This window comes from Hemiscyllium ocellatum, chromosome 13 (genome assembly GCF_020745735.1).
Source record: "Hemiscyllium ocellatum isolate sHemOce1 chromosome 13, sHemOce1.pat.X.cur, whole genome shotgun sequence".
In the NCBI taxonomy this organism is placed as follows: domain Eukaryota; kingdom Metazoa; phylum Chordata; class Chondrichthyes; order Orectolobiformes; family Hemiscylliidae; genus Hemiscyllium; species Hemiscyllium ocellatum.
Genome location: NC_083413.1, coordinates 29,755,903 through 29,887,339, shown reverse-complemented (window position 1 = coordinate 29,887,339; position 131,437 = coordinate 29,755,903). Strand labels below are relative to the sequence as shown.

General features: G+C 40.2%; 1 protein-coding gene across 1 annotated transcript; it reads right to left on the bottom strand.

Annotated features, from left to right (window-relative positions):
* Window positions 1-13,265: 13,265 nt before the first annotated feature.
* Window positions 13,266-72,879, bottom strand: LOC132821724 (uncharacterized). The gene is made up of 5 exons (XM_060834432.1): window positions 72,768-72,879; window positions 64,586-64,813; window positions 24,987-25,331; window positions 16,126-16,296; window positions 13,266-13,339 (listed from the first exon to the last, which is right to left on the bottom strand). Exons 1-5 carry the CDS (start codon window positions 72,877-72,879, stop codon window positions 13,266-13,268), a joined length of 930 nt encoding a protein of 309 aa, XP_060690415.1.
* Window positions 72,880-131,437: the final 58,558 nt, after the last annotated feature.

Sequence of the window (131,437 nt, the reverse complement as noted above, 5' to 3'; positions counted from 1 at the left end):
ATATGGGCCGGGTGCTGGCAGGTGGGACTAGATTGGGTTGGGATATCTGGTTGGCATGGATGAGTTGAACCGAAGGGTCTGTTTCCATGCTGTACATCTCTATGACTCTATGTCTCTATAACAAATTGATTCAAGTACAGAGTATTGGAATGACTGTCAGTGTAATATCTAGAAGTCAGTTTTGTATAAATGTCATCTTTTAACTTGAGGAATTTCTTGTTTTGGGCATTCATATTTACTTCCCAGATTCTGAGAAGCAGCAGTTATTTGTTGTAACCAGATAATGAATATTTGGAAGAAATAAACAATTGAAAACTTTCTGTGCTAGTATAGACAGGTGAAGTAAAACAGAATGGCAATATAATCATTCCAGCAATTGGCATAGAATGTCTAATCTCTCAAAAAGAAAAACAGTTTATTGAAATCTTTCTATTATCTTCAAAGACCACAAGGGAATGAATGTTAAATATTCCTGGACAGAACAGAAATTTTGGCTAAATTTATACATTTTGTTTGTCTTTTACAAAAGATTATTCTGCCCTGATCAATATTGTATACTGACATACTTGCTGCGTCACATGCTCGCTCCTGTTGGATATTGTGGTCAAAAACGGTGGTTAAAAAATGCTTAATCAACCACTCTTATTAGAGTCACATTTCCTCCAATGAGTCAACTGTGGTCACTTCAGCAAAATGTAAAAGGCAGCAAATTAAGTACGAATATGTTTAAAACAAGACAACAGTATTGAGAAATATATTGCTTGGATTTGCCACTTTATTGTTAAAGAATGGCATGAAGCGGCTGAAAAGGGATATTAATGCCATGGGCTTTCACCTCTCTACCTGTGAGCTTAATACCTGTAGCAGCTCAATTTGAAGAGGGTGCACGTCCATCTGTCTCAACAGCCAAGGGACTTTGTTGTTCCAGAGCCCCCAGAGACTGCCTGTTAAAGTCCTTTCAATCATCCAGGTGTGCCAGTTTACAGGCTCACTCCACCCCAGCCCAGGATGTTGAGAATGCATTGAGCTATTGAGGGATGCAGAGGAAAAAGAAAATGTTTTGAGAGAACATCAGCAGCAAGGCTATTTAATCAATGTATGCAGACTTCACCTATGTCAGTATAGAATCGTGTTTGCTTTCCAACATTCTCAGCAGTCTCACTTCCCTGTTAGGCACTGCCATGGCTGTCTGAAGTGAAGGAAGTAGAGCATCTTCCTCCATTACATGGATCAGGGCTCCTTTGATTGTCTTATGGCATCAACAATGGGTATCCCTGAAGCTTTTTCTCATCACCTAGTGAACCAACTGGTCATCTGGGGAAGTGCAGACAAAGCTCCATAAATAACAGTCAGGTATTGTCCAGTTTGTTCATTGGCTTCAAAGGGAGCCCAACTTGGTCAATTAATGGAATTGAGACAGAAATCTGGTTGGAATTCACAGGATGAAGGAATGGAAGCTCTCACATCTGCCAGGGGTTTCCAAGGCCAGAGGAGGCATTCTCAACGTATGGCTGGTAAATTATCATGTTTTGCTAGATGCATCTGAATTATACAGCCATATACAGCTGAGATGTGACACTCTTTGCTACCTTTTGGGGCTCAACAGGGAAGTGTTGTCCATTGTGCAGCTTATTGTAGTGAAACCTTGGTAAGCCAAGGGTGCTCAGCTTTTGTATCAATACAACTTAGGAATCCTAACATTCTGCAGGACATGTAAGGATAGTGAAGGAATAATGTGATGATGGACTCAGGTAGAGTGTAACCAGGGAGTCTTCTCCAGGCTCAGTCTTCCAGGCACAAGCCCATATTGCTGCGATCCTCCATGAACACCTATTCACAGGATGGCTGGCCAAGTAGCAGTTACAGTGGTGCACAGTTATGGCAAAACTCAAGTCTATCACCTGCTTCCTGCTTCAGAAAAGTAAGAACATGGCCTTTATTTCAAACATATGAGCAAAATGAAATCCTTTTCAGTCAATGAGAGACAGTGCATAAAGAACACAATCACTTCCCAGCCAACTGACCTAGAATATTAAAAGAAACATGCCCATATGTTAGTACCCCAGGACATAGGTGGCTACGAGATTGCCTTGTGCAGCTCTGTCTTTTCAGACCATAACCCCATCATCTTTGAATCTTGCAGGAGTACTAGGGTGGCGCAGTAATTCAGTAGTTAGCATCGCTGGCTCTTAGCACCAAGGGCTTGGGTTTGATTCCAGCCTTGGGCAACTGTCTGTGTGTTCCCTGTATTTGTGAGGGTTTCCTCCAGGTGCTCTGGTTTCCTCCCACAGTGCAAAGCTGTGGCAGTTAGGTTCCTGTTCTGTTCACTGACCCTGGAACTGATCTGTGCAGCTTATGAAAAGATCCCAACAGGATCCTTCCCCTAGTCAAAATGGAACATATCAACCCTTGGAACATTAAGTGCCTCAAATGTTACAATCTGTATTTAACCAGCTGCCATTCTCCACAGGTATAATTTACAAGAACACAGAGTCAGAGAAAAGCAAATTCAAGAAATAATCATAGCTACGTATCAAGAACATCTACTTTTGGAGCAGCTGGCATATACAAGAAATCACAACAGGAGAGCATGCTGTTTAAGCAGAGATGCTGCAATTTAATCTGAATGCTCTTTGAGCACATTGAGAGCAGGAGATACAGACTGCTTAATATTTATAGCATGAAACTGGCCTAGTTGGAGGAAGTGGCAAAGTGATACTGGATTCTAAACTTCACAGCATTCCCAGGCTTGCAGGCAACTGATTCAAGAAATTAAATACCTGACCAAGGTTGGTAAGTCAATAATTTACGGCAAGTTAATGACACTCACACACCCTTATTCACTGGGCACCTAGGCATTGAGCCCACATTTCCCAACATTGTTTTTTTTTCAGCTGACATCCTGGACTAGTTATTAGAATGCGCTTTAAAGGTTCAGCATTTGTTATTTCAAAAGTCGTGGATTATTGCAGAGAAGCTGTCTGTATGTGTTTCTCCATCATTCTTTCTATATAAATAAATGTGTTCTGAGCTTAATCAAAACAGTCGGACAATGTCTGACAATCTGAACAATACAAAGTAGATAAAGAATAAAGGGAAAATAAATATTATAATTCAGATGCATCGAGCAAAACATGGTAATTTACCAGACAAATTAATTGCTGCATTCAATATCAGTGTCGCTGTTATAAATTGCTGAAAATTCCGCTTTTCACTGACTTCTTCAGTCCACAAGAATAAATTAGTTGGGCAACAGCATGATAATGTCTTGCATGCAGTGATAATGCAATCAGCATAAATATTCTCTTTATTTTAAAAGTGTTAGTCTGCATATGCGGTACAATCTAATGATTGTTCAAGCATTTTGTCTCTCAGTTGTTTGACAACGCTGAGATATGTACCTGTTAGTCAGTGGAGGCCACTTGCTGAGTGGTTCTAGCTCAGTGGGTAACCAGAAGAATGTGCAACATTTGAGTAACTGCTTGAACTGCAGTGGGAGCTATAACAAGTACTTTAGGCACGATGTTTAAAAATAAGAACACTTACATTTGCTTTATTTTTCAGCAATGACTTAAATGAAGGAATCCTCAGTTTTTCTCATGTTAATCATTTTCTAATATTATTGAGTACTATAGAATATTCGGATTTTGGGTTATCTATGCAGTATCATAGAATTTGAAGAATGTTTTTGGCCATATTATGGAAAATGTGACTGTTTTTGAACTGGAAATGAAGCCATATACTGGCTGGAGGATCTGATTTATATGTGGGTGAGTCTCAATCACAAAGGGCTGTGTCAGATACTCAATGAGAGAGACATGAAGGGAAGTATGCAACCTAAGGTCTGACAACTCTCAGGCTGAAAATAATACCTCAAGCTGGAAGTAGATTCTTGAAATGGAACATGGATAATTGTTGATTTTGACAGGGAGAGGGAGCAGGTTACATCAGATGGGCAACTCAAGATACAGCCTATTCAATTTTCCTATCCTTCCTGCCACATCTCAAATAATAATGTGTGCTGGAAAATGTGCGAGGTTATGCGGCTGCTGTAAGCCTGAAGTGCAGATACTAGCAGCAACACTACAGGACCTAACCACTACGGTCATTCTTTCCACTGTGGAGGCATTAAGAAGGAATAGTCAATGAAATTCATTTACTAGCTATGTACTTTAAAGAATCAATAAAGTTTTACGTAAAGGATTGTTAAAATGAGACTGCATGGGATTAATGGTTACCTTTTGGTTTGGATAGAAATTTTTAAAGAATGGATAATAGATGTTTACTCTATTTAATACAATGGAGATGGTGGGATTCACCATGGATCTGCACTGGAGCCTCCGTTTTCTACTATATTCAGAAACAACTTGGATGACGTGAGAGCCTGATATTTTAAGTTTGCTAGCTATTTTGAGGTGAATGGCAGAGAAAATAATGTAAATAGATCTAGAAATTTGCAAAAAGACATTGGACTCATATTGTATAAGATAATCAGAGGGTTAGATGGGGTAGGCAGTGAGAGCCTTTTTCCTTGGATGGTGAAGGCGAACATGAGAGGACGTAGCTTTAAATTGAGGGGTGATAGATTTAAGACAGATATCAGGGGTAGTTTCTTTACTCAGAGAGTAGTAGGGGCATGGAATGGCCTGCCTGCAATAGTGGTGGACTCACTGATGTTAAGGGCATTTAAATGGGCGTTGGATGTACATACGGATAATGATGGAATGTTGTATGTTGGATTAGCATCAGGTTAATTTCACAGGTCGGTGCAGCATTGAGGGCCAAGGGGCCTTACTGCGCTGTAACATTCTATGTTCTATGTTAACACCCAAATTTTTGCCAAGAAGACTCTCTTTGTTATGGTGAAAATAGAAGAAGTGACAGGAAATCATAAAACCTGCCCCTAGACACGGCACATATAATTCTCTCAAGGCAGGAATGGGATTCACGCTTGTCCAGTTCCTGGAGGCAGCTGGCTATGTTATCATTAGGTACCTCCACTTGTGCATGATCTTTTTCAATGTTCGAAACTGGAGGTGGACAGATTGGAACAGGCAAGAGCAGTTCTGAACCTTGTGAATTTGTTTGAATAATGAGAGTATCATTTTGACTAAATAAGGCAACATTTAGGGATTGCTTTGTTCTGAATTGTTTTGAAGTTCTTGAGTGTTATTGGAGCACCACCCATCCAGACAATTGGGGACTGTTCCATCAAACCATTGACTTAGGCCTTTTAAATGGCAAACCAATTGCTATAGAATTTAATGAATATGACCTGTTGTAATCACAGTTTATGTAAATGTCAACATAAATACATATGGATGGGCCAGTTCTATTTCTAGTCAACAGTTACCTCCAAATTGATGATGGAAGTGATTGTGTAATTATACTGCTTTGAATGCCAAGAACAAGTGCAAGGAAATCCTCTGGTTGGATATGGTCAAGATTTGACATTTGCGTGGCATGAACAGTAGTTGTCACTTATTATAGTAAAAAGTGAGGTCTGCAGATGCTGGAGATCAGAGCTGAAAATGTGTTGCTGGTTAAAACACAGCAGGTTAGGCAGCATCCAAGCATCCTTGGATGCTGCCTAACCTGCTGTGCTTTAACCAGCAACACATTTTCAGCTTGTCACTTATTATCCCAAGTCTAAATGTTTTCCAGACACAGAGTTCTTCATTATCAGAGATATTGCATTGGATCTGAACATTGTGCCGTCACCAGCAGACATCACTACTTCTGACCTGATGGAGGAGAGAACTTCAGTGACGAAAAAGATTGAGTGTAGGACACTACCCTTAGCAACCCTTGCTGTGATCTCCTGGCGCTGAGATTATTGCTCTCTACCAACGATAACATATTCTTTTGTGCTAAGCATGACTCCAACAAATGGAGAATTTTACCCTGATTTCCACTGACTTCAACATTGATGTTGTATTCTGATGCCAACCTTCGGTCAAATGCTACCTTGATCTCAAGGTCAGTCACTTGTATCCCATTTCTTGGATTCAGTTCCTCTGCCTGTGTTTGCACCACGGTCGTAATGAGATCTGGAGCTGAGTAGTTCTGACCAAACCAACAGTATGTATTGTTGAGGCTATTTCCACTTAAGTGTCATTTAATAGCACTGTTGAGGACATCCTCCATTATTTGACTGATCATTAACATGAGACTATTGGCTTATTAATCAGCTGGATTGAATTTGTCCCACGATTTGTGAACAGTGCATGCCTAATTTTCCAAATTATTGAGTAGATGTGGTGACTGAAAGATCTTGGGAAGGGCTGTTGCTAGTATCACGGACCAGATCAAACACACTCAAAACATGTCAAGGAGATCCTAACTTTTCTTATTTTAAAAGTAAGTGCCAGACATTGTGTTCCGGATGTAATTTGATTGATCTCACTACTAGGCTTGAAGCAAAACATGCTTTATCCATGTGCTATAGTTAAAATACAGACTAAATAAAAAGAAAAAAAAAAGAATTGACTGAACTGTAACTCTATCAAAACACTTAATACAATAATAAACTACTCATTAACTGTTCCAATATTGTAACATCTCATGAGCATACACTTGGCAAAGGCAAATTCTGTGACATAGATAGTCTCACATGCAATTCTAGCAGCAAGAAGAGAATCCAAGCGTTTACTTGTAACACAGAGAGAGAGATGTCACAGTCTCACAGCCCTAACTGCTACTGAAAGCTAAAACTAAAAATCCTGGTTCTGTGGGAGCTTCACCCCACCTGTTCAGGCTGCTTTTATTGTTCCAACTTTAAAAAAAAAACAAGGTCTCACAAGCTGTTTACTTTATTGGCTTGAATCAAACCACTCATAACCTCTGTCTCAACTTCTCCTTAATTAAAAAAAGGACAAATACACCTTTTAAATCCATAGTATTGCCACACTTGTTCTGGAGAATGTCTTCAGTGCTACAATTAGAATACTGTTGGGGCATCACATTTTCTGTATCCAGTGCGCTATTTCTTGATATCATGTGGAGACTGAATTTGGATAGTTTGAAACTGGTAACTATGTTGTGGGTGTCGGTGGAGGCTGAAATAAATCATCCATCATTATGATTGAAGATAGTTGCAAGTTCTTCAATTTTGTCCATTGCAGTTATGTGCTGGGCTCCTCTATCATTGAGCATGAGGATGTTTGTGGACTTTCTTCACTCTTTCATTTGCTTAATAGTTCACCAAAGCTGGATGTGGCAAAAATGCAGAACAATGAATGTTCTGTCTATAAAATGTTGCTCCCATCATTCAGTGTGTGTGCAGTCCTGTGCTGTCGGTTCACTGTGTTAACACCTCAGCTTACTGCTGCTCCCAACATGCATTCATGCAATCCCCATTGAGTCAAAGCTGATCCTCCAGTTTCATATTAACGATAGACTAAAAGATCTGCTGAGCCATGACATAACAGATTTAGCCTACAGCACTTCATTGATGTACAGTTTTGCTGTATCTATTTAATATGGAGTCAGTTCTACAGAATATGGCAGATAGTGTAGTGTAATATGTTGAAAATCTATTAGGCATTTTGTCCATTTAGGACTACCATAAACATGTACCAAGAGAGGGATTCTACATGGGGAACGAAGGAACCATGGTTTTAAACAGGATCTGCTCCTTCCTGAACCTTACTGTTGTTCCCAAGAGCTTCACAGATGGTATTGGCAGTCTGTCAATAAGACAGTGTGATGATCACTCTTACCAATATTGACATGGGTATATGCTTGCCTGACTGGTGATATTAAGGCAATGAGTTAAAATAAAACTTTCCTTCTTATTGTTTCCCTCACATTAGCTTCAGGCGGAGACATCCTTCAGGGCTCAGCCAGTCAGGTCAGTCTTGATGCCTCTAAACCACTTTTGTTGATGGTCATTGAAGTCCACATCGGAATTACATTCTGTCATCCTGCTACTTTCAATAATTTTTTCAAATGGTGCTCACCATGGAGGCACATTAATTCATTAACTGGGGTAAGTAGCAACTAGTGAGATCTTTTCTTGTTCAAAATTTACCTCAACATGAAAGTACATAGAATCGGGAGTCATGTTGAGGATGTGCAGGGCCATTCACACCTGACCCTGTATGACTGTATTGTGCCACCAGGTCTAGCAGATCTGTCCTGCTGGTGGTGATAAGTGAAGTATAGAACATTGGTTATTAGCTATGGTTTAGTAAGTGTGATTATTTCAGGCTGTTGTTTGACTAACCAGTGTGACAGCTTTCTCAAATTTCAAAGATACACTTTTTATTTACTATTAAAGATGCATGGCAAAGCATCAAGGAAATTAATTGTTAACACTTGCTTGTTTAATAATTTGCTGTGAAATTTATTCAGCAGGCATAGGGTTTGAGATATATGAAAGCACCAAGGCAACCAATGAGTTTTGTTTCATATGCCTTTAATAATGAGAAAATGTTAAATTATCACATCAGTACTCCTACAAAAGAACATTTAATAAATAGGTCAAATTTATTTACATATATTTCTCACAATATTTTGTACAATCTTCCAAGGTCCGATAAAACTCAGGGCTGGATGGTTGTCAAAGGTCAGCTCTAATCAATTGGAAGTGTTATGAAGTCATACACATGAGACTTGAACAAAAAGTGATAGGGTACTAGATATTAAAGTGAAATTTTCTCTACACCTGAATTCCAAAAGTAAAGATCTCAGAACCTGGAAACATATATTTTCAAACCTTTACAAAGCAGTATTATTTGTACTACAAATTTAATAAAGTGAATACGTGAAATCATAGCTAATTGATTATAAGGGATTTCTTTGTAGACCACACATAATGAACTCATCATTGAAATCCATAGGCAGATAATTCTATTGCAGGAAATATCAGATAATTTGACTCACATGTGTCTCATGTTTCATGGAGTGTGATTCATGCACTGCTCAATTAATCTACACATCTTTAAAAATCAATAAATTTAAGAATTGTCATCTCTTCATATAGCAACAGTGTTCTGCTATTTTCATCTAATTTTAATCAACACTAGGGATGCATATTGACAATTAAATGGTAACCTTTTGACCATTACTGAAATGCTTGCCAGATCAATTCCCCACATTGTTGGCAAAGAAATGGAAGCAACTCTCCGAGGATTTTCCTGACCTTTTTCCCCTAATTTATGTGGCCCTTTCCCATTCATCAGTATTTAATTCATCGTTTTCTTAATATATCTTAGAGCAGTCCATAACTCTGTTACTTTAAGCTTCCAAATTTAATTTATTCCCAACAAATTCAGCTCCTTGTTGCTACTGGAAGTAAAATGTACAAGTTGGCTGTGACAGCCCTGACAATAATGAGGATCATTTCAGAAAAGCTGCATATCACCAGGTGGTTAATGATCAATTTCATAACACATGGACTGAATTTTTGTTTCTTGGACAGGAACCTGATGTGGGATCGGTTCCAAGCCCTGACCACAAAAACTGCTTGTTCTAGGCACACCTATCTCTATTTTAAAGGAATTCCACGACCAAGGTGTGTGCTCACCATCCCAAAAAGGATGACGGGTAGCCTCCTGAGGCTGGAGGCTTTGTGGCCCAGTGACTAATTCAGATATAGACATGGATCCTTTCAGGTTTAAGTGCAGTCCTTTCATAGTCTGGTCTAAGCCTGACACACTGGTCTGAGCATGTTGCATGCTAACTGGAAATGTTGGTAAGCCCCTTAATTACTTTTGAACATAAAGTAAAATGCCACAGATGTTGGAAATCTGAAATAAAAACAGAAAATGCTGGAAATAGTCAGCAGGACAGGGAGCAGAGAAAACAGATTTAATGTTTTACTTCAGCCTTCATTTTCAACCTGAAATGCTAACTCAGTCTTCTGCATAGATGTTGTCTGACCCACTAAGAGTTTACTACATTTTCTACTTTCTCTCCTTCATTACATTATTTTGACCTTGCAGGGAGGTAGTAGTGTCAGGAGCTGTTCATGCCTCCAGCTTCTCTGAAAATGGAGTTGTGGTGTTGCACCAACACTATGGCCAGCAATGTCAAATTACATTCAACTGGAGTCCAAGCTTACCTCCTCAGGCAACTGAAAAGCAACCCCTAGCCTTTTACATAATGCTGTCTGTAAGACAGGCTTTGTGAGTTACAGTCCAGCAACTGACTCTATTAAACATTTCAACTTGGTTGAATTGTAAAGTCACTGAAACATTCCGTAATAGTCACTTGTGACTGTAAATGTTGAATTTTGACATTCTGATGGTAAACTTGTACCTATATATTGATATCTTTGTTTAAAATGAAGACACAAAATCAGTAACACAATCTTACATCTTGGGAATTATGTAAATCAGAACATGATGATCCGACTAATTGGATCATGCTATGGCCTTTCAAAATAAATGGCATCCATTACTGGCTAATGTGAACTCCTCACTTCAGGTCACATGAAGAATACTCTGCAATTTTGATATTGCTAAAGAAGAATGCCATGCAGTTTTATTGATCCTACAAATATATGTAGTGCCAGTGGATAAAGTTTTTAATTCACAGAATTAAAGTCCAGCACCAACTCAGTGAGATCACACGTAACATGAGCAAATCTTAAGAGTCCAGTCAGAACCAAAGTAGGAATGATACAATGGCAATCAGCCTGAACAGTTGCCCATTATTTCTAATTGTTTTCAATGGACTCCTCTAGATGATATCAATTTGAAAGTGTTGCTACAGAATCTAGTGATGCCTTCCTAAACTCTCTCTCATCCTTCCAGAGTTAGTCAATGAATTGTCATCCAGGTCAGATTGATTTTATTAGGATTTCTCTTCCTCAGTGTTAGAACATGATCATTTCATACATGATGGTCAAATTGTGCATTCCGTTTTCATCGAAGAAGTAGTAAGAAAGGTCATGTGATAATTCAATGTAGTATCTGAGAGTTCACAGAACAAAGATAAGTAGTCAGATGACACTCTACCAAATTTGTTATCCCTTAATTACCAGCAGTTGTTTTCTGCACACCAGTAGCTTGTTGTTGAGGTGCAAATACAATGGTAGCGTAGTATGAATCATCAGAGGCAATTGAAGAAGCTAGAGTCTGTCGAATATTTTGCCCCGGGACCGTTAGTGCAGCATAGTCAGGACAGAAAACTGTAGAAATTGGATCCTCTGCTTTCTAAAATTAATAAAAGAAAATGAATATGAATAATACTCATCTTTAATTTGTGCATTGCATAGATTTTCTTGAAGTAGAATCCTAAAGTGATTTTAGGCTTGTTTTAAGCCAAATTGATACAATCTCTGCAGCCTGATTCCAGAATGCAGTAACGTTAACCTCTGAGAGATCCCACAAAATCACTTAAACCTAGACAACTGGTGCTTCGTAATATTAGCATGAGCATTAGGTAAAAACATTGAACAATGAGATAGTCCATGACAACTCTTTTATTTCTTCATGTACTTGTCTAGATGGTAGCCTTGCATAAAATTGCAAGTCAAAATTGAACTCTGGCCATATTGCTAAAATGTAGTCCAAGGGTCAGCATAATTGAATTAATTGAGGTGAGTTCCAGACATCAGGAACATTAATAAGAAATGATCTGGGGGGATATGGGCCAAGTGTAGGCAGGTGAGACTGATTTTGTTTGGGATTATGGTTGGCATGGACTAGTTCGACCAAAAGATCTGTTTCCATGCCAAATGACTCTATGACTCCAATACTCTACTACTTATTGGAAACTCTTGGTTTGGATAGGAGTGATCTCAAAAACAGCTTTATGATTCAAAGGTTTGCATTAGCTTAAAGTTGAAACCAATTAGAAAGAAAACCAGAAAGGACTTGGAACATTAATTTTTGCTACGTCCTCAGGAAGGTAGGTAGCCTCCAGGTTCATCAATGCAGATGTGGAAGTGCTGCTGAATTAAGTCAGGGAGAGGGGGAAACACATTGGTTCAGGGCCCTACGCAACATTGGTCAATCATAGTGGAAGGTGATATCGAGAACTATCACCCCACATCTGACAACTCAGCTCTGGCAAATATTGAATTTTCGTATCAGACTAGAAAAAGGCAAGAAGACCTTGCCACATTTACTAATAAAACAAAGTATTAAGTCAAATTTACTAAGCATATTTTCCTAAAGGGATTGCCAGTAAAAACTAATTACAGATGAGGAAGGCTATGCGCTTCACCTGTATTTTTGCAGCTAGGAAAGTCTTAATACCCCAAATCATTTAACTCAAATATTTCTTCAATTATTCCAGGACTAGCACCTCCTCTATGTTCTCTGTTCCATATATTGATCACTTTTCAAATGAAGAATATCCTGAGAAGAGGATATCGGAATTGTATGTAAGTAAGCAGATAAAATCAATGCGTGCTACAATGAAAATAGTTTGCTCAGGGATTTGATGGCCATATTTGGTTTTAGAAATGGCCATTTTGTTTTTATTATTTTACCTTTCTTCCAACAGCTTCACAAACCTCAATAACTAGTAGAAATGATATTCAAAATGAGATACAGTATATTTCCCCCAAATTAACAGGCCACAAGAATCCATGTAGAATTCTAAATCATTATTGTTCAGTGGTCAACTGGCATTGCTTTATCTTGTCAATATCTTTCTAAGAGAATCCATGCAATTATTTAGAATCAAATAGTCTTTTATTCTCTTCATTTTCTGTAATACCGGAAATAAATTGGGATTCACTGAGGAAATGCAGCCAATTGCACAAGGTAACCTCAAAACCAGTAATGTGATCATGACCAAATAATCTATTTGTGATGTCGATTGAAGGATGACTCTTGGCAGGGTCAGTGCCTTTGCTTTTCAACAATATAGTGTCATACTGTCCTGGAGTATCAACCAAAATCTTATGGTCAAGTTCCTGGAAGGTGACATGAAACCACATTGTTCTGACTCAGAGTTTTTGTTAGTTGCACTTTCTCTCTCTCTCTGAAATGAGTTTGGTACAGATCATGTGATCGCAGCTACAGGCTCATTATGTTATAAATATCTATTTCTTACTTTAGCATTGTTCTATTGACTTATTTACTTCAGGGTCAATATAAAACAGAATGGCAGATTCACCTCTGCACCTTACAACTACATATTGTGGCTGATGGGGATCATGTGACTTCCTGAAATGGAAGGGGATCATATGAATATCTGTGCAGTGACAGTTCAGTCGATGTTCATTGCACAGACTATCATCGTTTGGAATAAATTGACCATAGCAATAGAGGATCTGAGTTTATGAAATGAAATCAGCAAACGGTTTAGTGCATGTCAATAACCTTGAGTACAATTACCTGGCAACTGACATCTGCTGGAGGAGGATTGGCATTTGGACCTATAAGAAGAAAGAAATGTGTAAAACACATATTCACAAGCTGGTATGATACATTCGTAAGTGAATTGGATGAGAAAAACACCATCTGCTCCAACTAAAATCTTTGTTCAATGTGATACCATTGTACCTCTTAAAATGTGAAGAATGAAGCCTCTGAGCACACAAAAAACTGTAACTTTCTTTCTATCCAAAGTCTGTAAGTTCAATAGGTAGTCACCAGTATCAGAAATACCTTATTTTACCAGATTTGTCACAGGTTGCTTAGCTACCGCACTGTTATTCACCAGAAGCTGGACCCAAGCATTTTTGAACATGTTATTTGCAGCAACAACCACAGCTTTCAGAAAAATGGAACAAGGTGATTGCATGTAGTGTCAAAATCAGCTTTGTTAGTTTAATGGAATGAACTAGGATTAAACCGATTGTTCTGTTATAATGCGACAGTTTTGTTCTCCTGCAACCTTGCGCTATAGAAACTCAAGCGATGGAAAATCGCGCTGTAGAAGGTTGCAAATAGAAAATTATTATATCCATTCAGTAGAATGTTCGTATTATCCACACAAAGTCCACAATTCGTCAATTGTGCTATAGCCAATTCGTGCTGACGAAATGTGCATTATAGCAGAATGCGCATTTAAAATCAAGGTATAAGCAAACTGAAGTAGAACCACAACTAAAGTTAATATTGTGTGGATAAACTACTCTATTTTGTCCTGTGTGACTTCAAATCCCATTTCAGAAATGATGAACAACTGGCCTCTGAATTTTATAGGTATTTTTCAGAATATCATAATTCTAATAACTCATTAGGTAAAAGCATATATTAATGCCAGATGGTTGATGGCAGAATTATTCCAAGATGATGCGCTTTTTATATTCACAGGTTTTTGTATATATTGCTAGTTTAGACTGCATATCAATGTCTGAGGAAGGTCAGTAGTGATGGAAATTCAATCTCCACAAACAGATGGGAAGCCATTATTTCTGCATCTATCCATTTAAAAAAAAATGTTGGTTTAAATTTCTCAATCAGTTGATTTGCTACAGTTGTGCATCAGAACAGGAGACTATTACAAAAGATATTTTAGAAAACACACAAATTTTCTTTTGACTTTTAAACAAAAAGCTGCCAATGTATATGCAAAGCCTGTAAATTTTTCTTTCCTTGTGATTTTGCAGAATTCAAGGAACGGGACAAAGTCATCCAGCAAAGCAGATGGGAACATCACAATGTGCTCAGAAATTATCTTTGGCACTTAAGATTAGGTCCATGTCCATTTACCTCTGTTGAAATAATCATAGGAGAGGGGGAATAGCAGATGGTTAATTTCTACATGTATTAATATTTTCCCTGAAAGTAAGCATATGTGTTTATCTTTGCTGACCAGTTATACTCTTTCCCTAATGGTGAAGCAGCTTCTAATAAGATCTAAGGAAACCTTCATTGTTCAATGCTGCTGCTGATTTTAAAGAGGTGTCATCTGTATTAAACCTCAAATTTGGAATTAGGGGAAATCAATCACTGACGTTTGAGAATAAAATGTACACAAAAACATATGGCATTGAGCATAGTACACAGTAACTCTTGAAATGCTGTCTAATTGTAATTAATTGTGGTAGCAAATCATATCTCATTACTTTTGATTTTAATAGGTTGTTTATATCATTAATGAACAATCCAGACTGTTGGACTTTTAGCCTAAAGATTTTGAGTTCAAATCCCATTATGGTATTTTGAGAATTTGGAAGAAAATCAGGAATTGGAAAAGCTGGCATCAGTAAAACTGTGAATGTGGGCACTACCCTCACTCACCTTTGGCCTGAGATGCCCCATCTATTGGGTGGGTGCATTATTGGCAGCTGCCAAGTCTCCTAGTGGTGCTGACAACAATGTGATGCTGCCTTACACTGATTGGTAGACTTCCATCCCTGGGAAGGCCAATGAATGACCATTTAATGCCTGACAGGCTTTTCATTCATGTCGGATCTCTCCCATGGAACTGAGAGAGATACTCACAAGCTCTCCAGCTATCGCTTAAGAACATGATTGGGCCTATTAAATCCTGCTTGATGAAGCTATTGGATTATCATAAAGACAAATAAGATTAATTAAAACAGAAATTGCTGGAAAACCAGCAGTTGTTCATTTAAAATAATCTCTTTGTTTTCTCTTTGCCTTTCTGCCATTCTAAGTGATATTGTCCTGGATGGTAAGAATGACTGTGTCCAAAGCTTTTGCCAATGTCAGTCCATAACCATCTGCTGGAAGAGTGATAAAGTTGACTTGTTCCTTATTTTTATTCAGCTCACAGGAAAGATTCAGCCTTTAGTGTTTTGTATTTTTTTTTCTTTAAGAGTCTTCTTCCTTTTGAAATATTGGAACTTTATCTCCAAGGGTATGGCTTATGCTTAGAAAATTTCCAAATGTAGCTTTGTTAATGCAAAACAACAACAAATCAACTGTTGTCTAGTGCTGCAACTCATCCAGATCAAACTATGTCCACCCATCTGCATGAGCTTAACTTTCCTTTTACCACTTACCTCAACTGGGATTTCCACCACATTTAGTCTGTGATCTTTGTCCCTGTACATATAATTTGTGAAAATTCTAGATTATAGATAAATGCAAATGGTTTAAAACAGATAAGTCCAGTGTGCTTGAAAAGTGGAAGCTTAGATCCGTGTGACTGTATAATATCTTTACCAATTTGCTTTAAAGCCTTGTCTGAATTATCTGCTCGAAATATACAATTGATTAAATATAAAATAGATCTTCTGAAACTTACCTTGTTTTTTTGGTCGGTATCTGAATAAAAGATAAATTAACAGGCAGATGATGACAAATGCAGCTAATACTGCTGCAACAATTATTTGAATTCTAGCTTCCTTATTCTGGAATTCTTCTGCCTTGTTATTGTCTGTGTTGTTTCTGTTCTGTGGACCAATCCACTGTTCTTCTGAAAATGAGCAATAATTCATTTAATGAATGACAGGAAATCTCAACAGTTATGGACTGTCAGAATAATATTTTACAAAAATGGCTGTTGCCCACATTTTAAAACAATTCTTTTTGCTTGTAATTGAAATCAAACATATTAAAACTATAGCTAACACAGAGAATGCTGGCTTGGCAGCATCGATGGTGAAAGAAACAGCGTTAATGGTCTAAAGAAGAGACTGGACTCAAAACTTTAATTCTGTTTTTCTCTTCACAAATGGTAGCAGGCATACTGAATTGCTTCAGCAGTCTCTGTGATTCTTTCAAATTTCCTGTAGCCACAGTGTTTTGCTTTTACTATTAAACTGCAATATTTGTAATGCACACATTAATAATTAATTCATGGCAAGGCTATATATTTTACCACAGCTTTAGCAGTAGCATTCATCTTAATATTTGTAATGTTATCCCAGTAAGGAAAAAAAGTAGCAGTAAAGGTATTCCAAGCCACTTCTCTGAAACATCTGGTGGTCAGATTTGAAGCAACATATATGGAGGGCTCTTTACAAATCAAATGTCCACTTTCTTAGCTAAGACGTGATAGAAGGCATTGAAGATACTTCTGTGTGTGTGTTTGTGTGTGTCTCTGTGTGTGTCTGTGTGTGTTGGTGGAGATGGCAAGTGATGGCAAGTTGGAGGGGATAAAATAATCCAAAAAAAGGTGATATAAATGTTAAAGAAATTACAGATGGTGAACTTTCTTCACAACAGTGATAGATACGTGTTTTGAAGGATGTCTTTATGTCAAACTGACTTCTGTATTCTCCAGTAATTTCTTGAGGATCTGGTTATTACAAATTATATGGATTAACTTCCTTCAAGGGCCACCTTTATTCATTTGTGAATATAATTATATAAATTCCCATCTGCACTATTTACAGAGGAACCTCGATTATCCGAAGGATATGGGCGGGCAATATTTTGCTCAGTTAATCGAACTCCAGATAATCGAATGCCGGGTAACATAGTTTAGCCGAGCATTGGGACATTGTGATCTTGCCAGATAATCTGATATTTGGATAATTGAATGCCGGATAATCAAGGTTCCCTCTGTACTTGGCTATTTTGAATGGGATTCAGCTGGTGATAAAATAGCCTGATATGAATTTATGAAGATGAATTAACAGATGCACTGAAAGTAGCACCCAGAGGGTTTTCTGCATCAACATCAGCCTACTTTTACTAGTAATTTAATAATTTGCAAATTATTATTGGTGAGGCATTAATGGTTCTGATGGAATTAAAAGTAAAATGGATTGCTGTAAAGTCTGGAAAGATTTCTGCTTCAGAAAGTACAGCAAGATTTTTAACACCATTTTTGCTTGCTTTAATCTGCACCAAGTTGAACAAGTTAATTGAGAGGGAATTACTCAAAATTATGGTTTCCCGTTATTAAAAAAAATGTTACAATGGTACAACAAAATGATAGATACATAAAACTGTTATTTTAAAAGGATTTACAGTCAAGTTGTCGAACCTAATGAAGATTATTGATTTCTTTTTAAACTTATTTCTAGCTAAGCATCACACACACCAATTAAACCAATGGGTCAATCTTTCCCTCATGAATGGCTTTAAAAATTCTATTGTTAATTGCTCATGGTTTGCATTTTTCCATTCTGTCACACAGACTCAACTGCATGCTTTGGAATAGATTTTGACTTGTCAAAGTAATAGTGAGGTGAATAGTGATGGTCTACAATAGCTATACGAAAAGAGACTTTCAATGTTGTCTCACCATTGTTGAATGTTGCAACTTTCCTGTATTTACATGGCAAACATGAACTAAATTTCTTGCACAAAAAGTCAAATTTTGTAATTTCATGTGTAAACATTGTTTGAATACCATGCAAATGTTTAGTTACTGCCAAGCAACTTTGTTAAATCTGAAAATTAAAATTGTGGAATTCCATTCCTTCAGAAATTATTTATTGCTAGAGATTTTGGAAACATCAGTTTTAAAACAAAGTGTAGAGAAACAAAGAAAAAGGCAGAATGTAAAATTGTCTGTCAATTGGTAATCATTCATTTTGCTTTAAATTAATTTATTTCAAGCCTCAAAAGAAATTCATGGTACTTGGAAGTTACAGCAACAAATATTCACTCTTTGCTAACTTCTTACTTCAATCTTTTATGTTCTACGGTTTCCTGTTACAGTTTAAAGATAATCATCAAAGAGAAAATATGAGCAGTCAAAAAGTGAGATCAGAAGTCTTAGCAAGATTGAATGTTCCTACTTAGAGGCTGCAGGTGGAAAGTGTATCCCTCTTAAAAACATTTTAGTGTTTAATAACTAACAAAGAAATGTGGGTTCAACCTTTCTTATCTAACGGAATTTCCTCTTAACCATTAGTATTAGCTGTGACAACTACTGAGTACACACAGTTTTAGATTACGTGTACATTTTTTACATGTTGTGTCTAGTCATGAGACGCTCTGGGAAACACTTTGGGAAATACCCCTACATCCTTCTTTATTTTATCATGTACAATTTGAAAAATCATGGAAACTGCTGTTTTCTAAATAAAAATTAAGGTAACATTTGTTCATTGACTGTTTTTGCACACAGACCAATATTTCTGAACAATGTGAATGGAATATTCACTAGGTACGCCTGAGATTCTAAAGGTTGTTTTTCCCTTATAATATAGTGACTTTCTTATGACTCTCAGTCAAGGATTTCATATTCATAAAATCACCTATTTATTAATAATTACTTTAGTAATATCTCCTGTGACTTACTGGGATTATTTTTATCACTAGGTTACAGGTTCCATAGCAAATGTTTCCCTATCTGCAGCCCTTATTGCCTAGTTGTTGGGCCACCATAGTTTTGATGAAGGGCTTATGCCCGAAACGTCGAATTTCCTGTTCCTTGGATGCTGCCTGACCTGCTGCGCTTTTCCAGCAACACATTTTCAGCTCAGCATAGTCTTACCAGACCACAGGGGCTGCTGTCTTATCAGAGAGAAGTGACTGGTGGTGCGTTAACCTGAGGGCTACCAGACCTCAGGCGAGGGAAGAGGTTGAGAAGGAGAATCCTTCATGGTGACTAGTGTTGGGAATTGAAGCAATGCTGCTAGCATCATACTGCTCTGTAAATTGACAATCTAGCCAACTGAGCTAAACTGATTCCCTGTCTAGTTGTATCTGTATATAAGATCATTATTTTTCTGTTGATCAAACTTTTTGAAACCATTACTCAAATGATTCTTAAATAAACTGGTGCAGATCAATTGAATTTGATGGCATTCTTTCCGATGTATCAAATTGGTTCCAGAGAGTCTCACAAAGGTAACTGTACAATCGTAATTACACAGAAATATGGATTGATAGAATATAGATACACAGCCTTCCGTGTTCCATTTAAAACAATCCAATTTTTCCTCATATGGTAAAGTTCTCAATTCCAGGTAATTTCCTTGTAAACTGCCTCTGTATCCTCTCCAATGTCATTGCAGAACTTCTGCAATTATCCGTAGGCAATACTCTAGCTGTGACTTCTAATTATGTTTTACACAGTTCCAGTTTAACACCCCCTACCCTAATGATTATTACCCGAGGCAATTAAAGTATATACTCCACATGTCTTCTTAACCAATTTACTGTCTACTACTTCAGGGATCTGTGTTGTTCCTTTTCTTAGTATCCTACCATTTATTCTTTCTGGTATTCCCTTGCTTGTTTGCCCTGCTCAAAATGCATTTATGTCACATTTCTTTGGATTGAATTCGATTCTTCCATTGAGCATCTGAAAAATTTATAAATAAATTGATGGCAGCTTGTTAAAAAAAAGTATCTTTGGTGTTTGTAATGAATATGTAAATATACGGTTTGCATTTATGATTTTATGACAAATCACAACCAGAAAACATGCCCCATGAGTCTTTATAAAACTGCCCATGAGTTTATAGTTAGGAGATTCAGTGAGCTCCTTAGTCATTGTGAGATGAATGGAGCATATGGAGAGTCCTTGTGTCAACTATATCCTGCAGATCATAGTCCTAGAAATCTCAGGGGTGTGATCCTACTGTTATGCCAGGACTGCATGTGTTAGTGACTTCTGCTGTTGACCCTGCCCCGAATACACAGGGTCAGTTGAAGGCCATTTTACTTGCGTGAGGTCATATGACATTTGCTCAAGGCAGCTACAACTGGAGAGGAATTCCTTTCCACAGACTGGAGGGAAATATTGGATTTCCCCTGTTGCATCAAAACTGCTCATCTTTGCCTTCACTAAAGCTTTCCTCCTTAAAGCCTGGATCCAATGTGGTCTTCACTGCTGTTTGAGAAGATGTGTGAAAGAATTACCATTCCTGAGTATTTTTAGTAAACTAATTGAAAGTTTAATTCATGGGACTGAAAATGTTTTGTTCCCTTTTATATATAACGAAAACATGCCCCATGAAAAGTTCAATGACAAGTTCAGGAACGCATGCCAGGAACAGTAAAGATGTCCCTAAAAGTAAGGTATTAATCTGGTGAAGCAGAACTATTTGAATGCCGAACAGCACAAGCAGTAGGTGTTAGATAGAGCTAAGTGATCCCACAACCAAAGGAATAGATCTAAGATCTACAGTTCTGCTACATCCAGTTGTGAATGCTAGTGGGCAATTAAACAACTCACTGAAGGAGAATGCTCCACAACAATCCTCATTCTCAATGATGCCCGAATCCAACATAGCACAAAAGATGGGACTGAAATATTTGCAAGAATCTTCAGCCAGCAGTGCCAAGTGGTTGATCCTTGTCAGCCTGTAGAGGTCTCCAGCTTAACAGATACCAATCTTTCACCAACGCTATTCAATTCACTCCACATGGTTTCAAGAAATAGTTGGATGCACTAGATTTTGCAAAGGTAATGTGCCCTGACAATATTCTGGCAATGGTATTGAAAATATGTGTCAAGAATGTGCTGCACTCTTTGCCAAGCAGCTCAGTGTAGCCACAACACTTGCATCACAACATGGGAATTTGCCCAGGTATGTCTGTACAGAAAATGCAAGACAAACCTAACCGAGCCAATTATAGCATTCAATCACCAGTAAAGTCTTAGAGAGTCTTATAAATAGTCAAGCCACTCAGACTCTAACCTTATCACAGCATTAGTTCAAATATGGACAAAAATGTTGAGCTCAGAGGTGAAGTGAGAGTGACCACCCTTGATTGTCATCAAGGCCGCATTTGACTGGATGTGACATCAAGGAACTCGAGCAAAACTAGAGTCAGCAGAAATTGGAAGAAAATCTCCAACTGGCCGCAGTCATACCTGGAACAAAGAAAGGTGGTTGTAGTTGTTGGAGGTCAGTCGTCTAAGACATCTTTGCAGGAGTTCCTCAGAGTAAGTGTTCTAGGCCCACCCATCTTCAGCTGCTTCTCAATGACCTTCCCACCATCATATGGTTAGAAGTGGTAATGTTTGCTGGTGATTGTGCAATATTTAGGATATCTTAGATACTGAAATAGTTGATGTCTAAATTAATCAAGACCTTCACAATATCCTGGTGTTGGGCTGACAAGTGGCAAGTAACATTTATGCCACACAAGTGCCAGACAATGATTATCCAACAACAAAGATTCGAAGCATTTCCCCTTGACATCCAATGACTTTTCCATAGTTGAATGAGCTTTGACCAAAATCTGAACTGAACTAGCCATATAAATACCGTAGCTACAATATTAGGTCAGAGGATAAGAATCCTGCAATGGTAATTCACCTCCTGACTCCCCAAAGCCTCTCTAACATTTACAAGTCAGGACTGTGATAGAATACTCTCAAGTTGCCCTGATGGGTACAGCTCCAACAACACTCAAGAAGCTTGACACCATCCAGGACAAAGTAACCTTGTGGACGACTACCAAATCCAAAAGCATTCACCTCCCCCACCACTGACGTTCATTGGCAACAGTATTCAAGATGGACACCAGAAATTCTTCAAAGCACCATACACAGCACCCTCCAAGCCCCCAGCCACTACAATTTAGAAGGACAAGGGTGGCAGATACATGGGAACACCACAACTTGCAAGCTCTCCTCCAAGCTACCTACCTCTTGACTTGGAAATATGTTGCCATTCCTTCGGTGTTCCTGGGTCAAGATCCTGGAACTCCTTCCTTAATGACATTTTAGGTTTACCGACAGCACATGGATTACAGCACTTCCAAAAGACAACTCACCACCATCTTCTGAACCGCAACTTGGCATGGACAATAACAGCTGACCCAGCCAATGGCGTGCACATTCCATGAATGAATAGAAGTGATCTTAACTCAGCAAGTGGTTACCTATTTCTGGTCTAAGTGGAACCTCTTTCTGGTCGCATTAGAACTGCATCTACCTGACACCGACACTGGCAAGCAAACAAAAATTTCTATTTCTGGTATTAGAGATAATAGTGATCATAGAAACATAGAAGCCTTACAGTGTGGAAACAGGCTATTGGCCCAAGAAGTCCACACCAACCTGTTGAAGAGTAACTCACCCAGACCCATTCCCCTAATCTATTACTCTACATTTACCCCTGACTAATGCACCAAACCTCCATATCCCTGAACACTATGGGCAATTTAGCTTGGCCAATTCACCTAACCTGTACATCTTTGGATTGTGGGAGGTAATCTTCTGAACATTAGTTTCAAGAAAATAAACAATTTGCAATAGTTCCAATTACACATCATTTTATCAAACATGTAACATGGATAAAAAAAAAATAAGTTTCAGGCTGTAGGTGGGGGGTGAATTTGGGTATTTTTTTGAGTACATTTTAAAAATGACTAATTTGTTCTAATTCATTTTTTCAAAACTAAGAACTTTTAAAATTTTTTAGTGCAAATATTAAATTGCTATTGTAAAACACAACACGTTCAGACATTCAAGTCTTTTAGATTTCTCATGTCACTGGAAGTTAAAATTTCAGTTCCCTGATTCCAATCTGTGCAATTTACATAAGAATTTTCAAAGACACTCAAACAAAGCACAAGCCTGAAAAATCTCACATCAATTTCCACAGTTAATAACAAAGGAGGTATGTGTCCATTTTAAGTTGAAAAGAGACTTTGCACTAAACCCATATTGAATGCAATCGAAAAACTTTTGATAAGGACAGATATTCTCAAAGAACATTAATCTATCTCTGAAATAAACACCAAAGGATGAGAATTAAAATGAAAATGTTGAAAAATAGTGAATCATCAAACAAAAAAGGAAGAAATGAAAAGCACAGTTTGGCACTGTAACAGAGGTGGTGAGGGAAAAATAGTACACACATCAAAACTGCTTGGACTAAACATGACCTTTCTTAACCATATATATTGGTATGTTGTGCAGCTGCAGCAACCTTTACAGTTCCTGAATCTGGTTTACTTTTAGCTTTGTGCACACAAGAACGTGCTCATGTTTCTCTGGCTTCACAATATAGAATGGTTTTATACCAACAATTTTAAAGGTATTCTAGAAGGCACAGACAAACACTCATGAATCCAGTCTTGGAACAATCTGTGCATTGACAATAAGAAGAAGGACTCTGGAATACTATTCTCATTAAACAGTGCACTCTCATTTTACATAAACTGAAAATTGCTGTTAATGGAAACCATAACATTTTTTAATTATTGTGCAATGGAAATAATATACAGTTTTCATCATTGTACAATGCTAAATAGATTCATGGGTTTATTCTTGGGCTTAATATAAATTCCAGTAATGTTCTAATATATATTTCCTAACTTAGTTTTTGAAGTTTGTGATTTGTAGTTGAAGTTCTGAAAGATTATATTATGCTAGCTTCTCTATATTTTGGAATGTAACTTGTTCATATAAAGAGTTTTTAATGCACATTGAAAATTTCAATTAAGTATATTCAGGTCAATAAATAAAGCATTTCATCCAAGAAAGATATCTGAAATGCACCCTTTTGATATTGTTAAACGACAATAGCTATTACTGATGTGTTGTTTTAAGTTTTGTTTTATTCATTCACAGGACGTGGGCATCCCTGGCTAGGCCAATATTTATTGCTTGTTCCTAATTATTAAAAGTGAACCACTTTACTTTGGGACTAGAGTTGTATGTAGTCCAGACCAGAAATGGATGACAGTTTCTTTACCTAAAAGACATTAGTAAACCAGATGGGTTTTTCCTGAAAATTGACTATGAAGTCATTATCATCATTAGACTCTTCCATCAGATTTTTTGAAATTGAATTCAAATTCCTCCATCTGCCATGGCAGGATTCCAAGTGCCCAGAACATTACCAGGATTTCTGGATTAGTAGTCTAGCAATAATACCACTCGGCCATCAACTCCCCAATATTCTAAAGATTTATCTTTTCAGACAGTTATGACATAAACATCGAACTAAATGTGGGCAATGAAGAGTGCTGGTTCAAATCAAATATCAATGGGTGTTGAGTTAAGAAGGCAGCTTAATTTTGAAATTTTCTTACAGAATTTGACATCTTACCCACAATGTGGAATATGGATATACACTCTACTGAGGAATTTAAAACAACTCACAATTGTAATTTTTAAATCCCTATGTCATCACTCTGAACATATGTAAATATAAGTGAATGATAACATTCAGCAATTTAACCTTTGATAATGCATTAAATTATTTACTTCGATGCTGAGAAAGTTCAGAAACGTACCAGTAACAGTAAGGTTTGTTGCATTGGCTTTCTTTATGATCTCAGGGCTAGAAAATGAGACCAGTTCACAACCATATTCTCCAGAGTCATTTTTCACCAGCTGTGTAATTGACATTGATGCCTTATAGGTGCTAAGGTCCCATTTAAAAAGGACACGGTTAATGGCTGTGAAGTTCCTTGTCCTTAAATTGATTTCTCCAACCTTTGATTTACTTGTGTATCTGTACCATACTAGTCTCATGTCTTCAGTGGCATTTCCATTATGAAGTTCACAGTAGATCTGAGCTGACTGACCAGATTTCTTCTCAATATTCATAGGATACTGTTTCAGAATTAGTGATTCACCTGAAAATAAAAATCACAGAGACATTAACATGATAGAATGGTGTAGCTCATTTCTCCTCATTTTTCCCAATGTGGTCAGTTAGTATGGTTGAATCACATTACAGTGAGGCCAAACTCATCTCAGCTTTAGTAATTGTGGGAGACAATTGGCTGAAATCGTACTCTTTACAATCAGTGGCATCTTACAAGGATCCATATTCACAGTTCTCATTGTTTTCTATTTATATATAAAAATATTATTAAAATAATCTTTATGTCTCTTATAATACTAAAGCTCATGTACACTTGTTTTCCACTAACTTTGGTTCAGGTTTTGATTCATTTATCTCAACTTATCACTAATTTACAGATCAGATTGCAAACCAGGTGTGTTTTATGCCTTTGAATATATAAGCCTTTGCATTGAGTCCTAAGACATTTGCAACTGGTTTAAATAACATATAAGCAACATACGTACCCAGAGAATAAGGGTCAGACTTTAACCATTCATTATTGAATTGTGTAAGTGATATTGTTTGAGCTGCTGCGCTCTTTTAATAGTAAAAATTGTTATCGTGAGAATATTATCAAGCCAGGAACATTATCGCATAGCAAGACAATGCTGAAATTTCTACATTGTAGAATATTGAAACTTCCACTGTTTTGAGATTCAGGTAGTCTCCTTGTTGAATATCGGCAGGAGTGTTATAAATAATAAGCAGGGAAAAATAAAGAATAATTGATTTCATTTTGTTTTCAAAAAATTATTGATATAGCTGATATAATTTCAAAGATACTGTACAACAGAAATACCACACACCTGCTACAAAGTTAAAGAATTACATTTAGAATATTGCAGGAAATCATTTAGAATACACACATACACAGCTATTTAAACCATCCAGTGATATTAAAGTACTATAAAAAGGTTAAATGGTCACAAAGGTTTCATTGCACTCTTTTTGAACAATACGCCTAGATGTCCAAAAAAACCAGAAATTGCTGGAGAAACTCAGCAGGTCCAGCAGCATCCCATGGGAAGAAAGTGAAATTAATGTTTTAACTTTGGTAACTCTTCATCAGAACCTCACAAGAGTTTTTTGTTTCATTGTATAGTTATCAATGCACATTTAAATGTAGCAACGCTGATAATAGAGTTTACGACTGTAGCCTTTCATGTGGAATTATGATTTGCTTGATAGTTAACACTTCACAAGATAATTTTGACATGCCCATTTTGGAATGAATGTTGAAAAAAGATTATGAGAAAGATGGAAGTAGAGGGTATTGGAAAAATCCTTTGAAAGCACATGATTGTTTTATCAGGCATCAAATTGATCAATTTTACGCAATGTGACAGAAACTAACACAATATATACCTATTATGTACTGCACTCAGAATTCCATTTGTGTTTGATGATTCTTAATGGAAATGCAACATTCAACTGCTACTTAAATTGGCCTGTCAATAATTTACTATTCTTTAGTACTTTTAATCAGTATTTATTTATTTTTATACTTTCTTCAGGATTTATTAGTTTTTATACGTCTTTGTATTTCACGCACACACTAGAAAGTAAGACATAGGTGAATAACAAACAAAGAACACAAAAAATAGTTATTGAAGTTACATGTCATGCACAATGTTTTTTAGTTACAATTAAAATTGCTTTCATGTGTTGTCTAATTGATTTAATGACATTTCTGTGACATTATATCAACGTTTTCCAGCAAATGTAAGTCAGCAATGTTTGAGCAGATATATGATTGTGGTATTTATAGTGCTCTGAAACCTTGTGTTGATGGTGTTCAAAGTAGTCTATTAACCTAAATAGAGGATTGGCTAAATAATAGTAGCAAAATTATTTGAATAATGAGAACATTGTCAGGACAGAAATCTGTATCTACTGATGTGCACCAAGGATCAGTGCCAGGCCATAATCTGAATAACTTGGAGGAGGAAAGCAAGATTTATGGATGACACAAAAATAGGTGGAAAAACAAACAGTGAGGATAACACAAAGAGTCTGCAGACAAATATAGCCAGTTTGGGAGAGTGGGCAAAAACTTGACAGATGGAATATAATGTGGGGAAATGCGAGGTTATGAACTTTGGCAGGAGAAATGGAGAATCTACATATTACAGTTTTTTTCTGCTATAAAGCATGTTATGTTAATGCAAATTCACTGTAACGTGATTGATGAACTGGGGACACTGTTTCTAAAGCACAAACTTTTAAAGCTTGTACTGGTTATAATGCGATTCCAGTCCCATTAATTTAAATGATGCTGCCATTACATGATTTTCTTATAGCACGGGATTGCACAAGAATGGAACAACCGCGTAATAACAGAACTGATTGTATTTAAATGGAGAAGGGCTGCAGAGAAGTGCAGTACAAAGGGATTCGAGAGTCCTCATGCATGAATCACATAAAGCTAGCATCTAAGTTCAACGGGTAATACAGAAGGCAAACGATGTATTGATATATATTTCAAAGGGAATGCAGTACAATAACAAGGAAGTCTTGCTAAAGCTATGCAAAGCACTACTTAGACCACATCTAGAATACTATGAAAAGTTTCCCTTATCTAAGTGAAAATGTACTGCTACTGGAGGCAGCCATCAGATTGCATTTGCAAGATTGATCCTGTTTAACAAGAAATTTTCTTATGAGAAGAGATTGAACGGATTGTGTCTGAACTTATTGGAGTTTAGAACAATGAGAGGAGACCCTATTGAAATATACAAATCCTTAGGGTAGATGAGGAGAGGTTATTTCCCCTTGTGGGACCAAACAGTGGAATCTCAGGTTAAGGATTGCATGGTTTTGAGAGATATAAGAAGGAATTTATTAGAGAGTCGCAGAGTCATAGAGAAGTAGAGCACAGAAATAGACCATTTGGTCCAACTCGTCCATGCCGCCCAGATAACCTAATCTAATCTAATCCCATTTGCCAGCACTTGGCCCATATCCCTCTAAACCCTTTCTATTCATATACCCATCCAGATGCCTTTTAAATGCTGCAATTGTACCAGCATCCACCACTTCTTCTGGCAGCTCATTCCATGCATGCACCACTCTCTGCATGAAAGAATTGCCCCTTCGGTCCCTTTTATATCTTTCCCCTCTCACCCTGAACCTAAGCCCTCTAGTTCTGAACTCCCCACTCCAGGGAAAAGACCTTATCTGTTTGTCCTATCCATGCTCCTCATGATTTTATAAACGTTCATAAAGTCAGCCCTCAGCCTCCGATGCTTAAGGGAAAACAGCCCCAACCTATTCAGCCTCGCCCTAAAGCTCAAATCCTCCAACCCTGGCAACATTGTTGTAAACCTTTTTTGAACTCGTTCAAGTTTCATAACATCCTTCTGATACGAATGAGACCAGAATTGCACACAATATTCCAAAAGTGGCCTAACTAATATCCTGTACACCCACAGCATGACCTCCCAATTCCTATACTAAATGCTCTGTCCAATAAAGGAAAGCATTCCAAATGCCTTCATCACTATCCTATCCACCTGTGACTCTACTTTCAAGGAACCGTGAACCTGCAATCCAAGGTCTCTTTGTTCAGCAACATTCCCTAGAACCTTACCTTTAAACTTAGACTTAGACTTAGACTTACAGTGTGGAAACAGGCCCTTCGGCCCAACAAGTCCACACCGACCCGCCGAAGCGCAACCCACCCATACCCCTACATTTACCCCTTACCTAACACTACGGGCAATTTAGCATGGCCAATTCACCTGACCCGCACATCTTTGGACAGTGGGAGGAAACCGGAGCACCCGGAGGAAACCCACGCAGACACGGGGAGAACGTGCAAACTCCACACAGTCAGTTGCCTGAGTCGGGAATTGAACCCGGGTCTCTGGTGCTGTGAGACAGCAGTGCTAACCACTGTGCCACCGTGCCGCCCATGAATTAGATTACTTAGTGTGGAAACAGGCCCTTCGGCGCAACAAGTCCCCACACCGACCCTCCGAAGGGCAACCCACCCAGACCCATTCCCCTACACCTAACACAAAGTGCAATTTAGAATGGGCAATTCACCTAACCAGAGCACACGGAGGAAACCCACGCAGACATTGGGAGAATGTGCAAATTCCATACAGACAATTGCTTAAGGCGGGAATTGAACCTCAGTCTCTGGCGCTATGAGGCAGCAGTGCTAACCACTGTGCCACCGGGCCACCCAATAATGTCTAACAGATTTCTTACAGTGTGGAAACAGGCCCTTCGGCCTCAACAAGTCTGCACCGACCCTCTGAAGAGCAACCCACCCAGACCCATTCCCTACACTGCACACTATGGGCAATTTGGCATGGCCAATTCACCTAACCTGCAAATTTTTGGACTGTGGGAGGAAACCGGAGCAAACCCGTACAGACACAGGGAGAATGTGCAAACTCCACACAGACAGTTGCCGGAGGTGGGAATTGAACCCCACTCTCTGGCGCTGTAAGGCAGCAGTGCTAACCACTGTGCCACCCTCTGAGTGAGTAAGTCAAGCCCTGATTTGCTTTTCCAAAATGCAGCCCCTCATATTTATCTAAATTAAACTCCACCTGCCACTACTCAGCCCATTGGCCCATCTAATCAAAATCCTCTTTGCTGTCCACTACTTCTCACAGAATTTGTGGAATTCTTTCAATATATATTCAAGGCTGAGACAGGCAGATTTCTAACCAGGAAGTAAACCAAGGGTTATGGGGAAAAGGAAGGAAAATGGAGCTGAGGATTATCAAATCAGCAATTATCTCATTAAATGACGGAGCAGACTTGATGGGATCAATGGTCTACTTCTGTCTCTTACATTCTTATAGTGTAGTCAGTGTTGAAAAATCCAAAGCCCTATCTATGAAGGATATTGCTGATCTGGAGTGAAAGGCTTAAAAACACTTTGACCATCTCTTGTTCTGACCAAATTGGAAGCAGTCATTGATAAAATAGTTCAATTTTGCTTTGTTGCCATCCATTAAAACCAACAACAAACCTCAACAAATAGCTTGTGCAGAGAAGTGGAAAACAATTTTCAAGAGAAGATTGAGGTCAAATAGATAGCAATAAGCATTTATTGTGAATTGAAGAACAGGGATTTTCTTTTAGTTTTCCAGAAGCACTCTAAGCTAACCTATTGTTAAGTCTCCTATAATGACACATTGTATTCTGCTTTTAATGTTACAAAAAGACAGAGCTGAATTATACAACATTCATGGAAGTGACGAGAGGTATGTTTACATTGGAACTTTAATGTTGCTGTAAAACAGTTTTGTGGTCTCCTGTGACATTTTAACTTTTGAGTAAGGTTCTCACTGAGCTGTCTAAAATCATTTGGATTTGACAAGAATTTGAAATTATATTGCACTTGTCACATCAGTAAAATGTGAAAGTACTTCAAAACTAATGGGTTATTTCTGAAACGTAACTGTTATGAAGGCTTAGATTTTGGGTGCTTTTTAAACATATCTAGAAACAATTCAGAAGTAAGAAGCATACAAATACACTTAGTCATTAAAACGTTTAGCACTCAGATTGGTAGCTAAAATTTGAATGTGTCCCAAAGTGTGAGCCTGATCTCAAACTTGAAAACAAAGAACTTAGTAAATGTGATGAGTTCTCTCAAAAATTCAACAAGCCACTAACATTCCACTTTTAAGACAACATAGACTGCAAGCTTCTTTTTGATATTATGGATAGCGTTGCCATGAAATCCCGTTCTTAAAAATAAAATAATTTAAAGTCAAAATTGTAAAAGTATCATTCTTCCATTTATCATTAAAAAATGGAATTTTGGGCTAAATTTCATTGCCCTTTCTTAACTCCAGTTCTGCCTTTCTGCCCCTGGTTCATATCCCAAAGCAAAACTTTTACCCCGACTCTCACAATCACCCTACGAAAGCCATTTGGAGAAAGTTGAAATTTAAATTTTAATATCTTTGAGCAAAAAAGAAGTAGAATTCTGTATTCTTACAGACAAATATATAGCAATAACAATGATTTCATTTTTTTTTACAGATTTTAAGCTGTATGGAATGGTTAACAGTTGCTGCACAACAACAGAAATATGTCAAAGGAATGTTATTACAGAGGGTGTGATAAAAGGAAAAAGCTGCAAAGAGAACTGTCAGATATGACTTTTTTTTGGAAACTGTCCTTTCAGAAAGGTTTACGGTATAAATGGTTTTCCAGTTTGCCAAACATAAATATATATCTGAGTTGAGTTGAATACCTGATATGACACAAATATGATGTTAAAAACCAGTCACACATACCTAGTGTAGACAATACTGTTGATTGTATCACTCTTACTCATCAAATGAGCCACATTTATAGATTACGAATGTAGAATACCTTGAGCAATATACCCAGATTTGCATCTTTGCTACTTTCTTAATGTTCAGCTTAATGCCCTTTTTGACAACCTATTGCTCCTGACTTCAATGGGACCCTATTATCTACAGTATTGACGGATGATAGTATGCAGTAGACTACTGAAAACCAACAAATTCTTGAGCTTACAGCAAGCGAATGCACAGTATAAATAATATACAAAACTCTGTTTTGGAAATTACAGTGAGTGATTTTGTTGCACAAGTCTTTAAAGTAACATTATCAAATTCTCTTCCATGCCAATTTAAGAGAACGTGTTTATTATAAATCAATTATATAATTTATGGACTAGCTCTACTGAAAAAAGCAAAGAAAGATATTTCATAAAAATACACCATATATTCCAGCAGTGGTTTTGCTGCCAGTAATTTCCTGACTATCGTACAATGTAATATAAATAATAAATGATTTATCAGTGGCCTGAACTCATTGGAGATAATGTATGAGACCTTTAACTGGATTTCACAGTACTAAACGTTCTAGATCAATTTGAGTTCATAAAAGTGCTTGAAAAATCTGCTTCCTTTTAATCTAAAGTCAGTTTTCAACATCAAAAGACTAAAAGTAAAGAGAAACCCGTACTCACCCAAAGTCATAGAAAACATCAAGAAGATTTGTTGAGCAAACAACATGGTCATTTCTATCATGACTTCAGGCAGACACAGCCATTAACGAGTCAAGGTTATTGAACACTGTACATTCTCTTAGTACTCAGGATATCTATGAGCTAGTTTCCTCCGTAAGTGAGTAGCAACCAACGTCTTGATTCTGAGTATGTATCACACCCCCACAGAAACCTAACTGCTGAATGGGAGCTTCCCCTGCCTGGTTTGCAGATCTCACATTTTCTTTTAATGTGGCCCAATTAAATGAGGGTGGCCTCGGATATGACGCTACCCTCCCATTATGAGGGGACCCATTACGCTATGGGGTATCATAATACTAATTGATTTGAATGATTCCTGAAACAGATCGCACAATTACCGCACCCCCGAAACGTACACTTTCCCCAAACTTTCCTACGCGATAAACAACATTATCAAACAAACACATGATATCTACAAATTGGGACTTACTGTTTTAGGGCTGTTTTCTTCATTCTTAATTGTTAATCAATGTGTTTCTATGTACTTACATCATTTAATTTACACTTCCATGAAGGCATCCTGATAACCAGCGATAACAACAGCTGATAAAATATTGGTAGAGTCAGAGCTGGCAGAGGTAATGGATGGGATGATAATTGAAAGGCAAGCGATACTCAAAAGCCTTTGCTTGGAGTGGATAAGCCACCTGGTCTGTGTGGCTAGTCCCCCAGGAGGGGAGTGATGGGGTATAGATAGCTGAAGGTGTTATAGTAATCTTCTAAACTTCCCTAGATATCGGGGAGGTACCAAAGGATTGGGCAGTGGCAATTGTATTATTCAAGAAAGTGTGTAACAACAGTCTTCGCAATTACAAGATGATAAGTTTAAAGTCAATGGTAGTTAAGCTTCAGAGACATTAATCGGGGAGAAAGAAATCACCAAGCACTGGAAAAGGTTTGAGTTACTTAAGGAGATTCATTACCTTTGACTTACCCTTTTTTTTGATAAAATAACAAATTAGATTGATGAAGAGTGTTGTTAATATAGACTTTATGAAACCATTTGTTAAATTGCCATCTAAAGGTTTGGTTAACAAAATTGAGACACATGGAATACAAGGGCCCGTATCAACCTGCGTGAAAAAGAATTGATTTAAGGACAGAATGGGGTGGAACTTTGTGGAGGTACTGCAGTGAGATCCCAGCATCACACATTTTAGAGAAAGCTTCCCATGTGTTATACCACTCAAGCACATGGCAGGCCTTCTCCATGATCCCAGACACAGGGAAATGGGGATTCCTGGCTGCCAAGAGTTACTGGTCAATCAGAGGTCATAAACTCAACAGCATCCTGGGGAGATAATGACTGGTCCTGGCATTACACATAAGATCCAGCTAGGTAGGCAATTTCAGGAAGTAGTTTTTGATCAGAGAGAAATTGACAGCAAGAATAAAGCTCTCTCACAGTCCTCAATTTCAGATGAGGTGGAAAGGCTCTCCTTGCTGCCATGGATGTTGGTGGGATGGAGGCAAGACAATGATAAGTGTGGTATTTATGGGTAGAAGAATATGTCTTTCCTTGACTGGATCTAAGGGCCTACTTTATTTTCAGTGGTAGAGAAACAACTGTTAGTCAGTCTGAACAGGAGGACCTTGTCGTTTGTTTTGCAAAGTTTCAACCGGGCACGGAGAAAGTGAGGACTGCAGATGCTGGAGAATTGGAATTCCTGAAGAAGGGCTTATGCCCGAAACGTCGATTCTCCTGCTCCTTGGATGCTGCCTGACCTGCTGCGCATTTCCAGCAACACATTTTTCAACTTCAACTCATGTTTCAACTGTCTGTTCTTCATAAGCTGTTCAAAGCACGGTGGCTCAGTGGTTAGCACTGCTGCCTCACAGCAGTAGGGACCTGGTTCAATTCCCACCTGGGGCAACTGCCTGTGTGGAGTTTGCACATTCGCCCCGTGTCTGTGTGGGTTTCCTCTGGGTGCTCTGGTTTCCTTCCACAGTTCAAAGATGTACAGGTTAGGTAAATTGCCCATAGTATTAGGGAGAATGGGTCTGGGTGGGTTACTCTTTGGAGGGTCGGTGTGGACTTGTTGGGCCAAAGGACCTGTTTCCACACTGTAGGTAATCTAATCATAATAATCCATATATATTTTTAAAATTATTGCTTGTTTGGGCTCACCTCTTCTTTCTAATCTGTTTGTCTGTGTATTGTATGAGTATTTCTTTTAATTAATTTGTTCAAGGAAGTCTGGTTAAATGGACCCCTTTTAAAGACATGAGTTAATTTAGTTCTGGAAGGAAGGTATCCACAAGGAAGAGTCAGATTTTTAAGTTAACCTTGTTGCAGCAACTGAGTTTGGGGTTGAATCAAAAGGGGGGTCAGCCCATCCCTTCGTATCTGTGAGCTTAACACTTTGGGTATCCATCTGGAACCATAACAAATGGGCATTTTTTGCTTGGATTTGACCCCATATATGAAACAAAAGAAATAGATTGGATAAATTGCTATTTTGAAATCAATTTTAAGGAAAACAAAAGCTGCAAAAGGCATTCTGAACATTCCAACGTTACAGTGTGGTCCCAGCAGAATTATAGCATGTTACTTTTGAGTAATTATGGTACCTGATTGGCGCACATACATACTTTATACCACAATTTTGGCAAGAAATCCACCTTTCTTCCTGACCAAATGCCTTCCCCACTCCAGACGCACCTCAGAGGGGAGATATTAAATTCTGACCAAATGCACTCAGGCACGTGAGCATGCCTAAAACACAAACATGTATGCTTACAAACATCCGAATTGTTGATGAGAATTCCCCTGACTCAGTAGAGAAGATAAGACAAGCAACTAATCCTAGATATCAATTCACTGTCAGTCTTGCTAATTTAAAAAAAGAATCAAGCAAAGATTGCATTTAATCTAAAAGCAATGTAAAGCAAAATAAATTGGAACCACATTTTGAATGTTGTCACATTGGTACTAAGTGTCTGAGCTATAATCAGCAATAACTCTGGATTGGTTTATAATTAATTGTTAGGTAATTTACCATCTATATAAGTAGTCAACCGATGCATGGGAGAAGAACTGTAGTGACTGTAGTGACGGTTTCTGATAGATAATGCTGGAGTCAATGATCTGTATTGGCCTAGGTGATATTTTAAACATTAATATAGTTAGAAAAGCTTGTAGGTGGTTAATTCAAATGACAAATTAACCAGAGTAATACAATTTCAGGTCAGTACTTCCTAATCAAAGCATTCCCCCCTTGTTCTGTCAGAAAATTACTATTGATTTTTTTATATTGGCAGAACTGTTGCTTTCTGTCTTTTTCAATGCAATAATGTTAATTATCAGGACAGTTATTCAAGACAGTTGCCTGACCTGCTGTGCTTTTCCAGCAGCACATTCTCAACTCTGATCTCCACATCTGCAGACCTCACTGTCTCCTTGTTGATCTCTTGGTATCCAGCAGCTCCAGCCTTTTCCCATTAAGATGTATGTCAAATTCACTTGGTCAACTCTATTGATTCGTAACTATGTCTGTAATATTAGTATCTGCATGGATTCAGTCCATTTAGGCAAGATTTAGGCAACAATTCCCTTTGTAATAATATTTTAATGCATTTCATTATAATGAAAGTTAAAAGGTAAACAAAATGTAGCTGCATTTTGATGTTTCCACTCAAATTAAGATTTATGGCCAATCTTTATATAAGACAGTGTAACTTCAGGCCATGACAGCTTAATATTTCCTACAAAAACCTTTAGGTTAGAGCTACTTTCTGTTTGTTAGGCCTCAAATTGATCCAGTGTGCCAGAAGATGGAAACCTGAGATTTACTTAAACTGGGTCCTAGGTTCCATTGTTCGGTTGAACTACAGATGCCAATCTGTCATCTGGAAGATCTTGGTGGTTTTACAAAGAATTACGTTTATCTGTTGCCTCTGACATTAACCATCTGTGATAGAGGAAATGATAGCAGGAAGAAAACAGGACTGAGGGTGAATGTAAGCCAGAAATGACTTTCAGTTTATTATAGAGCTGGGAGGAAGATAGCTGCTATCCCTTTTTATTAAATTCAGTCATGGGATACAGATGTTGCTGGCCGGAACAGCACTTATTACCATAAGACCATAAGACATAGGAGTAGATGTAAGGCCATTCAGTCCATCGAGTCCACTCCGCTATTTAATCATGGCTGATGGCCATTTCACCTCCACTTACCTGCACTCCCCCCATAGCTCTTAATTCCTTGCGATATCAAGAATTTATCAATCTTTGCCTTACCTGTCTCTTTGTCCTTCAGAAAGTGGTGGGGAGTTGTTTTCCTGACTAACTGTAATCCATTTGTTATAGGTACACCCACAATACTACTGGGGAGGGAGTTTCCCAGTATTCTGAAGGAATGATACTGAAGGAAGGGCAATATATTTCTAAGTCAGAATGGTGAGTGACTTGGAGGATAAGTTGCAGTTAGTAGTGTTCTCATGTATCTACTCTTCTTGCCCTTCTAGATGGTACTGGTTATGGGTTTGGAAGGTTCTGTCTAAGAAGCTTGGTGAATTTCTGCACTGTATCTTGTAGATGGTACACACTGCTTCTATTGTGCCTTGGTTATGGAGGGAGTGAATGTTTGTGGGTGTGATGCCAGCCAAGCAAGCTGCCTTGTTCTAGATGGAGTCAAACTTCTTGAATGTTGTTGAAGATTTACACGTCCAGGCAAAGTGGGCAGTTTTCCATTACACTCTTGACTTGTGCCTTGTAGATGGTGGAGAGGCTTTAGGGAGTCAGGAGGTGAGTTAGTGCTGCAGCATTCCTAACCAGTGACCTGGTTTTGTAGCCACAGTACAGTTAGACCATAAATGGCTAGTTTGTGATCAATGGTAACTCCCAGAATGCTGTCAGTGCAGGGTTTTCATGATGGTAACACCATTGAGTGTCAAGGAGCAATGGTTAGATTCTGTCTTGCTGGAGACAGCCATTGGTGACATGCACATGGCATGAATGATTCTTGCCACTTGTTAGCCCAAAACTTGTTGCATTTGAACATTGGCCGCTTCAGTATCTGAGGAACCGTGAACAGTGCTGAACATTGTGCAATCATTGGTGAATATCTCCACTTCTGACATTATGATGGAGAGAAGGTCATTGATGAAACAACTGAAGATGTTTGGGCCTAGGATATTACCCTAAGGAATTCCTGTGGAGATGTCCTGGAGCTGAGATGATCGACCTCCAACAACCACAACCATTTTCTTATGTGTTAGACATGACTTCAACTAGCAAGAGTTTTCCTCCTAATTCCTGTTAAGTTCAGTTTTGCTAGTGCTCCATGTTACCACACTCCGTCAAATGCAACTTTGATGTCAAGGGCAGTCACTCTCACCCTATATGTGGAGTTCAGCTGTTTTTGCCTACGTTTCAGTCAAGGCTGTAGTGAGGTCAGTTGTCCTGGTGGAACTCAAACTGAGCACCAGTGAGCAGATTATTGAAAAGGGAGTGCTGTTTGATAGCCTTGATCAGGACCCTTTCCATCATTTAAATGACGATCAAGACTGGACTGAGGCCTGGTATCTGTGAGGCTGGGGACTTCTACAACATACTGAACTGGTTCATCCACTTGGCACACGTTGCTGACAATTATTGAAAATGCCTGAGGCTTATCTTTTGCACTGATGTGCTGGGCTCCCCCATCACTGATGACAGAGCCTTTTGTGGAGCCTCCTCCTCTAGTTAGTCAGTTAATTGTCCAATGCCATTCACAACTGGCTGTTGGATAACTGCAGAACTTAGATTTGATTCATTGGTTGTGGAATCATTGGCTCTGTCTATCACTTGCTGCTTATGTAGTTTGGTTTACAACTAACTCTGTGTAGTAGCTTCACCAGGGTGAGACCTCACTTTTAGGTAAGCCCAGTGCTGCTTATAGCATTCTGTCTGCATTCTTTCTTGAACCAGGATTGCTCTCCTAGATAATGGTAGAGTGGAGGATATGCCAGGTTGTGAGGTGACAGATTGTGGCTGAATACAATTCTGCCGATCTCCCGCAGAGCGTCATGGATGACCACTCACTTTACCAATCTATTTCACTTTATAGGTCCTTTTTGGCAGCCTCATCACACCTATTTTGGTGTCCTTTGCAACACTTGGCTATAGCACATACTTTCCTCATCCAAATAATTAATATATTGCAAATAATTGTGAACCTTGCCATGATCCCTACAGCACACTACTGATTACAAATTGCCATCTTGAAAATATTCCCTTTATCCCAACTCTCTGGTGGACAATAAATTGCTGAATCATAATCTCTGATTACGGATGTGTAACATATGTCATAGTGCAGGCTGGCAAACAGGCAGAGCAAATTATTGCAGGCAACCCATAATGGGTTCAATTTTCAGCCTGGTTGTGGGGTGTTGAGCGACATTTTCTAGTTTCTTACTCAATATCAAATTTAGGCAATTTTTATGATAGGTGGTCAAGCTTCTTCACTGTATGTCTGGATAGTAAATTAAAAGTTTAACCTAGTGTCAGCATGTTCTAGGACAAACATTTTAACCGTGTTCAATGAATGCAAAGAAGAGCTGATCTGATATAACGTTGAACATGTTGAGTACTGCAATGGCCTTCTCTAATCCCACCTATTTTAGGTACTATTCCATATACTTTGATTCATATTGGGCTTTTAGTAACATGAAGAGGATTGCTAAAGATGAATTTACATACAATCAGTTAAAAAAAAAGTCACTGACACAGAAGTTGATTTCAGTTTAAATGAAGTGTGCAGTGGATAAAAGTAAAGTCTTTACTTGGTTTATGCATTAATCTGTGAAGCGAATTTACATTGTTTCTCTGTGTACGGCTGAAAGGTAATGGTGATGCAAGACTCTTAATACATTTTCAGCATGTGCTTTTCTAGACTTTTACAGGTGAAAGCAGAATTCATTCCGTGCATTTTCAGTAATGATGAGGGGTCAAAACAGAAATGAAAACCAAGCGCACAAAACGGAGATGGAAACATTTACAGCTTGTATTTATTCATAGGAATAATTTCGCCCACAGAAAGATTCTTCTGATCAAATTGTTCTTACCAATTGTGCTGTCATGTGAGATTCAGCACAAATATTCTGGATGATTAGCATGGGAATTATGTGCTGTTTATTTTAAGGTTATGCTGCAATCAGTGTTGAACCAAAATTCTGTGGTGAGTTGTCATAGCTATTATAACGAAACAGCATGGGTCTACAGGAAAATAAATACAATTGAAATAGCGGGTTCACAGAATAACGCCCACAGTAAAGTTTGTTCACAGCAGTAATAACAGTAACTGTTAGGTAGGAAAATTATTCACCATCTCATATGCTCTGTACAGTACTAGCACGTGGGATTGAAAGCTCTTGTGGGAGGGAGTAGGGTAAACATTTAATATTAAAATTTCATTTTATTATTTTGTACCAAGTCTTATTATTTAGTCTTTAGCAAGGGAGTTGTTAATATTGTGCTACTTAATGATATTCTGTGGCATTTTTTCTGAACATTTTACTGATTTTGTCAGGCTTCCAAATGTCTATGCAATGCCCTTTGAAATTAAGTGTGGAACAGATACACATGGATCAAAACTCTCATTCCTCTGATTCGCCAGTGCATGAACTGAGAAGAACATTCCTGTAAAAAGCAAATTGTTGTGGAAGCTGTGAGTTGGAGATGGGACAGAAAATACTGGAAATATTCAGAAGATCAAGCAGCATCTACAGTTAATAATGGGTCTGAATTTAATTCCGAGTAAATGGGTATGAGTTAAAATCTTATCTTGATGGTGAGTTATTCTGTTCACATCAGGCATTCTTGTGTCATTGTTGAGTGAGAGCACGAGTCTTCCAGTAAGCACCAAATAAAACACAGATTTATATCAAATCCATTTCAAACCAAACTTGCATAACCTCAAACTTCTTTGCTCCTGATGTTTAAAACTGGCGTGAGAGGAGAGTTGAGAGGAGTAAGGATTCAAACTCAGCTGTGAAATGAAAATGCATTATACTGTCACTCTGTTCTCCAGTGTATTTCTTTACGTGTTATGTGTTGCTGAGGTGTGAGAAGCTGGCAACACCAGGATGTTTTGTCCATTTCTAATTGCCTAAGGAACGAATTCATTTCAGACGGTGGTTATTAGATAGATAGTTGAGGTGAAGCAAGAAGAACAGCCCTTGATATCGTATTTGACTGAATATAGCACCAAAGAGCCCTAGTAAAGGTGGAATCAATTAGAATCAGGGGACAAATTCTGGTTGGAGTCATACCTACCACCTAGGAAGATGGTTGTGGTTGTTAGAGGCCAGTCATCTCAGCTCCCATCACATCTCTGCAGGAGTTCGTCAAGGTGGTGTCCTGGGCCCAACCATCTCCAGCTGCTTCATCAATTACTTTCTTTCCATCGCAAGGTCAGAAGTGGGGATTTTCACCAAATATTGCACAGTGAATAGGTGAGATCAAGCTTCCACAGTACCAGGAGTTTTAGATTTAGCTTTCTGCAGTTGCCGGGGTTTTGATGTTGAATGTGGAAGTTCTTATTCCTGTCTTTGTTATAGCTAAAAGCTGGGGTGCCCTTCCGGCTGCTAGAATGACATGTGTAACAATGTATTTTACCGAATTTGCCTTTGTCAAGGGTGTGTTTATGGAATGTTACTATATTAGAAGTTAAATGGTAGTAGTATATAAGTATATATTATTTTGTTAAGCATTTTGATAGAGTTACAGTTAAGCCAATTCTTTTGTTTTATTTTGTGTGCATTTAATTACAGTATAAAAATAAAATCAAGTAATTTGACCAATTGAATTGCATGTGGAGTGCAATGTCTCACACTTACCCATAAAATAAGAAAAAGTTAGGGTCTAGACTATCTTCTTAATACATTTTGAGGGTGTTTGGCCTAGTCCATAATGGAAGGAGACTGCCATCCTTACCTGGCCTGGCTTGCATGTGACTCCAAACCCACAGCAATGTAGTTGGCTCTTTGAGAAATTCGGGATGGTCAATAAATGCTGCCCTAGCCAGCTACACCCTTATCCTGTGAATTAATGAAAAAAAACAGAAATACTCTTGTCGCATGAGTAAATAGAAAAATAGGTAAAAAAGAATGGAACCAGATAAGTGCAGTCACACTCCTCTGAGGGAAATGTTGCAGAAGGATGATGAGGCCAGCTATGTCTAAGGCTGTTGGCAGGTTGAACAGGACAAGGAAAAAAAGCTTATCATTACCAAAGTCACTTAGCATGTTATTTTCCACTTTGACAAGAGATGCTTTGATATTGTGGGCGGGTGTAAAACTGAGCTGAGGGATTCCTGCATGGAATTGCAGGAAAGATAGATTCCAATTTGGGAGGCAACAGCAACTTCAGGATCTCAGAAAGGAAAGGAAGATTGGTGATAGGATTATAGTTGCAAGGATTATGGAGTCAAGAGCTATATTTTTGGAAAGTGTGTGAGGACAGCAGATTTAAAGGAGAGAAGAGAAACACCTGAAGAAATAGAACTGTTACCAATATTGACTAATGTGGCAACTGGGAGGGGAACAGGAAAATATCATGTTTTAAGTTGTCCAGCCAGATCTGGCAGTGAATGGTGAAAGCAATTTTCCACCAAATCCCATCAATTGGACATCACTGGCAAGGCCAGTATTTATTGCCCATCTCTGATGCCCAGCGGGCAGTTAAGAGTCAACCATGCTACTATGAGTCTGGAGTCACATGTCGCCAGACATGACAGGGACAGTAAATTTGGTTTCTTGAAGCACATTATTGAACCAGGTGCATTTTTGTGACAATAAGTCATTTGGCTGCCACTTGACTAGTTTTCATGGTATGATTCAAACCCATGGCCTCAGAACATGGGTTGGCATGGTGGCTCAGTGGGTAGCACTGCTGCCTCACAGCGCCATGAACCTGGGTTCAATTCTGGCCTCAGGTGACTGTCTGTGTGGTGTTTGCACATTCACCCTGTGTCTGCATGGGTTTTCTCTGGGTGCACCAAACAAATGTACAGGTTAGGTGAATTGACCACACTAAATTGCCCATAGTGTTCAGAGATGTTAGGTGCATTAGTTGGTGTAAATATAGGGCAATTGGTCTGTGTGGATTACTCTTCGGAGCGTCGGTGTGGACATGTTGGGCTGAAGGACCTGTTTCCACATTGCAGGGACTCTCTCTATAAACATGACTTTGGGCCTTTGGATTACTAGCCCAGTGATATTATTGCTGTGCCACAGCCTCTCCGTTATAGAGCTAGTAAAAGTACCACCACAATGATCTTGATGGGCAATTACTGAAGAAAATGTTGAGCAAGATGAATGGTATTTTGCTGTTACCATGTATAGCCACAGTAATTTTCAGCAAAGTTAGCGCAGGACTTTTCCGCCACCACTCTTAAACAAGACAGTGCATCTGTTTTGAATATTCTTCCTGTATTTTGATGGGTACTCAATATAGAAATGAAAATAGGTCTTGAACTATTTTAAGGTTGTTTTCATCTTAGCGTTTGAACAATGCATGTGTTACATATGATAGCATGTTGCCACCGCTAGAATCAGCATCAAAACTGGAACTTCCACTCAAAGGACATGGGTGTAGATTTGGAAATCCAGCTTCAACTTTCCATTTCATTTGGGGGCAAAAATAAAGTCACACCACTAGCATTGAGCAGCAAACTTTTATGTATTTCAATGAAATGAAGTAGATCCCATTCAGACTTCCGATCAAAGGTGGTTCTCATTCACATCATCTAATAGACATAGAAAAACATTTAATCAACATTTCTTGATTAAGCCTCATTTCTAGAAATATATGAATGTATTTATATATGTGCAGAACCTAGGAATAAAATTGAAATGATTGTACACAATAGCAAGAAGAGGAAAAAACAAATCAGTAATAATGAAATAGTTCGATTGATTTGGGGAATCCCCACACTTGAGGAAAATCTGATGGGATTTTGACTCATGCATATTAACTGTTTAAATCCAAGTCTATCTGGTTCATTAACATCCTTGAGGAAGGGAAATCTGCCATCCTTACCCAGTCTGGCCTACAGGTGAATCCAAATCCACAGTAATGTTATTGACACTCAACTGCCCTTAGGTATACATGATGCATCCAATTCTAGTCACCAAAGTCTACAAAAGTTTTAAAGGCCTTGAGAAGATATATCAGAGATATATCAAAATTGTTTCAATGAGAGAGATTTTAGCTGCAAGTGAGGTGAGTGAAGCTGGGATTCTCCTAGTTGGAAAAGAGATTGAGGGAAGATTTTGTTGATGTGTACAAGATGATGACAAGTTTAGATAAAGTACATAAAATAAAACTGTTCCAATAGCTGACAGTAGAAGGACTGATTGCACAGATTTAAAGTTTTTGCCAGAAGATGCAGGCACATTAAAGGAAAATTTTCCTCAGTAAATGCTAATGACCTGGATCTTGCTGCCTACAATGATGGTTGAAATAGAGATGTTAAATGGAAATTGGTTGGATGCTTGAGGGAAATACATTTGCAGCACTGTGGCAGTAAAGTGGTGAATTGGCGACATTGCTGTATGGTGAGCTGGTATGGAGTTGATGACATGAATTGCATCTTTCGCGTTGTAATGATTCCATGGCTTCTATACTGAAGTCCTGTGAACCCCTTTACAATATGTTTCCTTACATCACATTCAGCTTTAGCTTTAGAGTATCATAGGGGATCTGTTTGTACTGACAAATAATTGTTGAATTTCTGAAATAATGGTACATGAACAAAACTAAAGGTTATTATGGGGAGAAAGTACTTTCAGATATCAGGCATATTAATTCTGTGTAATTAAATTTAGTTACTAAAGCTTATTTAGTTACTAAAGCTTAATACTGCATAGTGAATGTCTTTTCAAAACTTGTTTCACATCATTCTATCCTTGGAGAAAAAAACGGATTAAAGGTTTTGTTGTTGGGAGGCTTCTGCCAGAAGCAATTCTCAAGCACAAAAATGGGGCCAGCTCCCAGTTACTACCTCTTTAGTCCATCTCTCCAAAAAATGGTGGGAAAACATTTAGATGGTGTCATCCACGCTCTGCTCCTCAATACACCAAAAATGTTCTTGCTTGTCATACTGAAGACAAATGACTGAACCTGTATTGGCAGGTTCAAAAATCAAAGGGTTCAAATCTGCACAGTTTTAGAATCATAGAGATGTATAGCTTGGAAACAAACCCTTCGGTCCAACCCGTCCACGCCGAATCTTCAATCAATGCGTTAATGAATTTTCACATTTTCTGGATTAGGAAATCTGGAAGTGAATCTCTGAAATCTCATAAATTGATTATCGGTTTCTGAAATGCTGTAGCCATTGCCAACACAGATAGTTCACATAAAATTCTTCCCTGTTCTCATCCTCTGCTTTTATTTCAATTTTCTCCAAACATCTTAAATTGCTCTATTTCTTTCAAACTCCAGTTCTGATAAAAGGTTAGAAATCCAAACATCATTCAGAAAGAATGTTTGCCACAGAGGAGCCAGGCCCACTTTTGTACTTGAGATTTGAAGCTGTTTGAAGTTTTAATTGTCTCGGGGGTGAGCTCTAGTTGAAATGGAGACTGGTTTCCTGTCCAAATAAAGCTAGTGTGGGCAGATATGGACTCAGGTTTTAGTTATCCAAGGTCACTGTCAATGACACTGCTGGTTGTCCTGAAGGAGAGTTTGTACGAAGTGATATGTCAAAATGGAGTTTAATACCTGATATCTACGAGAGAGAGGGAGAGGGAGAGAGGGATAAGAGGGAGGTCTTCTTCCTCGACAGTGGCATGAAGAGGCCATCTGATCAACAGCAGCAATACATCATTCTTCAGTGCCATCTTCCACTGCCTCCATTTCTCACTCTTTTGCTTCCTGCTCCTGTTTCTTCCTCAATAAATCATGCTCCTCAAGGGCCTCATCCAACACCCTTAATAACTACAGGTCTCTGGAGGACCAGGTTTTAGAAAGTGCAACAGACAGTGGTATATGGCTCTTCTAATGATTGTAAAGAAGTCAGCCAGGGGAAGCTCATTGAATATGAGTTCCCTGATTGGGGCTGATATTCTGGTCCAATCAAAGAGCCCTCACTGACAGATATAAACAGGAGTGTCAGAGGTTCGAATTCACTCTCTGAGCTAGCTCTAAGGAAACTGAATCAGTGAGAAGAACTATGCTCATGTATGTAAAGGCTGACTTGGTGATGGGCTACTGGGCTCTGTGGAATGATTTCAAGTCTGGAAGGGTTAATATGAGGAGTGCTTTACATAATTTGGAATTTTCATAGAACATAGAATTTTCATGGGTGGTACAGTGGCTCAATGGTTAGCACTATTGTCTCATAGAACAAGGGACCCGGGTTCAATTCCACCTTTAGGTGATTATCTGTGTGGAGTTTTTACATATTCCCTGTGACTGTGCGGGTTTCCTCCTAAAGTCCAAAGATGTGCAGGTTAGGTGGATTGGCCATTAGAAATGCACATTACTGGGATAGGGTGTGCTTGGGTGGAATGTTCTTTGGAGGGTTGGTGTGGACTCAATGGGCTGAATAGCCTGCTTCCACACTGTAGAGGTTCTATGATTCTAACTTAGAATCTCAAAGGTGTCAGGCCTAACAGCTGTTCCTCCTCAATGTCTCCATAATACAGTCTATCATAATAATGTAACCTGAACTAATCGTTAGCGTGCAATCAGCTATATTTTGTTTACTCTAAGATCCTCTTCTTAGAGGAAATAATTTCTTCTCCCACATAATTTCCTGCACTTCAAAAGGATGCTGACAACAACCTTCATCATGAATAACATCTCATAAAATGTCGCTATACAACACAGATCTCCGTAATGTCTGAGATACATGTAGGAATGTATTGCAGAACACCAACCCGCTGGTCCAAGTACTGACCCTGTGTCTTCCAAGCCTGTGCTCAAGTGCCTAAGGAACCATGCTCACAGTTCTCAAGGAAGTGATGTTAGCTGAACTGGTCAGATTCTCGACGCTGGTTCCTCCCTGAATTTGTAATGGATTAACTCATGAAAAGCCTTAAAACATACCTTTTTTTAAACTTCTCTCACCTCCTGATGTGTCCCAACCGAGTTCTCTCCTGCCTGCAGCTAGTTTGATTCTGACAGTTGCTCAATGTTGGTATCGCTCAGTAGAATTCCAAAATGTTGTCAAGACGGGCCTTTTATAGGTCCTTAACAACTTGAAGTGGCATGTTTAGGAGTGCTGCTGTGTTTGGAAGGCCTCACTCTCCACTCTCAGGAAAAGCTGCACTGTTGGAAACAGCCATAATGTCACGATCATTTTCTCAGGGTGCTTCCCTCAGTCTGGCTCAGGTTGTGCAGTGAAAATCTGATTGCATTCTCTCTCTCTAAAGTACACTTATTTGTCTCAAGCATATTTCCAGCATTTCCTGTTTAACTTTTGCCTGTAAATGTACATTGGTCTACATGAAACCTTAATCTTGCCATAAAATGCAAATTATTTTTTCATCAGCATAAATAATAAATTCCCTTAATTGTATTAATGAAGAGCCCATCACCAAAGGTTTATTAATCATGGGGTGACTACAGGAAGCATTCAACTAATGGTTATGATAACTGATCAGAATCACAAAGTATTTATTGAGGCTTTTTAACCTTCAATTCCAGAATCTATTGTTTTTAAAAGAAGTGCTGTTGAAGCAAAACTGTGGATTTAACTTCAGTGACTGTCTAGCAAAGGAACAGATTTAACAAGAAGAGATCACAAAGAAGCTGACTATGACTCCTCTCTTGTTATCTTTTGCAGAAATGTCTGTCTTAGCCTTGATGACAAGCAAGGACAGAGGTAAAAAATCCTTTTAAAAATTAAAAGGAGCAGTTTCAATTCGACTGAGGTGGACTACTGGGAGTGAATGCTTCCATGTGTAACAGGCTGGGTTTGAGTGTTAGAGTGCTGCGAAGGTCACAGTTGAAGAACTCTTCAGTAGTCACCCCTGGATAGCAGGAAGAGACTCTCTCGAAACCAGTTAAAAAGGGAATAGAGCAACTGAAAACTCTCTCTCATGCTGAGCGCTGGAATTCAATCACAAGGTATCAAAACTCATAGAATCATAGAGTCGTACAGCACAGAAACAGACCCTTCAGTCCAACCAGTCCATACCGACTGTAAACCCAAGCTGAACTAGTCCCACCTGCCTGTGCTTGGCCCATATCCCTCCAAACACCTCTTAACATGCACCTATTTAAATGTCTCTTAAATATCATAACTGTACTCATATCCATCACTTCCTCTTTGCAAAATTAAGGATTGAGAAACCAACTGCTCACCTATCAACATTGATGCATCAGGTAATTCCCCAACAACGACTGCAACATTAACTATCTCGAACAATTCAGAAACTGATCCATATACATGGGATGATTTTTACATTTTTATCTTTTTGGACTCACCTCTTACTACTTATCTGTGTGCTATGTTACTAATCCTTCTAAGTTTAGTAATCGATAAATTCACTCTTTTTGTTAAATGAAGAAAGCCTGGTTAAACTGACTCCTTTTAACACATAAGTTCATTTGGCTCTGGAAAACAGATAATCACAAGGGAAGTGATCTTTTTTAAAATTACCTTAGAGTCAAAGAGTTATAGAGCTATACAGCACGGTAACAGACCCTTTGGTCCAACTATCCTAACCTAATCTAGTTCCATTTGTCAGCACTTGGCCCATATCCCTCTAAACCCTTCCTATTCATTTACCCATCCAAATGCCTTTTAAATGTTGTAATTGTACCAATCTCCACCATTTCCTCTTGCAGCTCATCCCATACACCCACCACCCTCCGTGTGAAAAAGTTGCCTCTTAGGTCTGTTTTAAATCTTTCCCCTTTCAGCCTAAACCTTTGCCCTTTGGTTCTGGACTCCCCCACCCCAAGGAAAGTACCTTGTCTATTTACCCTACCCATGCCCCTCATGATTGGATTCACTAACTCTTAACATTCGTGTCTACCTGTGTTTTTGTTTTTGCCATTGTTTACCTATTATTTACTTATCAATGCTACTTAACTTTGTGAACTGCCTGTAATGCTCAAAAGACAAAGCTTTTCACTGTGCCTCGGTACACATGACAATAAATTCAATTCAATTCAATTTTATAAATATTGCTGCAACCAATTGAGGAGGTGTGCAAATAAATAAGGGGAGCCTGTTAACTCCTCCTCACTGGAATTTAACAGTTTGGGGTATCCTGTCTGAAACAGTAATGAAAAACTTTATAGAATTATTGAGTCCTACAGTGTAGAAGCAGGCCATTCAGCCCACACTGACTCTTTAAGGAACATCCCACATAGACCCTGCATTTCCCATAACTAATCCACCTAGCCTGCACTTTACGGATAATTTCCCACAGCCTAACCTGCACATCTTTGGACTGCAGGAGGAACCTGGAGCACCTGGGGAGAATGTGAACACCACAAAGACAGTCATCCAAAGATGAAATCAAACCCAGGTCCCTGGCACTGTGAGGCTTCAGTGCTAATCACTGAACCACCAGATGCCCCCTTGTTTTGGTCAGTGAGTGTGGACACCTAAGACAGAAGCCACTTCGCAAAACTTTTGTGAAATAATTCGTCTTTAGGAGTTCAAAGACTCCATTCCTTTTACATACTAACATACCTTGAGGAATGGGCAGATGGCCACAATGGCTGATGATAATGAGTTGATCCATAAAGCTCTGTTACAAAAGAAACCTTCTTCTAGTCTCCCTCAAGCACATGTAAAGGATAGGTGTGGGAGGGATAGGTGAGCACCAAAGGGTGCGAGGGAAATGCCGGAGCCTTCCTCTGGAGAGGAAAGGTGAGCCTGAGATGAAAGGGGAAGTCAAGCCTGTCTGTTTTAACTGTTATAAATTAGGGCATATCCAAGCCAACTGTGGTTGCTACAAGGGAGAACGTAAGGTCTGCAGATGTTGGAGATCAAAGTTAAAAATTGTGGTGCTGGAAAAGCACAGCCAGTCAGTCAGCATCCGAGGAACAGGAGAGTCGACATTTTAAGCTTAAGCTCTTCATCAGAAATGCATCTCTGAGAAGCCCACTGAGTTCAGGGATATTGAACATCTACAAGAAAACGTGCCTGACATTTTCTCTGACTGTGTGGTCATGTGTCTACACAGAGACATGACCAGGCATCATTCTTCATGAAGGGCTTTTGCCTGAAATGTCGACTCTCCTGCTCCTTGGATGCTTCCTGACCTGCTGTGCTTTTCCAGCACCACACTCTCGACTCTAATCTCCAGAATCTTGCAGTCCTCACTTTTGCCTACATGACTAGAGAAGCTGAGTCACTGGATGCTGAGGTAGCAATGCAAATAGAAGACTCTATATCACATTCCTGAGCAACAGCTTATGCTCGAAATGTCGACTCTCCTTCTCTTCAGAGGCTGCCTGGCTGCCTGTGCTTTTCCAGCAGCACACGTTTTGACTGTGGTTGCTATAAGAACGGGAAACAATCTGAGAGTCTAACAGACCAGACTATGGCTCTGACTGCACCTGCCAATACTGGGGGTTCCCTTGGCTAGACAAACTCGACTGCTGGGACATAGGCATGACTTCTATGTCAGAGAGAGTGCAATAAGTGCCAAAGTGCAGGCAAAAGTACATGTCCATCCCCTCTTAATAGGTGCAAGTGGAATGTGACCTTTTGTCTGAAGCAGTCATCCTGACCCTGCTTGTAGACATGGTTGACCTGTTCCTCAGTAATGATGAGGTGGGATCGAATTTAGTAGTTTTCCCAGTTGTGTCTGAAGCCCACTGAATTCAGGGCGATAGAACATCTACAGGAAAAAGTATATGGTGTTTTCTCTGACTGTGTGGTCATGTTATAGAGCCATAGAGATGTATAGCACGGAAGTAGTCCCTTCGGTCCAATTCATCCATGCCAACCAGATATCTCAACCCAATCTAGTCCCACCTGCCAGCATCCGGCCCATATCCCTCCAAACCCTTTCAATTCATATACCCATCCAGATGCCTTTTAAATGTTGCAATTGTACCAGTCTCCACCACTTCTTCTGGCAACTCATTCCACATACGTACCACGCTCTGCGTGAAAAAGTTACCCCTTAGGTCTACATTACATCTTACCCCTCTCACCCTAAACTATGCCCTCTAGTTCTGGACTCCCCCATACCAGAGAAATGACTTTGTCTATTTATCCTATCCATGCCCCTCATGATTTTGTAAACCTCTATAAGGTCTCCCCTCAGCCTCCAACGCTCCAGGGAAAACAGCCCCAGCCTATTCAACTTCTCCCTATAACTCAACTCCTCCAACTCTGGCCACATCCTTGTAAATCTTTTCTGAACCCTTTCAAGTTTCACAACATTTTTCCGTTAGGAAGGAGACCAGAATTGCATGCAATATTCCAACTGCGGCTTAACCAAAGTCCTGTACATCCGCAACATGACCTCCCAACTCCTGTACTCAATACTCTGACCAATAAAGGAAAGCATACCAAACGTTGTCTTCACTATGCTATCCACCTGTGACTCCACTTTCAAGGAGCTATGAACCTGCACTCCAAGGTCTCTTTGTTCAGCAACATTCCCGTGGACATTACCATTAAGTGTATGAGTCCTGCTAAGATTTACTTTCCCAAAATGCAGCACCTCACATTTATCTAAATTAAACTCCATCTGCCACTTCTCATCCCATTGGCCCATCTGATCAAGATCCCGTTGTAATCTGAGATAACCTTCTTCGCTATCCACTACACCTTCAATTTTGGTGTCATCTGCAAACTTACTAACTAGACCTCTTATCTCACATCCAAATCATTTATGTTGTCTATGAGTAGAGACATGACCAGACCAGCTGAGTCACTGGAAGCTGAGGTGACAATGCAAATAGAAGACTTTACAGTCTGATTATCTGAAACATCTTTTGAGGGTCTAGAAAACCATAAAAAGATAGTAAGTAGGACATCATTGGTAGAAGCCCATCAAGCTGACTCACTAATAACACCAGCTCAGGCTGCTCACACTGAAGCTGAGGCAGAAGCAATCCCCATAGCAGCCACTGTGTTAAAAATGAGATGCTGGTAAGAAAGATATGGTCCACTAATGTCTTTCAGAGAAGGAAATCTACCTGGCCTGGCTTATACAACTCTCAATCCACAGCAATATGGTTGACTCTTACCCCTGCTCTGAAATGGCCTTGCAAGCCACTCAGTTAAAAGGCAATTAGGGATGGGAACCAAATGTTGGCCATGACAGGGAGGTGCACATTCTGTGAATGAGAAATGGAAAAATAATATCAGTGTATGTGCACATAATTTCAAAACCATGCAGCCTCTGTGACTCCTACAATGTATTTAAATTTACTGTGAGTTTAAGTGTAGGTGGAATTCCTATTCTTTCTGCAAAAAAACTGGTTAATGTGGTCAAGTTCACACAATAATGGAAGTCATATAACTGTACAATAACAGTAACCACAGGAGTGATGCAGCGATATTTTAGTAATATTTTTGTGATTTTGCAGCATTGCTGTGAAAGATCAAATCTACATCAATTATGAATATTGCACAGAACAAACAACTGACAATGTAAATGTGTTGATAAGCATTGTACTCATCAAGATGCCAACTGCAATTTATTCAGCCTTAGCAAAAGCAAAGGGACAATGCATGAGGATTGTTCCTGTGATACTCATGGCACCACAGCTAACATGTTGTGAATACTGAGTGAGTACAGAAAAAAAAACACATTAACATTACACCTTTCACTTCCTTTTTGAACAATGTATGAGTTATTTTAATCCACCTGCCTGTCAAAGACCTTTAATGACACTCCTCCTCACTGATCGTGAAATCCCCAATTTATCAGCAAATTTTGAAATTGTATTCTCCATACCCAATTCCAAATTATCTACTTACACCAAGAAAAAAGAGAAAGCAGGACTGAATTTCTTGACAATGTTACAATCAACTGTGGAATCCAAATAATCTTCACTTACCCCATAGTTTGTTCAACTGCTTGTGCTACTTCAGATTTTGAAAAAAAAATCATATGCTTCTGTCTATTGCACTGTCTTTATCTGACCACAGATAATCTCCCTTTTTTATAACAAAATTATATCAAAATGCAACTTTCCTTTAACAACATTTTTCTAGCTGTCATTAGTTTATGTGTTTGAAATGCTCACTAATTTTATTTCAAGTTATAGATGTTAATATTTTGTACACAATTCATGCTAGTCTAACTGGTCTGCATTAAACTCGATCAGCCTGGAGTTTGACTGTGGCTTGCTGAGCAAACTCCTCCATTGAGCCGCAAAGGTTAATTGAAATAAGAGGTTTCGAACACTTGCTTGTTTCATAATTATAGCTGGAGTTAGCTCTTTTAAAAGCTCTTTTAAAATTCGGTAATTCAAATTAGCTGCATGTATTTCAAGTGTTAATTATAGGAATACAGAGTTGAAATTAACCCATAACTAAAGTTGAACCCAAGAACTAAATTAGGTAAAAATGTTCCAGAATAATCAATTCTGCTTATTGCATGGAAATATTCACATCTCACAAAAAGTAAAAAGTGAGGTCTGCAGATGCTGGAGATCAGAGCTGAAAATGTGTTACTGGTTAAAGCGCAGCAGGTCAGGCAGCATCCGAGGAACAGGAAATTCGATGTTTCGGGCACAACCCTTCCTGATGAAGGGCTTGTGCCCGAAACGTTGAATTTCCTGTTCCTTGGATGCTGCCTGACCTGCTGCGCTTTAACCAGCAACACATTTTCAGCTCACATCTCACAAAAAGCCCTTTTGAAATATTCGGTACTTTGACACAAATGTTGATTAAAACTGAATATAACATTTGGAGTAATCATCACAATTTAGCTCAGTGTATTTCCATCAGGAAGGGAAAAAATTGGTTAAGATTTCTATTTCTAATTACAATTCCTGTTCTTTTCCCTGTGTGGGCCGATATCACAGTGCATTATCAAACAAACTTCAAATTAAACATTCAGAAAACATGTCATTGCTGAAAACCTCCACGGATCATTTTATACCTGTGTACATTGGTTCAGATGTCCTAGGATTAAAAACAATGCATTTGGAATTTTCTGAGCAAATCCAGTCCTGAAATAGATCAGGTTTCAAGCTGCAATGTCAATAACAATTACTGCTCATAAACAGAAACTATCATAAAATTAATGGAAAATAAAAAGCCACAATGTGGTCGATAAATGTTGCTGCCATTTCTTATAAAGTCCTTTAAATATCTCAGAATATAGGTGCAGTGGAGAAATAATTTTTCACTCTGACAAATTCTTTCGAGCTTGCTCTTGCTAAAATCCCGATGTAGATAATTCATGTGAAGGTATGACAAATATAAACACACACATGCAAGCACACCCATATACACAGACATACACGCATATTTTTAATTGTTGACGAGTACGTTTGTGTTTCAGACTTTTCTCTTTCAGCAAAAAATGGTTCGCTCTAAACTTTTTTTGAAAGGTCTATTAGTTTCATTCCAAGAATAGCTGACGCGAGAATGGAAAGTTAGTGTTCAGTTTTCCATTCAGCGAAAATATTTCTTCATTATAGAAATGCTTTGCCTTGTGGCCCATGGAATGATAACATCTAATGAAATGGCACTGAAGGGATTTTCCTCCTGATGTGTAACTCAAGGTTAGCCTATTATCAGTGGGTGTGTAATAAAACTCAAATGCGGCAGCCGATCACAACCGTTAATGCTATATAATATTATTTGATTAGATTACCCATAGTGTGGAAACAGGCACCCCAGCTCTCTGAAGAGCAACCCAGCCCCCTACATTTACCCCTTCACCTAACACTACGGGCAATTTAGCACAGCTAATTCACCTAACCTGCACATTTTTGGACCGTGGGAGGAAACTCACGCAGAATGTGCGCATGTCACACACAGTTGTCTGAGGTGGGCATTGAACCTGGGTCTCTGACGCTGTGAGGTAGCAGTGCTAACCACTGTTCCACCATGCTACTTTGGTAGAGAGAGACATGCAAAAGTATTTTTGCACAAAAAAATTTAGTTTTGCTGAGGTTGTTTTTACTATTTAAGTGTATGAATGTCTTAGAAATAATGAGTTTTTAGAAACAGCAGCAAGTATCCTTTTATCTTGGTAGTATCAGGGTAGTGCTTCTTCTCATATCTAAATAACATTGAAAGCAAACTGGTGAAAATTTAACTTTGTAAGAATAAAATGTACCAATTTCAGAACATTTTATAATGACATTAGAAATGTAGATCATGGGAAATCTTTCTGCTTTATTTAAGAAGTTGTTAACACATTTCCTGAGAAAAACACCCTCATACTCCTGGCACCTCCACCTCCTTCTGGTTTAACTTTTCTCATTTCCAATTCACTGAAAGGGTTTCAATGTATATATGCCTGCATGTAAGTTTGGAGAGGCACTCAATAGTCTTTTTCAGTCTAGTTCTTCCTACTGCCACTACCTTGATCCCAATATGATATGATGATTATGAACAGTAACATTAATCCCAATGTGCTTTACAGATAAATCATCAACAATAAAGATGAGTACCAAATCAAATGAAATATTAAGCCTGGAGCTGTCTTTTTCATTAATTTTGGAGGATAAAGTTGATGTTCTTAATTGAAGTAAGGCAAATTTTAATGGTATGAAACAAGAATTTTCAAAAGTTGATCATAGGTAAAGGGGAGAATGACAATTGGGAAGCTTCCAAAAGTGTGATAACGAGAGTTCAGAGGCATTATGTTCCTGTTAGCATTTATGGTAAGGCTGATCAAAATACAGAACAAGGGATGAATAAACATATTGAAGTTTTGGTCAAGAATAAGAAAGAATTATATATTAGATATAGACAACTGGGATCAAATGATCTCCTGAAGAGTATAAAGACTGTTGGAGCATTCTTAAGAGGGAAATCAAGAGGGCAAAGAGGGGATATGAGATAGCCTTGACAAATTGGGTTAAGGATAATCCAAAGAGATTCTACAAGTACATTAAGAGCAAAACGGCAACTACAGAGACAACAGAACCCCTTAAAGATCAAGAATTATGTCTATATGTTGAACTTCAGGTGATGAGAAATACTAAATGAATATTTTGCATTTTACTATACAGAAAGAAATAGAGACCAGAGATCTTGGGAAATAAATATTGATTATTTAAAAACAGTACACAGTTCACATTACAGAGGTGTGGGAGGTCTTAGAAAACATAAAGGTGTTTAGAAATAATCATTTCTAGGACCTGATTAAGTTTTCCTAGGATGTTGTGAGAAGCTAGGGCAGAAATTAAAGTGTCCCTAGCTTAAACAAAATGGTTCACAAATGCCTTTTATTCCTACATGTGCTCCAGCAATGTAGTTGACTTTAGGTTTCCCTTTACTATGCCACTCTGCTTATCAAATCACTGAAAAGAAGAGATCAAAAGAATGAAAGTGGTTTGACCACTTGTCATCAACCTAGGCATCTATAACCATGGGCGAGGTCCCGGAGGACTGAAAGAAGGGTAATTTTGTGCCTTTATTTAAGAAAGGCTGTAAGGAGAAGTCTGAGAATTATATATCTGTGAGTCTAACATTGATGGTGGAATTGTTGGAGGTAATAATGAAAGATAGGAATTACATGCAATTGGAGAAGTAAGGACTAATTAGGGATAGTCAACATTGTTTTGTGTGAGGGAAATTGTATCTCACAAACTCGATTGAGTATTTTGAGGAAGTAACCAAAAGATCGAAGAGGCAGAGTTTACTTGGACTTCAGTAAAGTCTTTGACAAGGTTCTGCATGATCAACTAATTAGTAAAGTTAGATCACATGGGATTCAGAGTGAGCTTGTCAATTCAATAGAAAATTAGCTTGCTGATAGGAGACAGAGGTTGGTGGCAGAGGGTTGTTTTCAGATTGGAGGCTTGTGACCAGTGGTGCTCCACGGAGATCAGAACTGGGTCGATTTTTGCTTGTCATTATGTAAACAGTTTTTATAAGAATATAAGAGACATGGTTAGTAAGTTTGGATGCCCAAAATTTGTAGTATGGACTGTGAAGAAGGATATCTAGGATTACAAAAGATCTTGATCAATTGGGTCAATGGGCTGAGGAGTGGCAGATAGAGTTTATCCTGGATAAATGCAAAGTATTATATTTTGTTAAGCAACCCAGGGCACGACTTATGCAATTAATGGTAGGGCCCTGCGTAGTATTGTAAAACAGAGATACCTAGGGGTTCAGGTACATAATTCTTTGAAATTTGCATCACAGGTAGACAGGGTGGTTAAGAAGACAGTTAGCATGCTTGCCTTCATTGCTTAGACTTTTGAACATGGCAGTTGGGAGGTCATGTGGACATTGGTGAGGCCTCTTCTTGAGTACTGCATGCAGTTCTGGTCACCCAATTAGAGGAAATATTTATCAGGATATTGCCTGGAATAGAGGGTTTGAAGTATAAAAATAGGCTGTGAGGCTGGGCTTTTTTAAATCAGAGCTTGGCAGGTTGATGGGTGATCTTATAGAAATTTATGAAGCCATGAGAGGCATAGATAAGGTGAATATTAAGGGTTTTTTTCCCCCTAGAGTGGGAGAGTTCAAAACAAGGGAGCATATTTATAAGGTGAATGGAGAAGGTTTTAAAAAGGACATGAGGAGCAACTTTTTTACACAGGATGTTGAGTGTATGGAATGAACTACTCAATACAGGAACAGTTGCAACATTTAAAAGGCATTTGGATAAGTACATGAAGAGGAAAGGGCTGGAGGCATATGGGCCAAGTACAGGCAAGTGGGACTAGTTTCATTGGGAAACTTGATTGGCATGGATCAGTTGGACCGAAGTTGTCTCTATGGTTCTATGAATGATTCTATATAAGGGGAAGCATGGCTTTGTGAAGACTCATGCATTGGAGTAGATCTTAACTTGTCCACCTAGTATAAACAGTGCAGTAGCAACTCAAAATAGGTTACTGTCACGTACACACAGGAACCACCATTATGCATGCAGCAGCTTTTTATGTGTATATGTATCAGAGGGAGAAATGGGAATTTAATTTGCTTTCAAATTGATTTTAAAGGATCTCTGAGCGTTGCCATTCTCATAGGAACCTTCCACTGTTTCAGACAGTTGGATGTTTTGATATGAAAATATTGCAACTTCAATATAATATTTCTTATAACCTTTGTGTCTTCTGGAGTTGCAGCTACCAACAGTTCGCTAAATATTTAATGATGACCTTGAAAACATTGCCACTTAAAAAAAGTTCACAAATGCCTTTTATTCCTACGCATGCTCCAGCAATGTAGTTGACTTTAGGGTGCCCTCTGAAATGGTCTACTATACCACTCAACTTATCAAATCACTTAAAAGAAAGGATCAAAGAATGAAACTGGGGGTCTGACGACTTGTCATCAATCTAGGCATCTGAAACCACAATGGCTAACTCCCTCCTAACTTCAAGTGGCTAATGCCAAAATTAGAAAGGCTGAGTTATTGGTAAAGCAAACAATAGTCTGACATAATCATAATCATAAGTCACCCCAGACCACAATTTCTGAGAGAATACAATGATCATCCCCGAATACTTCTTGTCCTACCAGCAAGACAGACCTACTAAAAGTGGCAGCACAGTGATATGCAGTTCTTCAACATTGGCTCTGGACCCCATGTCCACTGGTTTCCTGGTATCAGGTCAATTATGGGCAAGCTTACCTCCTGTGGTTACCATGTAGTGTGCTCGCCCCCTTAGGCATTTGAATGCCAGCTACTCCATATTGAACACTACTTGGAGGAAGCATTAAGAGTGGCAAGGGCACAAGATGTACTCTGGGTGTGAATCCTCTTGCAAGGATGCCTACCTTGAAGAAGTTCTCCTCCTCTCTCCACAAGAATCTTAGTGAGTCTCTCTCTCACTACAACCCCATGTCTCCACTCTGGAGGCTTCCTGGCCTCTGTTCCTGATGAAGGGCTTTTGCCCGAAATGTCGATTTTCCAGCTCCTCGGATGTTGCTTGACCTGCTGTGCTTTTCCAGCACCACTCTGATCTAAACACATGGGGACTTCAATATCCATCTGCAAGAGTAATAGGGGCAACAGCCTACTGACTGGTCTGGTTGACTATTAATGGACATAGCTGCTTGACTGCATCTGCAACAACTGATGAGGGAACCAAGAAGAAGGAAAAATGTACTTGACCTCATCATCACCAAACTGCCTGCCACAAATGCATAACAAGATCAGTAAAATTCAGTCCTTGGGGAGATTGAATTCTATGTTGAGAAGACTCTCCATTGTCTTGTAAGGCACCATCACTGTGCTAAATAGGATAGATTTCGAAAATGATCAAGCAAAAACAGGCACCCATTAAGGACTGTGGGGTATCAATAGCAGCAGAACCAGACTGCAACACAATTGTAATCGTGTGGTCCGACATAACCCCCACTCTACCATTACCATTAAGCCAGGGGATCAATGAAAAGTGCAGGCGGGCATACCAGGAACAAAATCAGACATACCTAAAAATGAAAATATCTGCAGTGGACTTGTTGGTGAATGCTGTTGGGTCATGTAGAATAAATTTGGATCAAATGATATTTTAAGATCACTTCTATGCCTGCATTGAACTCATGAGTTGGGTCAATATCGATTTCTGCCATCTTGAACGTGGAATGTCAGTTCTGTTTTGCACAGAAATAGAGGAGATGGGTTAAGTCATAACTTCACTGACTTAAACGTGGTAGGTGAATGTGTAGCTGGCTTTGGAAGGATCGGATGCTCATGTCAGGAGGACAATTCAGTATCCTGTTTCCAGATCTGAGAAATATATAAGAGATAAGTGTTGGCTTAGTGGAAAGCACCGCTTAAACTTTTATGCAAATACGTTTGTGGTACAGTTTGCTAAAGATAGAAACCAAACATTCTCGATATTAGAGATTTTATTTTTGGATGGGTGCAGGGTGCATCAAAGCAAGTAACATCTTTATGAGGCAAAAGTAAAGTAATGCAGAAATTTGCAAAAGGATACACAGCACATGCTGAAAGTACTCAGCCGATTAGGGAACATTAGTGGACAGAGAAATGGAGCTAATGGAAAGACTGTTGCCAGCACTTTTGAAGTGTGGTTTGGGAGTGAGGGGTGGAGGGGAGGTGGTAAAGTCCTGGAATTTTTTTACCAAGTCCTGAGGTTATCCCATTCTTTTCTGACTTTCCCCAGAATAGAATTGAAGATGAATAGAGACTCCCCTGAGATTTGTCTGATATGCTATTTCGGTTGTTAAAAAGCCAGTTATCAGATGCTTTAGAGCTGAAAATGTGTTGCTGGTTAAAGCGCAGCAGGTCAGGCAGCATCCAAGGAACAGGAAATTTGACGTTTCGGGCAAAAGCCCTTCATCAGGAATGAATCTTTAGCCCTGAATCCTTGAATTGCCAGCCATTAAACATATTTTTCAACCTGTCAGAAACTCCCTAGGGTTACTGAGGTGAGTGCACAGTTGCAAGAGTTTATTCATAAAATTGATTAACTGCAAAGGCTTTTCATAGAATTCCTACAGTGTGGAAACAGGCCATTTCACCCAACAAGTCCACACTGATCCTCCAAAGGGTAACTCGCCCAGATTCCTTCCCCTACTATTCCATATTTACCCCTGACTAATGCTCCCAAGCTACACATCCCTGAACACCATGGGCAATTTAACATGGCCTATTCACCTAACTTGCACATCTTTGGATTGTGGGAAGAAACCAGAGCACCCAAAAGTAATCCACGCAGACATGGGGAGAATATGCAAACTATACACGGACAGTCACCCGAGGCTGGAATTGAACTCATGTCCCTGCCACTGAGAAGCAGCAGTTCTAACCACTGAGCAATCATTACATTAGAGAGCTTCAGCTTTGACCATTGAGATACTATGGCTCCCAGTGTGTCTTTTCTCACAGAGTATTTTCAGTGTTAGGTGGGTGATTACCAACATCATGGAAGGCACTTCATATCTTTGGCACATCACTCATTTTCAGCTAATTGCATTTTCTTGTTGCCAACTTTCACTGTGGCATGGGAGCAGAGGTCACATCAACTGTACCAGCAATAACATGACCAATGCCAGCCACAGCTGCTTCAACTGCATGGCCTACACCAAGGCTTAGACACATTGATGCATCCAGAAGGAGGTGAGACCCTAAGAAAAGGACAACAGGCAGAGGTATCTCTCAAACAAAGAGTTTGAGAATCAGCATCTCAGGTGTCATAGGACCTCATACCAGATCATTGTTGACATCGGCATACTCCTGGAATATGAGCTTCTTCCTAGCGGATATACTGGGCACACCTATCATGGCTGAAAAGGAGCCACCTCCTCAGAGAACTCTGGACCTTTGCCTTTTGCGGAGTTGTGTGATGACTTCTTCGGCTGGGAGATCTGTGGGTGTTTAACGGCTTATTTGCAGTGAAAGAAAATGGACTTTTTGTGGAGGGTGACTGTGAGGCAGTGAGGTTGGAGATGAATAGGCTGAAACTGTGTGCGTAGGCTTCTCAGATGGAAATGTGAGATATCTGCAGAGAGAGGAATGAGCACGGCAGTGTGTTGCCCAGGCGAGATGTTGCATGGGAGAACGCTGGGTCACTCCGAGTGTGGGGCTTGGCAGTTTGAAAGCATTATTCCAGACACCTGTCATTCCCTCTGAAGTCCTGTATCTTGCAAGTACAATACTTCTACATAGGAGAGAGCACACTCTTGCTGCTGCCAAACTTCTTGACCCTTTCCATCCATGCCTGCCTGGCCTGGCTGGACATATTTTCCATTAACTCCCATTACCTCACTTCATCGTCATGGATACTTCATCAAGACCTCCTGGCAAGAGGGAAATCTTTAGGGAACAGCTTTTTTATGTTTTCTCTCCATTCCTGTTTTTTGCTGCAGCCTCAAAATTCCAGTCACAGATGATCTTTTTTGAAACACACTGGAGCTTTTCTGAAATCCTTCATGTCTACAGAGATGTTGTCCCATCAGGCAACTGTCTGTGTGGAGTTTGCACATTCTCCCCATGTCTGCGTGGGTTTCCTCCGCGTGCTCCAGTTTCCTCCCACAGTCCAAAAATTGCAGGTTAGGTGAATTGACCATGCTGAATTGCCCGTAGTGTTAGGTGAAGGGGTTAACATAGTGGAATGGGTCTGGGTGGGTTGCTCTTCGGAGGGTCAGTGTAGATTTGTTGGGCCGAAGGGCCTGTTTCCACACTGTAGGGAATCTAATCTAATCTAATCTCACCCCTCTCAACTGCTCAGAGATCCCAGAGGTCAAATGATAGCAGAAAGAACAACTGTTAGTGCAGTCTGTTGGGAGATAGCTTCCAAACTTCTTGTTGCAGAGCTTAAAGAAGTAAAATTCTTCTGAATTCTAAGTGACATATTGTCAGAACTGGAAGAAGTTGGCAACGTAACAGGTTTAAGCAACTGCACAGGCAGGGACAGTCAGGAAGGGATAGTGCAGAAGAGAGGAGAAATCAAATGGCAAAAGGGATGAGGATGTACGGAAGAAGAGGGCTGTAACTAAGAAAACCAATCATGGTTTGACAGAAGATGTCCACTGCCTGATAAAATAGAAGCTGTGAAATCTGCGCTTGGCGAATGCAATGTCAAATTTTGTAGGAAATCATCATTTAATCTCCCTTGACCTTATTCCTATCACAGATCTTCCCCATGTCTTGTCTTTCTTGGTCTCTGTACTTACATAAGAACTGTTACATTGCTAACGTTTGCTGGTTTCGAACCACAGATGTTGCCGGACTCATTGCACATTTGCAACGTGTATCGTTGTTATTTCTTTGTTGCATTTTGGTTTCTGTGAGTACGTGTTAAAGGAAAGTATAATTTGCATGGTGCTCTGGTAAATCTGGTGTTATTTGTAGTTTATTATTTGCTCTCATTTATCAATCAGGAAAGGTTGTATGGAGCTTCCGGCAGGGTTAAGCCACCCGTGGTATACTCTGCCTCTTGAGCTGTATGAGTAGCTTCTTAGCGGCAGCACGAGTGGGAGGATAGACAACCACAAGTGTAGGATGTTTTCAACATTGAGAAACTTGGGTGGCACAATCAATTTTGTCTGAGTACAAAGATGTGCAAGCAGTCCTCAAATATTTAATGTAATCAGAAATTGATTTATTTAACAAAAACACTACCGGTGATTATTGGCTTCTTTATCGCTCTGTATGCACTTGAAAACAGAACAGCGCCAGGCAACAAATTGACTATCAGTTTCCACTGCTGTGTTTTATGTATTTGTCCGATTTTCCAAGGAGATAATTCTAAGCATTTATCGAAAACAAGTTGTGGTCTTACACTTAAATTGTGACAAGTAGCACCATTACAGTGCAATGCTTTTCTTGATCTTATCACCTGGCTATGATCATAATGATGTAGGTTCAAGCAAAGTAGGCCATTCAGGACCTCAGGCCATTCTATAATCTCATGGTGGACCTGCTTCAGGCTCGACTTCTCTTAAGCCAGCTTCTCAGAGCCCTCTACTCCTTGTGAAAATTGAAAAATAGGCTAGCTATCCCTTTAAATAATTTCAGTGATCTACCCTTCACAAATTTCTGGGTTAGGAAGTTCCAGACATTGACTACCCTTTGAGAGAAGGAATTTGTTTTCACCTCAGTTATCCATGGCTGTCCCCTCATTCCAAAATCATGTCCCTTGGTTCACAATTCCCCCAACTTGTGGAAACATCTTCTCAGTATCCACCCCGTCAAATCCCCTCAGAATCTTGTATGTTTCAATGAGATCATCCCTGATTCCTCTAAACTTTAGTGAACAAATATCTGTTCTTGATAAATAAGTCCCTTCATTGCAGGAATCAACTTGATGTATTCTTTTTGAACTACCTCCAAAGCCAACATTATCTTTCTTAATTATAGGGACCAAAACAACATACAGTGCTCCAGATGCAACCCCAACAACACCGCAGAGAATTGCAACAAGACTTCCATATTTTTAAACTTGAACTCCCTAGAATAAATGCCAAATTTCTATTTGCACAAGAATACCCAAATCCCTTTACACTGTAATTTTTGGGAGTCTCTCTCCATTTAAGTAATAGCTTGCCTTTTGTTTCTTCCTATCAAAGTACATAATTCACATTTCAAGAAAAAAACGAAAGAATCGTGGATGCTGGAAATCAGAAATAGAAACCAAAATAGCTGGAAAAGCTCAGCAGGCATGGTCGCGTCTGAGGAAAGAAATTGGAATTAACGTTTCAGTTCCAGTGACACTTCCTCAGTACTGATCTATGTGGTGCTCTGTCTTTTCAACCTGAAAATGATGTATTAATCCTGGCTCTGTTTTCTGTGATACTCAATCCTCAATCCATGGTAGTGTATTACTCCCATTATCCTGAGCCCCTATCTTACTGAATGCTTTCCAGAAATGCTACACACTACATATACAATTCACTTTTATCAATTCTGCTTGCCATGTCCTCAAAGAAATCTAGAAAACTATGTTGACTTGGATCATGATAAACTTTTCTAAATATCCTGCTATTTCTTCCTTAATAACGGCATTTCCCAACAGTAGATGTCAGGCTAACCAGTCTATAGTTTCCAACTTTCTGTCTCCCTCCCTTCTTCAACAAGGGCATCATATTGACAGTTTTCTGCTGGAAGCCACCTGAAATTCACTGGTTTCTTCAATATTGCCTTTGCCATTGCCATTGCCTCCATGGCACCTAATGCTATTTCCCTGGATGCAGATGTTGCCAACTTCAGTCCATTTAGTTTGTCAAATACTTTATCTGTCATGATAGAGACTATTACAAGACCCAATCTCCCTGTAGTGTCTTATGTATCTGACACCTTATAATGTTATATGGTTCTCCAGGTGAAAACTGATGCAAAGTATTGGCTAAGTTATCTGCCATTTTTCTGACAACCATTATCTACTCACGAGTCTCATCCTCCAGAGATTCCACGCTCACTTTAGCTGCTGTCTTTCTTTTTATGTGCTCATACAAACTCTTGATATATGCTTTTATATTTCTTGTCAACTTACTGGAATCATCAACTTTCTCTTTTTATTAGCTTTTTAGTTAGTCATTGCCATTTCTTAGAAAATAAGTGCCAATCCTCTCTGATCCACCATTTTTCTTTTGTTGCTATGTTGCTATGTTACTTAGAGATTCAACTTCACTGCATCTGTTAAACATGGGCGCTTCATCCTTCTCATTGAGACCTTCTTTTTGACTGTCACTTACCAAGCCCGACCACAAACCATGGCAGCGAACTCAGGTTCATTGTTGTATAAGGTTGCTGTTGCTGGGCAGTCCAAACAGCTCCTGGGTAAAGCCATACCGTGTTTTCACAATATGTCTCCTGCAGTAGATTGGGAGGCTGCAAAACTGAGTCATGTAATGCTGCTGGTGCTGAACTGGAGGAGCTCCAAAATGAAAACAGAAGAACAAAGCACTGCGTATGCTGAAAATCTGAAACAAAAACAGATTCATGAAGATCACATAGCCATCTTCATGAATTGCAGAGTGTATTAATTTGGTCATGTGTGGCTGGTAGGGAGGTCTTATGGCACAGTCGTAGTATCCTTACCTCAGGATCAGAAGCTTTGGGCTCAAGTTTCCTTCAGGACTTTGCTGGCTGTAGAAAGATCACGTGTAATGTGGCCAAAAAAGTTAATTATCAACCTACAAATCCTTCCATTATGTCTGTGGAAAGTGGGATGAACAAGAACTCTCCTAGTCAGCCATGACATACAGGTGACCAGTTCCGGGTCACATATGTAGAGATAAAAAGCATGGCACTGGAAAAGCACAGAAGGTTAGGCAGCATCTGAGGAGCAGGAGAGTCAACGTTTTGGGCATAGGCACTTCATCAGGCATAGTTTATGCCCGAAACATTAACTTTCCTGCTGTTTGGATGCTGCCTGACCTGCTGGACTTTTCCAGTGCCACACTTTTGACACTGACTCTCCAGCATCTGCAGTCCTCACTTTCTCCAGGTCACAGACATAAGCAAATGCTTTGTCTGCCTCATGTACAATTGGAATGAGAAAGGAAAACAAATGTACCACTGGACTGTTGTAACTGGCAGTGCATACTGCGAATCTAGAAGCTGAGATAATGCTTTTAGACATTGCCAGGCATCTAGCCTCTCCAGGTTGCCTCTCCAAAGTGAGTGGAAGGCGATATGCTCGGAAATAGGTGGTAACATCTGCATGTGTAATTTATGATTACACTTAGGAACCTAGACCCGACACTGGATCACCATCAATTTGTCAATTACTGAGCAGTCCATGAAAGAACTGAAACAAAGATTCAGTTATTTGGATAGTGTTCTGTGATTCAGTCTAAAAAGAAGGTCCCATATAATGATCGAGTGTTGTACACTGGATCTTTCAGAATGGTGACAATCTGTCCCTCAATCATGTGTTGAATCCCAATGTCCTAATGATTAGGTAGACTGGGGGCAGAGAAAGATAGAAAGAAGCAAATCTTACATTTCGCATCCCATTAGTTCATTGGACTTGCCACCTCATGAGTCCACAGATCTTTGGGTAAGGAATTAGCATGAAGACCTATAGTAGCAACCCATGAAACTTCATAGATATCATCTCAAATGGAGGAACTGCTGATCATGATGATGACATATATTACATTATTTTATGATCAGGTCAATGCAAATAAATGAGCTCCTTCAATATATGGAGCTGCTGGTAACTCAAAAAATGGTAAAGATGTGGGAAGGGTTCAACAGTTGTCTGGACACCATACTAACCTTTGTAACTCTTGTCTGAATTCTGGTCCAGTCTTTCATTGTAACAATTAGGAACATTTTCAAAATATCAATATCAACATTAATATTAATTTCAATTAACATTACAACAACACTGGAAATTGTAGGTAGATTGCTGACAGATTTCAAATAGCATTGTGATTTTAATATCTTGCAATAAAGCCTGAACAATATTTGTCACTGCCCTGAGTCTAGCAGCTGAAGAATTTTTCTACCCATTTTTCACAATAGTGGGAAGTTATTGAAATGTGGGAGGAGGGATATTCTTGTGACTTATTCAAAGCTCTGCACCTCAGATCTGAAACAGGCTAGCTACTGACTGCACTACTTCATTATTTTCCAGGCGGTCTGGTCCAGCTAATTTTCCTGTACCATAGGAAATGAGAAGGGAAAACAAATGCACCACTGGTCAGTCTGGCCTCTCTCATGGAGAGTTGGAAAGTTACAGAGAGTTGTTACCATGACCGCAGGTATTACCTTTCATTTCTTTCTCATAGGTACTGGACTACAGCTCCCTGATCTACAAGAGACCAGACAGCTGGAGAAGCCATTATATATTCCATTTGTCAAATTGTGTCAGATGGAGGAAATATTTGAGACCAGAGTCTACATGAGTCAAATACATGTTTCCCTGAAAATACTGTTCTAGGTATTACAGAATCTTGTAGAATGAGATGTGGTTGGAGGGGAAACTCAGCTGAAGTGTTCTTGGAGGGAACCACATGATCCACAATTGAACAGACAGTTTTGATGCCAAGCATGAGGGTGGATAGTGAACTCCACCAGAATATCCATCAAGGTGGCAAACTTCTGGGTATTGCAATCCGCCTATAGTTATTGCTAGTACACAAATAAATGCTGAGTCTGAAGTTTATATTTCTGTCCCCTTTAAAAAATTTAGGGAGTGAGTTGATCTTCCGTTAGTGGTTTCTCTGATTATCCTTGACACTTTGTTCCTGTTCACTTGCCTTTGACAAATCCCTGAGTGCTGTCTCCCCCACTCTCAGTCCTGTGTGAAGTCAATTTCTGTGCTAGTGTTGTCGTATGATAAGAATAATAATAAGCAATATCATTTCATCATTAAAGTTTCCTTTGTTTTTCTGACACTACAGTGTAAATCTTTTGAAATGCCAGGGTGAAGGAGACAGCAACAACATATACATTTAAAAGCCGACACAGGGAGTACTGAATCACACCAGAAGGCCACGATGACTAACAGGTAAAACACATGCTTCAGAGACAAAAAGAAACCCATGCCAAAGAGATTAATGTAATTTTAACTTCATTGAATGACATTAAGTTGTCAGCAGTAATTGCTGGAGGATTTCTGTTATAATAACATGCTTCCTGTTGCATATGTTTGATACACAGCAAATGTGTGATCTGCATATTATGGCGATCTTCCATATAAGGGAGATGACATTTAAGCTCACAGGCGTTTTAATTGTAATTCAAATGTTTGCCGAGAAATTGGTTATTTATAACTTGTTTCATATGTTTGGTATCAATCTCAGCCACTGAGGTTTTAGAAGGCATGATATGTATTTCGATCATTAACTTGTTCCTAAGTACTGTATAAAGAGGTCTGGAAGTTCAGAGCAAAACTGACCCGATGATCCAATTCAAACTAGACCTCCGGCATTGAATGTATTCAAATATCATTCTGTCCAAACTAGTAGTGGGAAAGGGATTGATGTAAAATTTGGTAAGGCTTTTCTCAGATGCACGGATTGTGACACACAATTATTTTAGGCCTGTTGAATTTAGAATGGCCTTGCATAAACTTCATCCTGTTTGCTCTTAAACACATGGCCTAATGCCAGATCTACTACTGATTAATTTCATGCTCAACAGGATGGAGTGAGCATGATGAATTACTTGCCTGCTCTTCTTAAAAGTATTCTACTCTTTTAACGTGGAGGCCCCACTCAGACAGGAACAGTTCAAGAAAGGCTTTCCTGAAAAGAAGAAGACTACAAATGGAGTAACAGCCTGAGGAAGCACTCCCAGTTTCTCAAATTCAGCATTGGAAGTCTCAGTGTTGGAGGTGGAAAGAAAAATAGAAGCCATTATATATTCCAGTTGCCAGATTGTATCAGATGGAGGGAATGTTTGAGCCCAGAGTCAGGGTGAAATAAGATGCCAGAGGAACAGAATAGGGAATGGGAGCAGGTGATCAAGGAGTTCAATTTCTTGTGCTCCCCATGACAACATGGTTGCTGTTCTAGAAAAACATCAGTGACTTCATATGATTAGTCAAGATCAGAGAATGCATCTTCAAATTATATCTTCTAGACCCAATCCATCAACCTCAAGCTAGTCAATTCACCACAATCTCATCATTCAGCTTTCAGCATCACATTCAAATGCTTTATCTCACCCTCTTAACTATGATGCCACTATCACAACCATCTCTCACCGTTTCCATCTGCCTCCAGCCACTCCGCTGCAATTGGCACTGAGCCCAAACACACTGTGGAATACAAATTGATATTCTACCATCTTCCAGATTTTTAAAAAAGCTTAAGGTAGACAAGTTCCCAGGACCTGAAGGGATCTATCCCAGAGTGCTGAGAGGCAGGTGAGGAAATTGCTGGGGCAAAAGTCTTTTTGCATCCTCTTTAGTCACAAGAGAGGACCTAGCAGACTTTGTTTAATCAGGGAAATAGGATAATCTGGGAAATTCCAGTTTGATGTTCCTTCTGTCAGTGGTAGGGAAATTACTGGAGAAGATTCTTAGGGAGAGGGCTTACTCAGATTTGGAAGAAGATGGACCTCTTAGTGATAAGCAGTATGGTTTTGTGTGGGGAAGGTCATGTCTCACAAACTTGAGTGGTTCTTTTTGAAAAGTGGCACAGATGATTGATGAGGGCAGGGCGGTAGATGTTGACTTTAAAAAGGTAAAAACAATGACTGCAGATGCTGGAAACCAGATTTTGGATTAGTGGTGCTGGAAGAGCACAACAGTTCAGGCAGCATCCGAGGAGCAGCAAAATCGATGTTTCGGGCAAAAGCCTGATGAAGGGCTTTTGACTGAAACTTCGATTTTGCTGCTCCTTGGATGCTGCCTGAACTGCTGTGCTCTTCCAGCATCACTAATCCCAAAAAGAAAATTGACTTTAACAAGGTAATTGACAAGGTCCCTCATGGCAGGCTAATTCAAAAGGTGAAATTAATGCGATCTGCAGTGAAACGGTAAGGTGGATACAGAACAGACTTGGTTATAGAAGACAGAAAGCAGCGGTGGAGGGACGTTTTTCTGACCGGAGATCTGTGACTAGTGGAGTTCTGTAGAGATCAGTACTGGGACCACTGCTGTTTGTAATATATATAAAACTGATCTGGAGGAGAACATAGATGGTCTGATTAGTACATTTGTAGATGACACAAAAATTGGGGCAGCTGTGAATAGTGAGGATGATTGCTGAAAGATAAAGCAGAATAGAGAGGCTAGAGACACGGGTGGAGAAATGGCTATGGAGTTTAATCCGGACAAATGCGAGGTGATGCAGGAAGATCTAATGCAGGAGGGAAATATACAGTAAATAGCAGGACCCTTAGTAGTAATAACATACAGAAGATCAAGGTGTGCAGGTTCACAGCTTCATAGAAGTGGAAATACAAGTGGATAAGGTGGTCAAGAAGACAGCATGCTTACCTTCATCGGTCGGGGCATAGATTAAAAAAGTTGGTAAGTCATGTTGCAGTTGTATAGTACTTTAGGTCACATTTGGAGTATTGTGTACAGTTCTGGAGGCTTCAGGGACGGCACAGTAATGGTTACCGGGATGATTCCTGGTTTGCAGGGTATTAGCTCTGAGGGGAGATTGGATAGACTTGGTTTGTTTTTTCTTGAACGTTGAAGGGTGAGGAGTAATCTGTTAGATGTTTACAAAATTACGAGAGGCATGTATAGAATGGGTAATTGGAGTCTATATTTCCCAGGGAAGTAATATCAATTACTAGGTTGAAGGTAAAAGGTAGAAAGTTTAAAGGAAATGTGAGAGGCAGGTTATTTACACAGAGGATGGTAAATGCCTAGAATGTGCTGTAGGGGAGATGGTGGAGGCAGATGCAATAGCGACATTTAAGAGGCACCTTGACAGATACATGAATATGCAGGGGATAGAGGGATACAGAGAACGTAGTGGCAAAAGGTGTTTAGTTTAGAAAGGTGCCATGTGTTGGCACGGTCTTGGTGGGCTGAAGGAAGCTTCCTGTGCTGTATTGTTCTTTGTTCCTACAGAGCCAAGTCACACACATTACCACAGGGAGCAGCAGAGAACAAAAGAGGAAGAACAATACAAGGGCTTTGGAGAAGATGCTGCTCTGTACCATGTGGTCCATTGTGAATGAATCCATTCCATCCAGCACCACTGAGAGATCATTCAGGATGGTGACATGGTCAAGCCTGATTTACCGCCTCAAATCCCACTTGCTCTCTGGCACAGAGTGAAAGCTGCAGACAATATGACCAAAACCAATTGGTTTCCAGGGAGTAACAATAACTCAATCAATTATAAAGCTACCATCCTCTGTCAAAGTGACAATACTATGCTCCCACAACTGCCCACTCTGCTAATGGCCTGTTGATGCCTCTGAGCCATCCCAGACAGCTGCCTCCTATAACAAGGTAGTGCTGTTCAAAGCCAAGCCCCCATGGGCCAAACCTACTGGAGAGTATTCTGCAGTCTCCTGCAAGTGAAAGTCAGCAGCTGTCTAAGATGTGCTGTTTGGTCTCCTTCACAAACAGTGAGAAGTGATCTGATTTATATTCCTGGCCTCCATTGCACTAGCACCAGTTGTGCTGTGTGACAGAATTTCACAGCTGCACTGGCTCTTTTTTCCAGCTTCTGGATGCCAATCAATTCAGGTTAGAACATAGAACATAGAACATTACAGCGCAGTACAGACCCTTCGGCCCTCGATGTTGCGCCGACCTGTCATACCAATCTGAAGCCCATCTAACCTACACTATTCCATGTACGTCCATATGCTTGTCCAATTACAACTTAAATGCACTTAAGGTTGGCGAATCTACTACCATTACAGGCAAAGTATTCCATACCCTTACTACTCTCTGAATAAAGAAACTACCTCTGACATCTGTTCTATATCTATCACCCCTCAATTTAAAGCTATGCCCCCTCATGCTCGTTGTCACCATACTTGGAAAAAGGCTTTCCCTGTCCTATCTAACCCTCTGATTATCTTAAATGTCTCTATTAAGTCACCTCTCAACCTTCTTCTCTCCAACTAAAACAGCCTCAAGTCCCTCAGCCTTTCCTCGTAAGACCATCCCTCCATACCAGGCAACATCCTAGTAAATCTCCTCTACACCCTTTCCAAAGCGTCCACATCCTGCTTATCATGCAGTGACCAGAATTGTACACAATACTCCAAGTGCCGCTGCACCAGAGTTTTGTACAGCTGCAGCATAACCTCATGGTTCCGGAACTCGATCCCTCTATTAATAAAAGCTAAAACACTGTATGCCTTTTTAACAACCCTGTCAACCTAGGTGGCAACCTTCAACGATCTGTGTATCTGGACACTGAGATCTCTCTGCTCATCTACACTACCAAGAACCTTATCATTAGCCCAGTACTTTGCATTCCGGTTACTCCAACCAAAGTGAGTCACCTCACACTTGTCCGCATTAAACTCCATTTGCCACCTCACAGCCCAGCTCTGCAACTTATCTATGTCTCCCTGTAACCTACAACATCCTTCGTCACTATCCACAACTCCACCGACCTTAGTGTCATCTGCGAATTTACTAACCCACCCTTCTACGCCCTCATCCAGGCCATTTATAAAAATGATGAACAGCAGTGGACCCAACACCGACCCTTGCGGTACACCACTAGTAACTGGATTCCAGGATGAACATTTCCCATCAACCACCACCCTCTGTCTTCTTTCAGCAAGCCAATTATTGATTCAAACTGCTATATCTCCCACAATCCCATTCTTCCACATTTTGTACATAGCCTTCTGTGGGGAACCTTTTCAAATGCTTTGCTGAAATCCTGGCTTGCTGTGTTCTTCCTGCCTCTTGCCTGTTTACTTTGGATTCCAGCACCTGCAGCACTTTTTGTCTCTATTTATACCCGGGCTGGCCCCCAGACCCACAGCAATGTAGTTGACTCTGCAGCCCTCTAGGTAATTAAAACTGGACAATAAATCCTGACTTAACCTTGAATAAATTGAAACAAAATTGCATACACTCATCTGACTGTCTGAAAAAACTTCACTGACTCCATTATACAGAATGAGTGATTGAAGTCAGGGTGAGCCCCTTTTTACTGGAAGTTCAAATGTTGTGTTTAAAGATTTAAAAGATCCATATTTAAAGATTTGGAAAGGCCTATCTGGTTTGGAATCTATGCTATGATACAACAGTTCAAAGCTGCGGTTACTTTCACAGCCACTGCAGTGTTCTTGCTCTGCTTTGAGACTGATGCTGTGGACAGCTGACTGATTTCAGTGATGATCTCCTTCGTGAAACAGAGCTTCATCTAAGAGAATTTCTCCTTGAACATGCTGGGTTAAAATGACCTCCTGCTGAGTAGCCTTCTCTCTCTACTCCTTCACCTCCCTCTTTCAGCAATGTGTCCTGGTCTGTGTTACCTCTTCTTCCAAAGAGGATGCCTGCTAATTCCCCTAATGTCTGGGAGCAATTAGCTTGTGCACGAACCTTGATGTCAGCAAAACCTCCTTTAGCATTTGTCACACCATTCATTGTAAACTTGAACATACCACATGGATGGCAGTGATTCAAGTAGACAGTTCACCTCAGTTTTGAGGGGCATTTGGAGATACATAATAAATGGCAACCTAGCCCATGATACCCACATCCTGTGAGGAAACAAAACAACCATTGGCTTTGCTTGAAGCTGAAGGAAGAAAGCATTAGGAAATGGAGCAGGTGTACTGCTTTGACTCTGATTATGAAGCTGAAGTCACGGCTAAGCAAGTGGGATGTCTCAGTCTGCAAAAATGTCGATTGTGAAACCAAAGTAAACTAGTGCAGATAATGGAAATTTGAAAAGAAAACAGAAAATGTTTAAAAGAAGGTCTGCATTAACAGCATTTCTTGAGGGAGGAACAGAATGAACATTTCAGGTCACGGAGCTTCCATCAGTACTGAAAGTGATTCATAGAGACACTCAAAGCAGGACATTCTCAGGCATCAGTTGTTATTGTCCTCTATTCTCCTCTATATCACCTCACAAAGGTAATGACTCAAGCTGCCTGGAATAATGGTAATATCTGATATGGCCCATTCCCCTTAAATACTGCCCAACCTATCTTTAGCCTACCTTTTTCTTCTCCATGAGAATGACATCAAGACTATGACCATTAGCAAAGCCATACCTGTTTTGAAAACCTGAAGATGGTGAAAACCTTCCAGTGGCCTCAGAGTATTGGAGGCAGTGAGCAGCACTGTCGGAACTACAACATCAGTACAGGTCAAGCAACATTTCCAGATGCAGAAATAGTTACTGAAATTCTTCACATTTAAGGTGCTCAATAAGTTCAGAATGCCTCCATTGAGTCCACTAATTGCAAAACCAGAATACTCTAAGTCAGGTTATCTGAAGTACATATTGAAGGTAAAAGCAGGAAACTCTGAGTTACAGCATCACTGCCCCTCATAGTACATTTGCTTTAATGAGGCCACTCAGACTTCGTTCTGGTGTCCGTTCTGAATAGTAAGAGGGAAGTCGGGAATTTGACTTTGCCACAGTGAATCTATCTCAGTTTTTGCTTCAAAAATAATAGTTTTGTATGCTAGAAGCTACATTTCCGTATGTACAACATCTTGTTTTCTTTTTACAGGCAAACAGAATATTGCACCTTTTTCACTGAGTGAAAGGCAATAGAGAAAGCAGACCCCTGCTATCTTCCAGTGGCAATGACCAATTAATGGTTTAAATGTAATCAGTTAACTAAGGTGGTTAATAATTCCTGATTTACATCCATGTCAATGATGATCAAACTAATCAGCACCCTCTTCTTATGCTTTACACATTGCTGCGTCCTCCCAAGGTTTTTCTCTTGTGATTCAATCCTGATGCAGTCAAGATGAGGAGCTTCAACTTCATGTCTCCTTTTGGCGATGTTTACAGCCTATATTCCCAAGGTGTAATAAAGCAATCGTTCTATAGATATGATCACAAAGTATTTTGTTTTATCTGTTATAATATACAGTCTCAAACGAATACTTTTTTAAAACAGGTTTAAATGACAAATATCCTTGGGCTGAGTTGAAGTGATGCACAGTACAGAGAGATATGAGTAAATATAATCAATACAATCAGTTAAAAACAACCATCATAATTTCTTGGTGAGCCGAAACAGTTCTGATTAGTTAATATGAATGATGGCCTTGGTCTAGCACCCTTTTATATCAGTAAAGGTTCATCGTGATGTTCCATTGTAACCACTTCAAAAGGGAAATCACTTCAGTCTTATCATGGGACTTTGAGTAAAATGTCAGACAGGAAGAGTACAGATGGCAGGGTGTTTCCCCAGAAATAGCCAGTGCCTTTTAACACGAATCCTTGAAAACAATGTGTAGAACTCACAGAATGAAATCATATCTATGGGAACAAAATCACACTGATTGCTTCGCATACTATGCATTAGAGGCAGATATTTGCTTTACATGTTAGAATTTAAGTAAGGAGGTACACCTTTATCTCTGGAGTACATCAAGGCATTGGACCCCTTCTAATTGTTATCTACATTACCACAGTACTAGTGACTTTACCATTGTACAGCCATCTGATTGAGGTCACACCAAACATAAGTGGAAATGGTTGTGTTGTTTAGAGGTCATCTCAGTCCCAGGACATTTAGTATGGACCAGACCAAACCCCCTCACAATTTATTAAGAAGCTAACCTAGATCCCAACCTTTGCTTATTTTGAAGGTAAATGTAAGGTGCTCCATTCCAGGTGCAATTCGATTCCACTTGTTCTTGATTTTTCTCAACCATTTGATCAAACACAGTCTTCCTTCAACTTCCTTATCTTTATTCTTCAATTTCTCCTCTTGTTTTTACCTGTGGCTTTGCGACCTTGTTACCACAGTCAGGAAAAATCCTAGGATATGCATCCTATGCCTGTAACATCTCAGTTCCCTGATTTTTCACTGGCTTTTCAACCATGGTAGGCATCATTCCCATCTGTGATCCAGCTATATCATTACTAGGTGTAAGTTGTATTGCTGGAACGGAGAATGTCTCTACTGCTGCTATCACCACTTCACTACTTTTCACCGGTTTCTTCAACTCATGTTATATAATAGAAAACTACTCTTCTTCCCATCAATTCCACATATTATCACTTTTTCTGGCAATAGGGTCAGAGAGATGTACAGTATGGAACCACACCATTCAGTTCAACTACAGGCCAAACAGATAGCCAAAACCAATCTAGTCCCACTTTCCAGTTCTTAGCCCATATCCCTCTAAACCCTTCCTATTCATATACCCATCCACATGCCTCTTAAATGTTACAATTGTACCAGCCTCCACCACTTCCTCTGGCAGCTCATTCCATACATGCACCACCCTTTGTGTGAAAAAGTTGCCCCTTAGATCCTGTTTAAAACTTTCCCCTCTCAACCTAAACATATGCCCTCTAGTTCAGGACTCCCCCACCTCAGGGAAATGACCTTGTCTATTTATCCTATCCATGTCTCTCATGATTTTATAAACCTCCATAAGGTCACCTCTCACCCTCCGATATTCCTGGGAAAACAGCACCAGCTGATTCAGCCTCTTCCTCCAGCTCAAACCCTCCAATCCTGGCAACATCCTTGCAAATCTTTTCTGAACCATTTAAAATTTCACAACATCCTTCCTGTAGAAGGGAGACCAGAATTGCACACAATATTCCAAAAATGGCCTAACCAATGTCCTGTACAGCCTCGTCATGATCTCCCAACTCCTATACTCAATGCTCTGACCAATAAAGGAAAGCATACTAAACACCTTCTTCACTATTCTATCTACCAATACTCCTTGTGAATTACATATCTCCTCATCTCTCAAAGCTTGACTTGCTCCCAGATCTCTCAAAATTGTCATTTCTTTATCTGCTCCTCCTGGCCTTGACAAGTAAACTTTAGCTTTGCAAGGACAAGCCAGGGAACTATAGACCAGTGAGCCTGACTTCAGTAGTGGGCAAGTTATTGGAGGGAAACCTGAGGGACAGGATTTACATGTATGTCGAAAGGCAATAAGGGATAGTCAGCATGTCTTTGTGCATGGGAAATCATGTCTCATGAACTTGATTGAGTTTTTTGAAGAAGCAACAAAGAGGAGTGATGAGGGCAGAGCTGTGGATGTGATCTATATGGACTGCAGTAAAGCGTTCCCCATGGGAGACTGGTTAGCAAGATTAGATCTCATGGAATACAGGGAGAACTAGCCATTTGGATACAGAACTGGCTCAAAGGTAGAAGACAGAGGGTGATGGTGAAGGGTTGTTTCTCAGACTGGGGGCCTGTGACCAGTGGAGTGCCACAAGGATCAGTACTGGGACCACTATTTTTCATAATTTATCTAAATGATTTGAATGTGAACATAGGAGGTATAGGTTGCAGATGACACCAAAAATGGAGGTGGAGTGGAAGCAGGTTACTTCAGATTACAACAGATCAGATGGGCCAATGGGCTGATGAGTGGCAGATAGAGTTTAATTTAGATAAATGTGAGGTGCTGCATTTTGGGAAAGTAAATCTTAGCAGGACTTATATACACTTAATGGTAAGGTCCTAGGGAATATTGCTGAACAAAGAGACCTTGGAGTGCAGGTTCATAGCTCCTTGAAAGTGGAGTCGCAGGTAGATAGGATAGTGAAGAAGGCATTTGATATCCTTTCCTTTATTGGTCAGAGTATTGAGTACAGGAGTTGGGAGGTCATGTTGGGGTTGTACAGGACATTGGTTAGGCCACTGTTGGAATATTGCATGCAATTCTGGTCTCCTTCCTATTGGAAGGATATTGTGAAACTTGAAAGGGTTCAGAAAAGGTTTACAAGGATGTTGAGGATTTGAGCTATAGGGCGAGGCTGAACAGGCTGGGGCTGTTTTCCCTGGAGTGTCGGAGGCTGAGGGGTGCCCTTATAGAGGTTTATAAAATCATGAGGGGGTAAATAGACAAAGTGTTTTCCCTGGGGTAAAGGAGTCCAGAAGTAGAGCGCATAGGTTTAGGTTGAGAGGGGAAACCTATAAAAGAGACGTAAGGGGCAACGTTTTCGGACAGGTAGTTGTACAGGTATGGAATGAGCTGCCAGAGGAAATAGTGGAGGTTGGTACAATTGCAGCATTTTAAAGGCATCTGGATGGTTATATGAATAGGAAGGCTTTAGAGGGATATGGGCCAAGTGCTAGTAAATGGGACTAGATTAGGTTGGGATATCTAGTCAGCATGGATGAGTTTGTTTCCGTGCTGTACGTCTCTATGACTCTGTGACTCTAAGTAAATTCTTGAAAGAAATCTGGCACTTCCTTCTCAACCAGCTCCTGACCATGTTATACACTCTGGTATAGCTTTTTAGCTTTTCCTCCGCTTTCCTTTATCATTTCAACAGAACTCACTGGCTTATCATATTTTCCCACATCTGTCTTCCCAGTGCTTTTTCAAAACCACCAACACTATAACTTCATATGGCCTACTTTATTACAGTGAAAACAGCTGAGCATTTTTTTTTACTTCTCCTTCCCCCTCATGGGTTTCCTTTTTGCCATGTGGTAAAGTATCTTTACCACTTTCAATGAGATCTCCTTTTTCTTACCATCTGAGGAATTTTCTTTTCCTCAATTTATAACCCTCACAGGTTGAAACTGTTGTCGGAAACTAAACATCGATTTATAAATCAACTCAATTATCCGCCATTTCCACTGCTAATTTTGCAGTCTTCCTCATGGGTTCTCACTATTTCAGGAAATTAATTTTTGAACTCTTCCAAACAATTGTCTCTCTAAGAGTGTCATATATTTGATCTATTTTCAATGTCCTTATCCACCTGTCAAAATAAGCTTTGTTTGATCCTTTCAAACTCAATATACGTTTAACCTGAAACATTGTTTGTAAGCTTCTGGTACAAGTTCATATGCTCTTAAGATGGCATTTTACACCTCATTATACTCCCCAGATACCTTCTCTGGTAGTGATGCAAATACCTCACTAGCTCATTCTACCAATGTTTTTTGAATCAATAGTACTCTTCTGGTCACAGGCCACTTAATTTGTTTAGAGACAAAAAAACTGCAGATGCTGGAATCCAAAGTAGACAGGCAGGAGGTTGGAAGAACACAGCAAGCCAAGCAGCATCAGGAGTTGGAGAAGTCAACGTTTCAGGTGTAACTTCTTCAGGACTCTGTTTAGCCACTTTCTCAAATGAAATTAAATGTAAAAAACATCTGCATCCTTCTTGGTGAACTTAGGTGATGTTTGAACATATTCAAACAGATCTCCATCATGCCTAGAATGAGATTGCTCTCCTTTTCTGTTCTCACCACTACTCTGCCATTTCATCTTCAGTTCTGCCATTTTAAGTTGACTTTGAGTTCTTAGTTCCAATCTCTAAGGTTCAAAAATTCTCTCTTTCTCTCTTTCTTCTCCCTCATTTTCCATTTCTTCTCTGTCTTCCTACTGCTAGGGCCTTCCTCTCCTTTTCTTTTTTCCTCTGCTTTTAATTGTAATTCAAACAGTTTCGTTTTCTATTCATGTTCAAGCTGCTTCATTTTCAATTGAATTTTAGCCATTTCCAAAGCTTATGATGGTATTCCCTGCAATTGTAAATTCTGCGTGATAGCCACAACTACCTCACTTTTCCTCACAGACACAGGCAGCCCAACTCCAGCTTGTTTGGCAATTCTGAAAGCTTTGCCTTGCTCACTTTCTGTAAAACTCCCAAAGTGACTTCTTCCACCCTCAGGAAACTTACAGAGACTGAAAGAGCCATTATTCCACAAGGCATTTCCTGTTTAAACCAAACCAAATTCAACACTTGAAATAAAAGACACTAATACTTACCACTAATTGTCTTTGAGTCCAATTATCCTAAACCCAATCTGGAATCAGAGATTTTGATGCTATTAAGAGCTTCCAATTTGTTATGGACCTGACCAAACCCCCTCAAAATAGATTAAGATGGTAGCCCATCATAACCTTTTCTTATTTGAAAAGATGCTGCATTCCAGATGCAATTTGATTGACCAAACTACTCGACATCAAGCAAAACATACTTTATTCATATGCTCTCAATAAAATACAACATAAGAAAGAATAAAGAGAAGAATTGGCTTAGTTGTAACTCCATTGGAAAACTGAACAGAATGATAGATTAGTTAGCTACTAAATAGTAACCGTTCCAATATGGTAACATCCCATAAGTGCAGCCTTGGCAAAAGGCAAATTCAGAAAATAGATTGTCTCACATGCAACTCCAGCAGCAAGAATCCCAAACTTTTAGCTGTCACCGAGAGAGGGGAAAAAATTCACTTCCACTTCTTCAAAACCTCAGCTGCAACTGCTACTGACAAACTAAGAAACTAAAAAGCCTGGTTCTCTGGGAGCTTAACCACACCCAGTCAGGCTGCTTCTATTGTTCAACCTTAACGAAAATCCCCAAGGCCTCACAAGCTGATTCATTTACAAGTTTCAATAGACATCTCATCACCTCTATCTTAAATACTTTCTTTTAAAAAATCAGGACAAAATAAACCTCTTTAAACCATAGTATTGTCACATCTTGCCGCACAGATTGCTCAGGCATCATAGACCCAGCCATCTTCAACTAACTGTCCCTCCATCATAAGGTCAGAGGTGGAGAGAATGTTCACTGATGCTTTCACAACCTTCAGCACCATTTGTAACTCCTTTAATACCGAAGTAGTCCATGTCCCTATGCAACATGATCTGAATAACATTTCAACTTGAACTGAGAAGTGGCAAATATAATTTACAGGTTCCTTTTCAAGCCAGACAGTATCCTATTTAAATGATAGAACCCCTCCTACTAGCACTATGGGCATATCCACAACACATAGAAGAGTACAGCATAATACAGGCCCTTCAGCCCTCAATGTTGTGTCGGCCTTTTACCTTACTGTAAGATCAGACTAACCTACATACCCTTCACTGTGCTATCTTCCATGTGCTTATCCAAGAGTCCCTTAAATATCCCGATGCATCTGACTCTACTATGTATATCCCATGCTCCCTCTACTCTCTGTGTAAAAAAATCTAACTCTGACGTCTCCCCTAAACCTTCCTCCAAACACCTTAAAGTTATCCCCCTTGTGATAGACATATTTGCCATGAGAAAATATCTCTGGCTATCTACTCTATTAGTGCCTCTCATCATCTTGTACTCCTCTATCAAGTCACCTCTCATCCTTCTTCACTCGAATAAGAAAAGCCCTAGGTCCATCAACTTTTCTTCAGAAGACATACACCCCAGTCCAGGCAGCATCCTGGTAAACCTATTCTGCACCCTCTCCAAAGCTACCACATCTTTCCTGCAATGAGGTGACCAGAACTGAACACAATATTCCAAGTGTGGTCTAACCAGGACTCTATACAGCTGCAATATAACTTTGTGGCACTTAAATTCAATCCCCCTGCTAATGAAAGCCAACACACCGTACACCTTCTTAATAAATCTGTCAACTTGGGTGACAACTTTCAGGGATCAATGAACATAGATCCCAAGATCCCTCTATTCCTGCACACTACCAAGAATCCTGCTTTTAACTCTGTATTCCGCATTCAAATTCAATCTTTCAAAGTGAATCACTTCACACTTTTCCAGGTTGTACTCCATCTGCCAGTTCTCAGCCCATCTCGCACCCTGTCAATGTCCCGTTGTAACCTACAACAGCTCTCCACACTATCCACAACTCTACCAATGTTCATGTCATCAGCAAACTTACTAACCCACCTTTCCACTTCCTCATCCAAGTCATTTATAAAAATCACTAAGAGCAGAGGTCCCAGAATCGATCCCTGTGGAACACCACTGGTCACTGAGCTCCAGGCTGGATACTTCCCATCTACGGCCACCCTCTGTCTTCTATGGGCCAGCTAATTCTGTATCCAGACAGCCAAATTTCCCTGCATCCCATGCCTCCTTACTTTCTCAATGAGCCCATGTATACCACATTCATTGCTTTACCTACATCAATGTATTTTGTCACATCTTTAAAGAATTAAATAAGGCTTGTAAGGCAGGACCTGCCCTTTACAAAGTCATGCTGACTATCTCTAATCAAACTGTGGTTTTCTAAGTAATCATAAATCCTGTCTCTCAGAATCCTCTCCAATACTTTGTCCACCACAAATGTAAGACTAACTGGTTTAAAATTCCCAGGATTATCCATATTCCCTTTCTTGAACAAGGGAATAACATTTTCCACCCTCCAATCATCTGACACTACTCCAGTGGACAGTGAGGATACAAAGATCATCGCCAAAGGTGCAGCAATCTCTTCCCTCGCTTCCTGTAGTATCCTAGGGAATATCCCATCTGGGCTGAAAAAGTGTTGCTGGAAAAGTGCAGCAGGTCAGGCAGCATCCAAGGAGCAGGAGAATTGACGTTTCTGGCATGAGCCCTTCTTCAGGAATGAGGAAGGTGTGCCAAGCAGACTAAGATAAAAGGTAGGGAGGAGGGATTTGGGGGAGGGGTGTTGGAAATGCGATAGGTGGAAGGAGGTAAAGGTGAGGGTGATAGGCCAGAGTGGGGGGTGGGGGCAGAGACGTCAGGAAGAAGATTGCAGGTTAGGAAGGTGGTGCTGAGTTCGAGGTTTGGGACTGAGACAAGGTGGGGGAGGGGAATTGAGGGAACTGGCGAAATCTGAGTTCATCCCTTGTGGTTGGAGGGTTCCTAGGTGGAAGTTGAGGCGCTCTTCCTCCAGCCGTCGTGTTGCTATGGTCTGGTGATGGAGGAGTTCAAGGACCTGCATGTCCTTGGTGGAGTGGGAGGGGGAGTTGAAGTGTTGAGCCACTGGGTGGTTGGGTTGGTTGGTCCGGGTGTCCCAGAGGTGTTCTCTGAAACGCTCCGCAAGTAGGCGGCCTCTCTCCCCAATATAGAGGAGGTCACATCGGGTGCAGCAGATGCAGTAAATGATGTGTGTGGAGGTGCAGGTGAATTTGTGGTGGATATGGAAGGATCCCTTGGGACCTTGGAGGGAAGTAAGGGGGAAGGTGTGGGCGTAAGTTTTGCATTTCTTGCAGTTGCAGGGGAAGGTGCGGGGAGTGGAGCTTGGGTTGGTGGGGGGTGTGGACCTGACGAGGGAGTCATGGAGAGAGTGGTCTTTTCAGAACGCTGATAGGGGAGGGGAGGGAAATATATCCCTGGTGGTGGGGTCCGTTTGGTGGTGGCGGAAATGACGACGGATGATATGAGGTATATGGAGGTTGGTGGGGTGGTAGGTAAGGACCAGTGGGGTTCTGTCCTGGTGGCGATTGGAGGGTCGGGACTCAAGGGTGGAGGAGTGGGAAGTGGAGGAGATGCGGTGGAGAGTATCGTCAATTACTTCTGGGGGAAAATTGCAGTCTTTGAAGAAGGAGGCCATCTGGGTTGTACGGTATTGGAACTGGTCCTCCTGGGAGCAAATGCGGCGGAGACAATGGAATTGGGAATATGGGATGGCATTTTTACAGAGGGCAGGGTGCGAGGAGATGTAGTCTAGGTAGCTGTGGGAGTAGGTCAGTTAATCGTAAATGTCCGTGTTGATTCGGTCGCCCGAGATAGAAATGGAGAGGTCTAGGAAGGGGAGGGAAGAGTCTGAGATGGTCCAGGTAATTTTGAGGTCGGGGTGGAAGGTGTTGGTAAAGTGGATGAACTGTTCAACCTCCTCGTGGGAGCACGAGGTAGCGCCAATACAGTCATCGATGTAATGGAGGAAAAGGTGGAGAGTGGTGCCAGTGTAGCTGCGGAAGATGGACTGTTCCACATATCCTATGAAGAGGCAGGCATAGCTGGGGCCCATGTGGGTGCCCATGGCTACTTGTTTGGTTTGGAGGAAGTGGGAGGATTGGAAAGAGAGGTTGTTCAGAGTGAGGACCAGTTCAGTCAGTTGAAGGAGGGTGTCATTGGTAGGGATATGGCGGGAGAGGAAGAAGCAGAGGGCTTTGATTCCTTAATGAGGGGGGATGGAGGTGTACAGGGACTGGATGTCCATGGTGAAGATAAGGCTTTGGGGGCCGAGGAAGCAAAAATCATGCAGGAGGTGGAGGGCGTGGGAATATCCCATCTGGCCCAGGGGATATATCTACCCTTACATTTTTCAAAGTCTTCAGTCCATCCTCCTCCTTAACATCAACCTGTTCAAGCATATCAGTTAGTTTCATGCTGTCTCAGAAATGTCAAGGTCCCTCTCAGTAGTGAATATTGAAGCAAAGTATTCATTAAGAACCTCTCCTCCCTCTTCCAACTCTAGGAGCAAGTTCCCTACACTGTCCTTGATCGGCCCTACCCTCACTCTGGCCTTGCTCTTGCTCCTCACATGGTTTTCCTTAATCCTACCTGCTAAAGCTTTCTCATGCCCCCTTCTAGCTCTCCTAAATCCATTCTTTAATTCCTTCCTGGTTACCTTGTAACCCTCTAGAGCCCTGTCTGATCCTTGCCTCCTCAACCTTATGTAAGTTTCCTTCTTCCTCCTGACTAGATGCCTCACATCCCTTGTCAACCAAAGTTCTTTCAACTTAGCATCCTTTCATTGCCTCTGTGGGACAACCCTGTCCAGCACCATCAGCAAGTGCTTCCTGAACTACCTCATCATTTCTGTCATGTATTTCTCTGAGAACATCTGTTCCCAATTTAGGCGTCCCAGTTTCAGTCTAATAGCACTGTAATTCCACCTCCCCCAATTAAATATTTTCCCATACCATCTGCGCCTATCGCTCTCCATGAGTATAGTAAAGGTCAGGGAGTTGTGATCACTATCACCGAAATGGTCTCCCACTGAGAGATCTGACACCTGGCATGGTTTGTTACCAAGCACCAAATCCAATATGACTGCCCCTCTAGTCGGCCAATCTATATATTGAGTCAGGAAGCCTTCCTGGACACACCTGGACACATAGACTGTAATGTCCAAGAAGGAAGTTCACCACCAATTTCTCAAAAGCGATTGGGTAACTGTGCTGGCCTTGTCACATCTATGAAAGAATAAAATTAAACTCTGCTTCCTGCAACATCCATACACATTGAGTTTCTTTGTACATGTGTGCTACTAATATCGCATTCTACTTCACCATTATTAGCAACTCTTTTGTTATCTCTAGGCTGTTTGCTGAATATCTAATTCTGGATAACACATAATTCGTATCACAACTACAGTTATGTTCATGGCGTGGTCAGTAACTGTGAATCAATGTAACTCATGGAGGTCTCTTTTAGGTTTTTCACTGTTCAAATTTTAAAGATAATGACCAGCAAAGCATTAACTTCAAATAAGATAAAATGTTTCTTTGTTATATAAACTATTGCAGAAACTTAAGTAAATACAAGAAATAAATATTAGATAAAATACAGATACAAAGATTAAAGGTAGATATGGATAAAACATCCATCATTGAAACTCTCAAGCAATCCTTCTTTACTTCCTGAATTGGCTGTTTTAACAACTTCCTGATGTAAATTACTGTAAACCTCAGTACATCTGCAAACTTGCTGATCTATTCAGCACTAACCCTTCTCCTGAAGATATTGCCAGAATTCTGGTTCACATCATGTCAAATTTAAAATTCACATTAGCGCATTCAATTCTTCATAGTCTCATATTTCCCTCTCATGTAAATTATTCTATCCCTACACTGCCCTACTGAACTATATGTTCCTCTCATACATTTCTCACTTCCTTCATCTCACCATTCTTAGCTGTTCAGGAATTCTTCTTTGGGGATTCTTTCCCTCAATTGATCCACTCTGCTACCTCCTTATTTCCTACAGAGGTAGTCTAGCAAACCCATTTGTTTGATTGAAATTCTGGTCATCCCATGTAATATATGAATCAGAGGGTTGTGCACATGCAAGTCCTGTCAACAGAAGAAAAGGAAAATTCTTGGCTGACACCCCAGTTTATTATTGATGGAATGCTGTGTAGTTGGATTGCTGGTATTTGGATGAACTTATTAAACTGAGGTCCTGTCTGTCCCTTGGGTAGATTTAAACAATTCAAGAGCAATTCTTTAACCAAAAACTGGACACTCTTTTCCAAAGTCCTGGCCAGTATTTATCATCCAACAGCATCAAAACATATTTTCTGGTCACTATCACGTGGCTGTTAGTGGAATTTTTTGTATAAATGTGTTACATTTCTAAGTACTTAACTGGTTGTAGAGTACTTTTGAATATTGAAGTTATGATTTGTACTATTTAAATGCAGCTTGTTTGTATGTTATAAACATACTTATGTTATAAATTATTGCAGCAAGAGATTTTGCTCACATTTTTGCTGTAATCATGGCATTTTACACTGAATTGTGATAGGTGATAAACTGTGCTGAACTCAGCACTGAAGTTCATGGGAGAATAACCACACAATAATTTATAAGTATATTATAGCAATAAAAATAAATATCTCAGAGAGTATAGAACAATTCAAAGTGAAAGCAAGGTTGGTATTTTATTAGTATAATAACATTATAAATAAGTGAGAAATATTTAACTCATGCTGCTGTATAGTCAAAAACTGGGGTTCCTTGGCTCTTTACTCACAAATCTGATAACGGAATTTCTTTTAAAATGTGAGGGTTAATCATGGGAATGTTAGCACAAGACAGGAAACACTAGCCTAGGTTTTTTTTTGGGCTGTTTAGACTCCAATGACAGCCAAAGAGTTAAGCCAAGACTGATTGCTAATGAATGAGTTCACTCGCTGTTGAATGAGTTCATTCACTTTCAATGAATTGAAGGTTGATCTGATTATATTTATGATATAACTGTCTGAAATTTTATGCATGTAACATTCAACTGGATTATCTAAAATTACAAAGAGATCTTGATCGATTGGGTCAATGGGCTGAGGAGTGGCAGATGGAATTTAATTTGGGTAAATGTGAGGTATTGTATTTTGGTAATACAAAATGGGAGGCACGGTGGCACAGTGGTTAGCACTGTTGCCTCACAGCGCCAGGGACCTGGGTTCAATTCCCGACTCAGGCGACTGACTGTGTGGAGTTTGCACGTTCTCCCCGTGTCTGCGTGGGTTTCCTTCGGGTGCTCCGGTTTCCTCCCACAGTCCAAAGATGTGCGGGTCAGGTGAATTGGCCATGCTAAATTGCCCATAGTGTTAGGTAAGGGGTATGGGTGGGTTGCGCTTTGGCGGGTCGGTGTGGACTTGTTGGGCCGAAGGGCCTGTTTCCACACTGTAAGTAATCTAATCAAACAAGGGCAGGACATAAACAATTAATGGTAGAGACTTCGGTAAAGTTGTAGAACAGAGAGATCTGAGGGTACAGGTATGTAATTGTTTGAAATTTGCATCACAGGTAGACAGGGTGGTTAAGAAGGCATTTAGCACACTTGCCTTCCTTGCTCAGACCTTGGAGTATAGGATTTGAGACATCATGTTGGGGTTGACAGTATGTTGGTGAGGCCTTTTCTGGAGTACTGTGTGCTGTTCTGTTTGTTCTGTTATGGGCAGGATATTATTGAACCAAATACAATTCAGAAAATATATATCAGGATGTTGCCAGGAATAGAGGGTTTGAAATATAAAAAAGACTGGAAAGACTGGAATGTTTTTCACCGGAACATTAGAGTTGAGGGGTCACCTTATAAAATCTTCAAGGGTGCAGATAAGGTGAATGATATAGGTTTTTACCCCTAAGGTGGGGCAGTTCAAAACTGGTGTGCTCATTTTTAAGCTGAAAAGAGAAAGTTTTAAAAATGACATGGGGGCAATGTTTTTTTTTACTTGAATGGTTCATGTGTGGAATGAATTACCAGGGGAAGTGGTGGATGCAGATACAGTTGCAACATTTAAAAGATGTTTGGCTATGTTCATGAATAGGAAAGGTTTGGAGGGATATGGGCCAGAAGCAGGCAGGTGGGACTAGTTTAGTTTGGAAATGTGGTTAGCATGGACTGGTTGGACTGAGGGGTCTTTTTCCTTGTGTTTGACTGTATGACTCTATGACTGGTTGAAAAATAAGGCCTTACGGTTGTTTGTCCCTACCACGGATGTTGAGAACTAGGAAAAAGAAAGGAACTAAGGTTATTTAGAGCTTGGATTGTGAGATTGGATATAAAAAACGTAGTTAAAATAATAAAAACGTAAAGGTAATAGGCAAAGAAGACAACAATGGGGAAGGAAAAGGGGAAAGGGCTAAATGGATAATACAATGCAATTTTGTTTCAATGTAAAAAAGTGATCTTAAGTATTTATATTTCCTTTTTAATAATTAGAATTCTAATTCTTACACTATGACTACATTTACCATTGTAATAGAATCATGGAATGATGTTGCACAAAGAAGGCCATTCAGTCCACCAAGCCTGTGCCAACTCTTAGATAGAGATATTCAATTAATCCCACTCCCTTGCCCTTTTTCCACAATCCTGTATCTTTTACCCTTTCAAGAGGTTAGTCATTTTTTCTGTAAATGACACTATTGATTCTGCTTCTACCATTTTCTTTCAGGCAATACTATCCAGGTCACAATACCCTGCTCTGTGACTAAAGAAGCAACAGAAAAATAATTCCATAAAACTGGCTAACTCTGAAATTGTCAGCTTTATTATAGTGTTTAAATTGCCAATTTTCCACCTGGGACTGAAATGGATGTCTACTATCTCTGTTATTCCTGAAAGTGAATAGTTTAGAGTAAACTTTGAGATCTTAAAAATTCTAATCTCTGACCCAACCCCAATAACCCCATTTTTGAGCTGTTTACTTTATTTGCCCTAACATTAGGGATTGCTGCAGTATCACCCTGAGTAAACTGAAAACTTAAAAGGAAGGTTGCCCAGTGAGTTTGAAATGATAGCTTAGTGGTTAGCACTGTTGTCTTACACCACCAGGGGCCCGGGTTCGATTTCACCTTTGGGCAACTGACTGTGTAGAGTTTGCCCATTCTGTCTGTGTCTGTCTGGGTGCTCTGGTTTGCTCCCACTGTCCAAAGATATGCAGATTAGATGCTAAATTTCCAGGGATAGAGTCCAGGGGTATGTAGGTTAGGTGAATTAGCCATGGGAAATGCTGGGTTAGGGTGGAGTGGGTGGGATTCTCTTTGGAGGGTCAGTGTCGACTCAATGGGCTGAATGGTCAGCTTCCACAATGTGGGGATTCTACGATTCCCTGCACTGGTTGCCAGCTCAACACATTGCAGTAAAGGATAGCACTATGATACAGGCTTGTGTTGCATATCCCCTGAGAAACTTAGCATAATTGATTTTAATTACAATTCACGGTCAATTATATGTTTGACACTTAGTTAGAGTGTTCATTTCAGTTTGTCTCCCATTGCCAGGCAACTGCATGATATCCTCTTTAAAGTTCACTTAATTGTCCTGTTTTCAAAAACGTTTTTCCTGATTCCTAAATAATCGTAAATTGCGATCACATTAGTAGCACTTTGGAAATGGAAATGAAGGTGAAGGAACATTCATCATCATTAACCTTCTTGACACTGATGAACACAAGGTTTACCATGGTAGTTTTAAAAATAGCATGTGAAAAATGTCGCTGTGCAAACTTGAAATGTCAGCATGTTGCTGATTGGGTGACACTTGCTAATAACATAATCCAGTCACAGGAAGTGGTTTATTTTAACTGATTTTTTATTAAGATGAACAAAATGTCAACATGTACAATAGAGTCTGCAAGAACAATGGGCTACCAAAGCCTGCTAGGGCAATTGACTGACAGATTGATGCATCAATTTGATGTAACGAAGGTGGTCTGCTTGACCATTTCAGAAGGCAGTGAAGAGTCAATCTCAATGCAGTGCACCTGGAGTCACATGTAAGCCAGGCTGCATAGAGTGGCAGATGTTTCTCCCAAAAGTGAACAACTGTTTTTTTTTCCAATAACAATGATTGCTTCATGGACACCATTATTGAGATTAGTTTTCAATTCCATATCTTTGTTAATCCATTGTATTTATTGATAAATTCCACCAATTGTCATGTTAAGATTTGAGGTCATGTCCCCAAAGTGTTCGCCTGGGCCTCTGGATTGCTAACCTCATGGTACTACTACTTCATCTATTGCCAATCATCTGCCAAATACAGTGTGCACTTCACCAACTGAGCAAAACTGTTTTGGCATCCACCAAATCTACATTTTCTCACCTGGAAAGACAAAACCAGTAGACACCTGGGAACACCATCAGACGAATGTTCACTGCAAAGTCATGCACCATCTTGACTTGGAAAAATATAGTTGTACCTTCATTATCAAAATCATGGAACTCCACTCTTAACAGTACAATGGGAGTACCATGTCAACTGCAATTGTTCAAGAAACCAGCGCAGTGCCACCATCATAAGACCAATTAGGAATGGGCAACAAGTGATGGCTTTGGTATCGTGTCCACCTCTCCGAGTAGTAAAAGAAAGAGACCCTAGTAATTCTTCAAGCTAGTCAGCACGAGATTCCAATGTTTAAGAAGCAAGATCTCATGCCAGTCATGTGACCCTTCCATAGCCAACAACAAGGAATGCTCAAAACAAACACAATGGAATGGGAGAACTGAGACAGAACGAAAGCTTGTTTGAATATGTTAATGGTTAATTATTTTTCATGAGATAAATCAAATGAATGGACAAATTAGTTTTGTATTAGATATTATAATGTGCAACACCTACCTAAAGTGATCATTTCTGGTCAGACAGCGTTCCTTCAGCTAATAAAACCACTTGGAATAGAGTTAGTCTGGCCATATTTTCTATGTAATCAGCATGCATCCACAACAATTATTTTATCCTTGTAGAAAGAAGAATTTCTTAACTATCCATCCCGTGTTGAGAAGGTGATGGTTTCATGGTATTATCACTAGACTATATAGACTGTGTCTAGGTAATGTTCTGGAGACCTGGGTTGAATTCCATCTTTGCAGATAGTAGATATTGAATTCAATAAAAATCTGGAATCAAGAATCTAATTGTCATTAGATGATTTAAATTGTCAATGGAGAAACCTAGCTTGTTCACTGAATGAATGTTCGGGAAAAATGCTGCCATCCATACTGGGTCTGGCCAATATGTGGTTCTGAACCCACAACAATGCTTTTAGCTCCTAACTGACCTCCTGGAAATTAGTGATGGGCAATAAATGCTGTCTTAGCCTGTGATGCCCACATTCCATGAAATAATTTAAAAATAATCCAAAAGGCAAGGAGGGCTAAATGGTCTCATTGATTTCTCTGTCATTTTATTCTTGTGTGAGGTGATATTTTCTAATGATGAAGATGAACAAAACCAGATGTGATCATTCCTTCTTCCCAGACTTCTCCCACTGAGGCTGGAAAGTGGAGCACCCATACATTCAATCAATACCAGTATCCCTCTTCACTCCCCCAACACACCTAATGAACTCATCAGAAGTCTGGAATCCCACAGAAAATACATTTTTGCCTTATTTTCTATCACAGGCTGGAGATGGTGCTCAGGTCAAATTGCAATCTCACACACCCAGAACACATTTTGGAACCTCATGTGTATTCAGTGATAGAAGTCTGACAATATGTCTGTGCTTCATTCAGCGCATTGAACATAGATACATGAAAGACAACGAGGGACACATAATCTTGGCATCTGTCTGTCATGTTACTGCTTTTCTCTCCTTTGAAACAAATGGCCATTGGGTCATCAATAGATGATGAAATCCAACAAACTGTGCAACCACCTCAAGTGACACAGCACTACTGTTCAAATGCAATGCTTACCAGTTAATTTCCCCAAAAGCAACACTTGTTTAAATGGTTAAACCTCACGATCCTGCTTAAGTGTGGTACAATGGTGTAATCTTTTTTAATTCACTTCTTAGTAAGATCTCATAATTTACTAATCTGCTGTGGTCTGTGCAGGATTAAGATTTTTTAGTTTTCATTTTTATGGTAAATTGCTAGACATTGATTCTAACTCATGTTAGGATATGACTGTCAAGCCTCATTTACATATTTAAGTTTCAGTCGACTTAATGGGGAGAGTGTGCTGAATAAAGAGAGCAGGTTCATAGTTCCTTGAAAGTGGAGTTGCAGGTAGACAGGATAGTGAAGAAGATGTTTGGAATGATTACCTTTAATGGTCAGCACATTGAGTACATGAGTTGGGAGGTCATGTTGTGGCTGTACACACTATTGGTTAGACCACTTTTGGAATATTGCATTCAGTTCTGGTCTCTCTTCTGTTGGAAAGATGTCGTTAAACTTGAAAGTGTTCAGCAATGATTTACAAGGATGTTGCCAGGGTTAGAGGGTTTGAGCTAGAGGGAGAAGCTGAATAGGTTAGAGCTATTTTAACTGGAGCGTCAGAGGCTGAGGGGTGACCTTACAGAGGTTTATAAAATCACAATTAGCATGGATAGCATGGATAGTCAAGGTCTTTTCCACAGGGTAGGAGTATCCAAAAGGTAGAAGGCAAGAGGGAAAGATTTAAAAGGGACCTAAGGGATAACATTTTTTATGCAGAGGGTAGTGTGTGTATGGAATTAGTTGCCAGAGGAAGTGATGGAGGCTGGTACAATTACAACATTTAAAAGGCAATTGGATGGGTATATGAATAGGAAGGGTTTAGAGGGAAATGGGCCAAATGCTGGCAAATGGGACTAGATTAATTGAGGATATCTGATCTGCATGGACATCTCTATGAATCTATGACTCCTTAACTGATTGGAATTATTGCTAGTAGCCAATGGAATGGAATGAAAGTTCAGGCAGCCATTAGAATTCCATTGGAATAGTCCCTAGTGTGAGGTCAGTGGTGAAGGGATAGTCCAATAGTCACTGAAGATTGGGTTTGGGAATGTGTTAAGCAAAGATTTGTTTATGAGGCTTCAAGAATCATTCCTGCTCCACCTGGCCTGAATGGAACCATGAAAGCAATTTTGAAACATAACATATTGGATCTCTTCCGGCTTTCAATTGAGTTCCTGTTGCTTTTGAGGTATAGTTGCTTAGGAGTGTAGTTGTGTTGTCCTGGGCCTCCTGCTGATTGCGAATGAGACCGAGGATTCAAAATGGCTTATTGTTGGGATTGTCAGGCTGACAATGAGTAGACTAAACCATCAGCTGTCTTCATTGTGGGAAAGTCCACCTCAAATATTTTCTTAAAATCAATTTGTAGACGCAATAAAATACCCGGAATATTCTGCTGCTACTACTGCTTCAGTAAAGACTTATCCATTTGAGGTTTCTCAGTCAAGTACAATAAAGAACATTAACTCAGATGGAAACAACGCTCTTCTATGACCTTTAGATTGTTACGTTTTTACATGTATTGACTTCATTTTGCTCCATATTATTGCAGTTTGACAATTACTGTCGTCTTTTTCGGTTAAATACCATGAAAACAGCGTCAAGAACAGAAAAAAAATCTTAGAAAATCCCCCAAAAGGCCACAGGATCAGTGCATTGAAATTGTGTTCATATTTCAAGCACTGACTTTGCTTATAAGTAAGCTTTAGCAAAGCTTTGAAAATTACATGAATAAATCAACTGCTTGAATCACATTATAAGCTTTCAGTTAAATAAAAACACAGCAGGTTGGAAACACTCAATAGATTCAGCACCATCTGTGAAGATGTAATAAGGGATAACTTCTGGTGACCTTTCCTTTGAACTTAGATTTTAAGCACTTGTTATTTCTCTGTTTTTTTTAATCGAATACCTATTTACGATATACTGTATATGCTCATGTAAAAGTTTAATTTTTTAGGCTACTTTTTAAGGTTAAGTTTATGGGGTTGACTATTACACAGAAACAACTTTTGAGGGGCTGAAATTCATGCTACAGTCCAAAATATTGTACCATTAGCAAAGTCTAATTGATCCCTAAACAAATTTTAAAAAACAACAAATTACGGTAATTGCTGCTACACAGCTATTTGTCTTCTCTGCAATTTTAACAACTTTCAGTTTAAACACTACTGTATTTTTTTTGCTTTTTCTGGAGGGCATTTTTAATGCAAAATGATGAAGAAATTTCAAAACCTCAGCTCGGTAAATGACTGTATTGCACGAGACGAGAGTGTGTTGCGAGAAAAGCACGGCAGGTCAGGCAGCACCCGAGGAGCAGGAGAATCGACATTTCGGGCATAAGTCCTTCATCAGTAATTCCATGAGTTATACAGGGGAACTGAGCTCAGCTGAGCTGTACACACCTGACTCTGGCCTGATATGTCTTAAATGTTCCCACCAAGTTCTTCCATTTTCCTCTGTTCCTTCTCATTTGCTGTTATTTTCATTTCTCAAGCTAATATTTTAAGCTTTTATTTATAATAAAGTTACCAAATGTTTGACTCTCATATCTCACTGATCATTGTTGCCATAACATTTATGTACAGGATAACACCTTGACTCATAAATGTTGATCGGTTATCTCTGAAGGACTAGGGTTGAGTTTTACACAAGATATATGGAAAATTCCAGATCTTTTGACCAAAACTAGGAGTTTGACTTTTACATGAGATTGACCTTTACTTGAGTATATATGGTAAATAAAATAGTGATTCAAAATTGGATAGCTCTTTCAGAAGCCAGAATTCGGATAAAAAAAACTAAATTGCCTCATTCTGTGCTCCAAAATCCAAAGTTGATGGTACTTTAATCTATATAAATAGATGATTTTGACGTGCTGGTGTTGGACTGGGGTGTACAAAGTTAAAAATCACACAACACTAGGTGAAAGTCCAACAGGTTTATTTGCAAGCACTAGCTTTCAGAGCGCTGCTTCTACTAACCACCTGATGAAGGAGCACCTAAAACCTGGTGTTGTGTGATTTTTATCTAAGTAAAAACAGCTTACATAATGACAACAGTAGAGCCACAGATAGGTATGCCAACCTGCAGAGAGTTTAAATCTATTTATTTAGAAGCATATGAGAAGTAACATATATTTTGCTGTAAATGCCTGATTATTCCTGATGAAGGGCTTATGCTCGAAACGTCGAATTCTCTATTCCTGAGATGCTGCCTAACCTGCTGTGCTTTGACCAGCAACACATTTGCAGCTGTGATCTCCAGCATCTGCAGACCTCATTTTTTACTCGTATATTTTGCTGTAAAAATACTAGTCATGACATGAATGCAGTCTTACTCTAACTGTTATTCTATGTAATGGGTTCAATTCATGTGCTGGAACATTAGTTAATTAATTGGAATCATGATTTAATATATGCTTTACAACTAGCTGCAAGCAATTGGATTGCACTTGCTTTACAGTAAAGCAATAAAATAAATAAAGCAGAATCAGTTTATTAGCTATCCTACAAAAACATCTTTAAATTATATTTGACAGCAAATTGCAAGGAGTTGTTGATTAAAGCTCAAGCTCTACTAACAATGTTGCTTTCTATGTACAATAGAAGAAACCTGGGGTAGGATTTTGCCTCCGACCTTGGGCATGCCCTAACTTTGGAGGCCAGTATAGGTTGTACGCTACAACATGTGGGGAACAGTCACTCCACAGTGATCATTCTCTGATTGTCCAAGTAAATTTTGCTGTGCACCAATTCAAGACTGAGTGTACTTTCAGAGCTGAAGGACAAGGAGTGGGCCTGTTTGATGTTTCAGGTCGGAAGGAAAGAGTAGCTCAGCCATTGGGCCCAATGATCACTTCAAGATATAAGCTTATTATATTTTTAGGTGTTCCAGATACGTGATGCAAACTTCCATGTATATTTAAGTTCAGGATCTAAACTTGGAGAGCAGCATTGGCTCATTTCTGTAATAAGGTGAGGCTTGCACTCATCAGAACATTAGCAGGCTTTATTAAACATGACTGGAGTAAAGCAGAGCATCACACCTTGCCTGGAAGCCATAGTTCCATGTTATCCAACAATCCTAAACATGGGTGGCACGGTGGCTCAGGGGTTAGAACTGCTTCTCACAGTGCCAGGGACCTAGGTTTGATTCCTGCCTTGGATGGCTGACTGTGTGGAGTTTGCACATTCTCCCCGTGTCTGGGTGGGTTTCCTCCAGGTGCTCTGGTTTCCTCCCACAATCCAAAAGATATGCAGGTCATGCTAAATTGCCCATAGTCAGGGGTGAATATGGGGAATGGGTGGGTTACTCTTTGGAGGGTTGGTGTGGACTTGTTGGGCCAAAAACCCTGTTTCCATACTGTAGGGAACCTAATCTCATAGTTCTTTTTGCCCATGTTCAGTCAATTGTCCATAGAGTAAAAGTATAATTCCCTTTACTTGCTTTTACTCCTAGTTTCTTTATTTCCATGGAATATATGCACTATTTACACTACAATCCACCTCTTCAAATTCTCTGTGCTTTATGAGAAATGTCTGTGGGGACCAATCTCCCTAAATGTTCATGGAATTCCATTGTAGGTTGTGGGGGAGCATTGAATGGTAAACTGTAGACTCTTGGCCCTTGACTTGAGCATGCACCCAAAAACTAGGACATGCTAGAAATGCTCTGAATTCTGCTGATCAGAATTGATATTGACCATAAGCCTAAAATTCTGTGCAGGGAGAACATTGTTTTCAAAGAGATGGGCTTATGGAGCTACTGCACTTCAATCCAATGAAAAACAGTCATCAACTACAATAAAGAAAACCACCCCCGTGAACATAACTTAAAAACATGAGAATCAAGAGCCGGAGGAGACATTTTCAGATCTTTAACTACCAATTAATAAGATCCTGGCTGACTTACCGCTTCAACACCATATCCCTGCATTATCTCCATTTCTCTAGATGTTTTTAGATGTAGAAATCTAACAATATCAGTCAATACTAACTGAGCAGATAATTCCAAAAGAAGTCACAGGCTTTAAGTAAAAAGTTCCTCTTTGTCTCAGTTCAAAATGGCCTGTTCTTTATTCTGAAACTGTATCCTCAGGTTCTAAAACTCCCAGCCAGGGAAAATAACCTTCTTGCTTCCACCGTATTGATCACTGTAAGAATTTTGAAGATTTGAATAAGGTAATTTCTCTTTTTTGTAAACTCCAGGGAATATAGGCCCACTTTGCTTAATGTTTATTCATAGGAAATATTCTCCACCACTGGAATTAGTTTAGCGATCTTTTGTTTACCCTCCCTCTGTGGCAAGTATATATTGTCTTAGATAAGGAGATCAATACTGTATACAATTCTCCAAATGTACTCTCTTCAAGGGTCTATATGATTCCAGTAAAACATCTTTACTCCTATACACAATTCTCCTGGAATAAAGGCCGTCTTAGTTAATTGCTGTACCTGCATGTTAACATTTAGTGACTCGTGAACAAGTCCCTTTGCAGTTCAACATTTCCCAGCCTCTCAGCTTGGTATTTCTGTTTGATTCTACCAATGTGGATAACTTTACATTTCTCCACATTATATTCAATCTGACATGCTTTTGCCTAATCTCTTAACCTCTCCAAATCCCTTGAAACATATTTGCATCTTTCTCACAACTCACCTGATTTTGTGTCATCTGAGAATTTGGAAATGCATTTAACCTCTACACCTGAATCATTGATACAGACGGTAAGACGCTTGGCACAAGCTCTAATCCTACAATACCCCACTATACACAGCCAAACCATTGCTACTCTGTCTTCAGCATGTTAACTAGCTCTCAATCCATGCCAGTACATTTCCCCTAATCTTACGTGCTCTAACTTTGATAACCAATCTGATGGGAGAACTTCTTAAAATCCTTCTGAAAATCTAAATATACCACATCCATTAGTTCTCATATATCAATTCTGCTAGATATGTTCTCTAATGTTCCAACAGACATGTTAAATATAAACGTCCTTCATAAATTCACGTTGATTCTGTTCGACCTGCAATTATTTTCCAAGTATCCCATAAGTGCACCTGGTTTTATAGATTCTACGATTCCCCTTATAACAGATATTTGACACAACTATAGATTCTATAGCTTCTACGTTTCTCACTTTCTGTTTTTTCCTTTCTTAATATTTTTATTGATCCTGCTTTGCAGAATTTTAAAATCCTTTTGCTTCTCAGGCTTGCTAACGTTTTCAGCAACCTTATAAGCTGTTTGCTTGATTTAATACAGATCAATATCAAGGCATTCTCATCGACCATCTGGAAAAAAGGAGGCAAAAGAGGTTTGTTCCATTTCTGTTCATGAGAAGGTCCAAGTGGTGAAATTGGAGACTATTTCAACTACAGACTGAGAAATACTAGGCCTCCACACAGCCTATTGTGCTTTAGCCCAACACTTAGAAATACCTCAAAGTCCTTTCTAGATCTTCGATAGGATGGCCTGACGGTGGTTCACGGGGTCACTGACTGCTTCTTACAAATCAAAAGATCATCAAAAATACTGATGCAATGGCATTGTTCAGAGTGCCTCACAGGGCTGGATTATTGATAGCATACTGTGACCAACTCTCTTTGCAGAACCTATGGGTCTTCATCACATTTCTGAACTACAAGAACTTCCTGCAATTCTTTCATAGTGGCTAGCAAATAAAGAATGATTCAGACTGTAAAGGCCTCAACTGCTTGAGCAAATGTTTTGTCAGTTTTGCTTGGGTATGTGATGTGAATCCTTGATACAGCACCAGCATTGGTCCACGTTAAATTGTGTGAGCTGCCTGCTAGCAATGAATTTCACAACCCGATGCACACTATCCTGATGCAAAACTGCCTCAAAACTGAGATTTTGTAATGCAGGTTTTCATTTCGAGACACATATCTCATCTGTTCTTACTCCACCTATCTGTGATGAACAATGACTGTTGGAATTACAGCTGTGGCTTTCTGTGGAGTGGGTTTAGTCTTCTTCCTGCCTGTGGTACCTTTTCACTACATTTGTGCTTCCCTGTCTTAAAAACAACTTTAATTGACCTGTCCAAGAAGGTCATTGCACACCTTCGGAGCGGGTGATACTTGAATCTTTTCTCTATAGTTAGCAGTTTAACACCCATCCCATCAGGCAGAACTTGTACACCACCCAGTGGAAAAGTACGGCTTTTTCGTCCGAGCACAATCTTGCTTTTGAAACAAAAAAAATGTCCTTATTGTCCGCTGGCATTTTGCTGCCACCAAGTGTGTAAACACTGTTATCACAAATACCAACAGTTTATTCAGTAACAGTATCTGACTTCCAGCTTTTGTCCAGATTACCTGTTGAAATCAATAATTTTTAAAATGAGCTTTGGATTCAAGTGACCAACGAAAATGATTATATAACTAGATCTCATGATTTAAGAGTTACTGTAACAAATAAGGTAAAATTAATGTGGACTAAACATTACTTAGAAGGCAACTAATATGTGGATGTACCTACTAGGGAAGGTGCAACACTTGACCTACTCTTGGGAAACAAGGCAGGGCAGATGACTGAGGCGTCAGTGGGGGAGCACTTTGAGGCCAGTGACCATAATTCTATTAGTTTTAAAATAGTGACAGAAATGGATAGAGAAGACCTAAAAGTTGAAGTTCTAAATTGGAGTTAAGGCTCATTTTGATGGTATTAGGCAAGAACTTTCGAAAGCTGGTTGGGGGCAGATGTTTGCAGGTAAAGGGACGGCTGGCAAAAGGGAAACCTTCAGAAATGACGTAACGAGAGTCCAGAGACAGTTTTTTCCTGTTAGGGTGAAAGGAAAGGCTGGTAGGTGTAAGGAATGCTGGATGACTAAAGAAACTAAAGTTTTGGTTAAGAAAAAGAAGGAAGCATATGTCAGGTATAGACAGGATAGATTGAGTGAATCCTTAGAAGAGTATAAAGGCAGTAGGAGTATACCTAAGAGGGAAATCAGGAGGGCAAAAAGGGGACATGAGATAGCTTTGGCAAATAGAGTTAAGGAGAATCCAAAGGGTTTATACAAATACATTAAGGACAAAAGGGTAACTAGGGAGAGAATATGGCCTCTCAAAGATCAGCAAGACAGCCTTTGTGTGGAATCACAGGAGATGGGGGAGATACTAAACGAGCATTTTGCATCAGTGTTTACTGTGGAAAAGGACACTGAAGACATAAGGAAATAGATGTGACATCTTGAAAAATGTCCATATTACAGAGGAGGAAGTGCTGGATGACTTGAAACGTATAAAAGTGGGTAAATTCCCAGCACCTGATCAGGTGTACCCTAGAACGCTGTGGGAAGTTAGGGAAGTGATTGCCCCTTGCTGAGATATTTGTATCATCAATAGACGCAGGAGAGGTGCCGGAAGACTGGAGGTTGGCTAACGTGGTGTCACTGTTTAAGAAGGGCAGTAAGGACAAGTTAGGGAACTATAGGCCAGTGAGCCTGATGTTGGTGGTGGGCAACTTGTTGGAGGGAAACCTGAGGGACAGGATGTACATGTATTTGGAAAGGTAAGGACAGATTAGGGATAGTCAATATGGCTTTGTGTGTGGGAAATCACATTTCACAAACTTGATTGAGTTTTTTGAAGAAGTAACAAAGAGGATTGGTGAGGGAGGAGCAGTGGACATGATTCATGTGAACCACTAAGGTGTTCAACGAGGTTCCCCATGGGACATTGGTTAGCAAGGTTAGATCTCATGGAGTTTAGAGAGAACTAGCCAGTTGGATACAGAACTGGCTCAAATGTAGAAGACAGAGGGTGGTGGTGGAGGGTTGTTTTTCAGACTGGAGGCCTGTGACCAGTGGAGTGCCACAAGGATTGGGGCTGGGTCCACTACTTTTCATCATTTATATAAATGATTTGGATGTGAGCATAAGAGGTACAGTTAGTAAGTTTGCAGATGACACTAAAATTGGAGGTGTAGTGGACAGCGAAGAAGGTTACCTCAGATTACAACGGGTTGTTGATCAGGTTGACCAATGGGCTGAGAAGTAGCTGATGGAGTTTAATTTAGATAAGTGCAAAGTAGGAAAACAAATTTTGGCAGGACTTATACACTTAATGGTAAGGTCCTCGGGAGTGTTGCTGAACAAAGAGACCTTGGAGTGCAGGTTCATAGCTCCTTGAACGTAGAGACACAGGTAGATAGGATAGTGATGAAGGTGTTCGGTATGCTTTCCTTTATTGGTCAGAGTATTAAGTACATGGGTTGGGAGGTCATGTTGTACCTGTACAGGACATTGGTTAGACCACTCTGGTCTCCTTCCTATCGGAAAGATGTTGTGAAACTTGAAAGGGTTCAGAAGAGATTTACAAGGATGTTGTCAGGGTTGGAGGATTTGAACTATAGGGAGAGGTTGAATAGGCTGGGGCTGTTTTCCCTAGAGCGTCGGAGGCTGAGGGGTGACCTTATGGATGTTTATAAAATCATGAGGGGCATGGATAGGGTAAATAGGCAAAGTGGCGAAAGTGAGGACTGCAGATGCTGGAGATCAGAGTCTAGATTAGAGTGGTGCTGGAAAAGCACAGCAGGTCAGGCAGCATCCGAGGGGCAGGAAAATCAATGTTTTGGGCAAAAGCCCTTCATCAGGAATGAAAGCAGGGACCCTCTGAGGTGGAGAGATAAATGGGAGGTGGGTGGTCTGGGGAGAAGGTAGCCAAGAGTACAATAAGTGGATGGAGGTGGGGATGAAAGTGAGAGGTCGGAGAGGAGGATGGAGTGGATAAGTGTGAAGGAAGATTGGCAGGTAGTACAGGCTATGAGGATGGTGCAGACCTGGCAGGTTCGAACTGGGGTGAGTTGGGGGGAGGGAAAATGATAAAACTGGTGAAGTCCACATTGAGGCGGAAGATGAGGCGTTCTTCCTCCAGGTGTCAGGTGATGAGAGAGTAGTGATGAAGGAGGCCCAGGATCTGCATGTCCTCAGCAGAGTGGGAGGGGGAGTTGAAATGTTCAGCCACAGGGCAGTGGGATTGATTGGTGCGGGTGTCCTGGAGATGTTCCCTAAAGCGCTCTGCGAGAAGGTGTCCAGTCTCCCCAATGTAAAGGAGACCACATTGGAAGCAATGGATAGAATAAATGATGTTGGTGGATATGCAAGTAAAACTTTGATGGCTGTGGAGGGCTCCTTTGGGGCCTTGGATGGAGGTGAGGGGTGGAGGTGTTGGCACAGGTTTTGTGATTCCTGCGGTGGCAGGGGAAGGTGCTAAGAGGGGAGGGTGGGTTGTAGGGAAGTGTGGAGTTAACCAGGTAGTCACAGAGTGAAGGGTCTTAATGGAAATCAGAAAGGGGTGAGGAGGGAAGTATATCTCTGGTGGTGGGGTCCGTTTGGAGATGGCGGAAATGTCACCGGATGATGCAGTTCATGCAAAGGTTGGTAGGATGGAAGATGAGGACCGGGTTGGGGGGGTGGGGGGTTCTGTCCTTTTTACGGTTGGAGGGGTGGGGTCTGAGAGTGGAGGTGCGCGACGTGGATGAGATGCATTGGAAGGCATCTTCAACCATGTGGGAAGGGAAATTACAGTCTTTAAAAAAGGAGGCCATCTGGTGTGTTCTGTGGTGGAACTGGTCCTCCTTGGAGTAGATATGGCAGAGGCAGAGGAATTGGGAATACGGAATAGCATTTTTGCAGGAGGTAGGATGGGAAGAGGTGTAATCCAAGTAGCTGTGGGAGTCGGTGGGTTAGTAAAAATTGTCGGTGTCAAGTCGGTCGTCATTAATGGAGATGGAGAGGTCCAGGAAGGGGAGGGAGGAGTCAGAGATGGCTCAGGTGAATTTAAGGTCAGGGTGGAACGTGTTGGTGAAGTTGATGAACTGCTCAACCTCGGTGTGGGAGCATGAAGTGGTACCGATGGAGTCATCAATGTAACGGAGGAAGAGATGGGGAGTGGTGCCGGTTTAACTACAGAAGATGGACTGTTCCACGTAGCCAACAAAGAGACAGGCATAGCTGGGGACCATACGGGTGCCCATGGCTACCCCTTTGGTCTGGAGGAAATGGGAGGATTCAAAGGAGAAATTGTTAATGGTGAGGATCAGTTCAGCCAAACAATTGAGAGTGTCAGTGGAAGGGTACTGTTGGGGACGTCGGGAGAGGAAGAACTGGAGGGCTTGGAGGCCCTGGTCATGGCAGATGGAGGTGTAGAGGGAGTGGATATCCATGGTGAAGATGAGGCATATAGGGCCAGGGAAACGGAAGTCGTGGAGGGCGTGGGTGGTGTCTTGAATGTATGTGGGGAGTTCCTGGACGAGGGGAGATAGGACACTGTCGAGGCGGGTGGAGACAAGTTCGGTGGGGCAGGAGCAGGCTGAAACAATGGGTTGGCTAGGGTGGTCAGGCTTGTGGATCTTGGGAAGGAGGTAGAATCGGGCAATGCGGGTTTCCCAGACAATGAGGTTGGAAGCTGTGGGTGGGAGATCTACTGAGGTGATGAGGTTGTATATGGTCTGGGAGATGATGGTTTGGTGATGGGTGGGTGGGGTCATGGTGGAGGGGGTGGTAGGAGGAGGTATCTTCAAGTTGGCGCCTGGTTTCAGCGGTGTAGAGGTCAGTGCGCCAGACTACCACTGTGCACCCTTTATCTGCTGGTTTGATGGTGAGGTTGGGATTGGAGCAGAGGGAGCAGAGGGCTGCCCGTTATGAGGGTGAGAGGTTGGAGTGGGGGAGAAGGGTAGACTGGTTCAGGCAGTTAATGTCTCGGCGGCAGTTGGAAATGAAGAGATTGAGGATGGGTAATAGGACAGTGGGGCGTGTCCAGGTGGATGGAGTATGTTGGAGGTGGGCGAAGGGGTCCTTGGAAGGTGGGCGGGAGTCCTGATTGAAAAGTAAGCTCGGAGGCAGAGACGGTGTAAGAAGTGTTCGACCGTCATGACGCGTATTAAATTCATTGATGTGTGGGCGGAGGGGAATGAAGGTGAGTCCTTTGCTGAGGACTGATCATTCGTCCTCAGTGAGGGGGAGGTCTGGAGGGATGGTGAAAATTTGGCAGGGCTGGGAGCTAGGACCTGGTGTAGGTGTGGAGCTGGGATTGGGGGAAGGAGCCAGTAACTGGAGTGGGCATGGTGGTAGGGGGAATGGGGGTGGAGTTGAACAGGGGTGATGTTCCCCTCAGGATTCTGGGGGGATGGGGATGATGACAGTGGAACCTGTGGGGTTGGGGGGGTGGAGCGAATCGGCAGAATGCAGGTGAGTGGCGTTGGTGGGAGCGGAAGTGGTGGCGAACACAGCATTGTGGGGAGGAAGTCTCTGAACGCGTGACATCAGCAATGACATGAGAGGCGGAACTGACGTCACGCATGTTGCATGTGAAATCGTGAGGGGCGGAAGTGGCTTTGATCCATGGCCAAATATTTCAACTCCCCCTCCCACTCTGCAGAGGACATGCAGGTCCTGCACCTCCTTCACCGCCGCTCCCTCACCACCAGGCGCCTGGAGGAAGAATGCCTCATCTTCCACCTCAGAACACTTCAACCCCAGGGCATCAATATGGATTTCACCAGTTTCCTCATTTCCCCTCCCCCCACCTCACCCCAGAAGGCCTCCTTCTTTAAAGGCTGTAATTTTCTTTCCCATATGGTTGAAGGTGCCTTCCAACTCATCTCATCCACGTCCTGCACCTCTGCCCTCAAACTTCACCCCTCCAACCGCAACAAGGACAGAACCCCACTGGTCCTCACCTTCCACCCTACAAACCTCCGCATAAACTGCATCATGTGCTGACATTTCCGCCACCTCCAAATGGACCCCACCACCTGAGATATATTTCCCTCTCCACCCCTTTCCACTTTTTACAAAGACCATTCCCTCCGTGACTACCTGGTCAGGTCCACGCCCCCCAACAACCCACCTTCCCCTCTTAGCACCTTCCCCTGCCACCGCAGGAATCGCAAAACTTGTGCCCACACCTCCTCCAAGGCCCCATAGGAGCCTTCCACATCCGTCAAGGTTTCACCAACACATCCATCACATCCACCAATGTAATTTATTATATCCGTTGCTCCCAATGCGGTCTCCTTTACATTGGGGAGACTGGACACCTTCTTGCAGAGCGCTTTAGGGAAAATCTCTGGGACACCCGCACCAATCAACCACACCGCCCTGTGGCCCAACATTTCAACTCCCCCTCCCACTCTGCTGAGGAAATGCAGGTGCTGGGCCTCCTCCACTGCCACTCCCTCACCATCCGACACCTGGAGGAAGAATGCCTCATCTTCCGCCTCGGAACACTTCAACCCCAGGGCATCAATGTGGACTTCATCAGTTTCCTCATTTCCTCTCCCCCCCACCTTACCCCAGTTCCAACCTGCCAGTTTAGCACCATCCTCTCGACCTGTCCTACCCGCCAATCTTCCTTCCCAACTATCAACTCCACCCTCCTCTCTAACCTATCACATTCATCCCCACCTCCATCCACCTATTGTACTCTTGGCTACCTTCTCCCCAGTCCCACCCCCCCCCTCCCATTTATCTCTCCTCCCTGGAGGCTCCCGGCCTCATTCCTGATGAAGGGCTTTTGCCCGAAACGTTGATTTTCCTGCTCCTTGAATGCTGGCTGACCTGCTGTGCTTTTCCAGCACCACTCGAATCTAAATAGACAAAGTCTCTTCCCTGGGTTGGGGGAGTCCAGAATTAGAGGCCATAGGTTTAGGGTGTAAGGGGAAAGATATAAAAGAGACCTAAGGGGCAGCTTTTTCATGCAGAGGGTGGTATGGGCCAGAGGAAGTGGTGGAGGCTAGTATAATTGTGACATTTAAAAGGCATCTAGATGGGTATATGAATAGGAAGGGTTTGGAGGGATATGGGTCAGGGGCTGGCAGGTGGGACTAGATTGGGTTGGGATAGCTGGTCGGCATGGACAATTTGGACAGAAAAGTCTGTGTCCGTGTTGTACATCTTTATGACTCAAATACAGTAAACTACAGAAAAGATACTTCACCTCCCCCCATCCCCTCACTTCATATTGAACTTGTCACAAAACTGAAGAGCCCAAACCATGTTTGTATTTTACACAGGGAGAAAGTAAGGACTGTAGATGCTAGAGATCAGAGTCGAGAGTGTGGTGCAGGAAAAGCACAGCAGGTCAGGCAACATCCCTGCTCTTTGGATGCTCCCTGACCTTCTGTGTTTTTCCAGCACCACATTCTTGACCCTTTTATGTTACACACACTCTCTACAGAATTGATAGCAACTATCCAAAGTTATTGCTAGCTTTCAACAGGCTTGATTTCCCCTGTTTTTACTGAGTTGTAATGTCCAGTATCTGTTGAAAGTCATTTCTCTCCAAGTTCTGAGAATGCCTGAATTGACTTCCAACACCAAGCATCCCTCTTGTGACTCCTTCTTCTGGCCATCCAGACTGAGTCTTCCAGTATCCCTAAATTACCATAGGTTCAGTAACTTTGACTAAATGATGTGCACCCACCAGCAGCTTGCCTAGAGACCACCAGAGAAAAAAAAGCTCTTCGATTCACAACAGCTGCTGTTCCTCTGTCTCTCTTTCTGGGAGTCTTTTGCCTCATGTTCATGGTTAGCTGATATTACCTCTGTCTCCATGTGTGAAAAAATAGCATTCTGTGGCGAGCAGGTGATGTAGTAGTAGCGTAATATCACTGGAATAGTAATCCAGAATCTCAGGTTAATGTTCTAAGTACATGGGTTTGAAACCCAACAAGGTAGATGATGAAATTTGAAGATCTGGAATAAAAGGCTGGCCTGATGATGGCCATGGAACTACTGTTGATTATTATAAAACCTAAACAGTTTACTAACGTCCTTTAATGCAGGAAATCTAACTCAGTAATCTATTTGCAGCTCCAGACCCACAGCAATGTAATTAACTCTTAATTGCCCTCTGGGCAATGTGGGATGGGTAATAAATGCCCACCCAGCCAGTGGCTGAATAAATGTGAATGAATAAAAATTTTTCTTCAATAATATTTCACTTGGGCCACCAGTTCTCATGGATATATTGTTTATCAGAACTAGTAAGAGGTAATTTTCAGTTTACGTTTTATCATACATTTTGATTTATTTCATCTTAAGGCAAAGGAGACAATTTAAAACACAATTTTCTTATAAAACCTTGCACTTGTAACTTGCAAAATTTCAAAGCAATTTTATGGTAGCATGAAACTACATGAGCTATCTGTCTGTGTCTCACCATCTTAATTGAATATGTCAAGGAGCTTTAGCTGTATCAAAGTTAATCAGATTATGAAGTTAAATCTCCAGGAGCCTCTGTGACTCAGAAGAAGGTGGTTTTGTTTGTCCCAGGCCAAATGACACATTCACAAAAACAGCTGCAGTTTATATAGTATTTAATGTAAACAAGTCAAACTAAAATCATCATAAACCAAACAATAATTCACAGTTGAAGGATAGTTCAAGTTAAACTCCAAAGATTCGACCCAATTGTCCCTTGGTTGGAAGCACTCAGCTTTTCCAACTGAACCTCCATTATGTTGGCTCTCTCATGTCCCATTCAATTGTTTTCATCCTTGAGGGGCATTCTGCAGCAGACGAGTTCCATCCAAAGTTCCTGGTCATGGTTAACATTGACCAAGTACATTCAACGATTCCTCTCTCATTTAGGCCATGATAGTCTTGATGGATTAGAAATCCAGAATTTCTTTATAACTGAATGATCAACACATCTAGCTGATGGCCCAGCTCTCTGATACAAACCTTGCTTGTATGTTGCCTCACCAAGAGCATGAGCTGAAAACGTGTTGCTGGAAAAGCGTAGCAAGTCAGGCAGCATCCAAAGAGCAGGAGAATCGACATTTCTCCTGCTCCTTGGATGCTGCCTGACCTGCTGCGCTTTTCCAGCAACACATTTTCAGCTCTGATCTCCAGCATCTGCAGTCCTCACTTTCTCCTTGAAGATTTTCACCAAGAGCATGTGCAGTAATATTTTCTTCTGGAAAACTAAGCTATTTGTAGATAGCCCTGCTTGCTCCCTCACAATGACTTCTGTACTCTGAACTGCTGCCATAAGATAGACTTGACCTTGAAGCAGCTACAACTACCTTTCATGGAATTTTAGTACAGAAAGAGGCCATTTGACCCATGGTGTCTGTACTGAATCCCGAAAGAGCTACCCAGCTGCTGCTGTTTTTGACCCCTATCTCCATAGCCCTCTAAATTCATCACTTACAAATAAATAGCCAGCTCTCTTTTGGAACGTCCCAAAGAATCTGCCTCCGCCACTCTCCCAGGCAGTGCATTCCAAATCCTAACAACTCTCTGATTAAAGAAGTTTTTCCTCATCTGACTCCTATCTCTATTGCTGACAATCTTAACATTGTAACCCCTAGTTACTGACATAGCAACTAGTGGAAACAGGATATCCTTCTTTTCTCTGTCAAATTGTTCATAATTTTGAACAAATCAATCAGGTCACCTCTTAATCTTCTCTGCTCCAAGGAGAGTAAGCTCAATTGCTCTAATTTTTCCTTGTACCTAAAATCCTTCATTCCTGGTTCCATTCTAGTAAACCTCCTTTGCACTCTTTCCAAGGCTTTAATATTCTTCCTTAAATAAGGTGTTCAGACCTGAACACAATATTCTGACCAATGATTTGTCAAGGTGTTACATCACTTCCTTGCCTTTATACTCTATGCCTGTATTTATAAACACAAGGATTCTATAAGCCTTCTTAACAACTATTTCAACTTGCCTTAAGAGAATGGTGCACTTGAACCCGTGTTCTTTCTGCTCCTGTACTCCCCCCTCAAAGTTGTACCATTGATGTAGATTTGCTTGCTGAGCTGAAAGGTTCATTTTCAGACGTTTTGTCACCATACTAGGTAACGTCTTCAGTGAGCCTCTGCATGAAACTTCGTCCAGAGGCTCACTGAAGATGTTACCTAGTATGGTGACGAAACATCTGAAAATGAACCTTCCAGCTCAGAGAGCAAACCTACATCCAGAATCTCAACATGAGTTATAAATCTTCTCAAAACTTGTAGCACCATTGAATCTGTGTTGCTCTGCACATTTCTTCTACCAAAATGCCCCACTTCACATTTCTCTGTATTAAAATTTATCTGCCAAGTTTCTGCTCATTTGGCCAACTTGCCAATGTCCCTCTAAAGTCACTCAAAATCATCCTCAAAGTTCATTATTCTTCCTTCCTTAATATTAACTGCAAATTTAAACCATTTTCCCTTAAGGTCCATCTCAAAATTGTTTATATAGATCTGAAAAAACGAGCATCCCAACACTGATCCCTGGTGAACACTGTTTTCAACTCAAAGTCAATCTGAGAAAAAACCCATCTATACCTACCCTTTGTTTCCCATCTTTTCGACACATTTATTCCAAGCTGCCATGGACCCATTAATGCCAAACATTTCTAATTTGCTAACCAACCAGTCATGTGGCCTGGTATCAAATGCTTTTTGAAAATCCAAATATGCAACATCCACAGCACTACCCCCAACCACTGCTTGTGTTACCTCAAAGAACTCAATCAAATGTGTCAGACATGATCTACCCTTGACAAAGCCACGTTGACTGGTTAGTGTTAACTTATTTTTCTCTGAATGTATGTTTACCTTATCACGTATTGTGCGAATTTTCCCACTACTGACATCAGGCTGATAGATCTGTAGTTTCCTGCACTGTCCTTTACCTTTTCCTGAGTAACAGTGCCACATCTACAATTCTCTAGTCCTCCTGGACTAATCTTGTGTTTGGAGAGGCTGTGAAAGCTTTCTCTCAATGGCTCTGTGATTTGCTCCTGTACCTTACTCAACAATGTAGGATACACCCCATCTGGGCTTGGCAACCTCTTTAGCTGGAATGCTGCCAGCATTTTTCCCAACTCTTCTTTATCTATCATTATACTGCTCAGTAGCTCAACACCCACATTTTCAATTGGGCCATTGCCACCATTTTCTAACTTGGTAAAGACAGAAGCAAAGTATTTATTTGGTACCTCTGCTGTACCCTTTGCTTCAGTGACCAGCTTATCTTTTTACTATTAATACGTTTGAAAAACATTTTACTGTTTGTGTTAGTGCAGTCCGCCATCCTTTCCTCATGTTTCCTCTTACTCACCCTTATTCCAGCCTTAGCGTCTCTTCTGTATACTCTTCCTGACTTCTATTTATTTATCATTTTTCCCTTCAACTTTCATACCTCTATGTCACATGGGCATTCTTTAAAACTGATGATATAACCAGGAAACCCCATCCCCCACAGAATAGCCTCCACTTCCACTTTGTTCTTAAAGGGGGCATTACACAAAAAGAAATCACAGGCTTTTGCCAAATCATATTTGGCCATCATAATGACCATTCCCAACAAGAAAGAGTCTGACAATCTCCTCTTGACATTATATGATTTTACCTTTCCGTAAAATACGGTCATGATAACAACAAGATTTCTACAATGAGGAACTCTCCTTCTTACTTCACAAAACTGTCCACCATCTACAAGGAATATTATACAGGAATACAACGAAATGCTTTAAAATATGCTTAGATGAAATGCTATTTTAACAAAGAGCAATAAGCTTAACACCCCCAGGACAATGCAGCTGGTTTAATCGACACTCCATCCATCACTTTAAATATTAATTCCTTCAGTGGCAAGAGTGTGTATTAGCAATAAGATATATTGAGATGGATTCTCTGAAAGCATCCTCCACAACTGGGACCTCTAGCATCTAGGAGGACAAGAACAGTCGATGCATTGGAGCAGTACCACCTGCAAGTTCCCACCAAGCCACGCACCATTCAAACTTGGAACTGTGGCCACTGTTCTTGGTTAAAATTCAGCAAATCCCTCTCTAATACCTCTGCAGGTGTATATTCAGGGAAGAAAAACTGCCAAAGTGCAGCGGTTCAAGAAGGCAGCTCACCATCACCCTCTCAAGTGCAATTTGAGAATGAGCAATAAACTTTACATGTCCCATGAACGTGAAAAAAATCAAATACCTGCATAATGCTGCAAATGCAGTGAAATATTCAATTTAAGATCATCAGACACTTCTCCAGACTTACTGGCAAGTTAAAATAATTCCAGGTTTGGCGTAACACGGTGTTCTGCTTTCGTTGTCAATTTACATCGAATCAACCTTTGGATCCATGGAATTACTTATCTTTGAAATTGCTTTGTTGATTTCAGAAATACCACAGGGAGCTACTGCTCTCTTATCGTTGACGGTTCCAATCAATGTAAACTTCAGGTTTGATAGAATTAATTCTTATCTCTGGTGCTATTAAGAATTGACATCAGTACTGCTTTTGGATTTAGTATGAAATGGTCTTTAACTCAAATGTCAATGAGCTTTCACCTTTAATTTGTGAGGGATCTTGTTTCTGTGATATTGACATGTGGAAGAATGTCAATGTCTTCTGTCTCCACCAGAGCTAACACCATCCTTCACATCATTGTCAAACTTATGACCTCTTTGTCATTCCAAACTCCCTCCATACTTGAACAAACTTTCAGTGCCATTCCCAACTCCCTCAGAATTCCTTCCATCTTCCTCAATGATTTTCCTACCACTCTCAGTTGCTGTAAAATTACCCCATCTAATTTCATGTCCTTTTGAAGGGTTTATTCCCGAAACATTGATTTTCCTGCTCCTCAGAAGCTGCCTAACTAGTTGAGCTTTTTCAGCACCACACTCTCGACTCTCACCTCCAACATCTGCAGTCCTCAGTTTCTCCCAATCTAATTTCATCACCATCCATTAGTTTCTTTGCTGACGCATCTAAATTGTCACCATCACCCTATTTTCTTCCCTCTTGTCAGTGTCTGTCATATGTTCCTCAGACTCATTAGCATTTATCTTACTCCAATCATCCCTCATTAATGAAAACTTAGGCCTTAGGGGTTTAGTTTAAAAAATGATTTGGAAACATTGAGATAGTTGCCCTCCAATTATGGGCATATAGAATTCCATAACACCTTAAACATACTGTTGGAAATTTCATGTTATCTGCAGAATGGAAGGAGGCAGTGACAGTCCAGAAAATTATCACTGTGTCAAGACAGCAGGAACAGTTTCTCACAGCATTGGTGGCTTCTGGAGTGGTGTCTAACAGTGTTGCCATTGATGTATTGAGGATCTGTATGAATGCCCCTATACTTAGGTCTTCGAAGACTGGTTTGGTTCATTCCATGTAGAATGACACTGGCCACATTCAATGGGCTGCAGGGAGCTACAATAGCCATTGTCTTTCTAGAAAGTGTCAATGAACCTGCTTCTTGAAGACACCTTCAAAATCACACGTGTGGGAATTTCAGATATGGCCCATCTTCCCTTTTGCCAGCAACAATGTCAGAAGCTGACTCCTCTAAAGCAGCACTTTGTTGAGATGAGTTACCTCAGGTTTTGAAATGTAGAGGCACCTAACATGTCCATTGCTTTTTCCTGTACGAGTGTGTGTTTCATATCACGTGTACATGCATTATCCTTCTGGAACAGCTGACAATCAATATTAACAGAACTTTTTGAGGCAGGCTGTTGTGGGTGCTGGTGACCAGAGCCTGCCTCTGTCTTATGAGACTTGTTTTTTCAGCACTAAACAATCTTGCTTTCCTTTCAGTCAGTAAAATGGAAGCAAATGGACCTGAACATTTGGGAGCCGTCATTGCTGTTAACACTCCCGAGGATCTGAAGTAGTGGTCAGTCTGTCTTTGTGGCAAGTATTGGCCTTCTTTGTTAGCTGTAGGTTTCCAGAGCCTACAGGACAACTTTATGTCACCCCTTCTCCAAAGACAATGGGGAGCATATTATCTTTGTGAACCTGCCTTCTGTCCTGAATTAAGGACACCAGAGCTGAAATCTATTGGTTTGTAAAAGATTTCATATGGACATTCAATACAAATGGTGTCCTGCCAATTGGAGAAAATCCAACCTATTGATTGTTTCTTTGAAACTAAAGGGTAAATTCCAAATTGGTGCAGTGCCAATTCAGGACAATTGACAGCAGCCTGAGTTATGGAAGCTATTCCTCAGCAGGGGTTCAGTGAGACCATGGGTATTTCTCAACAGCTTTGCCTTCAATACCATAATTCCAAACAAATTCATCCCCAAACTCAGACATGGGAATTGGCTCCATCAACTGTAACTGGATCCTTGGCTTCTTGACTAATAGACCACGATCAGTAAGGACAGACAACTCATCCACAATAGTCCTCAACTATTGTCCCGTAAGGCCATGTACTCAGCCACTTACTGTACTCCTTATACACTCATGATTGTGTGGCCAGATTCATCCCCAACTTCTATTACAAGTTTGTTAATGACACCACTGGGGTTGTGTTGAGATGGAGACAGTTGAGAACGCCATGTTCCATGGATGGTCCATCCACATTGACACAATGGTCAAGAAAGCAAAACAATGCCTCAACTTCCTCAGGACTCCAAGGAAATTCAGCATGTCTACAACGACTCTCACCAATTTTAGAGATGCACCATAGAAAGCATCCCATCTGGATGCATTACTACATGGTTTAGCAAGTGCTGGTCTGAAGACCACAAATAATTATAGAGAGTCATGAACACAGCCCAGTCCATCAGGAAACTAGCCTTCCATCCATTGACTCCCTCTATTCTTCTGCTGTCTCAGGAAAGCATCCAACACAATCAAAGACCCCTTCCACCCCAGTTATACTCTCTTCGACCCTCTTCCATTAGGCAGAAGATATAAAAGTTTGAATACACGCACAAACAGGTTCAAGAACAGCTTCTTCCCCGCTGTTATCAGCTTTTGAATGGACCTCTCAAGTGTTAATTTTCATCTCCTCTACATATCTTCTCTGTGGCAGTAACATTGTACTCTGCATTTTGTTCTGCTATCCTGATGCACTTTGTATGGTACAATCTGCCCGTAGAGAGCAAAATAAATAACATTTTGCATGTATCTCAGCACATGGCACAACTATCAATCAAACTCAAACTCAAAATTTCGGGAAATAACCTAATTTGCAGCTACTAAAGGAATGTAAAGCCTTTTATAAATAGCAATTTGCCAATATATCTCTTCATTTACTACTCTGGAGAGAACTTTGTATTTGCCCTATTTAAATGGCTTAATTTACTTCTGAAAGATGTCAACAATAGGAAGAAATTTTGGCAAGAAACCTTCATTTATGTTGCCTCCATTGTTTCCATATCTTCATCATCCACATCAAGTACCTCATGTTTAGTAGATACTTGTTTCTACACCGTTGAGTGTTAGCTTTGACTTGGTGGTAGTACTCTTGTCTCTGGGTCAGGGGATCGTGAAGTTGGAAGATCATGAATTCAAGATCCACTCCAAAGACTTAAACTCACTATCTTGATTGGTATTTCAATGCAGCTTTGAAGGAGTGATGCATTGTCAGAGATTACACCATTTTAAACCCAGGTCTGCATTCACCCTCTCAACTCATTCATGTACAAGAGCGGAGAAGTTCTTATGCTGATATAGAATCAACAATTTCAGATTGCTCCACTTTCTGAACCTTTCCTGCAGATTTTCTTTCCTCAGGTACTTGTCCAGTTTTTCTTTTCAAAGTTGTGATTAAATCTGCCCTACCACATTCATAAGCAGAACATTTCAGATCAATCTGTCACCATGGTGGTTAAATTTAAAAAAAGGCAAAGCCAGAAGTTGGGGGGAGAGGTTTTAAAGGCAATGGGGAACATCGCCCAATTGTATTATGTGCTAATCAGGCAGTTGAGAGGACAGCAGATGGGAAAGGAACATTCTACTCATGGAGAGTGGGGCCCATCGCTTAGATTCCCTACGGCCCAGCAAGTCCACACCGACCCTCCAATGAGTAACCCACCCAGACCCATTTCCCTCTGACTAATTCACCTATCACTATGGGCAATTTGGCATGGCCAATTCACTTGACCTGTACATCTTTGGATTGTGGGAGGAAACTGGAGCACCCAGAGGAAACCCTCGCAGACACTGAGAGAATGTGCAAACTCTACACAGACAGTCACCCGAGGCCAGAATCGAACCTGGGACCCTGGTGCTGTGAGGCAGCAGTGCTAACCACTGAACCACCGTGCCACCTGCTTGCCCAAGGCCTAACTCAGACCAGAGGTAAGCATGGCAGGAAGGGTTTTGTGGGGTGAGAGTAATAAGGGAAGCAGTATAGGGCAACCAGGGTTGGTTTTCAGTGGGCCCCATCCCTTCCTGGTGCTGGGTGCCTCGATCAGGCATGAAGAAATGAAGGACCCTCCCAGGAAGCCACAAACAACATGTGGGTCGTGTCTCCACATGGCAACAGCCTCACAGGCCTCTGGATTAATACTGGTAGCATTCAAAGGAGGATGTTTGTTCAAAATTAAGTGTATTTGGGGTAGCCTGCCACAATCTTACCCAATTAAGTGCCCCATGACACAAGCCACTACACAAACCATTTTATTTTATTCATTCATGGGGCATGGATGCCACTAGCTGGCCAGCACTTATTGCCTGTACCTAATTGCCCTTGAGAAGGTGATAGTGAGCTGTTGTCTTGAGAAACTGCAGACTATGCACTGCTGGTTGACCCACAGTGCCCTTAGAGAGGGAATTCCAAGATTCTGAACCAGTGACAGTGAAAGAATGGTGATATATTTCCAAGTCAGGATGGTGAGCAGCTTGGAGGGGAACTTTAAGATGGTGGTCATGTTCCCATGTGTCTGCCACCCTTGTCTTTCTAGATGGAAGTTGTTGTAGTTTGTCTTCGATAAATTTCTGTAATGCATCCTGTAGATAGTATACACCGTTGCGACTGAGCATCGGAGTGCAGGGAAAGAAGGAGGGCATGGAATTTAAGTCAGTCACCATAATCACGGAGAAAGTTCTGGGAAACTATTCAATCTAAAGTACAATTTAAGTGTACAGAAATAGGTGGCATGTATTTTAAGCTTTTAAATGAAGTGGCTGCAGAGATAGTAGAGATATTAATTATCATCTTTTAAATTTTATTTTAGATTCTGGAAGTGTCCCAGTTAATTAGAAAATAACTAACTTAACACAATTATTCAAGAAAGCAGACTGACTAGAAGTTGGAAATTACAGGCCAGTTTGCCTGACAACTGTAACAGGAAAATTGCAAGAATTTATTATTAAGGATGTTGTAACAGACTAGTTACAAATATCATAATTCGATCAAGCAGAGTCAACAATGTTTTGTGAAAGAAAAACAGTAATTATCTGGTTTATCAGAAGTCACATGACACCAGTTTGTAGTCCAGTATTTGAGATACACAACAACGCAGAATCACAGAACAGAAACTGATGGCTCGATTTCGTACCCATGGAGATGACCTGAACTGTGATATTGGGTTCATGTCGTGCTACATGTAACCCACTATACTGTTGTAAAATCTTCCTTACTGTCCTGTTTTAACACCATTACCTTGATAACTTGTTATGATCTCTCTACCTTAATTAGTTTGTACAATTTTGGATTACTTATTACTTTAGTTAGACCCTCAGCATATGACTCTTATACCTATCATGTTATTCCAGTCATTTGGTTTGTTTCCAGCACCACCTTATTTTTAATTTTTTGTAATTATCTCTTTGCCTCAATAAATTGGATTATAGGTCATCCCTATGCTTGTTATTCAGCTGTTGACACATTATTCAGTTCATCTGACACTTTTGCTCACATTCAGAGACTTATAATTCGACATTTCACTCACCATTTTAAACATCTTTTGATCTCTCTGCTCATTGATCTCTCTGCCTATAAATTCTGTGCCTGTATGTTTTCCTTCTCTTCACCTGATGAAGGGGCTACCCTCCGAAAGCTTGTGATTTCAAATAAACCTGTTGGACGGCAACTTGGTGCGGTGTAACTTCTGACCTTATCCACATCAGTCCAATAACGGCACCTCCACATCTGACATCAGAATTTTTTGATAAAGAGAAACCAACATATGTACTTGAATTTCTAAAATGCATTTGGTAAGGTGCCACATTAAAGATTGCTGCATAAAATATTTCATTCTGCATAGGCTAACATTGGCATGAGGAAAGGATTGATTAGCCAAAAGGAAGCTGAGAATAGTGATAAATGGGTTGTTTCTTGGGTTGGTAAATTGTAAGTAGTGGAGAGCCACAATGATCAATGCAAGAATTTAAACTATTTGCAAAGAAGCATATGCATAGCTTAACTGAGAGAGCCAGAAATTTGACGGATGAAGTATGATGTGGTAAAATGTGGAGTTGGTCTACCTCCTGAAGAAGGCTTACACCTGAAACATTGACTTCTTCACCTCCTGATGCTGCATGGATTGCTGTGCTCTTCCAGCCTCCTGCTTGTCTACTTTGAGTTGTCTACTTTGGCAACATATAGACAAACAGTTGTTATTTTAATGAAGAGATTGCAAAGCTCAACGGTACAGGGACTAGGAAAGAAAGGTGATGGCTATTGCAAGAGTACAGGAATATAAGAGTAGAGTAATGTTACTGCAGCTGTACAGACCCTTGGTGAGACCACATCTTGAGGACGGTGTACAATTTTTGGTTTTCTTATTCAAAAAAGAACACAATCGCTATGAATAACTCACTGAAGATTCATTTGATTCTTTCCTGTGATGAAGAGCTTAAACTGGTTGGGACTTTGCCCATTAAGTTTTTGAGGTCAGGCAAACATAGCCGATCAGAAGGGTAAACTTTCCAGTGGTGTGATTGGCAGTGTCTCCACTTTCCCTCACCTCTCTACACAAGCCTCTGATCCAGCAATCTTTCCTGCCCACTTCCTGTCAGTGTAGAAGGCTCTGGACCAGTAACCTCACCTCCCTGCTGACTCACTGCTCCTTTGAAAACTGATCAAGTGCTATTGTGTACCTTTCCATGGCTTGCTGCTTTTCCAGTTGCCGGCTGTTTCTGACCCCTGCTTGCTGTTGCTAGTCTCACTAGCAGCTCCTTATGGAATGTTTCACTTTCAATTCCCTAATGGGCAGCTTATTTTGGGCACAAGTTGGTAAGCTATTGGCAACTGGATGGAAACCCTTGGTCTCTATGTTATATGTTTGACAATATTAGGCTAGACAGAACCACTCATAGATATTTACTAATCAGCTTGCTTCGGGGTGTTGTTACACACCTCTGGAACATCTGAACATCTGAGACTTGAGCCTAGGCCTCCTGGCTCATAGGTAGGTACACTATCCCTGCACCACAAGAGCCCCGGAATCATTTATATTAAATTACATTTCAAAAATGCCTAATTAGTAATGAAGCAATTTGAGATTACCAGAGATCATGAGGCGTGGTATACAAATGCCAGTTCTTCCTTTCGTTTGTTGAGAATGCCAGTGGAGAAAGGAAGGAAAAATAATAGTAAGACAGAAACTTCCTGGTGTATTAAAAAGAAAAGCAACTGCAGAAACACAATGGAAAATATCCATTGGAAAAGAGCTTTTGCAATTGAAAGTAAGAATTCCTTCTCCTTATTACCTCATGACCTTCTAAGAGGCCAAAGACTCTTTTAAAATAAAAATTTGGACTGTTAACTTACACAGAAGCAACTAATTGTAGACCAAAAAGAATTCAATAAGTTTGAAGTGGCTTGCATATATATTATTGATACAAAGTCATAATGAATTTATTCCTAAGGGAGCAGTATGTGATGACAATGAGACAGTGACACAGCATCTGAATCATGACTCAAAGAAGGTGCTGAGTTCATGTCACACATGGTACAATATTGTGCCCTTGCTTTACTCTGCCCACATTTAGTACAATAGTGTGTTGAATTACTTTACAAACTGAGTCAGAGAAACTACGCAAAAGTGAGGACTACAGACACTAGAGATCAGAGTCTAGATTAGAGTGGTGCTGGAAAAGCACAGCATGTCAGGCAGCATGCGAGGGGCAGGAAGATTAGTTATGACTGGAGGTGACAATGGCATGGATAACATTTTCAGCTTTGGCAGGGGATGAAAGCTAGTTGAAAGTAACAAGAGGGCAAAAACTTTAAAACTTAAGCAAACTCTCATGAGTTTTTCACATCATTCTAACTTTTGGCTGACAGGAGATGAGAATGTGGAAAGAGATGCAACTTTCCAAAGGATTATGCCCTAATTTTTTCCCAGGGATTTTCAGTAGTTTGAATTCTCATGAGGATTTAATTTGTGGATAGTACGTCTGCTTTTGTTTCAACACTGGTCAGAACTGTAGTTATGACTGGAGACACTACTCCTGAAGATTGTATCTGGACAGTTGCAATTTAATTGGTTTGTACAAGGTGAGCACAATGGAATGAGAACAAGATACCACATAACATTTAGGATTTAAGTAATTTCACCCTTAAGAAAGCTCCATATGTAAAAGCGATCAGTGATTATCGACAGAACTAGATTTGGAACTTGCTGATGTAATTTTCACCAAAAGTGAGAAAATTAAATCACAAATGTTCTTTTTCTTCATTAAAGCCTTTCTCTATTATCCTCAAATATGAGATTTATTGTGATCCTGCAAAGAGAAGGAGAGAATAGGCTGCAGGAGCCTGGAGGGTTACCAGATATAGTATCACATGCCCTATATAGTTATTTATATATTTGTGATGTGAAAAATCAAAATTGATGTAAGCTGTCTTAACACATCAAGACTGTTGCTGTAACTGAATGAACTAGCTCATAATACTACAAAAAAAATGACTGTATAAAGAAGATTTTGAATTTACTTATCAAAATAGATAAGTATAGCCTAGGTTTTGTATATATTTAGATATCCCCACAAGATCATTCATAGTCTTTTTTGTTAAATTATGTCCATATTAGAGGATGTATGTGAGCTACGTACGCATATGTGCTTATTTATCTGTATGGATGCTCAGTTAAGGCAATTCATGGTTAGGAGCCTCACCAATCAGTATTAATTGTGCAGATGGCTGATATTCTTCTCTCCAAAATAGCTCACTTTGACACCAATCCTGTATTGTTATACTAAGCCAATCTGAACACAGATTTAATTTACCTCAGTGAAGTAAAGTATTCTGTCAGCTCTGCTGCTCCTTTCATTAAATTCAGTCACGCATTTGAGCAGCTGACGTAGCACTTGTGCATTTTAACAATCCTTCCTGGAGTATATGAATGTACAGGGCAGCCAGTTCTTTCATACAGCATAATACCGAATTCACAGTACAGCCAACAGCTGTCACAGCCAGCTTCTTCAGTTTAAAACACAGCAGTTGAGTCTTTTGAAGAGAAGTTTTAACATGTTGGAGGCTTCAACCTCTGTATAACAGGTACAGTAACAGTTTAATATTCTAAGTGTGATATTCTACATTTCAGATTGCTTAGCTACAATGAGGTTTAATAGCCCTCTTTGAAAACCCTCTATTATATTCATTGCTGCAGTGTTTTGTACAGTTACTGCTTTCAAACACTGAATTGACTCAGATGACAGTTCTTTTGTTGGTTTGCTTGGTGTCTTTATGAAAGGGATCTTTGTACTCGATAAGAATGCAGCTTTCTCAATTCCATAGCATCACTCATAATTACTTTAAAAACTTGAAGCATTGGGTATGATTATCTATAAATAAAACTCTGTACAATATCTTTCAAGATAATTTAAATAAGGTTAGAACCTTCCAGTTGAATGTTACAGGATTACCACGTATTCCAGTATATGAGTTGATCTGTTGTATAAGATATTAGACTGCTCTTTCAATGCCAAAATCATGTTCAGTCCTATACTTGGCAAATAAGTCGATTCCGTTCTCTACTAAGAAATACTATACTCATTTTTGGAGTCGGTTTCGATTTTTTGCTCTAGAAATGCATGTTTTATTCACCCTACAAGTCAGTGCATGGAGTAAAGATGATGTCGAGAACATTTGTGAGAGTTTAAGACATGATCACACAGAGAAGACCTCACATTGGAAATGACAAACAGACGTGGGTCATCTGGCAAAAGGAATGTAATTTGAAGTTTGTTTGAAGTTAAAATTCATAACTGTAAAGACCGTATTGATTAATTTTTACTGTAGTTTTGATTGTGGACTAAAATAGAGAAACGATTGTCTGAAAAACTAAGAATAGTCTAATACATTTCTAATGATCAAATTCCTTGACAATCATTGGATGCATTGTTTACACTGCTGTTTGCTCAAACACAGGGGGAGGTTACTACAGATGAGCTGGAGCCTGGGGGCACGCATTAAGGGAAAAGCAAGTAGATGATTTGTCTGTGGGGTGTTGAACAGTTGTTGAAAACAAAGTCCTTCTGCGTGTCAACAACTATGTAATTGGCACCAGGCAGCTGAACAGCTTCTGGGTGTGTCTGTTGGTTAGAAGCCATTGGACCTTCAGTCTTTTCTCTGAAGTAAAAGAAACACCTCAAGCTTGAAGCAAGCCAGTTTATTTCACTTCACCAGTTTCTATAAGTGGTGGCTTCTAACCAATGCGTGATTGCATCATCCTGTATTTTGTGCAAGAAAGTGATGTTACTGGAGAAGGAAGAACGAAGAGCGGGATGTCCTGGCAACTCAAAATGATCATTTCATTGAACCCTGTAAAAAGTGGCCGTCGCAGTCTTTATCTTCTATTACGACCCATGTTTTTTCTGTGTTTGTCTGTACATGTCTGTCGGGGAAGTTTTATAAGGGATTCGCATTTTAAGCAGTATATATCAAAGGTTTATAAGTGTTTATTTTTATCTCCAATCTGTTTATTTGTGATCAATAATATTCATGTTAAGTACCAAAACTTGGTCTGCACTTTCTCTCAACTAGGGATCGAAAGGCAGGCAATTTGGCGAATTTTGCTTACTTTTATAAAAACTTTAACTTTTGTAGTACCTCTGGGAATAGCACACTACCTTCACTGAAACATTATATATCAGTTGTCAGTTTGTCAAATAACTGTGTTGCCATGAGCGAATTTGCTGTTATTGAAAGACTGTTGCAAGAATGGAAGAAGGAATCTGATCTAAAGTTGTCCAAGATTAATAAATCATGAGAAACAGGGACCAGCCATTGGCATGATCTTGAGATACATACATCAGAATGGATCCTCAAAAATGACGACAATAGTTATATCATCAACAGAAATATAATGCGTACATACACATTTAAATGGGCAAACCAATTTTTAAACCCAGTAAAGGTTTTAGAGTGACAGCTGGTATTTGTTATTGCTTTATGGAATGAAAATGTCTAATGTTGTTGCTGAAGACCAAGTGACAACCAAAAGATCTCAATGTCCTTATTACTAATTCCCAATACATCGTCATCAGACAGCAGCAAAAGGATACACACATCATTTCACATCAGCAACAGGGATGAAACATCTGTGAATTTCGATATGTTCAGCAAATGAACAGTGATGTGGAAGTTTCCAAAAACAGTTCCAGTAAAAAGCTACAGAACACGAGAAAACAACGTTCACAATGGTATTCACTTGCATGGCTGATGGAATGAAAGTAAAGTTTATGGTCTTTTTTTAATGTGAAACAATGTCAAAAATCAAGTTCCCTTCAGGGGGTCTTGTGCACGTCAATGACAATGGATGAGGATGGACTAAGGTTTTGGATTAATATTGTGTGGAACAGCTGTTCAATGATCTGATAAAAGAACACAGGTTATGAATGCGATCCTACATAATCAATGACATTAAGAGGTGACTGCTGTTATGATGCGCCTCCTATAACAAGGTTTTGCTGTCCTTGTTTTTTTTCTCAGAGAGGTTGTAGAAGCAGCAATTCTGAAAAGTCTGGCTTAGATGAGTTTTAGGGCCAATTTTATTATAGCTAACAGATATTGCCTTGGACAAAAAGCCTTCAAGTTAAAAAAAACACTTGTACAATGAAAGGGGAGTTGCCAGTTATTCCAGTTCAGCTTCTCTCTGGTTTGATTTTCTCTCTCTCTCTCTCTCTCTCTCTCTGTCTCCTGTAAGACCCTATGTTTGATTTTACCTTTTGTGCCGAGGGATGTTTATGGGATTGTTGCAAGTATTGGGAACAGCATCAGTAAATTGGAATAATCTGTTGCATTTTTGGATAGGTTGGGTTATTCTGTATTCTGTCCTCTGTTTGTGTTTCATTTGGTAATCTTGTAAATAAATTCTGTCTTGTTTAAAACTAAGTGGTTTGACCAACTGCATCCCCCCTCGAATATTACACCCGCTTAAAACAACCAGCAAAATTAGGGTTGGGGCTATTTTTTTAATATATATTTGAGGGGGTTCTGGCCTGGTCAATAACACTGTTAAGCAATAACATCCAATTTGGAGTTACATCAGGCAGTCTAATATTTGTGATTGAACATTTGGATGTGTTCATCAATAAACCATTTAAGGATCATGTTCACTCCAAATGGAATAGATAGATAGTTGAGAGAGTGGGAATATGCACACAACTCTGCTTTTTTTTTGTGTGTGGATTTATCATCAAATTGTGTGATGTTATTATTACATAATCTAATTAAAACCCTGATTTGCCTCATTTCCATGCTGCCTACAATCCTTGCATCCTTCACTGAGGTTTTAAATGGTGCAAATTTCCAACATGTAAATCAGCCTTTGTGGTATGCATGCACAAAAGATTCTACATGTGTATTTTGGCTCTGTGTTCATGAAGAAGAGGGGTGACATACACATTCTAGTTAAAGAAGAGTGTGAAATATGGTGGTGTACGCATTTAGTGAGTAGGAAGTGCAGAAGGTTGGAAGGGTTAATAGTTTGGAAAGATGTGGTGTGTAAGAGCTATTGAATGGATATGATGCATACAATACTGAGAGTTGTGTTTGTGAGTCTTGGTGAGATGCATGAACAGCGGCAAATTTAGAATGAATGCAGACCCCATAAGTGAGAGTTTGCAAAGAGAAGATGGTGGTGCTTACAATTGTGGAGCACACAAGATCATTGACATTCTTTCTACATTGCTAGGTGTTCAGTTTTATTTTTAAGTTGAGACACTATCCTGGGCTACAATTTGTGTCCAGGGTTGTTGTATTTGGTGATTTGGACACCTTGCTTTTCATCAATGGATTCATCAACAACAGTTGAGCACCACAGTGTTTGGGCCAATTCTTGGCTTGCACTATCTGAACTGGTGTGCAGATGCCATTAAATCTGGCACCAGAGGCATGAAGTCTTGAAGGTCTGTGGAGTGGCGAATATTCCCACCTCTTTGGCCATGTGATTTCCCAACAGAGACATCCAAGAGCCTAACTGCATAATTAATGAGGTGAAATGTGAAAGGTGGTGTGAAGAAAATCACTCTGATCCACAAATCTCGTTGGATAAAATATTTCAACTACAAATAAGCAATTGTGCTCTTTATGTTGGATGCTAGAGGTGATTAATTTGGCAGTTTAAAAAAACCTGTTGTTTGTACTTAAAGATAGAATTAATTCATTTAATAAAATGTGTTCAATTGCTTTAATTTGTATTACTGGCTTTCTGATCTTTTTCACATTTCAAAATGGTGACCAACTACTCCAACAACCAATGGTTTTCCTTTTATGCTCCATGACCTTCATTTCTGGAAGGTTTTAAGATATCAATGCCATTTGTATATGTTGTGATCCATGATAGTTTATTACTTGTCCATTATGCAGGAGGAGCAAAGGAATATGACCAACAGGATCACTGTTTCAGAGACATGGCACCACCAACAAAGGGACGAATGCCCTCTTTCTGTGCTAGTTTACTGTGTTTCAAGATAGTTGCTTCAGTCCCAGTGTTGTATTTGATGACATTACTATTGCAAATGCCTTTGTTGAAGGAAATTTGTGGGTTGCAACTCTATAATATTTATGTGTTAATTAATCCTTATAGCACTTAATATTGTTTGAAACGTTCTCTTCTATAATAACTATGAAAGTGGTTGCATATTAATCTTCCATATTACTGTTAGAATTATAACATATATTGAAAATGTTTTTATCTAGTTATTTGATAATTCATAACTTGAGTATTGCTACAAAAGACACAACAGATCAAAGCTTTTCATCTTGCACACATTTGGACAATTCACAAGAATGGCAATTCAAGCGGGAAACAACTGCTTCACTGCATGAGAGAAGAGTGCTGGTTGGTTGGCAAGTCGACTCTGATTGGTAGATGTGTTGCTATGGAAAATGTACCATTAATGACGATTGACAATTAACTTCCAGACTTTGTTTAAAGTGTAACCTAAGGAAGTTGACTCTGATTGCTCAGGGCTGATTGAACCAGCAAATGGCTGTCTCCTATTTTATTGAGTTGAAAAAATGCAGATGTTTCTGTTTGCAAAGAGTAGGGTCCTCTATATTGATATCTGTTGCTTCCAACACACACCGGTGAGCCAGACTTGCAATCCTAAATTGGTTGTTGACATTATTCCTCATAACTCAAGATTATTTAGCAAATGTTGTCTAATTCTAGAGCCATTTTGATTGTTTGACACTCTGTTGTGAATTTTGCAGTTGCAGACAGTTTGGGTACACAGTCTGCATATTGTGAACAGCAAAAGGAATGTGGAGTTTGATATAATCTGCCAATGGGCCTTCAGCCTAAATAACTGACATCACTGCAGAACAGAAATTTAATTGTCGCATTACTGTTTGCATGATGGGATAGAACTAAGTTTGGCTATCCATTACGCAACAGTAATATGATGTGGGTTCATTGTGAAGCTTCTAACAAGCCAGAAGGAAGTTTTGGACAGTCAGTTGCAAAGTTTGTTCTCTCAGAGGGTAGTGAATATGTAGAATTATTTACACAGAAGACTGCTGAGCTTGGGTCAATAAGTATAATCAAGGGAGACAGATGGATTTTTAGTCAGTAATGGAATCAAGAGCTATCAGCAAAAAGTAGAAAAATGGAGATGAGGATATCATAGAATCCATACAGCGTGGAAGCAGGCTATTCAGCCCATTGCATCTACACCAACCCTCCGAAGAGCATCCACCTACCCTATCCCTCTAACCCTCCATTTCCCATGGCTTATATACCTAGCTTGCATATCCCTGGACTATTTTAGCATGGCCAATCCACCTAACCTGCACATCTTTGGACTGTGGGAGCAACTGGAGGAAACCCATGCAGACACGGGATACTGTGCAAACTCCACACAGTCAGCTGAGGCTAGAATCAAAGTCGGGTCCCTGATGCTGTGAGGCAGTAGTGTTAATTGGTGTCATTGAATGGAGGAGCAAACTCAACGGGCTAAATGGCCTACTTCTGCTCTTACATCTTATGGTCTTGAGACAATGCAAGATATGGAAATTGTTGTGAATGTCGCAAGTGGACATGAACAGTGTAGGAAGGAACATTCCTCCTATTGGTGTTATTCTTTCCCCTCAACTTCAAACTATCAGAATTATAGATTGAAAATGAAAAGAAAGAGGTCAAATAGCCGCACTGCTCCTGTGTCACTTCTCTGAAAGAGCTATCTAATTATTCACATTTGTTTGCTCTTTCCTGGTAATGAAAGTTCAATATAACAGACCCCTTTCAAGCAAGTGCCTTAACAATAAATATAGGGCATAACTTGAGCTTCCATCCTGTGTGAATGCATTTTCATTACTATAGGTCAAAATCTCAAACATAACTGTGCCCAAACATTGTCCAGAATATATTTCCCTAAGTAAATGACTTAGGTGAATTTCAAAAGTGTGAAGTGGAATTGCATTGTTACTGTGTAACTAGGTAAGTTCCATATGTGATTAATGTTAATTAGCCATCAAATATTTTCAGCTGCAAGTAATTAGAATGACTTGAGCAATTTATCATTGAATTGTCAAGCATCCAGTCTGGTCCAGAGAGCACTGCAGGTGTTTTAGGCTCATTTGTATGTTTGAGAGATTTTAGATTAACTCGAGGTTTCTGATAGAAAGTCCTTTTTGAACCTCTCTGTTCCGATTGTGTTTGGGTACCACTAAGCACAACACAGTTAGATTAAGATGGCTGCTGGAAGTATCAGGTTAACGTCTTAAGATAAAATCCCAAAGATAATCGTTAGTTGAGCAGTAAAAAGTGGCAATTCTTATAGTCTTTTATGTGCCTTTCACTCCATTTGGAAATGTTTTCGTATTTGTCATTTGATCTCTATTTCCATTAAATTGCCAATTTAGAAATCAACAGTATTTTTTTCCAGTGAGTGATTCAACACTCACAAGACAGAGGTCAAGTGAAGAATCAGAGTTGAATGCAGAAAATACACCAGACCATTCTGTACAGATATGTAATCAGCTTTTGATCATAATGAATCCAAGTGTGGATTCATTAAAGTAAATTCATTAAAGACGCAAAGTAAGTTTCTTAGTGTTGAAGTACCACCAAAGAAGCCCTATAGGCGGAGAATGGTTCAGGAAATGCTACAGCCTTCTCTGATACAGTCCACACACATTTTGGTCTGTGTGATTGTACAAGTCAGTCATTTGTTTACTAATCAAATGAGGAGAGGACAGATAGTGAAGAAAATCAGCCATTTAAATTTGGTCACTGCAGGCAACCTGAAAACAGATATAGGCAGGTGAACAAGGGTCATGGATCCCCTCTTGTTTAATCCCTTTGTGAGAAACTAAGCTCACACACTTCAATAATTTCAGTCTGAGACATAATCTGAATCAGTCGTCTTCTTTATTTTACTCTTGCAAGAGGGTGTGATGGTCACTGTCTGTCTACAAGGCAAGGGACTCACACACCGAATTCAATGAATACTTGATATTTACATAATTTGGTTCCTATATTTTTTTTTTATTTCATTGCTCCTCCCCGTTTACATCCTCCACTTCCCTAAGACAGGTATCCATTACTCCTGTTTATCTCTTGCCTTATCCGGCTTTGTCTGTGACAAAATGCTTATTTCTAGCCTCACAAGGCCTTTTGGCCTCATCCTGCTGTGGGTCATTGTTAGACATATCCTTTCCTTACCATTATCCACTCCCTCCATCTGTTCCTCCCCTCACAGCATCTTATCTAGTCGCCTGTATTTCTACCATTGTTTAGCAGTCCCGTTTCTTTCTTGTATACATTTTTAGCTAATATATAAAAAATTATGCATTTCCTCCACATAGTTTCCATTCTTGTTGACTCAGCTCTTGGCTGAAACAATGTGTGAGTTCATTTACTTTGTATTAGTAATTATAATTGCAGAAGTAACATTACTTTACCTATATCCCACAATTTCTCCTTTTTCTTTAAGTACCATTTGTTATCTTCTGCATTTTTCTTTTAAGCATCGCCCCCGAAATTCGCAAGCATCATACCGGAGATTTCATCCATCTTGGTCTCACTCATCCTCTCATTATTCAGTCAATAAAGTTCCTCTGCCTGATTCCCTTTTAGGGGCATCTGTTTCACTAAGGCTGTCTCAATCAGTCTTTGGGTGAGCCCTCGTATATAGGGTATGATGCAACAGCCAATGGCCACCAATACCCCAACAACTACTATCAGGGAAGTAAGGAAGGAAACCACCACCTCCTTCCATCTTCCAAACCATGATTCGAGGCATCCCGTGAGAGATGTGTCTACTCCTGAATTCTCAGCCAGTTCCTCTGCTAACGTAGTCAATCCCCTTAAGGCCCGAATAATTGAACCATCAGGTGCAGTGTTATTAGGCATAAAGGTACAACAACTTCCTCCTAACATCACACACACACCCTTTTTCTGCTAAAATCATATCAAGGGCCATTCTGTTCTCCCATGCCATTCTACTTGTCGCATCAAGCTGTTCTGATATTCCTTTAACCGCATCTCTTGTATAATTTATAAATCGCTGTTGATATAGAAAATATAATTTATCCAATCTACATTTTTATTCATTGTTACCCACCAAAAGAGAGCTGACTCAAAGCCTGCTGCAATCTGGTTACGAGCCTTGAATTCATCAGGTAACTCCCTAGGGACTCGAGATAAATCCTGTCATCGAAAGAAGTGTCTAACAGTGATCTCTTACCTCTTCCCTTTTTCCCACTATCTTTTCCTTCTCAAATGCCAGGGTAAATGGAATTGCCAATTGTACAATTGCACATATCCCTCTCCAATCCGGAGGCAGGGTGGGTCTCAATATTTTGCCTCCACAGTACCACCACAGATCTGCTCGGGGAATCTTTAGTGCTGAGTAGTTCCCTCCCTTCTCCGTTTCGGTAACATTTTTAATCTCTGTACATAATTTCAGCTCCTCCAAATCTCTAGACCGACTTGTACCTCGTCTACGCACACACGACATGTGATTTCCAACTGCGATGGAAAATGTGGGGGGGAGCTTTTGCATCTTTCTTCTCCAAGGGAGGAAACATCAGAGATAGGGAGGTACAATTCCTATCATTCCATGCAGTCTCATCCTGATACAGGGCTATCATACATTTCATGCCCTTCCTGTCTCGCTTCCACCCGAGCGGAAAGGGAACCACCTGGGCCACTGGCCTACCAGAGGCACATGCATAGAAATTGCTTTTGTTCAGTCTTTTTACAGTATACTTTACCCATTCAACCCAGGCATTTGCATTCCCGTACCCAGTTTCTATTTTGATAGTCTGTTTCAAGTCCTTTACCTCTATAATGTTTACTACTTTAGGATCAGCGGGAGGGGTGAAAGATTGTATCTCATTATCCAGTAGTTCCGCCCGTTTTCCCTGTCCTACGCTAATTTGAAAACAACAGCCTGAGAAATCCTTCCTGTTTGCTTTCACTTCTATCCCAAATGTTTCATTTAATTGTATCTCATAGGTGCCCCGCCCCTCCACTCCCCCAGAATTGCTTCGTGCCATGTGGTTTTCTTTATTATCAGGTATATTGGGCTATACTTTTTATCGGGACAATTGCAAGCTGGTCGGAAGGGGGTCCGGTGTACTGTGACGAGACCATTATACCAAGTACCATCCCCAAGGCCATCCCCATAGGACTTAAGATGTATCTCAGAGCTGCGGTACTGTCTCTGATTATCTACATTCCCACAATTTACTAAGCTGCATTCATCAGCGTCTATTACTTGTGGATTATCAGATTCAGGAACCGTTAATAATACATATGAAAATGATATTTGACAAACTCCCAATACTAAGAAGGCTAGCATCATAACTCTAAACATTCCCAGTACTCTAAACATCATGCTGAAGCACAAAAAGACTTAATATGCAATCCTACAGAAATAATCCTGCGCTCGCGTCGCCACTGTATAATCAGTCTCATTAGTCTGAGTTTCAGCGGGTCTTGTGTTGATTCGGCTGTTCAGACGTCTTCCTCAACTGGAGAGTCCACTGACGCTTTGATCCAAGTGCAGTGAGTCCAGCCTTTCTCCGCCGTCCTTATTGCCGTTACGGTAGTCAAAAGAGCCTGGTACGGCCCTTTCCAGTCCAGCTGCAATTTAGTTTCTGTCTCCCGGCTGGATGGGATGAACGGTGAATCCAAGGGGGTGGAGTCTGTGCCAATAAACCCTGTTTCCTGAGGAAAGACAAAGAGGAGGACAAGCCCAGTATATACTTCTTTAAGAATAAATCTTTAGTTTCGGGAATTGGCAATTCTCCATTCGTTCCCAGATAAGGTAATCCAAATAAGATTTCATAGGGCGATAGTCCCAAATCTTTCCTTGGGCTGTTCATACTCGCAAGAGAGCTATAGGTAAACATTGGTCCAAGGGGGTCTGGTTTCTATTATCAATTTAGAGAGCTGTCATTTGAGTGTTTGGTTCATTCTCTCAACCCTTCCTGATGATGGCGGGTGCCATGGAGTATGGAACTCCCAGGAAATTCCCAACCCTTTCATTACCCCCTGTAACACATTAGAGGTAAAATGAGTTCCTTAGTCGGAATCTATACGGTTTACTATCCCATATCGGGGAATTATGTGCTCCAATATTGTTTTAGACGTCCCACTTGCAGTGGCAGTCACAGCCTGCACACACTCGGGCCATCCCCGGGATACTGGATCCAATAGCTTTGAAAGATATGCTATTGGCTGTTTCATTCCTCCCCACCTCTGGGTTAATACTCCCAAAGCCGCTCCCTTATCTACAGTAGCAAAGAGGTTGAAAGGTTTATCTAGGGAAGGTAAGGCTAACACGGGGGCATGGATCAGATCTCTTTTGAGTTCCTCAACTAGTTCTTTTTCCTCATCATCCCAACTTAGACATTTTCGTTCCTCCTCCAATAGTTTGAGATATCATTTCTTAGTCTTTTGAGCATAGGAATCAATCCACAATCTGCAATATCCCGTTAGACCCCAAAATTTACGTAATTCCCGTTTAGTCCTGGGCAGCGGCATCCCCACTATTCCCTCTATCCGTTCCAGGCTTATCTTTCGCTTTCCCTCACTAACTAAATATCCCAAGTATTTCACTTCCCGTTCCACATATTATAATTTGTTTTTAGATACTCGCAGGCCCTGCTGGCCCAGGAAATTCAATAATTTGTTAGTGGCTTCTCCTACTCTTTCTCTTCTTTTTCCTGTTACTAAGAGGTTGTCTACATACTGCAACAGGGTAGTCCCCTTGGGGCTGCTAAATTTCTCCAATATTTGTTCTAACATCTGTCCAAATAAATTTGGGGATTCCGTAAACCCTTGGGGGAGCACAGTCCACTGGTATTGCTGTTTCCATCCTGTCTTGGGGTCTTCCCATTCAAAGGCGAACAAATTCCTACTTTCCTCCACCAAGGGACAAGCCTAAAAGCCATCCTTTAAATCTATCACACTAAATCATTTGTGGTCATGAGGGATCTTACTTAATAACGTATAGGGTCACAGGGGAACTGTTGTATAGGTTCAAATACTGGAACAGTAAATCCCTCCCCTTTTACCCCGGAAACAGTAATTGACCATGTCAACATTTCTACTTTCTTTGGTTTAAAATTCAGCGATGACCGTGCTGCCCCTGTATCTACTAGAAAGACTACCTCTTCCCTATAGGGTCCCACCTTCAAGTTTATCAAGGGCTCCTGGTAGGTCCCTGAAGGCAGGAACCCCTGACACCCCTATTCTTCATCAAAATTCATAAGAATTAAAAGAATTGCCCTTTCTTCCCTTTGTAGATCAGGACACTCCTGTCTAAAATGCCCTATCTTTCCACAATAATAGCATCCTTCCTGTGGAGACCTCTATCTCTGCCCCTGTTGCTCGAACCCTCTATCAAATGCTCCCCCTTGTCCTCTCCCTCTCCCCTTTCCTCTCAGTCCTACATGCTGCCACCTGCTGCTCCGGTTAATATTGGTTCCATTCTTTTCTTAACTACCTCATCAACCGTACCTACCATCATTTTCACCTTCTGTTTCTGTTTCTCATCCTCTCTCTTTACAAAAACTTTCTGTGCATCTCTTAACAATTCATCTAATGGTTTTTCAATCCACCTTCTATCTTCTGCATCTATCTCTGTATGTCTGGCCATGCCTTTGTCACAAAATGTACTTTCAAAAGACCTTTGCCACTGGGTC

Excerpts from the sequence above, each read along its gene's own strand:
- LOC132821724 (XM_060834432.1), bottom strand. The coding sequence starts at position 72,879 with ATGAATGGTGTGACAAATGCTAAAGGAGGTTTTGCTGACATCAAGGTT. Across the intron at positions 25,332-64,585 it reads ATGGTTTGTGGTCGGGCTTG|GTGAATCACTAATTCTGAAA; the intron begins GTAAGTGACAGT and ends TTTTATTTTCAG. Across the intron at positions 16,297-24,986 it reads AACAAACCTTACTGTTACTG|AAGAACAGTGGATTGGTCCA; the intron begins GTACGTTTCTGA and ends GCTCATTTTCAG.